Source organism: Ptychodera flava, chromosome 21 (genome assembly GCF_041260155.1).
Source record: "Ptychodera flava strain L36383 chromosome 21, AS_Pfla_20210202, whole genome shotgun sequence".
Lineage (NCBI taxonomy): Eukaryota > Metazoa > Hemichordata > Enteropneusta > Ptychoderidae > Ptychodera > Ptychodera flava.
Genome location: NC_091948.1, coordinates 6,429,922 through 6,572,248, shown reverse-complemented (window position 1 = coordinate 6,572,248; position 142,327 = coordinate 6,429,922). Strand labels below are relative to the sequence as shown.

The following is a 142,327-nucleotide window of genomic DNA, read 5'->3' as shown; positions in this document are numbered from 1 at the left end:
TGTTGATGCGGTGAAATGCAAAGTGTTAGCTGTGCAAATGCAGTCAATGTTGGCAAGCAAATTCCAGTTTGGACTAAAATTCAGTTGTCAACAATACCATCATTGGACATTACAGACATTCAGGTTGTGATGGCAAGTTCAAAACAAAGCATTTTAACTTGCCTTTAGCTGTACAACAAGTAATATTTATTTTTACAAACAAAGCAAAAATTACCGAAAATACGTTTGAAGTTACAACCCATTGAGCTTTGAAATCTTTTACTGTTTTAGAGTGGCGAGTAAATCTTTACCCATACATGTAATACAGTTTTATACACGTTTTGCATTCAATATTTATACTGATTTCCTGTCCACATCGTTACGATAGTTACTATTGACACATTAGGATAATTTTAAACATGGCATGGTATAGTACTAGTGAGGGAAAAGTGATGATGATACATTCCCAGTGGTTTCAAGGTCCTTGGAAGTAGGATAATGAATTGCTCCATGCCCCACAAAATACCCCGGAATAAACCGCTGCAGCAAAAGTATTAGGTTTACTGTTGCTGGGGTATATTGCCATGTCCAATCTCAAAACCCTACTGCAGCATATTTTCCATTCTTAAAGTAGAACTTACATAAACTTGAAAAACACAAAGAGGAGGAAAACATGTTGAGCAACACATCAAAACTGATCCCTGGATTGCATGCATTGAAGACGCTAATGAGGCACGGAAATTGAGTTGGTGATATCCTGGCTCATTTCCAAGAAAACATTCTCCTTGGCAAGTAAAGAAGAGGATGATACCAACTCCCAGTCAAAAACTTGTTGACATGATGAAAGTAGTGATTTTAGTTCGAAAACAACAAACCCTACCTACTGAATTGTTTTCAAGTTCTCTAATTGGTCGTTGCCATGGTGATACAGTTTGATTCAGAAATCCATGAAGCCTCTGCAGATCCTTGTTGAGGATGGTTGTGCATTCAAGATTTTTTGAGATTATTTCCACACTCAATCAAATGTTTCATTTCTTGGAAGGAAGTCACAACTTTTGAGATTCTGTATGATACATGAGAAGAAGGTGACGCAACAATGCCTGGCCTTGTTCAGGTTAAGAACAGTGTGCATCATGGGAGAAAAAATCATGAAAGAGTCATTTTTATTGAGAGACTCCCTGGCCAGGGCTTTGCAGTCCTCCTTGTACAAATTCGTTCCTGATAATTCTATGGGACATCTTGGTGTATGTAGAATTTTGCCAGTTTAAAAAAAGCGTGGTTTGTCAATTGCTGTGCTAATATCTGCCAGTCTGGCTGACAATGCATCTGAACTGAATTGAAACAGTCATTTGCAGTTGCAAATAGGGTCTTGTGAAGTTATTGTGAAGTTATATCAAATAGTATCAGAAATTAAAGATCTGTGTTTCAAGAGAGTTTTAGGACATGCCCTTTCGTTCAAGAAATATTAAGCAAGAAAGTACGTTGATCTTGTTTTTAACCTGTTCACCCCCAACTACATGTACATGTACCTCTATAGAGCTCCAACTTTGCCATAGAAAACAACAGAGTTGGATCAAACCATTGCAGAGAAAGGGCCACAGGGGTTAAACCTTTGAGCGCCATAAGTCAATTTTTATTTTCCTTTATAAAATTACACCTGTCATTTTTTTTTTGATATTTGCCTAAATTTTGATAAACAAACTGAAGCCAATGTGATGATCATTTGGTCGAAAATCTTCAAAAAAAATACAGAAAAATAGTTGCAAAAACTTACCCCACCCTTTAGTTTTATGCTCGAAAACTTACTGTATTAAGAACAGATGTAGTTTGCGAATAACACTAAGCGGGCGGGGTAAGTTTTTTGCAATTTCATTACAACTTAGTTTTTTGCAATTTCGTTACAACTTAAGATGATAGTGTACTTTATGATATGCCAAAATAAAGAGTTATAAAAACTCTTTGTAATGATACCCTACAATCTGGGTTAGGTATAAAATTCAAGTTGGCTGATAACTTTCACGGAGGCTTGTTTAATAAAATTTAACGGATTTCAGCAATACATATCCTGCTACCCTTCAAAACATGATCCTTACAGCTAATAAATCATAATTATTATCCCATTAAACGTATATTTCATAATTTTGAAATGTCTCTGTAACAAATAAAATAGGTTTCATGCAAAGTTTATCTTTTTTATAGAATCTATCTAAATTAAATGCCAAAACTACCGATCGGAGAAGAGCTGCAGTTTGCAAATGAATCTTGGCGGTAAGAGTAAGTGAGTAAGTGAGTGAGTGCTTCACGAACTCTACAACGTGTGGAGCGGTCTCAGTCAGAAAAATGTAACAACTTAGCAGGCAATTGAACCACTCTTTTTGAGAGTGGGGATTTAGTCGAGCGGTTCTCTCTGTGGCCTCTCCGCTAGGCGACTGATGCCGTATGTTGTGGGTTCGAACCCGATTGAAAACTAGCCGTATTATCGTGCTATTGCAGAAAAGTGCAGATGATAGTGCTCTTTATAATGTGCCAAAATGAAGAGTAAAAAATATTCTTTCTAATGCTACCCCACAATTCTGGGTTGTGTATCAAATTCAGGTCGGCTGACAACTTTTATAAATCGTGTTTGATAAAAACGTATGTTTCAGCAAATTTGCCATATCTGGGTACCCCTCTAAATATGATCCCAATGACTTCTAAATCATATTATCTTCCCGTTAAAAGTTTATTTTATATGACATACTTCTGTAACAGATTTCATACAAGCATTGCCTTTTGTATTATATGTAGCAAAAATTGGTAGAATCAAAGATAAGCCGTAATTTGCGATTTAAACTTTTGGGGTACTGGGTAAGTCTTGGTCCAATTTCATGAAAACTAAAAAGGATATATTGCATATTACACTATGTCATCTTAAAGAGGAACAAATCGCCCTACTAATGATACCCCACAAGCCAGGTTATGTGTAAGTTAAGTTCAGCAGATGACAAGAAGGTAGGTATAACAAAAATGCTCGTGGGTCGCAAAAATCATGATTTTACTGTACCCTTCAAAACATGACTATAGGCTAACAGATATTCCATCCCAATATTTTTTCTTTTAAAAGTGTATTTCATATTTGTGATATGTCCTTGCAGCAAACAAAACATATTTCGTACAAAGCATTGCCTGTTGCTTTATGTCTAGGTAAACGTGGTAGAATTTGAGATCAGATGTGACAGTAATTTGCAATATAAACTTTGGGATATGTGGCAAGTTTTGGTCCTATTTGATGAAAACTATAGAAGATATAGATTCTTGCCCTTCCAATGCCATCCAACAAATTAGGTCATATTCGAAAAAAAAGCTCAGCAGATGACTTACAAGAAGACAGGTTTAACAAAAAGGTGCGATTCGCAATACTGTGATTTTACGGTACCCTTCAATACATGACCGCAAACAGCTATTGCATTCCAATGTTTTTTCTGTCAAAAGTCTATTTCATATTTGTAACATGTCCCTGTAGCAAATAAAACAAATTTTTGCTTTTTGTAATATGTCTAGGTACAAAATTGGTAGCATTTTAGATTAGCTGTGACAGTAATTTGCAATATAAACTTTGGGGTAAGTTCTGGTGCTGCTTCATAAAAACTTGCATTTTACAAAGAGGAACAAAATGCCTCTCCAACGATACCCCACAAGCCAGGTTATGTTAAAAAATAAGCTCAGCAGATGATTTTAATACAAGAAGCCACGTTTATCAAAAACGCCAAGGAGTCGTCAATACTGTTATTTTAGGGTACCCTTCAAAATACATGAATGACCGTTGCAGCTATAATAGCATCCTAATGTTTTGTCTGTTAAAAGTCTATTTTATATTTCTGACTTTCACTATAGCAAATAAGAAAAATTTTATACAAAGCATTGCCTTTTGTATATATGTCTGGGTAAAAAATTAGTAGATTTTGAGATTAGCAGTAATTAGCGATTTAAAAGTTAGGGTATGGGGCTAGTTTTGGTCATATTTCATTAAAACTATAGAAGATATTACATATTACAATACGTCATTTAAAGAGGAATAAATTTTCTTTTTAATGATACCAACAAACCAGGTTATGTTGTAAAATGAGCTCATCAGATGGCTTTAATACAGGAAGACAGGTTTGACAAACATGCACGTGGGTGGCAAAATCGTGATTTTGCGGTACCCTTTAAAATATGACCGTAACAGCTCATCTCTATTCTGTTAAAATGCCATTCGTATTCTAGGGATCCCAAAGCTTCAGAAAAATACAGGTTTGCTTGCATTGAGTCGAATGCATTGGTAGTTACCATATGTAAAATATAAAGGGCCTAACTGCATGCGCCATTGTCACACCCTGCTTCCATATATAGGCCTATTAAGGAACGAAATTCTTTATCGCTGTAATTAAAATTTCGTTATAAGCCACCAAATTAAAATTACATTTAATAGAATTTCGCAGGTTCGCGGTTACCATCTGTGCATTGCCGGATATGACCTCAATTAGAGACATCAATCAAAAAGACGGATCGGCGCTGGAAACGACTTTTGGATTACTTTTTTTTGTATTCTAGACAGAGTAAAAAGAAAATAATTTGTCGGTGATATCAAATCGAAAGACCACAGGTCAAATTTAACATATTTTAGCGATGAATTACGCTATTTCCGGTTAAGTTACATTACTGTGATTTTTGCCAGAGTGGAGGATTACATGGCGAGCTTTTCAAGTGGAGATTATCTACCCACGTGAAAAGTGTAGGCAAGAGAGATATGACAGGGTATGCTTCCTCCCTCCTCCATTTTCTGTGACAGAGCAATTTATGAGAACACGATTTCGCGATGTGGGAGTAGCAAAGAGGGGTGTGGGTTGGGGAAAAACACTCTCATCACAGACAAGAGAATATGAAGTTTCCGGAAAAAAGCGATGTAAAAGACGTGGTAATTAAACTATCACGTTTTTCTTCCAAACGAATTTCTTCATGCTCTCATCAACTTGAAATCGTAAATTATTGTACGGACTTCAAAAGCATTATTGGGTTTCGCTTAGTTGACATGCAACAGAAGCGTGTAACTTGGCCTATTTTACAAGCAAACAACCAACAAATCATTATAGTTCCGTTTGGCTTATGACAATTCCATAGTAGTATTGCCAATGATGAGAACGTGCAGCGAAACTCTGCCATGATTTCCGGTTGGATATTGTCCACTGATGAATCTATTGAAAGGGGGAAATCGGACACCCACATTCGACCCATCTTCTTTATGAGTTTTGTGCACTGAATGTACAAATCCTCAGTGAATGTTTAGCGTATCATTATTGTATCATTACACTTCAACGTTTGAGGAAGATATCTGCTCCCCTCGCCGGCCGGAAACCATCATCTATCTCATCATTGTGGTTGTAATATTTGGGTTCCTGGTCACACTATCTCAGGGTTCAGAGAGTAATGTTTTACCATTGCGCAGTTCTTCTTACGTATGTTTTAATTTCAAAACAGGCCATGTTAAATTTACCAAATTTACTATGCATATTTGAAAATAATGGCATCAGCAAAAAATGGTTGCAGCAGAAGTATTCGAAGATCAAGTTTTTTTTTGTTTGTGAGTCAAGTTTCAGAAATCGGTCGAACTATCAGCTGACATGGAAAGCTCGAATGTCACATATACAAGAGCTTACATACAGCGCTAAATACATGGCAGGAGCTGATTTTTTCTAAATCTGTTTTAGGTTAAGCAGACGTAGAAGACAATTGCAAGTTGTACATCAACAACAAGAAAATTTTTACATACATTTTTGTGATTATGTACACGGTCCACCGCTGGTCGTTCACGGTTTCAGTCGGACAGGACTGCATCCGACATTCCGAGGTGATTTTCCAGACTACATCTTAGAAGGAATAACACGATTGGAACTAATTCGGGATAATTGGATCTTCATATTTTTCAAATTTCTCAAAAGTTGTTAGGTGCCCTATTGCTGAATGTTGCAATTACACTCTTAAAAACAAGTGTATAACTTAAAAAGAAAAGCAGATGAGCGTACATTTGCTGATGAAACCGACATCACTTCACTATCCAATTATCCCAAATTAGTTCCAATCGTGTTAATATTACAATAATGGAGAATGGTTGCAAGATAAGCTATTAATATATCGTATTTTAGTGACTATGTGCCCTGGAAAAAGTTCTGTAATGCACGAAAAGTGATCTTCAGCAAAGAAGAAGTGCTAGGGTGTAATATTAAAAGATAACGGGGGTTAATGAGCGGGCCAAGGTTTGTCGGCAGTGAGGCTGTGTGCATGCTCACGATCTGAGTTCTTACATCCGGAAACAAGAAACAAAGATCAATGAGTACTGGCTGCCATGATCAAGAAGAAAGACGCAAATGCACAAGTAACTCTAGTCTATTCCCTTGCCGGAGTATTTTTGCCTTCGAAGATTTGGGGCCTTCACCCATACCCCGAATGCCCAAATCTTCGAAGGCAAAAATACTCCGGCTAGGGAATAGACTAAAGCAACTCGCACTTCACATTGACGCACTGATGAAAAGTGACATGTCTCCTAAAAATAAATCCATATTAACTTTAGATCATTTCATTCGTTGTTTTCAACAGTTAAACTCATCGTAAAGTAAAGTAAAGTAAAGTAAAGTAGGCCTTTATTGAAATCGTATCCCAGTTGGGATCTTGATCATAAAGTACAATAAAGGTTTTACAAAAACAACAATGAAAGAGTATATATTATATATATATATATATAATATATATATATATATATATATATATATATATATATATATATATATATATAAATAGTTTACTTTGTTTTTTTTCATTTTTTCTTATCTGAGTTTAAAACATGTAGGTATGTATTTTCCCAATTCACATAATGATGCTTTATCTGTCCTTGAAAAGATGCTGATAAGGTCTTGTGTGCCTCTAAATGCGTTTTTACTCTTCCATCTCGTTGCCAAGGTAACCGCGATAAAGATGAACACATATTGTTTTCTATAGTCGACTTCTTCAGTTATTTCAAAGATTGTTATTAAAAGAGCAATAATTAGATCACGTGATGGTAATTAACTGACATACAAGGCATGATTTCATGTGTTAATAATTTTAAGTCCTAACAGTCCGAAGTGATGATGACGTCGATAGTTTTATTGATCGGATGTGTAGGTGAGTCGTGTATTCGTGTATCCCTACAGGTGTGAAGTTATATTAGTCCACCCCCGTGATGTGCGAGTAAAATCGAAAGTCTGTTTAAATCGCCTTCATCATACTTCTGTTACTACAATGTGGAGTGGTGTTTTGACGATTGCCTGCGTGTGACGTGGATTAACTTCCCATGAAATACGGACTTTGCAATGAAGTACACGTGTAGAATGCTCTGTCGGGAAGAATGGATGACGTGATCGAGGCCACATATAGCTAACTTGTCAACACATCTTGGCACGACGCCAATGTAGAATATTTATTGATTTCTACGACCTGCAGAGAATCTACGTAGAACTACTTCGTGTGTCACACCTTTGTTGTATGGCTGATCGATTTCAATAAACCAATTTCTCCCCGCGGAGAAATGCAGCCCCTTCTACATTGATTCCTTTGTCGGTTTTTCATAATTTTTTCGTATGTCCTTTTTAATATAATACACAAACATCGTGTAAGTTTTTACGACCTGCCATTTTCCGAGGTTATAGCGATGCGATCATCTGTGAGAAATGGAGACAACAATATTTTAAATTTATCAAAGCACGACCGACTGTTCTTCAACTGCGTTGGTAAAAACTCAGCATTGATGTACTTGTCCTGTTTACGTCAGCAACCCAGTTTATGCAATGATCCCACCTGTTTTATCATTGCTACAAAGAAATATTATCAATACGACGGTAGGAGAGTCGACAGGCAGGCACCACTCTGCCCGATAACTGTCTTGGCAATGTTCCAGTATGAGCGTATCTCAGCACTGGTAACCATAAATGCGTTGAGATATTTCATCGCCCACTCTTATGATAGACCTCTAGGATTTCAATGAACCATTACTCCGAAAATGAGTTGTAAGCGAGCTTTCAACCACATCGCGTCGCATGTTTTCTGTGGTATGATACGCAGTCACTTGTGGTTAGGTACACGGCACAGGACCCTGTACTGTACGCCTGTACCCAATTTTCTTGGCCTTGACTTCGCCATGACAGTGGTTATACCACAGGGAACCCAGAAATATGGTTGTTGTTCTTGTTGTTTGTATTGTTGTTTATGTTCATATTAGTCGTGTTGTTGTTGACAAATAAAATTCAACGAACATAACTATTAAGTTGTTGTTGTTGTTGTTGTTGTTGTTGTTGTTTCAAACGTAATGTAGATGTCATCAGAAACACTACAAGGACTTATGACCCAATGCAACTGTCTTCCAACGCACACTCTCGTGTAATTATAGGGAGAGCGTGTACGTTGAGAGAGAGTTGCATTGGGTCAAAGATCGATAAGGTCCTTGTAGTGTTTCTGATGACATCTACATTACGTTTGAAACAGCAACAGCACAATAGGTATGTTCGTTGAATTTTATTGGACAACAACGACTAATATAAAGGTAAATAACAACAACATAAACAACAACAGCAACAACAACAACAACAACATAATGAGTGGCCAAAATGAAGTTGGTAGTGATGACGATTATGATGATGATAATGATGATGATGTTGATGATGATGATGATGATGATGATGATGATGATGATGATGATGATGATGGCTTTGGCAGACAGCACTGGAAGAGGTGGCATTTGCTGACATGGTACCGGCAAACATGTTGTTGGCAGACGTGGCATTTGCAAACATGGCCTTGGCAGACGTGGCATCGGAAGAGGTGGCATTGGCAAACATGGCCTTGGCAGATGTGGCATTGGCAAACATGGTATCGGCAAACATGGTGTTGGCAGACGTGGCACTGTCAGCCATGGCGCCGTTTGCAGACATGGCATGCACCGTGAGACGTGGCATTGGCAGGAATAGCATTGGCAGACATGGCAAATTACAATTGTTCGTCATAAATGAAAAAATAATAGTCAATCAATATTTTTTCTATTATATGTTGAAGAAAATTACATTTTATTTTTTTTCAAAAGGTTCAACCCCAACCATACCCACAGGTCCGTGGAGTTGCCGTGTAGTAGAGAAGGAAAGGTTTGACACGACTTTGCCCTCCGGAATCCTGTAGACAATAAAAATCCACGTATATCAACACATGCAACTTCACGGACCTGTGACCATACCCCCTAAAATCAATGACTCTACATCTGCATAAACTTACATCTTGGCCCGGATGAGAAGTAATCGAGCCACCGAGGTTTTCATAAACACGCACAAACCAAACACCCAACAGAGGTGACGTGACATAGTCGACATAACTATGTTGAAGAAACTGACGAAGCACAGTTCACTCATTCATGAATTCATCCTTCGGCCATTCATTCATTCATTCATTCATTCATGGATTTGTGACAATGGAACCCAGCTTCATCATGATATCATCGTCGGGCATTAAACAAAGGGAAAGAAGTAATATCTTTATGTATCATTTACATTAAAGAAAGATGACAAACTTGATCAAACAGTTAGTCACACGGATGAGATTCCTGAAGTTCAGTATAATAAATCAGAAAAAGTAAATAGCTTACAAAAACAGTTAATTAATGCATAATTATGATTTAATGTTAGATTTACGCTCTAGTGACGTCACTGAGGTAACGATTCCGTCTCTACGGTCGGCAACTTTTCGGGTGTTTGTTGAACAAATCGCAGACACATCATCCTGAGGCAGAAGGGCATGTTCTGTGAGGTCTGGGAAACCGATGTCTTCTGATGTACAAGTTGAAAGCTGAATGTCTGAAGTTTCAACACTTTTCAATACCCCTTTTAATATGTCAGTTTCGATACTTTTCAGTGTCCCTTTGATTAACGTTTAATGTCCCTTTTTAATAGTTTTCAATGTTCCCGTTAATACTTTTAATGTCCCTTTAATCAAATGAAGGAGTGTTATGAAATATGTTTAATACACCGTAGAAGCAAATAAAAAAGTTGTATTTAAAATGGTGTTCAAGCCCTAGGTAAGATTAGATTAGATTAGATTACATTAGATTAGATTAGATCAGATTGGATTAGATTAAATGGACCATTTCACCAGTATAATAATTAACAATGAAGTGCAATTGCCCAAGACCCCCAGCCCCTTTTCCAGTTTAATGCTCGGATGCACACACCAAGAGTGTCTTGCATCAAGGAAAAACTGCAGGTTACTTTAAAGGGAGGGGGTCCTACTGCACTCAAAGGTCGTATGGGACCCACACGGCCGATATATAATATATATATATATATATATATATATATATAATATATATATATATATATATATATATATATATATATATATATATAAACACTGTATCAAAGGTCAGGGAACGTTGGCGATATATGAAGGTTAAAGTGTTTGTCATAATGTACAGCGTTAAAGTTAAATGTAGCAGTTATGTTCACGTGATGTGTCTAGATATCGTGCACGAAATGCATTGTTTGTAAAAAATTAAAGTCGCACAGTACCGACCAAACTACCTTGAAATTGAACATGTTGGTTTGCGATCTGCTATCCGCCACCTCCCCAGTGCAGCCCTTTCTTTCAGGCCGGGAGAGCAATTCATTGCATCACCATACTTACGATGACATCATCACTCCTACTATGACGTAACAATAATCCACTTGTTCCCCCAGGCCTTTCGTTACGTACCAGTCAACAGCAGGGAACAATATCACTTCTCTACAGAGTTACGATTGATGGGATGCAAACATGTGGTCGAGCGAATTTGTTGCAAAGTGATTGTAACCACAGTGCAATATGATTGGTCGTCTTTGTACAATATGTCACGGTGTTATTTTATTTGATAATTATTAAAGTTAGAAAGAACAGATAATTGTGAACTGGAAACATTTCATGCTTTTCTGAAGATATTACGTGAGTTGGAAGGGTAAGTATGGGGAACTTGTCGCGAGGACGTGATTGAAACTTGATAAGTGGCCGTGATTAAAACTTGATAAGTAGGTACAATCAGGTGCCTGAAACTTGAAAAGTAGGTACAAACAAGGGTCGCTTCAATGACTCCGGCAAATACTGATTAGCAACCATGGCTTTCAATGTCATGCCTATGCAAAGTCTGAATGAAAGGATTCTATCAATTCAGGGTGGAATGACCCTCAGAAGGGTGAGTGAAAGATACAATAATATGATATGACCGTATGGAAGAAAGTGATGTGTCATGGAAAATTTTTCAGCTCGTAAATGCATCACACGTCATTATTCGAAATGGTGTTACAGCTGTATAAAGTACGAAGGAACACGATTGGAACTAATTTGGGATAATTGGATAGTGAAGTAATGTCGGTTTAATCTGCAAATGTAAGCTCATCTGCTTTTCTGTTTACGTTACACACTTGTTTTTACGAGTAATTTGTAATATTGCAACATTCAGCTATAGGGCACCTAATACTTTTGAGAAATTTGAAAAATATGAAGATCCAATTATCCATAATTAGTTCAAATCGTGTTAAGAATAATTTCTGAAGTCAATGTTTGCGAAAATCAATGTCACTGCCGTTTTTAAACCGAATTCAGTAAGACTGATGACAAGGTTTTTTATCAGTGTGCTTGAAGGCCTCAGCGTCATCTTTCTGTTCTGTGCAAGTCCTCGGTGTTTCAGGAGAAATATGTCAAAGAAATAAAATACATTGAGAATGTCATTGGCAGACGGTATTGAGGCATCACCTGGTCACCATTGCTTCCCAGGAGGACAAATCGCTATTAGTTGCATATTGACAACGACTCGATCAGTCAAGGCTAAGTTCACAACCACTTCCGGAGGGACGGAAGGATTGAGGGGACTTGAGAATTTTAACAATGTGCCCGGACAACGACCTCAAAAATACTTGAAAAATGTGATTGACAAAAGGATGCTGTTGTATTCAGCGTATTCATGACACGTTTTTTGGCGATTGCGATATAACATCGAAACACAGATGTTATGAGAAACTGATATACACGCATTCCTTTCAATGGCCGGTGCAAATGTAATAAAAAATCAACTGCAAATCGTTTTAACCGTCAAGAACACAAAGTTAACCATTTCTTTGATTGAAAGGTAATTTAAGGCGCCATTATGCAGATATAAGTGTGTGTTAACGAAGGTAGAATTCGTCTCCGGGACAGATATTCGAACTCCAAAACTTTTAAAATTCTATCCTGACCTATCACTTGTGGGGGCTCATTTTAAAGCTCATGGAGTAAGAAATATTTTCACCGCCTGAGTTTTTCGAAAATTGAAATTTTACTTTTCCCCACGGAGTAAATACAGGAATGGCGGCCATTTTAAATGTCATATATCGGTAAATGTCAGGTACTTTGTTTCCCTCGTACCAAATTTAGCACGGTGGTCCCCAATTTTTATTCTTGATTTTGTAAGAGTAAGGCTTAAAGTGTCCGTTAGGAAAGTTGGAGCAAAAGTTTAAGTCTTTCACTTTCGAGGCGCATACCACCTTAAGGTAAAACTCTATAAAATAAAGTTCGATAAATACTACGAAATCATCTAACCAAGAGATCTATCTGTACTTCAGAAATACAAACACAAGAGTGGATAAACACACTTGTTAGATATATGTATAAAATACGTGCATAAATGCTTTTAACGGCTAAATAATCTCAATAAAGACAAGTTATATTTTGAAATCCTTCAACGTTAAGACATACACCGCGTATTTCAAAAACAGTACAAACACATGAAAACTTGCATATACGTGTTGCTATCAGCTTACATCTATAAAGTAGTTGAAATCGTTCAACGTCTCATTTTATCGTGTACATAAATGGAAATTTTCTTGAACTATTCCCTTAAGCATATTGAAGCACAAAGTAGTCGGCCAGTCAACGTTAACGCAGTTATAGCATATTTATTGACAGCTTTGTCACTGTCGAAGATTTCACTTCAGTAGTAATCGATTTGAACATTACAGTATAAAAGAACTCTGTTGACAAGCTGAACGCCAGACGGTTCAATAAAATTTCAATGGGCGATACGGTAAGAAAAAATGAACACAGAAGAGTATTGCTGTGCTGCAAAAGTTGGTAAAAAAATAACATCTGCATTATCTACTTTCCGGCTGTAGCAAAGAACCACTCATCATCAAAATCATTCCAAAATTGTCGTAACAGTACTCCAATCATCTGCATTGTCATTATCCAAGCCTCCTTGTAATTTTCTATCACGTTTGATTAAAGGTATACAGTCATACGTAATCTACATATGCCCATATATGGTCAAAGGGGCGTTCCTTGGTATCTAAAATGCCCATGTGAGGGTACCGTTTTTAAAAAGAGGCCACCCGCTTAAAATCTGATTAGTTAGATTTTCTCTTTCCATGGTAACTGTGGCAAAATTGGAACAGGTGACTGTATACCTTTAATATTGTCTTTACCATCATGCTAACTATTGAACGGTTAAATTCTTACATCTATACTATGTTGTGCTATAAAATATGTTTTTTCTGTTCGCAGCATGTTGAAAAAGTATGGTTGGCCCTGTACTGGGTTAGTGGTCGAGACAAAAATTCTGATTAATTTGGCTATGTGCCCCTATGTGTACCGTTACTGGCCTTAAACAACTAACCATTTACCTTGGCCACTGGCTGTGTCACTATCCTGGGCAACTGTCGTGATAATGTTTGGCCATGGCTTTCTGCCCCAGAAACATTACCGAGTACTGTTATCATGTGTTTGTTTGTCTTTTTCTGTCTGAGACGATTATACTGAATATGTCATTATGCTTCGTTTCTGCCCTGAGCGTTTTGGTCATGCAGTAATGTAGCACACACACACACAGTAGTGCCGTTTTTTGTCATCAGTTTCGGGTATAGTTCCATCCGTGCTTTTTGCTTCAAGTATTTCCTACACGACGAACATAAATCAACAGTCAAGCCCGTCCATGCTATTCCATCGAAATGTCCTGTTAGGGATACAGTCACCTGTAATCTAGATATGCCCATATATGGTCAAATGGGCGTTCCTTGGTATTCAAAATGCATATGTGAGGGCGCTGTTTTTAAAAAGCGGCCACCCGCTTAAAATCTGTGATTGGTTAGATTTTCTCTTTCCATGGTAACTGTGGCAAAATTGGAACAGGTGACAGTATACCTTTAACAAGATTAAGCGTCACACACAGCAAGCAATTAATAAAAAAAGCACAACTGCAGAGGGTTTATTTATTTATTTATTTAGTTAGTTAGTTATCTTTTTATACATTCAATATTTTTTCTGGTTATAGCTCCCTCAGTCAAAATGTACTGATTTCCAGGGAGGACCAGTGTGAAACGCATAGGTATATCCATGAGAACAGGTACATGTATTCTTAAACCAAAAAAGTGATGTCAATTGTTTTAAAGTGACTGAATGCATCCCGCAACTGCCACATAACAACCTGAGGTCATAATAGAAAGTGGTCACACGTTATGCACCTATATCTAATTGACAACGTCTCAGATAATCCGTCTGACAGATTTGCCATATTCAGTCACCAACCAATCAATTATTACTTTGTAACTTTGACGCTTTACGAGGTCACACCTAGGTAATGTGAAGCACATTTTGTACTCATATGTTTTTTGTCACGTGTGGATGTCACAGGAGATCAGAAACATAGAATTGTTCCGTTTGTCTTTCGAAAGAGTCGCAGATATCCTGAAACAACAATGGACAGGGTATGATGCTTCTAAACAAAACTACGTAAAGCAGACAGTTAAATCTGTGCTTGAACCTGAAAAAATGTAAAAGTGTTGTAATTGCCAAAGCATTCCATTGTTTTCCAGCTTCTACTAACCTGCTCTTGCATCGGCTGCAGAGGACGGGACACAGATCATTCGACGGGATTTTGTAAAGTTCGTTCAAGTGAACGTTTTGAGGGACGTACATTACCTTATGGAATGTCCGTCGCGTGAAAAGTTCGGAAAAGAATATCTACCTGAAGAAGTCACTACGGACTCTCACTGTTATATATGGATGTGCGAGATTCGTCAAAAGTGGCAATTGGTTTACAGCTTTATCCTTATAGCGTAATAGTCCAAGACACCTATGAAGTCTGTAGATAATGTTTTCGTGTTATTGAGAATAATTGGAATATCTACTTAAAGACGTATTTGTATCTGCTGTGCTGTAAGATTATTTGAACTGTTCGTGAAACGTTTTCTAGATTTTTGTTACATACAGTGATAATGTCTACCATTTTATCTTTTAATACGACCCTCTTTTCCCACGTGAAGCAAACGACAAAATAATGGGAGGATGAAAAATTAAATATTAGCATGAACTGAAGCAAGAACAAGGGACAGGAAAATGCGTCTTTAAAACAGAAGCCTGGCCTACAAGAGTGGAACTATAGAAAGTATGTTTATCTGACCAACACAAGGATGAGTTAGGAGCATAGAGCTTTGATCCTATGAATATGTAAAGGTTAAATCTCAGTATATGAAGAAAATGAGCACTGGGTTCAACGACCTCGATCACTTTTGATCACGCTGTGGGTCACTGCCCTACAGTATTGCCAATAAATGGCTGAAAGGAGTTGTATCAATGATATAAGATGATTTTATTTTCAGTCAACAGACACTCTTGACCGGATCACAATTCACCAGTACTATTTATCAAAGAAATACTCTTATACTTATCCATGGCAACTTGCCAGCGGCCCTTATGGCCTCTTACAATCTACAAATGATACAGTGTCTTTCAGTTTTAATTTTCCTAATGTAACTGGAAAGGCTGCACATTTGTTTTCATATAATTTGCTACGTACAGATTCAGCTTAAGTTCGACTCTCATTGAAATGATACTTATATCTTTCCTAATTTAAATTTTCTGTTCTGTATCGCGAATTGCATAGATGAAAATCTGGACATCTGATATTTTATGATCAGATGTTTATGTTACGCAAGCAGACATTTGTGTCTTTGCAAAAAAAAAATGGCTAACGTTTGATAGTCTCCTCCCAAGAGCTCATTAGTATTTTGCCACTTCGATTTGTACATATAGATGTTCAAAATCTATTGACTGATTCATCAGCATCGGCATCAAGAGACGCAAATGATAACTAATTAGTTAAATTGTACAGCTGCTCGGATGACGAACGCCACTATATACACCATGGGACATATTTTCTCTAGCTTGCGTCAACGTTTCTCATTTTGAGCTGGTATGATGGCTAATTGGGCGATTGAATGGCAATGGCGTGGACGTGTCTTGATGACGCACTGCCTAGCTAAACAAGTGAACCAGGGCATCCGACTAAAAAGAATGATTTTGTGGGGATGCTGATTATTTGAAAGTCAAAGGGAAAGGTGAATTTCTGACAGCTAATTATTGTCTTCTAAATGAAAAGCTACAATCTCACAGTGTGTGTATGATACAAACTATACCCCAACAACAACGACAACAACAACAACAACAACAGCGACGACAACAATTTAACAACAACAACAACAACAACAAATCAAGTAAAGACAATAAAATACGAGCCGTCTATCAGGGAATAAATCAGTTGCTTTGAAGCAGAAGATAAACACGTGATGATTTCGGGTTCAACCCTTCGTCAACACTAAATGGAAAAAGAACACACGAAAACTTGAGCGCGATAGAAACAAAAAAGCTCAAGTCTGGTCGGTTCGTATTTTATTGTATGCATTTATGTCTTTCTTTGAGTGCCGCGATAGGTTTTGAACAGAAAGAACCAGAAGTCATTTGGAATAGCAGAGCAACGTAACTGCAATTGATTTGTTTGAGGTTTTGTGGCCTGCCTTATAATAAATAACATTCTTGATGATTTAAGGAAATATCAGTGTACATTTCCTAAACAGCTACCCCTATTCAAAATTTAGTTCAAATAGTTATACAACAGGAGTACGTCAGACTCCTATTATTATCACTCGCACACTTTCAACAAAAGCGACATAATTAACATGTTGGGTTCTTTAAACCAATCAAAATGACGCATATCAACGTGATATTAGTCTTGAAAGAGAAGGTCGAAATATCAATGGCGATGTTCATTCGTTTGACAGTTTGACGCAAAGTGTGCTTAGCTGTTTCAGCTGTTTGACGGGAATTTATTCCAAACATTCTTATGACGGCCATTGTAACACAAAATTATGGGATAGATTCTAATAGATGACAAAAATAAAGTAATAAAGTATGATATCAAAATCGAACGGCGATGTCGATCACAAACCTAACAAAACTGACGATGAAGCGACTGTTATTTGTGAAAAAAGAACCGAATTTTCAATCGTGTTGATCGGAGATGCGGACACTACAATTTACGCAGAAGAGAGAAGTATCGCGATCGTGGAAGGCGCGGAAGAACAATTCCGAATTTGCTTCTCATCACAAATATCGTTGAAGCATCTTGCTGAGACAGAAACGATTTTTGAGATTAGGGAGAGACAGTTGGTATAGAGAAAGCAAATGAGATTGAGAACCAAAATCCATAGAAAATCTTCCTTATTTTTTCCGTCACGAAACCGCCACCTTTCGATCAAAAGTGTGATTTCATCGTGTCACCAGCAAGCCTAGGGCAAGGTCTGGAAAAAATATCGTGATAGTTTCGAGCCCAACGTGACGTCAAATTTTGAACATTGAGTCAAGTTTTATTTTTAAGCATCGAAATGGTCTGAGACCTAGATTAAATACTGCGAGATAATGCAACGAAGTATTAGCAAAAAGCCGAATACAAAACTCGCCAATTCAGTGAGAGATGACGAAAAGATACCGGCTTACAGTTTATGATATTAACAACAATTACACGACAGTCCGATTGGCTAGTGTTCCATATTGCTTAGCATTGTGTTTGTCAGCTATTCTTTCAAGACTGCCAACATCTGATTCAGCTGCAGCTACCGCTGTACAGCTCATTTCCTGAGAGTTGTTCCCAGTTAGTCACGTGGCAACGGTCACTCAACACTTGTGTTCCCAGTCTCATCAACTCAGGTTCAGCGGTTGGATTACGTACAGAACGAAGGACATTCGTCTTTGGTTGCATTAGCAAATACTGAGGGGGGAATGGGGGGGGGGGGGAGGTCTCTGGAGGAATCACGATTGAAAATGATCATAAATATTCCAATCCCCCCATATTATATGACAAAACATATTAAACTAAAATTTTGATATATTTTGTCATTATTTTTACTCTTTGTATCAACTTCAATATCTTGTTTTACACCCTATAATATGTTGGAATATTCAGTATTCAGTTTATCAACACAGCCGGCATATGTGTTATGTACACTTATATTGCTGCAAATGGCATTTCAGTCCAGCCATAGATTGAAATGCCAGTATTACAATATCACTGCTGCATACTCAGGCTGTAAAAAAATTATATTCAAGAAAATGATGTCAATACACAGAATAAAAATGTTGGGAAACAATATCACGTTTAATATAGCTACTGATAATTCACAAATTGAGGACAATTAAATGTTCTTTAAGAATTGTCTACTAACAAACCATACTAAAATGCCCATGTATTCACCTTGTCGAACACAGCCTGTTTATCGTAACATGTGGAAGGGACAGTACCAACAAATTTTGTTAACATTTTAAAATATTTTTGTGTTAATATTTTGTTTTACTCCCTAAAACAAGTAAGCTTATATTTGGTTGAGTCAACAGTTGTTGTCCTATATAGTCAGCACCAGCCTGGACTGCAATTCAGTTGTTAAAATTACAAAATACAGCTTGTGTTGATATTGGAAGTGAATATACTTTGTGTGTCAATACATAATACAGGGTGAACACTGGTTTGTACACAGAACGAAAGTATGGAAGATATGAACACTGGTTTGTACACAGAACGAAAGTATGGAAGATATGAACACTGGTTTGTACACAGAACGAAAGTATGGAAGATATGAACAGTTGCGGCTTCTTTCCCCTGATACAAGGTCTACTTTTTTGTTTTTATGAAAATTCATATTATTTTAGATGTTTTCAAAATGAACACGAAATACCATAGAATGATTCCAGAAGTTACTTAACTTAAGAACCATTGGATGACCTAACAATATTTCTTTTTTTATATTGCCTACAAAACTGTGTAATCTGAAAATGTTAAAAAAATTATGAAGTATTTTCAGATTCCCCGTACCCGGTGCAAATCGTTCGAATCCCCTTCTACTACACTCAGAACTTTCAACCCCCTCGAATTCCCCAGCCCCCTCCCAGTATTTGAGAATGCCGCCTTAAAATTAAGTAGCTGTCGACCTTACATCTAGGGGGGGGGGGGCATGGTGTAACCATAGCAACAAATATACGGAACAAAAGACGGCACGTGGGAACAATTTTTACATATCTTAAAATGTAGTGTAAAATTATAAATAGAGAAAGACTGCAATTTTTGTTTCTATGTAGCGTAAAACGTAAAAAGTGAACAAGCAAAACCCTGATAGATGGCCGCTCGGTCATTGACCGGACACTTGAGGCCTAGTAAAAATGGACACTGAGGCTCTGTCTAACCCCCCCCCCCCCCCCCCTCCTTGACTGCGAAATCTCGAGGCCTGAACAGGTTGAGTTTTAGTGTAGCCCTCTCTGATTAAATCGAAAATCGGAAGAAGAGGTAGTAACGTTTCCACTCTCATGCTTGTTCTTTGCTTTTCACGTTTAATAGTACGATGTAGGTAGCCCTACTGCCGAGAACGACGAAGAGCAAGTTAAGGTGGCAACGTTGCTATATCTCTACATCTGATTTTAATCAAATTGGGTGTAGCTCGGCTCAGCCAGCTGACGTAATTCGAAAATCGGGCAAAGTTTTGTAGTAAACAGTAACATTCCTTTCGGCTACCTTTTCGGATTTCAGGGAGTAATCACGTTATTCATCAAGGGGTTGGGCCATCAGCATTTCCTTAAAAAAGTAAGTGGGAACAACAACAATCCCCATGGGTCATTAAGAAGCGCATCTGGGGAGGGGGATAAAGAAAATCCACCACACGTGATTGACTTTACCAAGTAAAAAGTGAGAAATTATTACACAGATAATGTTTTAAATGCATTTATATGCGGTACATGCCAGCAGTCCTGCTAAGTATAAACCTTCCTATAACTATATGACTGGGAAACATCTTCCAGTCACGGTGTCCAAATCGGTCTATCACGTGACTGATCAGAGAAAGTTCAGTTTCATAGTTAGCCATTCATAGGGCTGTTTGAGTTCCTTTCATCTTAATCTGTTGAGTCTGATTCTGAAGTGTCTCTGACCTCTAGCTCTGTCATGTATGTTTCCTATATGTGTTGATTTTCTCGATAACAATGTGGGTATCTTAGGGAATTCGGATACCAATCTTGTGATTATTGTTTTGTTTGTTTAATCAAGAATAAGTTTTATATATGTTTTTTTCTCACATAAGTATCCGGAAACTTTTACATGTAACTGATATTGGCTGTTATCGCACACATGAAATTTCATAAACTAAGTATATACCACCACAACATCATTGCTTCTCGGCTGGACATGCCTACACTTTCTTCTATACGTAGGTCTTCACAGAACATCAATCTGTGAAGGAGAGCGCATATCTTGGGCAGTGTACATACATAACCCTGGGCACTGTGTTTTAATCCATCTTTTTGTTTGTATAATTTAATGTAATTGATAACAAATAACAAGCTCTGTGTTTGATATCTATGTCAGGGCGACGAAAATATAAGACATACATTTAAACAAAATATTAATTAACCCTTCGTAAAATTTCCCGCCAAACTTTGAGTGTAAAATTTTAAAAATTTTCATAATTTTTTGTGATTTTTTTGACAATTTTGGATCAAATGGATATCACTGTACATTGACTACTGTTTTTGATCAAAATTTTGGAAAAAATCTGAGAAAAATTGTCTTGCTTACGTTTATAAAGGCAGCAAAAAATGGACTTTGGCGCGCAAAGTGTTAAATGAACCAGATTGGAAAAATTGTTCCTCACGATTTGGACAAGAACAGCTCTAATGAAGTATGTGATTTGAACTAATCAATTTTTCATTTCCTACTATCTTTACCACTTATGTTTATCAAAATAAGCTTATTGAACTCCTGCACTTATATTCCCAGTTTCAGTGATCATCGTGCACCGTCACCATCTCAATAGCTCATACAAAATATTTTTCCCGACAATATATTTTTGTCAGCATTGCATTCTCATTCACTCAGTCTTATTCGAATTTTTGTGCATGTTATATCGCTTGTTAATTTTCATAGATCTGCGTACCCGTGTGAACTTACTTGGCTGACCATCGCAAGATAAGAAGACACATCCTTCAATCATATACATGATAGTACCAATCAAGCCTATGATAAGAGGTTAATACCATATGCAAATGAGAAGGGGAAGGAAGTCCTACACCTAGGCAAAAATAAACATAACCCTGTAACTGCGCTGTCTAATTTGATTAAAATATGAATACTGTATTATCGTTTGAAAATCGAACGTGTTGTGTTCATTTCATTGCTCAATTCACCGAGTTTCAGAAAAATAGTCTAGCTGCACCCTTCTACTATTTAGAGCTGTACACCCCTAGTAATAATAAGACAATCTAACTTGTTTTTCTCCGTGCGATATAAGAGAGAGAGGTTAGTGCTCGGTTAGTGACGTGGTCTTTGCAAGCGAACGACCCTAATATTTTCCCCAATTGTTACTGAAAGGAGAGACCCAAGCAAAGTCTACAAGTCAACAAGGAAGACTACGGTTTATTCTCCTTATCTTACGCACAAGTGGAGGGATTTTCTGCTTTCGCGGTCGCGGCTGTTGCACGTTGTTTGTTTCTCGGCGTCCGTTTTTTGGAACGAATCCAACGCCGCCATAGCTCCATATTATCGTCAGTACACAACCTCCGAAAGGAAAGAGCGGTCGGTGCAAGCCAACTTCAAAATTATTTTTTTTTCCATATTTTTTACACCCACTGTTTACTTACAAAATGAGGCGATGGCCAAGACTGTCCAAGAAGATAGGATGAACACTGGTGTACGCTGGAGTAAGAATCCAAATTTATTGTATTTCATCATCGTTTTCTTATGTCTACAACTCCTGCTCTCACTGTGAGCAGATACAGAACAACTTCAACAAGCGAGGAGGAAAGCGTCGTCAAATCTATGATGAAGCCAAATAAGACAGTTTCACCTCATAATCTGCCGATAACGGCAATAGTTACTGTATTTCTGATGTCGACAGTAGATTGTCGAATGCAGGAACATGGTAGGTATTATCTCATACATTCTTCTGGAATCAAAATATGTCTACTACAGTACACGGACAATCACTCAAGTTTGTCTCGAGACTCGATGTGTCTGGGTAGCGACGGTGATCGATATCCGTCGTGCCGAACTTACACGCATGCCGAAGAGAGTCTGTAAAGCATAAAATAGACAAATTAAACGTCCAATATTACGAAAGGACGAAGGGGTTTGCCAAGATTGAACTGGGATGTTGAGCTGTGTGTGAATTCTAATCATGTTTCGGCGAGAAAGTACAGCGTAGCGGAGGCGACCTACTTTTTCCTGGTGACATTAGCTAGCCAACCATTGGCGATGGGCTGTGTCTGTCATAATTTGATAAACTAGCACTGTAGCAGCCGCAGCTCATGTTGTTGGTATATTTCTGTCAAATAATGTATGCCACCCGAACCCTTTACAACTTTGTTTTGTCATCGCCTAGGAATTCTAATATAGAGTGTGTAATTTACAGTGACAGTGGACACGGTTTAATATGTAAGTCTGCAAACATTGGTTCAAAATGTGCTATGTCGTCGTGATGTCCATGACCGCGACCTAGGTCCTACGTACTGCTTTCGTGGTGCACATTTCCAAATTCCACGTGCAGTGCTACCGTGTCCTTGTTAAACGGTCTTTCCAGGAAGCAATATGAGAATATAGATAGCACAATAAAATAAAACTATCGACTTTAGGAGAGGGATATCGCAAAGTGATATTGTTTTGGGCATTTCATATTCCGAAACAAGATCGCTCTCCAGCAATAGAAATGCGAAATATGCGAAAGCGTATTCATAATTTGCACAGGGTCACATACTGTCTGGGTGTGTGACCTTACTGTACAAATGCTCTCGGCATCTACGTTTGTAGCTTACAATGTTGACATTTGCGCAGCTCGTGACCTTAGGACTTTTAAGTTTGCGCTCATTGTCGATAGGGCACCGACAACATGGACAAGGAACATCAACTTTATCCAAGCATGCTACGTACCCTCCTTAAGCACTTCGGTTATACAAAAGTGGGAGTGTTTGCGCTAGCAATAGTAGCATTGAGATTGCATTCAAGGACAAAACAAAACTTTAGGAGAGAAAAAGAGAAAGTTGGATCTGATCAGTACATTTCTGATATTTTCACAACTCCGATGATAACTGTTTCAGTGGCTTCACATCGAGTGTGCATTATATTAACATTCCCTGATTTGTGAAAAAAGTTCACAGAAATGTTGTAATTTGAGGGCATAAGAGGACAATAACCAATGCAGTGACCCGGCTGGTATGCATGCTGGGCATTCAATACATAGTGCGAGAAGACACGTACACCATGCATACTTTTTCCCTTTGAAATGACCGAGATGCAGTTATTTTAGGGAGCTTTGTATTGTTTGAGAAATCAGTCAGGAAATCTATTAAAAGAGGCGCTGGCCTTCAGCTTTTTGAAAGTCAAAACTCACAAAACAAGATTGGTTCAACAATGAAACAGATGGAAATAAGACTAATTAAGATAATACACGCCTAAAACAGAAAATTTTGAACTCTTAATGTTTAAATTTTCCTCAAGAAAACAGTCACTTTCATAATCAAGAATAAAAATTAGTCACCCATGAATTCTGGGAGGAAAACACCTAAATAGACTGGTGATTGGAATGCACAATTATCACTATGCCTTATATTAACTCATTGAGGAAACATTAAAGTTTCGATTTTCACAAAAACAAGACAGTTATAAAGTTATCTATTCAACAGGCTTCAAAATGAGACCATACCACACAAGCAGCAGAATAAAGTATGGTAAAAAATTGAAAACCCCAAAAAGATGTCATTGAGGCACATCTTACCTTAAACTTTCAAGACAGCCATGTTATTGAAGTGCAGGCAAAAACATACTTTCTAACCTACTTGCAGATAGAATAATAAAAATGAAGATAACAGTAACACTGTTTGACAACTGCCAGAATTTATGCTAACAGACAAACTGTTACGCAAACTGTAAATATTAAGGTAGGGTAAAATAATTTTTGTTTGGCTTTCAGATCGTGTGATAAACATAATCTCTTCTGTTGTTGATATGAAAAGGGCACTTCATGACACAGAAGAAAAAAAATGACCACAAAATAAAATTTTTGTGAACATATAGTACCAATCCATTTGGGGAAGAATTTTGCCAGTGAATGAATGACCACAAAATAAAATTTTTGTGAACATATAGTACCAATCCATTTGGGGAAGAATTTTGCCAGTGAATGGTTTTGACCCCCCCCCCCCCCCCCCCCCCCCCAGTAAACGTGCATTATTCAGGGAGATGGCAGGGGAAACTAAAAATTTACAAGATTTACAGGAATGGGAAAAGGAAGTGTGTAAAGAAACCAATTTCACTGTGACATGGCATTTCTGATGTTTACAAGACTTGTGTGGAAGACTCATGGTTTTAAGATGCTGTGGGGTCAAAGGTCATCCATGCCCTGGTTTAACAAGTCAAAAGGTTCATGTTGCAGTACTATGGTAGAATGTTCTTGAATGTTCATTCAAATGAAAGAAAAACAATTTTCAGCAAGTTAAAAATCACTCATTTCTTTGAAGAAAACCCAGCCACAGCTTTTCTAATTCGTGTTTTTAGATATCAGTTGGTCAACTTTTATGTAATAATGTTTTTGCTTTCATAAGGGTTTTATCAGGAAGAAAGGGGACATAGATTTACTTTTGTGAGTTTCATTAGTATTGCACCGTTTTTATTAAGAGGAAAATTCAAAACCATTGAAATTGTATAATCCCGTGAGAAAAATTTTTAACAAGTGGCGAATGATCTTTAAGCGACATTCTGAAAATGTATGACATTTGTTTCAAAAGATCTTATGTCAGTTTAGTGTTTTCAAAGCAGAAGCTTCTTAGCATCCATTGTATTAGCCTGTTCACCCCTCTGTAAATGGCAGGTCCAAAATCACCACTGATAGATTACATTTGCTTTGGGCCAAACCACGGCTGTGAAGTGGTTAGAGTAAAAATACCTCAGTTTAAGGGATGACGTTGTGAAGGGATTTTTTCATGGTGTTTTGACTGTTTCACTTACATTATGCATCTTTTGATACACTTATATTGTGTACATCTGCATCTTTAAGGACTACATTTGTTTGTGCAATGTGAATTTTGTAAATTTCATTGTTTAAATTAAATAAGTAAATAGGGTGACTCTACTGTCAATTGAGATTCTAAGACAAAAGTTGTTCCTTATTAATTTATGCCCGTAGAAATCTGGCAAAATTTCTTACATGCTGGTGAGTGCTAGTAGTGCTAAAGTCGTGAATTGAGTCCTTGAAGACAGATATAAAATCCAAATGGGCTATAACATTTTCTGAATGCATTTTTATTGAGAGACATCCTGCTACAACAATTACATCAGAAATTCCTGTGATGTCGTATGTTTTTCGATGTCAGGGCGTTGTTGGTAGTTTCGATTGTTTCTTGCACATTTATAGAGCTCAGCAAAACATGGAAGTGCATGTGGTATCATTCTCTCCAAATATTATGACATCTGGTATGTATTGAGAATTGATGTGATCATCAGTGGACCATCCTTGAACTGAGTGGACAGCCATAAATCTGCCAAGCTCTCTCAGAGATCAGGGGAAAAAAGTGGGAAGTGAGTAAAGATGACGCCACTGCCAGTGCACTTAAGGTAGAATGCACATTGGGGAGAGATTATTCAGACTCAAAAACTTTCACAATTCTTTTCTGATATATACTACTTGTGGGGGTTCATTTTAAAGCTCTAGGTGTAAGAAAACTTTTCACTGGCTTAGTTTTTCCAAATTTGAAATTTTTATTTTTCTCCATAGAGTTAATACAGGGATGGCGACCAGTTTGAAATTTAAATATCGAACAGTCGTTGGTAATTTGTTTCTTTTAGTACCAAAATTTGCACGGGATCCCCAATTTTTATTCTTGATTTTGAAAGTGAATGGTTGAAAGATTCCTTAAGGAAAGTTTGAGCAAAAGTTTAAGTCTTTCACTTTCGAGGCACATACTACCTTAAACTGAAAGTCAAACTTTCCTTGAGGAGGGAAATGAAGGTTTCACAGACAGTTGTGCACACAGCAACTCTCATTCATATGGAATGTCTTCATTTCTGCAAAACAAAAAGCAAGAGTTTTTAAACTGTGTTGGCAGGAAGTCCGTCTTGGGTGTCCTTACTCCCTAGCCAAGGACAAGGACCCACAATTCCTTGCAAGTATAATTTAAACAAACCTAGTTATGTGTTTACTTTCAGTGGCACCATCGTAAAATACAAACACAGTAAGAAGACTCGTAGCTTAGCAAAGTGTTCGTTTGACATGCAACTTGTATCTATCATGAATTTATGAGACCATCGGGTCAAGAAAGTGGAAGTAGACATGTCAAAACAGTATGTACATGAGTTCAATATTTTTAGAGAAGAAAAATATGTTGTAGGGAATTAATACAGAAAGATCAGTCAGTTTAAATGAAAGGAAAGATTTATTGATTCAGAACAAAGGAAACAAGGTTTGAAAATATGCCAACAATGCTGATAGTCTACTGTTTCAGATAGATTATATCCAGATAGATTATATCCGTTGTTACCTAAGGGCTGAACATTTTCTGTGCTGCATAATCCTATGAATCTAGCAAACAAAACCATGTGAGGCAGTGCAGTAAAACAAACTTTTTACATGCTTAATTTCTGTAATACTAATCTTTGGAGGAATATGTAAAGGTCTCAAAGAAAAGAACACCTGAATGTTTTAAAGCCACCTGAGATACATGTTATGTGGATAAACACTGTATACCGGTACATATAGAGACACGTACCTTCAGTGGGAAACATGCAGTAAGGGGTTGACTGGTGGTAAGATTTTCACAAGGGGCCGCAGGCCACTATGACGCCTTGGGACCCCATTGCAGCAGTAGGCACGTCCTGGGTAACAAGCTGTCCTCCTTTGGTGTCATTTAAGGTGAAGTACTACAAATTACGTCAAAATTAAGTTGTGGTGTCATTTTCTTGAAACTTTGCACAAATATTCTTGGAAGTTGTGCAAGTGCAAATAAAATAAAAAATGGGGTCACCACGCTCGTTTCCATGGAAACGGACGTTAAAATGGCGTCGTTAGAAATAAATAAAAATGATATAATTCACTTAAACTAAAGAAAGCAATTATAAAAAGCTTAGCAAATGAGTTAATTTTAATAAATACCAAGACTTAAGATCTATATCTATCGAATGTATAGTTTTCATGATGTTTGTAAAGAAATTTTTACATAAGTATCGATTACAAAATGACGATATCGAAATTATATCACTACATAATTTTCGAACTTTCTTCCTGTCACTTTGAATGGTGTCATTTGACCAAACTTGGCGAATAAAATCCTGACATAATACCATTTAGTTTACACTTTTAATAAAAGGGTGTCACCATGCTACTTTTTACAATATCTCCAGGTGAATGGGTAATATGCGCCATGTAAATGGGAGAGAAATGTGAATTTTTCGCTCATATTGAATAAAAACCAGCTTCCTAGGGGGTCAAATATGACAAGGTTATAGGTCACATGTATTTCTAAGAGACTGGGTCAAAAAATTAGGTAAAAGCGCAATTTCAACAATGACAGGTGATGTTAAATACATGCTACAAAGTAACCCATTTGCGACAGGCTGGAGTTAAATCTGTGCAGAAACGTTCTAAAGCGTGTGCGCGTCCGAATTCGGCGCCCTTTACCTAAATCTGCGACTGGCTTCACGGGAAAGGCTGCTATGACGCCTGGGTGTGCCCTTGCCCTTGGTTTTGGGCAAACCCCTGTCTGTGTGTTGTTTCCTTACGTAAACTGTTGTTGAAAAAAAAATTGTGTGACACGTTGTATGAAAAGTATTAAATTTATACAGTCCACAGTTACAAACACGAGAGAACTAGTGTTCACATCTGAATGCCGAAAATGGTGAATTACAGTGCTGTTATCAATAAAAATGTTTTGAAATATTGAAAATAAAAAGTCTTCAAAGAGAAAGGTAAAGTTGCAAAAGGCATCACATAGCCTCGCAAAGTTGTTCAAATATCTTTGTGTTGGCTCTTTTCCAATTTCAATCTCTGTACATCAATAACTAGAGTATTGGTGTACTTGCTGGTAAATTAAGAGAGTTGTGAGAATCAGTCAAAATTGCTCATTTCAGAAAGCAATTGAACAAATCAATAACCAATGAAAGTACTTTTTCTTGGCAAGCCATGGCATACAGAGGTGTCTTGAATGTTTTGCCCTGTGAATGAGAAGGAGCCCAGACTGATTTATGCACAGACACGTTCACAATTTATATTATGTGCCAGCTGTAGAAGCTTAGCAAGAAAGTGCACACTAACTCATGATAAAACAAGTCGGGGCAAAACTAGTGCGCATTAATTATCCTAACTATATTTTGACGTTGCATAAAAGCTATAGCTACAGTGTACTCAGCAACAATAAGGTTAGCTGCAATAATTATAGCCTTGGTTGGCCGTGGGGCTTGGGCTTCTGTTGTGCGGCTCGCGCCTTGGTTGGGGCAAGGCGCGAGCTGCACAACAGAAGCCCAACCCCCACGGCCAACCAAGGCTACAATTATTGCAGCTACAAAAAGGTTAATGAAATTAGCTTCCACTTATGTAGAACAAAGGTCACTTCATGGTACAGAGTCCTTATAAATATACTGATGTTTAAGCTTTGTCAGGTGAGTGTTTTGAATCTGTCAGTTTTCCTTTTTCAATTTTTAATGATGTTTAGTCTAATGACAGAGCTTTCCTTTCCATGTCATCTCGTGAATTTTTCTGTCATACAAGTATATAAAATTTCTCTGATTGATATGAAAATGAAATCAAAATGAAATTTCTACCAAATAAATCTTTCACAAAAATTTGTAAAAAAAATTTGTGTAATTCTTTCAATCTAAATTCAGAGTTAACTAAAATGTCTTGTTTTGGAGGAGAACTTTCTTTTCTTGCTCTCTCCCTCTCTCTCTCTCTCTCTCTCTCTCTCTCTCTCTCTCTCTATATATATATATATATATATATATATATATATGCACCAAAGTATACAGATATCCCCATAGGAAATTACAGTGATATGCATTCTGACTTTACTGATGTACCTCTTGAATATTGTTTAAATGCCAGATACTCCTGTGATGTCAACAGCTCTGAGTCAGACAGTTATCAAATATTAATCATGGGTGTAGGATTAGTTTCCAGTTGTGACAGAACAGCAGTAAATGACACAGTTTGTTGTAAATTTTAAAGTAAATATGTTGTGAAACATGTAGACTGTATGATGGGGTCAAAGGTCAGGTAATCAAGCAACAGGTCCGGCTGAAGGTGAGCTAAAGTACTCCCGAAATAACCGAGATAAATGACACGACTTTCTTACCACGCATTGCATAGGAGCTAAATAAGTATCTTGTCTGTTACCGAAGCCAATATGGGCATTTCTCTTGATCAATACAGACTAAAAATCGGACTTTTCTGTGTTGGTGGCCTGACACGAGGGGATAAAGACAAAAATGCCGGTATGCATGCAAGCCTTTTGTTATGCAACCCAGGAAAGCTGAGCCTCGCCATTCGGATATGCTTCTTTGCATTATTGATAATCGGTAACGTGGAAGCTAACCCAGGACCTAAAACGACCCGGTCAAACACGCAAGAGTGTGCAGTCACCAGAGAAGATGTGGAAAATATATTGGAGAAGTTAAACGACCTTTCGAACGACTCAAAAGAAATTAAGGAGAAATTTGCAAGTTTTGAGACTAGGATGAACAACATAGAAGAACACTACACAGTCTGGAAGAAAGAGGTAATGAAAACTCTAAAAGAATTGACGATATAGAAAAAGATAGAGATAAACAGGGTTTAAAAGAACTAAAAGAAGAGCTGACACGTACAAGAAATGAGTTACAACAACAACGCAAAGACAACGAGGACTTGAACAATAGAACACGGCGTTGCAACTTGCTCTTCTACGGAGTACCACAAGAGAGAGAAAATGAAGACTGGGAGACTTCAGAGACAAAAATAAAGGATATTATTAAAGATAAGCTTGATATCAATGATAACATCTCCTTTGAACGTGTTCACCGCATTGCCAGCGCACCATTGGTTCGTGGCTTTCGTCCCATAGTTGCCATGTTTACATTCTTTAAGGACAAACAACATATTCTAAGTGGGGCATCGAAACTGAAAGGGAGTAATATTTCAATAGATGAAGACTTTGCTCCTCGAACGAGAGCCACAAGAAGAAAATTATTCGCCTGTCGTCGTGAAATCCTGGAACATGATAAGTCTGCCAGAGCATGGGTAAAATACGACAAACTGGTCGTGAATTCGGAATCTAAAGGCCGCCAAGTGTTTGCCTACGATGATCTCACTGGAAAAGTCGTTGAAATTTCATCCAGACAGCACTATCAGACAGAATCCCATCCATCTCGCCCATAGGAGGCTGGCCAAGGCCCTTTACAGAACGAACATATAAAACATCAACCTGGTTGCACGTCACAGCCTGTTGGTAACACGAACTCAATATCCCATATTGCTTGGAACGTCAGAGGATTAAAATACAAATGGCGGGATGACAATTTCATTACATTTATTAGAAGGTATGATATTATTAGTCTAGTTGAAACTTGGGCGACTGAAAAGGGTACTTTTTTCTTGGAGGGTTATGTTTGTTTTGAAGTAATTCGTTCAAGTCTTTCCGGCAGAGGTAGGCCAAGTGGAGGTATTCTATGTTTCGTAAAACAAGAGCTGAGTAAACATGTCAAACAACTCAATAGTGATTTAGATTTAACTGAAGTTTTATGGCTAAAACTGGACCTTTCCAATAAAGCAATTATATTAGGTACGATTTATGTCACGCCCCAGGGCTCGTCAAGATATTCCAACGATGATATTTTTATTCATATTGAAAATGATATGTCCTTTTTTCGAAACCAATATGATGATTGTCAATTTATGTTATTAGGTGATTTTAATGCACGGACAGGTGGACTTGACGACATAATTTTACTAGATACAACCGACCATCTGCCATTGGATGAAAATACTTATGTAAATGATGATGTTGAAATCGACAGAAATTCTTGTGACACTGAAGCAAATGTATATGGTAAACATTTGATTGATTTATGCAAAACAACTTCTTTGTATATTGTAAATGGCAGAGTACCTGGCGATCAAGCTGGAGAATTCACATACATGTCAGAGAGAGGTCAAAGTGTAGTGGATTACGTCATAGTCTCATCCTCTCTTTTTTCAAGTATTGTAGAGCTTATAGTTGGCAGACGATTAGATTCTGACCACTTTCCATTAATTGTTAAATATAATGTAGATTTAAGGTTGTGTGGTGTAGTAGCCCAAGATTTTCAAACTCAACCCATTTCGAGCAAGACCTTCACCAAATATTCTTTTCTGCTTGAAAAATTTGTGAGCGAGTATAGCCAACCGGAATTGCAAGCCATTGTGAAGACATTCCTCGAATCAGTGAGCAAAGATGACGACGACGTTCAGACCGCTGTTTGCATATTCAATGAGTTATTTTACAAAGTGTCATAACCCTTGCAATATGATAGAAAAGGCCATTCACCAGATAACGGCTGGTTCGATGAGGAATGTCGTCGCGTGAGAAGCAAGGTTTACGCTAAACTGAATAATTACAGGTCAACTCATAGTCACCAGGACTTGATAAATTACAAGATTATGAAAAGAGAATACAAACAGTTGATTAAAATGAAAAAGGACACTCATAATGTCAACAGAATTGCCGAGTTGACATCATTACTTGAGGCAACTGATTCGTCCAAGTTTTGGTCCTTCTTTAGAAAGTCTCGTTGCCCAACGCCCAAGTCAATTTCAAATAGTGAGTGGTTCAACTATTTTAATTCTCTTTTCAACCCAGAGAAGGATAAAGAGAACACAAATTTCAGTGAGCTATGGGAAGAAATGGAAAGATTTGTCCAAGACACCATGAAGGGGGAGGTGAATAGTGCTCAAGATAGCAATCAAGATGATATTACAAGTGAAATTATTGATCAACAAATATCAGAAGAAGAGGTTTTACAAAGTATTAATTTTCTTAAAAATAACAAGTCCCCAGGAATCGATGGTATCCCAGCTGAATTCTTCAAGCAATGTAGTGATCAAATCAGTCCTCTTTTGTGCAAGTTATTCAACAAAATTTTCGATAGCGGTACATTTCCAGATTCATGGTGCGAGGGGATAATATTTCCGATCTTTAAAAAAGGTGATAAGTCAAAAGCAACAAACTACAGAGGTATCACATTACTACCCATCATCAGTAAAATCTACACACGTATTCTCTATAACAGACTTCGGTTTTGGGAAGAAAACGTTGCTCCTTTAAGAGAAGAACAAGCTGGCTTTAGAAAAGGTTACAGTACAATTGACAATATTTTCATTTTGCATACTCTTATTCAAAAGTATATAAATGTTAGAAAAGGGAGATTTTATTGTGCGTTCATAGATTTTGAAAAGGCCTTTGATAGAGTGAATAGAATTGCAATGTTTTATAAGTTGGGAAAGGCAGGACTTCGGGGTAAAATGTTTAAGACACTTGTGTCAATATATGATTCAGTGAAATCATGTGTATTGAGCCATGATGGATTGACAGATTTCTTTAACTGTCCGAATGGAGTAAGACAAGGCTGTATTCTCTCACCTTTTCTGTTTTCGTTTTTCATCAATGACATATACGATGAGTTCAAGAAAGATTCATGGATAGATGGATGCTCTCTTGGTATGGTTAAGTTTTTCTACATTTTATTTGCAGATGACTTAGTACTCATTGCAGAGAGTGCTATTAAATTACAAAGACTTTTAAACCAACTCCAGTTATATTGTACAAAATTCAAAACTAGGGTAAACCTTGACAAAACAAATATTGTTGTATTTAGAAAGGGTGGACCACTACGCAAGTATGAACGATGGTTTTATGAAGGGAAACAAATATCAGTCGTATCTTATTTCAAATATTTGGGTGTTGTATTTTCATCCAGTGGTCTCTGGAGTAAAGCGCAGGAGGTCTTGGCTGACCAAGCTACAAAAGCACTATTTATGTTAAATTCAAAAATACATTTTTTAAAGGATGAAGCTATTCAGATATGTTTTAAAATCTTTGATTTAAAAATCCTCCCTATTTTACACTATGGAAGCGAGATTTGGGGGCATATGGAAGGGTACAACATCGAAAAAGTACATGCCAAATTTTGTAAACAGCTAATTAGACAAAAGAAATGTGCGATAAATGCTGCAGTGAGAGGGGAACTTGGAAGACCTACACTGAGATCAATGAGATTATTCCACATGGTTAAGTACTGGTTTCGTATATTAAAAATGAATCGAAATAGATATGTATTTCATGCGTACCAAGAGCAGTTTAAAATGGCAGAACAAAATAAAAGATGCTGGGCAACAAGTTTAAAATGTATTCTTTTTTCAATTGGGTTTGCAGAAAGTTGGCTCAGCCAGGGAGTAGGAAATGAAGTTGTATTTTTATCTCAGTTTAGACAACGTTGCACAGATATTGATGTTCAGAATTGGCATGATCAGATAAATAGTTACAATAGATTAGCTACTTATACATTATTTAAGAATTCGCTTGTTTTAGAAATTATTTTCACATTCCCATGAAACCAGTCTTTAAAAATGTATTTACATCCTTCCGTATATCGTCACATTCATTGAATATTGAAAGAGGGCGACACGAGGGTCTCGCCAAAGAACATAGAGTTTGTATTTGTGATAAAGTGTCAATTGAAAACGAATTTCATTTCCTGCTAGTTTGTCCTATGTACACAGAACTTAGGATAAAATACATACCCTGTTGCTATTACATTTTTCCAAATACCGATAAATTTATACAATTATTACAAAGTAAAAATTCTGATATTATCAGAAATTTATGTAGATTTTTGTTTATGCATTCCAGAGACGGAGTGAAAACTCCTAAGATATTGTAACAATTTTTTGCTTGTCGGAATTGTTTCTTTTTTCTAAAAGTTGACCTTTGACTGTATTATTTGTGTGGTATTTTGTTTGGCACAAAGGGCCGGTGGCCTTTAGCGCAAATAAAGATAACAATTCATTCATTCATTCGAAACATGTAGACTGTATGGCCATACAGTGTTTTTTTTGTGATCATGAAATAAATGCATTTCTGTAAAAAGGTTAAAAAGTCTGACAAAATATTTTTTGTCTTGTAGTCTCAGACTTTGAAACATTTAATCTGTGGTATTTTGACACATCATAGCAGTGCATGCCACTACCAGTTTGTAATGGCTTGGATGGTAATTTTGAAAGCTATAGGGCTATTTCATCCAGAGAACCTCAATTCCGCTGAAAATCACAATGCAGCTTTTGCTGTCAGGGTGAGTGGACAGAGGTGAATAGACGATATTGTGAAAATTTAAGCTTTTCATATAACATAATGTTATGTTGTTTCTCTTTGGTTATACCGCAGTCTATAGAAAGGGTAGCTTCTTTTTAATCTTCATGGCAGAGCCTTCCAAATGAATAAAGAATAGAGAGTACTCGAATTCACAATATGGAGCAAAATGTTATTATATGGCATTGTGTAACACCGTGTACTAACCCAATACAAACATGCAGAGATAAAAGGTAAGTTGATAGGCGCCATTGTATTGATAGGTGTTTGATTGACAGCTGTTTTCAAACAAGTAACCTCTGATAAAGCAGAACCGAAAAAATAACAAAATACAATCTTTGCAGTATCATTTTTGATGATAAACAACCTTGTTTGCTCTCATCTTGCACAATGATCACGAGATCTATTTACCTGTTCATCTGTAAATGCGCATGTATTGTTATTCTTTTGGAGGCATGAAATTGAATGATTGATGAAGATTACAAACCTATTTAATTTGATTTCAAATGATTTTTTTTTTGGGGGGGGGAAGCATGCAGAAGTATACAGAGCCTTGGTGGTGAATAGTTACTGCCATAAATCTAAGGGAAATGTGTGCAATATTACGCTCAAGCTAAGTTTGACTACTAGAAAATAACTATGTATTTTTGTCAGCTATTTCGTTGTTGCAGTGTGACAAGAGTGAAATCTAAATTTAGTAACAGTGAATACGATGAATGCTGTTTTTGATCGCCATGGTATTTTTGCTCTGTGCAGGCAGACATGTGAACAAATAAAATGCTTTGTCTACTTCCAAGCCAAATGAGGATAATGATCGTTGGTTGTGAAATACGATAGTTGTATCACTTGGGTCATATCTCTGTCAAGAGCGCTCAAAATCAGCCAGCCAATGAGAAGTGAATACATGTTTCAGAGCAGTAGGGTGTGTATAAATATGTAGGAATGTACTTGTAACATTTGGAGGAATTTGATATTTTGATAAGATGTACGTGTTCCACTTGTTTCAACAAAGTGGTGTTGTCTATTCATATTTCACCTAAATTAGCCATTTGAAAGGGCCACTAAAACTGTAACTTTTGATGATTTTGTCACATTTTTTTATGTCCACGACAGTTTCCTGTTCTACTCACCAAAGCATGATAATACACTTACTTTTTAGTTTTTCAACTCAACACAGTGTCTGTGGTTGTAAAATGTTCAGTATATTTCAATTCTAGTCCAGACCAGAATTCACTTGTTGAAAATAACAATGCAGTCTATAGATGTACAGGCTGAGTGGACAAGCTGAATACTGTATATCACAACATATGCTTCGGGGAGTAGAACATTGTAAACCACAATTTAAAGTAATAGATATCTTGTGGAAAGAGTTGATACGCTGGAATATAAGCTCTAAATTTCAGTCCTGTATGTTGTCTGAATTCATTTTTCTGTCATATGTCATTTTTTAAGTCACTGTAACTTTATATGGAAAAAAATAGACCAATATGTTTCCAAATATTTCAGATATGTCTGATCAGATGCACACTACCAAAGTCTTAGGTTGTATCACAGTTTGTTTACAGGATTGTCGTGTACTGACAATTCGCATCATAATTCTGTGTAGTTGTTGTGTTACGATTCTGCCTTAACAAAGTTTCAGAGATGTCTGAATGCAGACACCAATGCTTGCCATTTGCATGAATCAAGCTTTGCTCATTTACTTTAATCCTTTGAATGCAGAAGTCAATTTTTGTCTCCTTTATAACCCAGCCAATGTTTTTCAGACCCAGACAAATGTTCTTTTAGAGTTTTCTCAAAATTTTTGATCAATAACTGTTACCCATGAAAAGTGATGTCAATGTGGTCCAAAATCATAAAAAAATTATAGAAAAATTCATAAAAATTGGTAAAATTGTGCATAAAGATTTTGGTGGGAAATTACAGCACAAAGTGTTAATATTCTGATGAGATGAATTGTTAGTTTTGCATTGTGTTAAGCACAATGACCGGTTACCACCTCAAAGGTAACTTGTCAACAAATGAGTTTTGAGATCATGTCAATTTGGAGGTCTATATAGTGACGTACGTCTGATGGCAGTGTTGTGGCCGGTGTACTCATCGTGGTACCAGCATGTGACTTTTCAGTCTATTTGTGGTTTTCCAGTAATTTTGCTAGAAAGTTATAGGAAACAAAAATTTATGTGACTCTACAAACTCTTACCACCCTTGAAGAATCTTACGAAGTTTAAAAAAGACTGTCGAAGAATGCTAAACAGTGGGATGAGACGACAAGTAGAATATTGTGTTCATGTTGGGAAAGCACAGCGAGTACTGGTGCCGGTAATAATATATTCACATATCAAAGATGGTGGCGCAGACTGTTACACTTTATGATCATAGACAACTAAAATTAACAGAAATCTTGAGAAAAAACAAAAAATATTGCACAAAATAATGGCTTCGCATTGAAGTGTCATTTCCACACATATACTCCTTGAAGGTACATGTAATTATGTGTAATGAACCTGCCTGATTTATTCTGAAGACACATATCCTTCCGAAAGGATGATTTGTCAGTCATCGCTAGGAGACCTGGATTGTGAATTCATCCCACTCAAGGCCAGTTAAGCTGTAGCAGATATGCCCTGGGAGACATAGGATGAAAATTTATAGCATGTAGTAAAAGGGGCAAATAAAATGTAATATGTGGATATCAAATCAGGCAAAACAGGAAAAGGGAAAATGTATGGATGACTGTGTGTGGTTAGTAGAGATGGATACACAACTTGTTTTGATATCATAGTCAATGAAGAAATGAATAATTGTCAGAAACCATATCCAAACAATGATAATGAAACCTTTGAGGGGGTAACTTACTTCAACAGATAAATAGCTTTTTGTTTCAACTGTGTCATTCTTTTGGCAATAGTTGACTTGTTTGTGAAAGTCAGTCGGATTTAATGATCGGTTGTAACTGTTCTGAGTACACAGCTCTACTGCCTGTACTGGTGCTGTCTCGGTGTCATATGGTTTTCTATAGGATATCTTAGCCAACGTGGCTAAGTATTGTATGTAACATTCACAGCAGTTTTGGGGTGTTTACACCTGTGTGATGTGTCAGTTGACAATCATTTGAAATGAATACAGTCCGGTATCCATGAACGCAAGCATAACTCTGCAAATCGTAAACATTTAATTATTCTGAATAAATAAAAATTCACAAATATATTTTTGTGTTGCGATGCTGCCAGAACAGAAACATTGTAGAAGTGCCATGCTTTGGCAAGAAATTTTACATTTTTAAAGCTTCATTGACTGCAGGTTTTGATGCATCTTCTGTGATTTTTGCTGTTTTTCAAAACTATGGTTTCTTGTTCAACTTTCAAGATCTTATCAAAATGTCAAGTGAGTATTCAACCCAGCCGGTATGTTAAATTTGCTATGTTTGATGTCATACAGGATTTCATCAATCAACAATTAATGAATGTTGTAAAGGATGTGTTGTATTTGTATGGGGAATATTTCAGAAACAAGCATGACAAAATTTATTCGTTTTCTTGAACAAAAATTATGATAATATCATGAAATGATGAAACCATTGTTCCCACTAGTGCAAGGTTTGACTTTCAGAAGTTTATCACATATTCCGATGCTGTAGAAACTCATTTCTTAAACAGTCAAAATTGATAGCTTGAAGGTAACCATGGTGACACACTTTCTACCCGCTGGAAGTGTTTGTAATGATCGTTCCAGCAAACCCATTGGGTTATTGATCTGTTTTGTATTCCATGTTTTCATTCTAGAGTCGGATAGGGTTGCGGCTCTGGGGAGGTCCAACACAACCGCAAAGAGCTGAAAAGAATTACAGGTGGTGTTGCTATACCATTGCCTCTGCAAGGTTGCCTTTCTCCCCCTGGTTTTTCATGTTTATCCTTGAAAAACCATGTGATTACGGTGTCATGCCTCAGCAACGGTGGTTTGGAAATGGAAGGGATACACGTAGGGTTAAATGTTAAAGGCATGGTTGCTGGCATCAGATTGTCTTGCCAGGAAATTTACTTACTAATTACAATTTCGATGGAAAACAAAAGGCTATGACACCTTCATAATCTTCTTAGAGACTTGAACAAACTTGATCCCTGGGATCCATTCCCCTACCTTTAAAGCCCCACTAGCTGTTACTCTTGAAATTTGTTGACCTCAAAATATCTTCCTATTCTCTCCTGGTTCCCTCTGAATTCTACCCTCTGAAGGGAATCGGGCTTTTTGCTGCATTAGGAAACCATTCCTTTGTGAAACATTTCATAAGTAGATTCAAATTTTAACGATCATTTTGATTTCCTGTAATTTTCAAAAATTGATAATATTACAAAGGAAACAGGGCATGTAATATCACAGTTGAAAACATTCACCCCTATGCATTACATTGGACTACTGTGCAGTTTATGTGAAGATTTCAGTGCAGATTTGCATGATATGTATCCATGGTTTTAGCTCACATTTGGTATAGGTGTGTATACCAATGAGAGCCTATATGGTAGGTCAGCAGCGTCTGTATGTCGATCTGTTTATATGTGTGTGTATATATGTAGATGTATGTCCGTCCACATCAAAAACTAAACCGCAGCACTTAACATTCTGAATATTTGGTGCACAGGTGCACCTAGGGGTGGAGATGTGAATTTGTTCAAATGAACATGTCAGTGTCAAAAATATGCAAATGATGTAAAAAAAGGGAAAATCCTGCAAATTGCTAAAATTCTGTAACCACTGGCAAGATTTGATTGAAACTTGGTATGCAGGTTCTTTATGGTTACTTTAGTTACATTTGTTCAAATTGTGGTGAAATTTTGAAAGTTGTATTTTTGGGGCAATTTTTCCCGTTTTTGGTCAAAAAATCTTTGTCTCTGAAAGCGCTTATCCCAAATGCCTAGAAATTTGATATGCATGATCCTAGGGTTGGCCTCTGTCAGATTTGTTCAAATTGTGGTGAAATTTTCATATTTGTATTTTTGGGGCAATTTTTCCCATTTTTGGTCAAAAAATAATTTTCTCCTAAAGTATTTGTTGGATTGCTTTGAAACTTGTTACTATTGATCCTAGGGTTGTTTTCTGTCAGATGTGTAAAAATTTTGGTGAAATTTTTGTATTTGTGTTTTTGAGGCAATTTTTTATATTTTTTATCAAAAAATTATTTTCTCAAAATTAACCATTCTGATTGCATTGAAACTTCGTGTGCATTTGCCTAGAGGCGTAATTAGTTCAGTGTCTTCAAATTGTGGTGAAATTTTCCATTTGTATTGTTGGGGCAATTTTCCCCATTTTAGGTCAAAAATCATTTACTTCGAAATCGCTCACCTTTTTGCTTTGAAACTTGGTATGCATGTTCACATGGGTAAACTTGGTTAAGTATACTCACTCTGGCCTGCCACATCAAAACAAATGTGAGCCCAGTGTCATTGACGATATTTTTGCTTTTTCACAGGGAGCTGCGATTTAATGTTTGGGCAAAGATTTAGTGGAAGCGCAATCTTTATCTTGTTCAAAATGGCATATACAGCCCGGGCCCAGTAGGTATAGTTAACAATAAGTGTATATACTCACACCTAAATTAGTACGGTACATTGGCACAAACTTTCATCAACTTGAAAGTAAAATCGTAAAAATAATGCTAAAAGATACAGCTTATGGGGCTTTAATTTTAAGACGAGTTGCAAAGGGAGGGAAGACCGATTGCGAAAGGTCTCCAAACTTTCCTTATAATGCCTTAGCTACATTGAAATTCACATTGGTGACCTAAAAAGGTTATGTTAAGTGCCCTAGTTCACTGAAAAGTATGTCTAGAGGCTATATGTGTTCAAGGACTGTGTGACCTGTAAGGCATCAGATGAAAACAAACAAACAAACAACAGATAAATAAAATATTGCCAGTACTATGATCCTTCTCTATCAGTTACCAGATCTACCAGTACTTTGATCCTTCAGTAAACTGGATCTTGCAAGAGGCACAGAATACTGGATATACAATTGCATCGACTATCTGGGCAAAGTGCCAGGGTTCAAAAAAACTTAACATACATAGAGTATAACAATCTATCTTGCTGATTTAAGACACTCATTGGAAACTGTTTGTCAGGATGACTGTTTGGGTATGATGTAGACAGACTGGATTGTTTACCGATATGCTACCTGTCCAGTAGCCTATGACGATGTACATCAAAATACCCTTAATAGTACAGATTCTCTGAATGAATAGCATTCCATGAATAACAAACACGTCTTGTTTTCCTTCTCCACATTAACTGTACATGAGGATGACCAAGTTTTTTTTTCTAGGCAGACATCAGCTGTCAGCCGTTCTGTATAATTAGAATGTCCTTGACAGCACTGTGAGGGTAGCTTTTGAGGGCAATGCACCAAGGCCACGCATTTTAGTAGGATTTGTGAATGGATGGGTGGCATATGTGATTGAATAGTAAAAAATTGAATAGAATGTGTGGGATGGGGTAAACGGTTTCCCTACAAATAGTTTATAGTCATACAGTGTTTGTTGAACTTTCTAACAATATACTATGAAATTTATTCACAGTCAAAATTATCTTGAAATACTATTGCGATTTGGGTATCTACAATCAGCTTTTGTGCCAGCTAGGGTATTCATAGCAATGAACTGTCATTGAAGTCAGCAGGTCAAACAAGGCAGACTAGCACACACACACAAAAATGAAATCAGGGAAATAGAACAAAGTACAAACATATTACATGTAGGACTGCATGACCTCCTGAGTTTATTAAACTGTGATTTTGAGGGCAGTATAAGGGTAAATATTATCTGGTTGCCTCTCTCATTCTACCAGGGGCCTTCTAATGCAACTTGAATGCTGGCAGCAATTTTGTAAACAGTTCCATTGCATTGTGTTAAATAAGTAACTAAATAAGTGGATGGTATAAAAAGTATAGTTAGGCCAAAAAAAGATCGTTTCTGGTCACCGTGCGTGTCATTTCAGAACCTGGGCATCATGTCTTTTTTGGGGGGTTATCAGTATAGCTATAATCCTTGATATCCCTGTTTGCATGTCCAAAAATGCTAAAAAGAAAATGGAAATATTATGCAGCCAGTGATAAAATATATTGCACCAATAATGCCAAACCATTATTGTTAGGAATAAAAAAAGAGAAAGAAAAAAAAGAGAAAAAAGAAAACTGTGTTGCCCCATCACTTGCTGAATGTCAAAGACCAGAAACAATTTTTTTAGCCTTATATAAGAGGAGAATAATTGCAATATAAAGAATGGAAAATTTGCAGTCATAATTTTAGTGTTGCCATTGTTCGTTTGTTGACTGTAATATCACTGATAGACTGGTAGACTTGCAGTGTAAGCAATGTCATTTAGGTCCTAGTAAATTGCTACTTAAAGCTATACAGTCACCTGTAATCTATATATGCCCATATATGGTCAAAGGGGCATTCCTTGGTATGCAAGGTGTCCATGTGAGGGCGCTGTTTTTTAAAAAGTGGCCACCCGCTTAAAATCTGTGATTGGTTAGATTTTCTCTTTCCATGGTAACTTTAGCAAAATTGGAACAGGTGACAGTATACCTTTAAAGTGAAATGACAAGGACTGTTGCTTTTCATGGCAGCGGATCGTCAAGTTGGTGACAATGATTTAAATCAGTTGTAATTCATATTATTGTCAAATACAATGTATACATTTGTGCTCATAAGTCTCTTTCCCTGACAGTGATGGATGATTTTGGCTGGATATGGGTACCGTAGGTCCTGTTTTGGGAAACGCATTCTGATTCAGTATCTAGTCCATGAATGTATTACTGTATGTAAAATCAGTGTGTATTCCTGCGATTTTACGCAGTGAATGATTGTATATAACCGGGAATCCTCTATCCATTGCAAATCATAAAACTAACTGAAAATGTGATTTTCCCTTTTCTCTTTGCAGTGTGCAAAACCATAGATATAAGAAACACAGTGAGTCAATTTAATCAGCTTGAAAACTGTACTGTCATTGAAGGAAATCTGAAGATCTTGCTCATCGACTTTGGCAAACCAAGTGACTATGAGCATCTGAAATTCCCAAAATTGTTGGAGATAACAGGCTATTTTTTGACATTTCGTGTGAAGGGACTTCAGACCTACGAGCACATATTCCCCAACTTGGCCGTCATTCGTGGACAGGAATTGTTCTACAACTATGCTTTGGTTGCCTTTGAGATGCAGGATTTGAGGGAGATAGGACTACATGGCCTTGTGACCATACAGCGTGGTGGAGTACGAATTGAGAAAAATCCTAACCTTTGCTATTTGGACACCGTCAACTTCGATTTGCTGGTGAAGCCGGAGACTGAAAATCACATTCAAAACAACAAGTGGCAATCGGAGTGTGCTAATGTATGTCCATCAAATAAGTGCACCCAGTGGACGTGGCTGCAGTCACATGAAACGCTTTGCTGGACATCAAACTATTGCCAGATAGGTGAGAATTCCATTTTTACGTTTTCATATTTCAATTTATATTATCAGTGAAAGTTTACGCTATCTTAGGTTTTACCTTATGTAGTAACAAAGCTGATATACTCTATAGGTATGGTCCCCAGACTGACATCACAAAATCTTGAAGAAAATAATTCAGTCTATACTTCCATTTTTCTACAATGAGTAGTTTGAAAACAAGATTACTCCAAAGGCATCACTTTCTCCAGCTTTAAAGATGAATTTCATTTTCTGTTTGAATGTAATCTTTATTACAATTTGAGGATTCAACTTCTGCCGCATTGGGTGATTAGAAACCCAGGTCAACAAACTTTGACCAAACTTTTCATGAGTAATGACAGTAAAACTGCATGTAATTAAGCAAAATTTACTTAGCTTTTGAATCAAGGAAAGAAGTCTTGATATATATGTTTTTTCCTTCAAACTCACAATAGTGGTGCAATCTGTAACTCTTTAACTTTATCTGTTCAAGTTGTATTAATGTGATGGGCTGGAGGCCTGAGCACAATAAAGTTCACCCTTTGAGTGCTGTAATTTTTCCCACCAAAATTTTACTGCTACATTTCACCAATTTTTTATAATTTTTCTGAAATTTTTTGATAATTTTAGACCAAATGGACATATTTTATTGGCTAGAGCTTTTTATCAAAATTTTGACAAAAATCTTAGAAAAATTAATTGACTGTGGTATATTTTATAAAGGTGAGAAAAATTTACGTTTGCGCTCAAAGGGTTAAAGGGATACAGTCATTGGAACTTCGCTCAAAGGTCGTATGGGATGCATATTACCAATGCAAACACTGTATCCAAGATACATTGGTGATTAATGAAAGTTAAAACATGTTTGTCATAATCTACGGTACATCGTACAATTTAAATGTTGTAGCTATGATGATGAGGTGCATCTAGATACCGTGCACAAAATATATTGTTTGTAAACAAGAAATTCGCACAGGTGCAGTTCCGACAACTGTTTCCTTTTAACTTTTTCTTATATTCTCCAGCTTTGCAAATTTGCAAGGGCTAGCTATCACCCCATTGGCTAAAATCATAGACCCTAAAAATAGATTAGGGTCAATGCTAAAATCACGTGGGAAATTTGTCAATCAAGGGGCTTCTCATTTTGTCATTTGCATAAGCTCATGTTTCATTCAATAGCGCCAGTTGTCTGTTAAAATTACTAAATATATAGCTGCACGTCCACAACATCAGACACAACTGCTTGAAATGTGGACAAATTTTGTCATTGTTACATGGGTGGCTGTTGTTTCAGCTTGTAGTATGAGCTGTTATTGTCTTTCTAGTGTTCATTGTATAACATTGGCAGTTGCTCGTAAAGTTGTGTTTTCGTCATTCTTACAATCTAAATTTGCGGACAAATATTTACTTTTGCATATTAATGAAAGAACACTGATGTCCTCTGCAAACAGCCATATTGATTTTGTATGGTTCTTGCACAATAAGATTGTTCAGCAAGTGAAGTATTCTTCGTTGGTCATTCATATGATCAACTTCCATCCACTCAAAAAATTCGTCTAGTTTTGCCATAATATAAAGGGCTTCACTAACATCAAGTTCCAACAGGACCGCAATGAGAATTTATGCTGAGTGGACAATTCCAAGGCTAATTTTTTCAGCCTCTGAACAAATGAAGGTACATTAAACATATCAGTAATCGATAACATAGTATTACCGATAGCGTGGGAGAGGTGAACTTTGACGTTCATTCTAATTTCATTGGAAATGTTCTTTAAAAAAACGCCAGCTCTACGGAGAGTCTCCAAAGCCAAGAAATTAATTAAAATAAAATGGGGTAATCTTGATTTACAAATTATTCTACAACAGCATTGAACATCCATGTGGTTTTCCGAGACAGAAGAGATCAAGCGCTTATAGCCATCTTTCTTCCTGAAAATCAGTTTTTTGTGTTATCTCTGTACCGTCACTGTCATTGGTGAGTGTTGTGGTACAACTAGTGGTGGCAGAAATGGTGTTTGCTGTGATAAATTTTGATGACATGCTGGACTTGGCCACAGGCAACTTCAGCATTTAAAGTGATAGCGTTTTCTGAAATTTTGCTCTTGTTATGAGCAAAAACAGACATGACAAGTGTTGACATACTTTTGCACAAAGTTTTTTAAACACAGTTATTGAAAGTGTATCAGGGGTTAAGGATCAGTATACAATTACAACAAAAACTTGTCAGAGGTTTTTATCAACACTGATAGCAAAACAGAGAAGCCATTTGGAAAACAAAAGTGGACAAAACAGATTTGTTTGAAATGTTTACAACATAATTCATAAGTATCTAATTGTACATGTATGGCTATGTTAACACAAAGAGAGAAAGAGAGAGAGAGAGAGAGAGAGAGAGAGAGAGAGAGAGAGGAGAGAGAGAGAGAGAGAGAGAGAGAGAGAGAGTCACACACACACACACATATCATCTCATCATACAGGGACAATATGAGCATATTAAAATTTTTGGATGTCAATTTATTTTTTAATATGAGCATATTAAATATTTTTGGATGGCCATGGCATGAAACAATTTATTTCTTTGATTTGAATTACAGCTTGTTATAGTAACTGCCGAGATAATTGCCACAAGATAACCTATGACTGTACATGTCATAGTGAGTGTGTGGGTGGATGTACCGGACCCAATCCAGATGAATGTATTGCTTGCCGGCATTTCTTTCATGAAGGTCGCTGTGTCACCTCCTGCCCTGCTGGCACTTTCTCGGTATGTATGGCGCCACCTAGTGGTAAATATTTCATGCAAATGTGTGAGAATATGCGTTTTATCCCTAAGAAGGCACAAGGACTCTCTCAGACCTCTTATAGCAGTAATTTAAACAGTGGTAATGATGTCTTATTTATATTAGAAATATTCACTCTGAAATCTATCCTAAATGTCAAGGTCACTATATACCAGATACAAATATTTTCATTCATGTCCTTAAAAGTAAATAGGTTGAACTGTTGAGGTCAAATATCAATGTGTGCTTTCTCAAATATTCCTTTAGAGGTTGCCCTTTGACTTTAAATGTAATTATATTTTAGTGTTTAATAAATATGAGTGGAATTTTTGTGAGCTATTAGGATTTTTTCTCTCACTGATAACCTGTCAACCTGAAAAGAATTTTTCTAAAGGAAGATAGAATGACTCATTGTTTTCTGTCCGTTTCCTTAGATGTTTTGCATTCTTTATTTTGATAGTATGGTGGTCGACGGTGCATAACTAGAAATGAATGCCCAGAGACATGGAAGCTAATGGATGACCAATGTGTGCAGGAGTGCCCACCCCTCTACACGTCAAATTCCACTCACCCAAGGTTATGCCAACCGTGCAATGGTCCATGCCCAAAGGGTCAGCATTATTTTCCTTTTGGGGGTATTTACCAGTAATTCTTTCATCCGGATATTTTGCAATTAAAGAGTAGAGGAAGGACAAATCTTTATGTTTGGATCATGGATTGTCTGTCCTTTAGGGATTATAAAGTAGTTTGTGCCTCAAAAATGAAAGCCATAAGTTTTGCTGAAACTTTCCTCAAACAAACTTTCGACCATTGTTGTTCAAAACGCACCTCGAAAATGAAAGCCTTAGATTTTTGCTCAAACTTTCCTCAAACAAACTTTCAACCATTCTCATTCAAAATCAAAAATATAGTTCAGGGGTCACCATGCAAATTTTTTGGGAATTGGAGAATCAAATTACCCGATGTTTACCGATATTTGAAATACAAAATGGCCGCCATCCCTGTGTTATCTCTATGGGAAAAAAAATTCCTGGTTTGCAAAACTAAGCCGATGAAAATTGTATTTACTCCTTGAGCTTCAAAATCATCCAAACAAGTAGTTGGCCGAAAAAAATTTGTAGATGTTTCAGTCTGAATATGTTCCCAAGGCACATTCTAACTTAATTAATCCATGAAATAATTACATGGGATATATTTACAAAATAACTATTGTTCTTGAATAATAAATATTACAGACAAATCTGAAAAAGAATTTAGAATATCCTAGTTTACAGCAAAATATTTCGTGCTTGAGATTAAAATGATTTCATCTCAATACTGCCATAAACTGTTCCCAGTGAAAGTTTAGCAGTAAATTTGTACCCTCAAATGATATTGCAAGCATGAACATAGTGATTCTGAGTGTAAATGACTTTAACTTTGCTAAGGAACGATGATATCCCCTCACCCGATGTCAATCAATAACATTAAATTCTTTGTCTGTCTTTGTCTCTGTCTATCTCTATCTATCTCTGTCTCTTACGCAGTGTGTGTAGGCATGACCATTGACTCTGTAGGTGCGGCTCAAATGTTACGTGGATGTACGGTCATTGATGGTAGCTTGAAGATAAGTGTACATGGAGGAAGTACGTGTAGATTTAATTTCTTAAAATTATAAAAAATCTTCATTGAAGACAATAATTACTTCAACAACGCAGGGCTCGAAATTAACTTTTTTCCCTGGTAGTCCCATTGGGCTACCATTTCTGAAATTGGTAGCCCAATGACAGGGTCTGGTAGCCCATGCATGAATGAAGAGGTTTTTTTGTAAAGGATATGATATTTTTATTTATAATCTAGACAATGAGAGATTTATTTTGCATGATTCTATCCAGGAAGTGAATTTTCTAGCCGTTTGACATTAATGCCTGCAGATTATAGCCTTAGGAGAACGGTAGCATGTGTAGTGGACAACGGTGACGCCTCAAAGTTTGACGACCTATTCACACATACATAGAACTTACATACAAATTTTGATGTTCGCCTTGACAACTTTTCACTCAGCACGTGTAAACATAACATGGCTAAAAATTTCAGGATGACAACTTGGTACAGTCATGTTCCTAATACTTTCGTGACAATTGGCTATATTTCTCCACCATAGTACACTATCATGGGATGATCTGATACACTTCGGAAAGCGTAATTTCTAGATTGCCCGGCAGTTTTTTCTTTCCAGTTTGAATAATTTTGTGTATAATTAATTGTGATTGATACATTGTGATTAAATAACTATGAAAATGAATTTTCATGGGCCATCATTTCCCGAGCCTGTTATCCAAGTACATCAGTTCAGATAATGATATTTTATTGAAAGTTTGTCGCAACAATTTCGACTGCACTGCCGCCTTTTAATTTGTATAACAGAGTCATAGTCAGGCCTTTCTGTGTCAGCTGGTTGACTGTCGGACCGAGCGCTAGGTCATCTCAGAGCGATCAATATCATGTCGAGCCCACTAAGTAATTTCATGTCCCAGGCTTTGGTAGTCCGTGTGGGCTACCATTTCATGGCTTTTGGTAGCCCCAGGGAAAAGTTGGTAGTCTGTGGACGTGGGACTACCGCTAATTTCGAGCCCTGAACAACGTGACAATTAAATGTCAACAGAAAAGTATCTTTAAAATTCACGAAAAAACAAACAAAATTGTTACATCATTGAAGGCTACAGTAGTGCCCAAACTCTGTTGTGGCCATGACCATTGAGGCTACATTTTCCCAGCTGTGTTTTGGTCATGATCATTGATGGTTTCAGTATTCACCGATTTTTGGTCATGATCATTGATGGTGACAGCTAGTGTCTCACCATTTTTTGGTCACGACCATTGATGGTTACATTTTCCCAGCTGTATGTTGGTCATGATCATTGATGGTTACAGTGTGTCACCAGTTTTTTGGTCATGACCATTGATGGTTACAATTTCCCATCTGTATTTTGGTCATGATCATTGATGGTTACAGTGTGTCACCAGTTTTTTGGTCATTAAGGCTACAGTATTGTCCAAACTCTGTTGTGGTCATGACTATCGATGATTATAGTTTCCCAGCGGTGTTAATTGAGAGTATACCATCCATACTTGGACAGAGTATAGTGACTCAACAAACATAGATAAGACTGTAAAGTATCTTTTCAGCTATGTAGATACAGTTTATTGAAAAGTGATTAATATTCATAATAGTTTGATCATCGCATTTCACTGGGAAAGCTAGCAGCTCATTCAAATTTCATACAGTAAACTCTGAAGCAACAAAATGATATTGTCTTCTTAAAATGACTTAATAGATAACGTCATTGCTGAATTGGAAGAAAATTTGAAAATGATTGAAGAAGTGGTGGACTACATTGAGATCAGTCATTCCTATCCTGTGGTGTCATTGACCTTTTTGAAGAATCTAAGACGGATTGGTGGCAGAGAACTTTACAATGGGTGAGTCGAAGAGTCAATTTGTCTTCTGACATGTAGTGCTGATGATCTTGTTGTCCAGTGGTTAAAGAAAGTGGAAAGGCTTTCATAACCAACCTTATGTGTATTTCTGACTGTTGATATTTATTGTTCAACGAAAAAACAAACGCATGTAAAGTTTGTCGCAGTGTAAATGTAAAACTACAATTTGCAATTGTAGATCGCCAGATTCACATATCATGCAATGGAAAGACAGTAAATTTAGTTTTGATTTCTTTTTTACACCATCTCATACAACAACAATAATCAGATTTTAAAATCGACTATTCATATGGCAATTACCCTGTGGTGGATAAAAAAGCTGACTGCTGTCAGATGCAGACAACTAGATCAGTCTAGCCTGTTTTGAAATTTTACATTGAAAAACGGTACACATCAAGAAACCTAAGCAAATGTAGTCCAAGTTACTGTAATTTGCAAGTTTGAACAACTTCAGTTGCTAGAGTTGAAGTTGTACAGAACTATGCGGGACAAACAATGATTCAAGATTAAATAATCCTAGGACAAAACACTACCAATTCAGTATTTTTAGTCTAAAAATTTTTAAATCATGTTCATAACCTTCCAGGTACGTTTTTTACATTCTTGACAATCAAAATCTTCAACATCTGTTTGATTGGGACTCTTACAAGAATTTGACCGTTGGCAGAGGCAAGTTATTCTTCCACTTCAACCCCAAGCTATGTCTGAACCAAATCTGGGAGTTTGAGTCACGATTAAACCTGAGTGTACACCATGATAAGTTGGATATCTCCAGGACCACCAATGGAGACCAAGTTGGATGTAAGTAAAAGTTTCCACTTAGTTTTTGCATTGCCTGTTTATTGTTACCAGAAATGGATGGAGAAAAACAAAACCACACTTGTGTATGATTGGTTTGGAAGTTTAACCCTTTCATCTCAGCTCATGAATAATGGACAATATATAATTAGGGGTGAGTCTTAGGAAAACCATGTTTTGTAGACTTAAAATTACATACAAAACATTTTGAAAGTCAATAGGGGGCACTCATCATTTGTATCAGAAACTTCAGCCTCACTGGGGAAGTTCACCAAGGCTACTTTTTACATATGTGTTAGCATCACATTTGCATATATGCAAATGTTACTAGTTTATTATTATTGTTATAACCCTTTGATCGCTGTAATTTTGGCCTGCCAAAATTTTGGTTCAAAATTTTACAAATTTTCATGAATTTTTCTGTAATTTTTTGATAATTTTTGACCAAATGGACATGACATTTCATTGGCTACAGTGTTTTTTCAAAATTTCAGTAAAAATCTGAGAAAAAGTGACTGGGGTTTATTTTATAAAGGGGACAAAAATAGACTTTGGTGCTCAAAGGGTTAATGAATGATTGAATACACAATTTACATACTTCAAGTCTCAACTCTTTGTTATTTATTTACTTTTCAACTTGAAGGTGAAGTGGCAAACATGGCAGTGTACGCTCTTCCTAACCAAAGGCTTATTTTTCTTCATTGGATTGAGGTGCAACTGCCTGATGTGAGAGACTTGCTGAGTTACCAAGTATTTTGGAGAGTTGCGTAAGTGTGTCTTTTTGATCCATTAATTTGTAATTGGGTAAAGCCAGCAAATGACTGTCGTAATCCAAGCCAGCTGTGTTGTCACTCATAATTTGAGAAACAGACATTTCATATTACGCCCAGGTACAACATATCCATGTCTACCATAGAACTTTTTCAATGATTACACTGATCTACCTTTCGAGAACCTTTGCCTCACCAGTTTTGTGCTTATAAGCTGTGTTTCACTCGAAAGTCTTCATATGAGTGACAAGCTCTACCATATCTTAGGAGTTATGAAATGTCTATACACCATAAACTGGAGCAGATGGTGTTACTTGACAAAAAGGGAAAGTTTATGATTTTAAAATTGAAATCATACCGCTTTGTACTCAGTATATTTTGTCTAATTTTGAAAAATATATTTAGGTATGATGTTTAGTCCACTCTTGTCAATTCTTTCTTGATTTGTAAGTCATCTGGGAAGATTTGATGGAGATAATTGGATATACTAGGATTGTTTAAAAGTATGATATCATTAAGGATGATCAGTCTTATTAAAACTCTTGGCAATTTATACATCCTGATTTCAATGAACACAACCTCATACATATATACAGTTTTTGCCCATGGGAACTTCAATGCCCATAGTTTGACTGTCGTTCCAGCAAATTTGATGAATATGTTGTCAGTTAGGATATTTAATATATTATAGGGCAGCTGGATCACCTTAAATATTTCTGTTGATTATAAAACAACTAATATCATACTATATTGATGGCTCAAAATACTTCAATCTGATTGGCTGACTCAGAGATGTGAAACAACCATGCAATCTTTGCAATATAACATGGTTAGAACAGGCATGAGCTCTCAGCTAGTGAACGTTTTTTCGCTTTTTTGATGTTTTATGCCAGAATTTCAATTTATTGTTATGATTTAATAGCAATAAAACACCTCAGCAATGGGTATTTTTAGGAAAACAATTTAGCCTTGGTATACCTTGTCATGATTCATCATGCACTAACTGGGTGCTAAATTCAATTAACCCTATCACCACAAATGGTTTGGTCCAAACCTATTGTTATCAGTGGTGATGGTGGACCTGCGTGCAGGGAATCAGGTGTGAACAGCTTAAAACTGTTGAATGATTTTGAAATGACATAATTTTCAGGGATGGTTGTTTCTCTAAAAATCACAGTGGTGGTGTATGTGAATAGACAATTACTTTTTAGCTCACATTTGGTATACTAATGTGAGGTTATCGTATAAGCTGAATCAGTTCATTTGCATCAGAAGATTTCAAATTGGTTAATTAAAGGGCCAGTAGCTGTATTTATTGGTGATTTTTTTCACTAATTTTGTATTGTTTGGCAGTTTTAAGTTCTTTTTACTCCCAAAAGCTTGTTAAAAGTCACACTATTTATCTTGTCAACATAGTGTCTATGGTGAACAATGAATACTGTTATTGTTTACATTTGAATTGTAATCAAGGCCACAGTTCAGTTGTTCACAATAACAATTATACAGATTACATCTAAAGGCTGAGTTAACAAGCTGAACACTGTGGATCTAAGCATACCTTAGAGAGTAGACCACCAAAATGTTGTTGACAATAAAAACAAAAATAGGGGCAAAAAAAATCATCAAAACAATTAAAGCTACTGACCTGTGAGCAGTGTATGACCAGTACTGTAAATTATTTCAGCATAACTACGTTTCTTATCTGTGTCAGTAATGGATTTTAGATGTCTTCCTTCACTTCCAGACCGGAGAGGAACATTACAGAGTTTGATGGGCAGGATGCCTGTGGGAGTATTGTGTGGCAAAGGCAGGATGTGCGAGCAGATGAGACCAGCACTGCCCTGACTGATCTTGAACCATGGACTCAATATGCCATCATTGTGAAAGCATACACTATTGCAGAGTCTTCTAAAGGAGCAAAGAGCGACATTATGTACGTCAAGACACTTCAAGATGGTAGGTTAAACACTATTATCATGTTTATTTCAAATTTGTCTGTATAGTATTACTTACTTTTAAAATACATTTATTTGTAAATTTCATGACACAATCATTTCTCTAATTGCTGTCTTTGCTCTTCTCCAACAAGTTCCTACCCCACCGACAAATATACAAGTGATTCCCAAATCACCGACAGAGCTACTGCTGCTGTGGGATCCACCGTCCAAGCCAAATGGAAATGTCACGTATTACTATGTGTACTACTGGGAAGTGGAGAAAGATGTGGAACTCTTTGAACTGAAAGATTATTGTGTTGAAGGTAAAAACATACTGTCTTATTCTTAACCATGGTGTTCTTGTTGCTACATTGTTTGTACAGCCACATAACACAGGGGCTGTGAAATTCTTACTTTTATTCATATCTAGAAATTGGCAGACATGTCTGAGCAGATTGATTTTAATCAATCCTGGTATAAGTAGAACAATTGTATGCACTATAAGCATATCAATGTTTTCAGTGATATGATCAGTGTACTGCATGACATGCCTTAATGTCGTGAAGCCTCATACAGACCACATGGTCTCCAGGTCACTGCTGTGCTATACATTTTTTGAGTACCTGCATGTCAATAAAATAAACTACAACCAAGTTATCAGCAACTCTAGGGGATCTATAAATCTTGAGAACAGTTGATTCAGTGGGGACTATATCCATCACAGTGACTTGATATACGGTATATGTAATGAAGAAAATAAGGTTCCTGAGTACCAGTAGTCTGTTTTTTTCAATGAACCCAATGGCATATGTTCTTTACATATCAGGACTAGAGATACCAAGCGATCGTCATGAACCCAGCGACCAAGGCACCATTGACAAACCAGACAATATGACTGATGGTTGCTGTGCTTGTCCAAAAGATGAAAAACAATTACTGATAGAAGAGGAGGAAGCTCTAATGAGGAAAGAATTTGAAAACTTCCTTCATAACAGTGTGTATGTCCACAAGTAAGAACTTTTAAATGGTCGAAACATAATCATGTTATATTGCCATTAATTGCCAAGATTTTCGGCGCATAAAATTATTTGTTCGCAAAGTGGTTGCTGTCGTGTGGTGTCCATGGGCTGACTTTATATTTGGACTTTCGATGCTTATTCTTACAAATCAATGATGTAATTGCTTTCAAATTGATATTTGGTTTCATATGTCCCTTGAATGCTTGAATAACTCTTTGCAGTACAAAGCGTCTGTGTATAAGTGCCTAGGTTACATCTTTCCAAGTTGTTATTTCTGCCATATTTCATTTGAAAACTTGCCAATGAAGACCAAGCAGTAGGCTTGGTGACTAAGGTTAGTTTAGTGAGCTGTTGGGTGCAGACATTTTCAGCTCGAGGCTATTAGGGACAGACTTAGTCATATTTGTAATGGCACCCTCAGTGGTGGAATAGTTTTCCCTCTGTGTACGAACTGTGTTGCATCATGGGATAAACGTAACACTGTAAAGCAGTAGGCCAACAATCAGTTTGAAAAGGGTCCAGTAGATGGGGTTGTTTGTGTTGAATATCCCAAATTATGTTCACAACAATGTATATGTCCTCGCAACTGACTGCTCTGAAACTCTTGCTCAAGAATTGAGAATCACTTCAACAAACTTAACTTGATATTGCCATATATGTCAACAAAAATAACCTCGAAACTGCAGCGAGATGACCCCAGTTGGAATTGAATATTCAAAATCAGGCAACTATTCAACATAATATTGCTTATTTGACTTTTTTGAGAGAAAAACGTTACGTAGCGTGGTGAATCTTTGTCGCATACCAATTGAAAAGTAAGACCAATGATATTCTTTCAGCCCAATTCCCATTCATGAACTTGAGAGGTTGAAGAGAGAGGCAGAACTGGGACGTGGCGCTCAATCAGAGTATTCTGAATCAATGACAACAAGAAGCATGTTGGACGACACTGCATACATCTCGCAAAGTAATCTGTCACACACAGTGGACGTACACACTGCAGCCCCTTCAAGCAGGCTTGATCCAGTCAACGCCACAACACAGCCAACTGACACCACTGAGGAAGACGAGGTTCCATTCATGGCTGTGGTCTACTTCAAGACAGAGATATCTCTTACAGATCTGAAGCATTTCATGGAGTATTCCTTTGAACTGAGGGCGTGTAATAATAATGATATGTGCAGTGCTATTGGTGTTTCAAATGGAAGAACTCTTGCTGATAGTAAGTGATACAAAGAAACAAAGAGAGTCTGCAATTCATGTACAATATAAATAAGCAACATTGCTACAACTTTCAGGGGATGGCAGCATTTGACCTCAGGTACAAAAGAGTCTTGCAATATTTTAGCTCCCATTTGCCATACATATATGGCAACTTGGATGTCTGTATGTATGTATGTGTGGATATATGTCTGTCTGTCCATATCAAAACTTGCGAACTGCTGCATGTGTTGAGCTAATGTTTGGTGTAGTGATGCCATATATGATGTAGATGTGCCGCTGGTCAAATGAACCTGTCAGCCTCATAAATTGCAAAGTGAGGTAGAAAAAAGGTGAAAATGGTCAAAAATCAAGAACTCAGGAACTACTCATCGGATCATTGTCATACTTGGTTTGTAGGTACTCTAGGGCACACTAGGTAGGTAGGTAGGTACTTTAGGGTTGGAATGCAATGCCACCAGTGTACTAGTATTAAGTATTTATGTAAAATGGGAGCAAGATGTCATTGACACTATTTTTCATTTTGTTTGATGTACAACCAGCCTGTGCTGTACACGGATAAAAAATGGCTCTTTGCTTTATATCTGAGGTATGCACACTGATTATAAAGAATGTGAACTTGTTAGCTACTATTGGCTAGCAGCCAATATGTAACTTGGTACAAATGTTGCGCTCACATTGCTTTAATAGTGAATAAAGAAGTTTATCCATGTCATGCTAATGAATTTTTAATTTGCACATTTAATGAACTTTCCTGATTAGAGTAATATGTCCAGATACGCTGCATCAAATTTGATGAAACATGGTACAGATGTTGACCTCTGAATGCTGTAATACTGTGGGAAGCCATGAAGAAGTACCATGTCAATTAATTGCTAATTTGCATATTTGATGAACTGTCATAATTAGTGTGATATGTCTAGAATGCTGCATAAAACATGATACAGATGTTGATCTTCTAGTAGTGTAATGGCATGCAAAGATATGTAGCAGTGTCGTGTCAATTAACTGCTGATTTGCGTATTTAATGAATTTTCGTAACTAGGCTGATATGCCAAGAAATGGTTCATCAAATTTCATGGTACAGATGTTTGGCTCACATTGCTTTAACATTGAATTAAGACATTTATCAGTGCCATTTAGTAAATTTTTAATTTGCTTAATTAATGAACTTTCTTGATTAGAGTGATATGTCCAGAAATACTTAATCAAATTTGATGAAACTTGGTACAGATGTTGATCTCACAGTGCTGTAACACAGTATAGTGACACTTAGTGGTATTGTTTAAATTAACTGCTAATTTGCATACATAAGGAATTTTTATTTTTAGGGTAAATGACCAAAAGCACCCCATCAATTTATGCAATGTGCTACAGGTGATAATCTGACAGTGTTACAGTTGAATGAAAAAATGTTTGGCAGCATCCTGTCGATTACCATAATTACTGCTCTACTCATTTAATGACCTTTTGTAATTTGGGTGGCAGCCCAGCTTGATTTTACGTTTTCATCACCATGGAACGGTAAGGACTTGTAATCAAAGTACCAATTAAAAAGTGGGGACCGTGTCATCAACGATGACTTGTTGCTGCTAAAGTATGATTCTAATGCGTCTTTTTGGTGCATATTGTCAGCTTAGTCCTAATGTAAATGTAGTCGAATTTTAATAAAGCCACACAGGCAATTAATTCATTGACAAAGCTAGTAAGTGTGACACTTTGTTTTGCTATAAATCCATCAACAAAATTTCTGAATAAGGTTGGAATCTGCAGATCATTGAGAACTATATAGGCAAGGAGTGTTCTGTAGATATTTCTTGCATGGCGAACACCAGGAGATATTTTCACCCAGAACACCTGTCAATCATGATACAAGTTTGGTTTTATTCCGTACAAGCTGACATCACTTGTCTTTTCTTTCAGCTTCTGCTGATAATATCCCAGGAAACGTAACAGCCACTGTTCTGAATAACAGGACTCACAACAGGGAGGTGTTAGTCCAGTGGCAAGAACCTCCAGATCCCAACGGTTTGCTCATTTTCCATGAAATAGCATATGCTCTGCTCAATGATGAGGGAGGAAAGAGTAGAGTGGTCTGGCAAGGTGATACCATGGAAACCAGAAGTGGTGATGACAATGAAATACCGCAGAAGGTGAGTGCAAACAGAATGTGTTGGCATGTATGTCTATGTAATGTATGAAAGGAAAGACCTGTATTCTGTATACCATCCTGCAATTACATTTACGGTACCTTTGCAAGGCTTGAATACGTGTCATGGCAACCAAATATTGATAACTCATATCTATCACCATATAACTGTTAGGTGCTTAGCTTATACCAGTAACATATGGCATCTGCTTTGATGTACAGCATGTCAGCTAGTTTTTTAAGACCCCACAGACAACGTCCAGGGGTACTTACAGGTTTGGTACTTATAGGTTTGGCCATGTCCTAGCTATGTCCATGTTTGTGTCCGTCTGCGTGTTCACGTAGATATCTCAGACATGCTTTAACTAATTCCTTTCAAACTTTGTACAAGGATAATACACTATGGCATACATATGCATGTCAACTTACTTTGGTGTGGCGTGCATAATTAGTGCTAATTTGCATAATTAGTGATTTTTTTAAAAAGAGCTGTTTCTGGAGCCACTACACTAAATTTGATGGTCACATAGAGATCTAATAGCACACAATATGTCAGTATTGTGTCAATTAATTGTTAATTTGCATATTTGATGAATATTTGTTATTAGGATGATATATCTAGGAATACTGCAGCAAATTTCATGAAACTCGGTACAAATCTTTAGCACAGTCTTTGAAAAGTGTACAAAGACTTTGCAGTATCATGTTAATTAATGGCTAATTTGCATATTTAATGAACTTTCCTATTTAGTGGGCTATAATACTGCTTCAAATTTGATGAAATGTGGGACAGATGTTGATCTCTCAGTACTCTAATACTGTGTGAAGACAAGAAGTATTATGTCAATTAATTGCTCATTTGCATATTTGATGAACTTTAATAATTAGTGTGATATGTCTAGAATGCTGCATCAAATTTAATGAAATACAGATGTCAAGTAGTTCATTAAATTTCATGAAAACTTGTACAGATATTTAGCTCATATTGCTTTAACAGCAAATAAAGAAGTTTAATAGTGTCATGTTAATTAATTTTTCTTATGCATATTTAATGATATTCCTAATTCGAGTGATATGTCCATAAGCACCGCATCAAATTTTATTAAATATGGTACAGGTGATAATCTGTCCATGTTATAATAGAATGAAAATATGTTTGGCAACATCCAGTCAATTAATTACTAATTGATTCATTCATTGACCTTTTGTAATTAGGGTGGCAGCCTAGCTTGGTTTTATATTTTCACCGCCATGGAACTCATTCTCGGCCATTAAGCCCCATCTGTATTTCATTTTTTTCAATCAAACACCCAATTAATGAACCGGACTCTATACTCTCCAAGGATCAAAGTACCCATTTACAAGCTTGGGGACTGTGTCATCAATGATGACTTATTATAACTGTTGTTTATTTCTCTATCTTTTACAGCCAGCAGAAACCATCCATTGTATCCCCCACAAACATTACAGGGCTAAGAAAGGATACCTGCTGAAAGGACTAGCCCCCGGCAACTACTCTGTGCGTGTTCGTTCATCATCACTGGCTGGTAATGGCTCCTGGACTACTCCAGTGTTTTTTGTCATGTCAAAAGAAGTCTTGCCACCTGCACAGGGACCAGTCATTGCAAGTGCCAACCTGTTTGCAGTCATCGGTGGCATTGTTGCGGGAGTCATATCAATTATCATAGTGATATTCATCATCGGGTGCAGGGTTGTCAGGAAACGGTATGTCTATGTCACTCCATCAGGATTTGTTCAGGATTTGTTGTCTTTCCTTCTATATTCTTTTCAACCTTGATTTAACAAATGCTGCAGAAGGTTCAGTGTGTGTGTGTGTGTGTGTGTGTGTGTGTGTGTGTGCGCGCGCGCGCGCACGCGCACAAGTCTGTATGTGTACACACACACACACACACACACACACACACACACATATATAAATAATATTTTGCAACAACAATAACATTCATTTGCAAAGCATGTAACAAGAACATTGTCTATTGTAACATTGTAAATGCTGTATTTTATTGCCAATGGTTCCAATTTGACTGTGCAAATATACTAGCAGTATGAAACTACAAAATTGAGCCAAAAACATGTCAGAATACAGGGCACAACCCTCAGAATGTTACATCTCTTCAACATTCCTGATTTTAAGCTAGTAGACTTTTAACCCTTTCACCACAATGGTTTAGCCCAAACCCATTGTTATCTATGGTGATTGTGGACCTGTTCACAGGGAATTGTGGGTGAACAGGTTAAAGTTCATACGAAGGAAGATAGGGGACATTGTTCCTCACCACATCATTCAACATGTAGTGTTTCTGATGCACCAATACTCCCCAACTCATTACAAGAGGGCCAAGTGACAAGTGTTTAATCTTCAAGGCTAAAATTTCCGTTGGCCTTTTAATAACACAAATGCTTCCAGAGATACCCAGTGGTTTTCTCTGGATTTTGCAAAATCTGTGCAATAATATCAAAGTAAAATACAGGCTTGAGTCTAAAAGGCAAGTATGTTTAAAGGTATTGTAAAAAGATGATGTAAGAAGTACTGCCTCAATAACAACTCATCATTGTTCAAAAATATTAAACTTTACAACCGTTGTTGTATTCCACAGGTACATGAATAATGGTCTACCCAATGGTGTACTGTATGCTTCATACAATCCAGAGTACATGAGTGCAAGTGACGGTAAGTTGTCACCACAATGTACTTAACACAGTACCATTACCAGCATTTGAACTGATAGAGTTGCTCAAATGACAAATATTCAACTTGAGGGCGTACACTTAACTCTTTGAGCGCTATAATTTTTCCCACCAAAATTATAGTGTGCGACATTTTACCAATTTAGTGAATTTTTCTGTAATTTTTTGATAATTTTGGATCAAATGAACATCACATTTTATTGGCTTCAGATTTTTATCAAAATTTTAGCAAAATTTAGAAAAAAATTGCATGGTGTACATTTTGATATAGACAACAAAAATTGACTTTGGAGCTCAAGGGGTTAAAAAGAAGAGACCCAGCCATACAGAGGACAAAAGAAGAATTTCACCAAAGTTTTAAATAAAAGTAGAATATAGGCACATCAAATCAAGAACAGATTCACTTTAGTTAGCGGACTAAAAGTCATTTTCCTAGGGTCTTAAATCTGGACCTCCTAAGTTGATGAGATTTAACAGCTATGTCCAACAAGTTTCAGTCTTTCATGTTGTTTGCCTAAAAGTTTGCACAGCATATAAAATTGCCACTTTATCTTACATGCAAGTGAACTTCATCAATAAGTAATATACATCCTTACAGAAATACCAGTAACACTTCTGATAATTTAAGGTATTCTACATACATACCAGAGTTCTCTACAAAGGGATTTTAAAGGGTGGGCCACCCCTCTGATTTTTGAGCAGTCTATTCATATGTTAATAATCAAACAGATAGTACATTTGCATAACAAAAGGATATACAAATCATGTATGATTATGTACATAGACCTCCCTCTGATTTTCAAAGCTGTGAAGAACACTGCATAGACAATAACTGTGTCACTGTTTTCACAGTGTATGTACCAGATGAATGGGAGGTACCCAGAGAGAAGATCCTGCTGATCAGGGAGCTAGGTCAAGGGTCATTTGGAATGGTGTACGAAGGAGAAGCTAAAGATATCCATGATGGAGAGGGCAAAATTAAAGTGGCTATCAAAACAGTCAATGAAAATGCGTCAATACGTGACAGGATTGAATTCTTGAATGAGGCATCTGTGATGAAGTAAGTAGTGTATCTTTGTATTTTTACAGTGGACAAGATGAAATTCACCAGTTTCCAAAAAATGTGTTTTAGATGGATTGAGAATCTTTGACACATGTGATAATCAGGTGATAATATGGATGATTTGATTGTTCAAGAGCAGTATCATTTTTGATACAAATTTAAATGTCAAATTTAAATGTGTGTTCTTTTTTTGCCCATACAGCTGTATATTAATCTGCTTATAGTGTTTATCTGATTATTGTAATCAAGGGAGTGTTTATCTCCTGCTCCTTAAATTTGAAGTGTAAATCACTTACTCTGTGTAAGTTTATTTGCCTATATGCTGCCTTTTTCTTTTAGCATTTTCACAGCTTGGGTTTTAAAGGTACACGGTCACCGTAAATTTGCATATTCCATATATGGTAAAGGGGCGGGGCTTAGCGTACTACCCCGTAACACCTGTAGCTGTCGGTCCTCCATATTTGATACGTCAAAGGACATGCAGACGACGCTGCTAAGTATGCCATGGCTAGTCGTGCGGGGGCGCCCTTTTTAAAAAGCGGCCACCCGCGTAAAATCTGTGATTGGCTATTAAAAAACAGGTGACCGAATACCTTTAATCCTAATAGACTTTCTCAATGTAACTTTGACTTTTAGCAGATTATTTGATTGTTCAAAATGTACATTTTAGCATTTTGTCAAAGATTCAGTTTTTTGACACATTTCAGCAGTGTTCAAAGAAATAAATGCACTGGCAATGACAGTGAAACATTTCCTATAAACCTTGAATGCCACAAAAACCAGATTCCAGTATTATTTAGGGTAAAATGATGGTTGATAGCCTCACAAAGTTTATTAAGTCTCCCACCACTTTACTTTTTGATATTTTCACTATTGGTGTGGTTCGGTGCATTTACAGGAAAGACCCATGATTGAAGTTGTTGAATGTGTAGCTTATACTGAGTTGGACAATTTTGTTATTGTTCACAGAGCATTCAATTGCAACCATGTTGTCCGTCTGCTTGGAGTTGTTTCTAAAGGACAGCCAACATTGGTAGTCATGGAATTAATGGCACAGGGTGACCTTAAGAATTGGCTGAGGTCACACAGACCAGATGAACCTGTAAGTATAAGTTTCTGTATCTGCTGACATTTTTTGTACAGTGATATTGAGTTGTTGGTCTGTTGTCAGTGTGTTGCCAATCATCATTGGGGAATGTTTGGTCAAAGGTTAAAGGTCAAGACTGTTTGGTCACTTATTCAGAAAAGATGGCCGAGTGACATATTTTTCAAGTCATTGAGCAGAGTTGGTAGTAACATCTTGGTATGATGATATGTTTTCTCCAAAGGTGGATGATAGCAACTTCAATATAGTCAACTCCCAGCACTGACAAGCATTCTCTGCCTTTCCAAATACAGCTGTGAGTGAATTACAGAGTGACAGGAATTTTTGTTGTAGTTTTGAGTTATTTAAAACTGTCTATTCACTTCATGTGTATAATATGTCTTAGATAACCTAGTAGAACATTTTAAATTCCAAACTTCAGAATTCAAAGACGAATTTCTCTTGTGATATTCTCATTATAGTCATCCACTTTTAGGTCAAAAGTTGGTGTTATTTATTTATCAATTCCTTCATTCATTGACTCAACCCATTGATTCATTTATCCATGAATTCATTTCAATGACAGGACAATGAAGGAAGACAACCCCCTACTGTTGCTGATATACTTCAGATTGCAGGAGAAATTGCAGACGGAATGGCTTACCTAGCCGCTCAAAAATTTGTGCATAGAGATTTAGCAGCAAGAAATTGTATGGTTTCACTAGAGGGCACAGTGAAAATAGGAGGTAAAAATTGATGTTCCTTTAGTCAAGTTGAGTTTGGTACAATCTCATTGTTATGACCATAATATTTCTAACTTGTAGGAATTTCATAAAGTACTGACCAATTCCACAATATTGCTTGGGTCAAGATCAAGGAAAACCTCCTTGAGATAGTCAAATTAGCAAAGGCATTGGAAATTAAGCCTATTTTTAGTGTAATTTTGGAATTATATTAATTTCTTGGAAAAACAAGATTTGTCATAGTTTTTTGATGGGATGTTGTGATGACTATGTCATGTAATAATTTTAAAGCAAAATTTAATGTAAGTGAAGGATTTATATGTCACATCTCCAGTGAATCAGCTGTTTGCTAACTACAACTGGAGTTAACCTTGAAAAATATTATGAACTTCACTTTGTATTCCATTTTTGTCAATATTTATTTTTGACTTGTTCATGGAAAAAAGTATATGACTTTGATGTCGTGGTCTGAATTTCTGATCGGCAGATTTTGGTATGACGAGGGATATTTATGAGACAGATTACTATAGAAAAGGAGGAAAAGGATTGTTACCTGTCAGGTGGATGGCGCCAGAATCATTAAAAGATGGAATATTCACAAGTCTCTCAGATGTATGGTGAGTATTTAGCTCAATGCTGAGATGGATTTCTGATAAATAATGTTATCTGTATTCTGTCCAGATGATCATAAGGTCAAGAAAGACCAGGTTTATTTTAAGGATTGTGTTAAAATGTGACAGCACTTGCATGTGCTATTTCTTTTGATGAAGTTTATCACGAAAAACTCCATACAGACACGGCATCTAGCAAGCAATGGAAATGTCTAGTGGCATAAGAATGAGTCATTTCGAATATTGTGCCTATCTCATATCTACTTAGATGAGTAAATATAATATTGTCATTTATTATACATCTACCATCGAGAACAATAGAATTTAGCGTGCGCTAAAAAAGCCGTACGGAACTCGCGCCCGTTCCGTACGGCACGGTTTCAAGGCGCCCCATTCCCTGCGGCTGTATCTGCGCGTTCACTGTAGAACGGTTTCAAGGGACCCCTTGGACGAGTGCCAGAACAAGTCTCGCGCGCGCTCTGTACATACGTATGTGTGTAGTGCCACACACTCCAAAACTTGCAGAAGCGCGCGTCCGACTCCGAGGTAGCGTTTCACACTGGGGTGATAAAATCGGAAGAAAAATTGTTGACATTGCCCGAAAACGGTCACTACTCGACATTTTGATGCCCCGATCAGGAATGTAAGATGTATAATAATAAGGTTATTACGAAAATACCGCAAAGGATGCACTCGGACATTGGCGCCTCGCATCGCCCTCCGCTTCGCGTCGGGCGATACGCTGCGCCAATGTCCTCGTGCATCCTTTGCGGTATTTTCGTAATAACCTCATATTATTTGAGCCAAATTGCATCTTGCATTAAAGGTATACCGTCACCTATTCCAATTTTGCCACAGTTACCATGGAAAGAGAAAATCTAACCAGTCACAGATTTTAAGCAGGTGGCCGCTTTTTAAAAACAGGGCTCTCACATGGGCATTTTGAATACCATATATGGGCATATTTAGATTATAGGTGACTGTATACCTTTAACACATCTGTAGAGGTCTGCAATACCATAATGATATTCAAAATACATTGTGAGCATTCTCTAAAGCATTATGTCCTATACATTCATCCCCAGGTCATATGGCGTGGTGCTGTGGGAGATGGCCACGTTGGCTGAACAGCCGTATCAGGGTCTAACCAATGAACAAGTTTTAAAGTATGTCATAGATGGAAACTCACTTGACAAGCCAACTGGATGTCCAGAGAGACTGTGAGTACCAAAAATGAAATCTTTGTAGTTGTATGAACCCTAAATTGAAAAAATTGAAAAGTAATAAACATTGGCTCACACTTTTCAATACAGATATCAATTGAAGTAGTCTCGTGTTTAGACCGAGAGAAAAGTTGAGAGAATCTGCTTGATCTGATGTGCTTGTGGATAAAATTACCAATTTTGCCGACATTTACTATTCAAAATGACTGTTTTCATCCAAGTAAGTGCTATGATGATGGTGAAACTTCTAATCAAAAGATCTTTTGACAGGAGGAATGTAACAAAGTTTTCATAAAATACGTGTGATGAGAAACTTTTTTACATGATTGGCCTGCTCAGTTTGTCTTTAAATAGCTCTTCAGTATTTTGTTCATAAGTTGTAGCTCCTCTCAAAGAATTGAAATAGTAGACGTTATTCACATCACATTTAACATCACATTTAAGTTTTTTATTTGCTAAGTTTAATTTTATGGAAAGTCTCATTTGAATTGAGGAAATCTCAAAAAATGTGACAACTTCAAGTGAAAAACTTTTTCCAATCGCCCTTTGTAATTTAAGTGTTGCAAAGTAAATATCCGTATTCATAGGAGATGCACGCAGAGCAGATTACATGTCAAATCACAGGAAACTTGCGGAAGATAGTTTGATTTGCATGTTCATCAAAAATTCCACTTTCAACTAAGGCTAGTAATTGCGAATGCAAGGTGTAAACAGCTGTGCATTATGCAAATCAGATTCTCAAAGTGTAATTGCTTGAAGGGGTTAAATCACAGTCATGAAGTCATTCTTTAAAAATTTGTGGAAATTGCCTAAAATATTATCACAGCTCAATTGTGCAGGGGTGTTCTGATGTTCATGTCCTTCATTAAGGTTACTCAATTCAAAAGATTTTCATGAATTTTTGATGGATAGGATCAGAGGAATCCAAGAGGCTCCTCGTGTCCGTTTTAGAAAGAAAATGTCATCACATCTCTTCTGCAAATTCATCCATTTCTTCGCTTTCTTTTGCTCAACAGATTTGGTTTGATGACGATGTGCTGGCGGTATAACCCCAAAATGAGGCCATCTTTCCTAGATCTCATAGAAAACTTAGAATCTAACAATGAACTTTCACCACAATTCAAAAACGTGGCATTTTACCACAGCGATGAGCGGCATCGAATCAAAGACAGCCACAAGCTGGAAGAATCCATTCCACTAATGTTAGACGTAGAACCAGAGTTTGATCACAGTAAAGCACCAGCAGCACCCAGCATGGAAAATCCCAGCACAGCGGAAGACAAAGCTGATAAACCAGCTCCGGTGGATTATTCTCATGAACCTCAAAACGGAGTATTGAATGGGATTGCCGTCAAAATGCCAAAATGTTAATATGAATCACCAACTTGAAGTTAAAAAAGCTTAGGGGGAGTCCATTTATATTCTTGTTCCATATTGTATGTGAAAACATATTCTATATTTATACAGTTAATATTAAGTTTTCAGAAAGTTTCAAAAAATTAAAAAAAAATATTGAAAATTTCATAGAGTGACTTACCATGAAGACATAGACGTACATTTCTATTTATACTGAGTTTGCAATTTATTTACTGTTATTATGAATAATGCTTAAAAGTTATGAACAGAGATGTTATTTTTTTTGTGAGTACCTTTGATATAGAAGAAAGGTTATATTACAATTGTATAAGTCGTGGGTCAATTGGCGTCACATTAAAGCAATAATTTATTGAATAGTCTGACTATTGTGTGGTTTTTGTGCTGCATAAACCTCAAAATGTGGAATTTTCTGTTTGTCGTTAGTATTCACATTTACGTTTTTGCATGTAAATATGTCCAGATGTGTGTAAATATTGATGAGATATACTGTCATGTTTACATTGCAGGTTATTGTGCAAGTCCTGATAGTGTTTGTATGTTTGGTTGCGTGAAATTTCCTTTTAGGGTTAGGAATTTTCAGGAATTATGGGACCAGGTGCCTTGCCTTCAACCTCTTTCCAAGACAGGATAGTTGTTACTATACTAAGAGAGTGCAATATCAACAGCTGTCTGTCTTCTTTTTATGATTTTTCATTTCAACATTTTCATTTTCACTTTTTAATTATATAGCTTGCTGGTGAACTGTTGTTGTTATACTGTTTTCAAATTGTGTATTATTTTAATCTAGTTCCTGGAGAGGCTTAAACTCTGAAAGCTAATATTTTTTTGAATTTGTGCAAAATGTTGAAGGATAGGGAAGGTTACAAAAAATATAAAAAGATAGAATGTAATTTATTTCTGTTTCACAAAAAAGTTGATCTTCCACCATCTTAAAATTTCAGAAAGAGTGTCACTGGTTACAATTACGAAATTATAAACTGCATGTACAGACGTGTGAATCAGAATGAAACTCTGTGATGAAATGACATACGAGAATTTTTTGCTGTGATCGCAGTTTGTGTAAACTTTCTTGTACTGGTACATCCTTTTCATCCTTTTCATCCTCACACAGACTTTGAACTGATGATGATATTTCATGCTGTGAATTTTTAGTGCCAGAGTTTCCTAAGTACTTTATTTCATGCATTGTGGTTAGCTTTTATCTCACTCTTTTGAGAAATTTTAACTACTTTGGGGGAGAAACAATCTGTCAATGTGGTCATAGCTTTATACAGGATAAGTTAAACTCTTACTGTGGCTCAACCATCTGTTCAGTATTTCAAGTATCTACTTTAATCAGATTTTAGAGAATTTTTGTCATTTTCTGAACCGTTTACAGTTACGTAGTTTTCTCAGTGGAAATGCTGTCAACATCTGTGATATGCTGTGGGGGTTTTATTAAGGTATAATGTGCATCAAAAGTGAAAGACTAAAACCTTTTGCTCAAACTTTCCTGAATGAAACTTTCAACGATAAAAATCAGGGGTTACCGTGCAAAGTTTGATATGCAGTGTCTCAGAAGCTGATATCCAATTGGGTGGCTGAATCTCACTGTTATAATTAAATAATTCAAAAAGACTCCTTAAGTTGACGTGAATAGTGACAATCGACCAATCAGATATAACCTTCCGAGCACGCTGCACATCAGCAGCAAAGTTTGGAACTAGCGAAACAAATTACCCAATATTTTGCAATATTTCAAATTCAAAATGGCCACCATTCTTGTGTTAACTCAAAAGGGGAAAATTAAAATTTCAGACTTTCAAAAAACTAAGGTGTTGAAAGTTTTTCTTTCTCCAAGAGCTTTTAAATAAGCCCCTATGAGTGGTAGATCAGAGAAGAATTGTAGAAATTTGAGAGTCAGACTATCTGTCCCCCGTGGCATGTTCTATCTTAATTTTATACAATTTTTGAGTGGAATCACTATATAGAAATATAATGTACTGATTGGCTTTGAATTTTTTTATCCTTCAAATATATATCAAAGAGTAACTGAGTCAGTCAGAGTATAAGATGGCCATCATTTTTGCAGACCAGATTTTTATTTTTAAACAACAAGTAAGTTATGTGCATTTTCGACAGGTTAGAATTAATTTCAGATCATTGACTGCCATGTGAAACAAGAAACTATGTATCTATCTGACATAATAAGGTGTTGAGATGAATTTCAGGATTTGACAACAGGGCTATATAGCTGCATGCATGCAACATCAGACTTTGTTGCCAGAAACTCTGACAAATTTTGTCAGTGTTGCATTCATTGCTTTTGTTGAAGCCAGTAATCTGTGCCATTAATATTAATTTTGTGGTGTACTTCATAACATCGGCAGATGCCCATGAAGTTACTTTCGTAATTGTTGCATGCGGATTTTCCAAAAATTTGTGATCTAAATCTTTGGACAAATATTTTGAGATCAATGAAGCTATTTACAGACAGCCTTGTCTATCGTATGTACTCACTTGCACACTATGACATCCCTAGTTGACAATATTCTCTTCGTTTCACCAATCAATAATCAAACTAAAGCCGAAGAGGATTTCAGGATGGTTGTTTAATGATTTTTGTGTCTATAATTTTATTCTGTATTCAGCTGTTCTCTTTGTGGAAGATCTCCAGTTTTTAAAAATATGTGTATTTTGATTGAATAAATTTTTGCGTTACTTAAGAAGTTTCTTTGTGAAATGGCACACCAAATGAAGACAAATTTCACCCTGTCATAGTTTCAAGTGGCTTTTCTCCTTAATTTGTGTGTCATGTGACTTGCCATGAAACCACGATAAGACAAATTTCGTCTTGCCTCTTAGAACTTTACAGTTTTATAACAAATTCTATTTTATCAACTCTTCAACTTTTCAGAATTGTAGTTGTAGAGTACTTCGAGTTGTACACTTTACAGTGCATCTTTACCAAAAGTTATTCAAACAAGATTGTACTTTCAGTGGTCAAAATATTTTTTTTGATATTTGAATGGCTTACATGGGCAAAACCTACTTATTTTCTCTCAGATTTTGACTATTATTTAATGTTAAAATGTTCTCATACAAAAGTGTGGTGTAAAGTTTGCTAATGTCGGTCTTATTCCCTTCTTTGCCAGAAGGATATATTTACTGCCAATAGATTGCTATTATAAAATGCCTGCGCATAGTTTTACCCTGTCTGCTTTTATTTTCTTCTTTTTGTTTCTCTTGTGAGTGTATGACTGTCAATATGTACATTTCCAGCATTGTGTAAATGTATTTTGTTGAATAAAATATGCTACAAATTTATTGGTATCGAAACAGGAGTGCATCTGTGCCTTGGTTCAATAATTATACAAAATGTATACAGTCAAGCAAAAATAAGTCAGAACTGCTATTTCAAAAATTGATTTACGCTTGACTATGCAACTCATGTCCTCCGAGACCTTTCTAGATCTAGCTTAGCCCTGCGTACGATGCTGTGTGTTCCGCTACAGCTAATCGCCCCGCTCACCACAGCGGGGCGATTAGCTGTAGCGGAACACACAGCATCGTACGCAGGGGTAGGGCTAGCTTTATCCCTGAAGTCAGCTCACTCAATTACATGACAAGTTCTCCTTGACATATGATCGGAACCGAACTTAGTCGCAGAAAAGTGCACGTACATAAGTACATACATGCACACAGAAATACAGCCTAATATATACCAGCTGAAGAAATTGATCTGCTTCATATGGCCAAGGCAAAACTGATCAGAGGCTAATCAAAGTAAGACAAGTTGCTCAATGGTATGAAAACTGCACAATATAATAATCATCTAAATAACAGTGAGTTTGATTCCATTGTTCTACATTTGTACCAAACCCACCTCTCCAAAAGCTGTCATAAGCTTTCCAAAAGTCTAAAAAAGCAAATGAAAATTTGACCAATGGTTCGCCCATTTTTCAAAATCTTTGAATTTCACCAAAAATATTAATTCAACTAAATTTGTTACCTCTTTTTGTATGATTCTATTGTACATTTTTCCAATAATTTAGCCCAATAAAATACCTCTATAATTATTGAGATTTCTGGTATCACCTTACTGATGTAGTTGTTTAATATTTTTCCCCCATTCTTTCCTTCACCCACTTGTCTGTTTCCTGCTTGATTTCTTTCTTTCATTTATTGCCATTTTAAATTCTGTACAAAACCACGGTTCGGATAAAGTTTGTATTTGTTCCTACCAAAAACATTATGGTAAACTATGATATTCTTCACATCATTGGTGCCTGCATAGATAATGAATGTTATCATAATCCCTCATGTAGACTAGCTGCATATTCTGTACTAGCTCCATTTTTCACATCAGGAATGTATTGAAATAGTATGTATGATTGACAACGAATAAAACAGGAATGAGCTCACTGTAAAAAGGAGAGTGTACTCACATTGTTAAACAGGGTAAATAGCTTTGAATAGCTTAGGGAACCGTGTGTCGATAGTTTTGATATAATTTGGAAGATGTAGGCAAACAATTGTACTGCACATCTCATTTAAAAGTTCACAGTATTCGATGTTTAAGAAAAAACAATTCCATATAAAATATTTGTGGCATTTTTGTGATCTTATGCTGATGAATATTATTTCAATTGGCTCCTGCTGCATAGCTTGGTGACAATTTAAAGTCCTTTGCATAGGACTCTCAATACCAAATAAGAAAGACTGTTCGAAACGAATCAAACACAAACTTGACACAAAAAAATTTTGGATAGTTAGGTGGGGAGCCTCTTTCACATTTTTACATTCGATTTTACTACTTATTTCTGCCTAGTTAAGTCGAAAGTGGGCAAACCCGAGAATACCCTTCAGTATCCCTCATCTATCATCACGAAAGCAGTAACAAACCATCATTACAACAATACAAAAAATAGCGCCAATGGCACTTGATCACAACTGGCACATTGTGAAACTACTCATAATTAATGAGGTACAATATGTGGCGTCATGCGGTGTCCCATCATACCATATATGAAGGATGTAGCACTTGTGGTTACTGAGTTATGGACAAATATGTATATTTCAGGTCAAATGTCACTGAGGTCATGTGACATTTTGTCAAAAAAATTGAATTGCTAAGTCATCCCTATATACCAAAAATCAGACCTAGCTCTATTGGCTCGCTCAAAATTAGATATGCACATAATTAATGAGGTACAATATGTGGCGTCATAAGGTGTCCCATCATACCATATATGAAGGGTGTAGCACTTGTGGTTACTGAGTTATGGACAAATATGTATATTTGAGGTCAAAGGTCACCGAGGTCACGGGAGATTTTGTCAAATATTTTATATATCTGCGTGAACGGAGGGACATGACCCAATCTATAAGGCCCTGGACTTCATCCATGGGGACTAAAAACTGTCACTGAATCCTTTTTGCAATATGAATATGATGACAAACTAAATTTTATTTTACTTGGCCTTATACATGAGATTCTATAGACAGCTGACTTATACATGGTAGTCTATGGTGGTGTAAACTAAAAAGTCCTCTAACATGGCCAAATCGACGTGCATCTGTATGGGGTAGGGTACTATCCTTGTGCAAAGTTTGAAAGAAATTGACCTGGGCATGTCTGAGATATCTGCGTGAACAGACGGACGGATGCACACACGGACGCAGGCACGCACACATGGACATGACCAAACCTATAAGTCCCCCCGGACGGTGTCCGTGGAGACTAATTAGACAGACCACGAAGTCAATGAGCAACATACAGCTGAAAGACTATTTTTCACATTGCGATTTCAAGCCCATTTTTATGAGAAAAGGGACATGTATATGTATATGGAGAAAACAGCAGAAGACATATTTGTAAATTGTTTGTTAAGTGACATTAACGCAAAGGAACGACACGGAGACAAGTGTTTGGCCGAAATCCGGGGTTATGCATGTACTGCCATGGCGGGGGCAACGAGGCGTCATAGCGGCCTGGATGGCGGTACCGGGTTATTGGTACCGTGCATCGGGCAACGTGCTACCAGTCGCCTGCAGCAGACCCATGACAGTACCCCCCTGGAACTTTATTATGTAAAGTTAGCGATATAGAGACATACAGTATCTTTTATTGTGAGCTGCTAGCCTGCAGCGAGGCTTTTTTTTTTTTTTTTTTTTTTTTTTTAGTGGAGGGTGGGTTGGAATTTTGTGGTGTGAACTTGAGCGTGGCAGAAGTTGAAATGGACGATCTGTGGCTTTGATCATACTGATATGCGCATGGATAATGACGTGGCAAGGGTGACGCAAGTTGTTTAGATAACGGTAAATTTGAAGGCGGTTGGTAGATAAGGTTACGTCTCCAGTGCATCCAGCAAGCAGTAGAAGTAGTGGTGCATGGTGACCCATACTTAGCAAGGTCGAAACCCTTCTCCCCGTGTCCCTCCAGACGTTAACAATGATTATAGCAAAGCCATAATCACCCATTAACGCAAAGGAACGACACGGAGACAAGTGTTTGGCCGAAATCCGGGGTTATGCATGTACTGCCATGGCGGGGGCAACGAGGCGTCATAGCGGCCTGGATGGCGGTACCGGGTTATTGGTACCGTGCATCGGGCAACGTGCTACCAGTCGCCTGCAGCAGACCCATGACAGTACCCCCCAAATTATGGCCAAACCGCGGGCATGCATGACTGCGGTGCGGCAGTAAAGCAGCCCCCCCCCCCCCCCCCCCGTGGTGACCATGCGTCATTGGGAGATTTCTCATAGTATATGTTCATTGTTCCTAACGTTTCATGTCTCTATAGTTCATGTAGCGCCATTACATCGTTGGTATTGTCCACCAAGAACAGAGTCCTACGTCAAATTGTTGGCAAGTTGCGAGTACCTTCGGTACTACGTCGAGGGTCTCCTATGGTGTCGTGATGTAGATCTGGTACGCATCACTCCTCCATCTGTCCAGTGTCTTTATGAGCCAGCCAGGTAAGCCGGCTTCGGCGGTGGTTGTGGCGGCACCACCGCGGAAGCCGTGTCCCCAAATTGAACAGGCGACTAAGGCAATGGGTACATCTCTTTCCATTCTCTTGCCATCCCATGGCAGAGGTGGCACGGAGAATGGGCCAATTGTGTGGGCCAGGTGCAGTTCGTTTGTTATTGCGGTGGAGACGGTATCCGGTTGATCGTTGCTGACTGGCGTTGCGGGTGTAGTGCGGTGTTTGGTTTTCACTGGAGCTGATGTCGGCACCATGGGTGAGGTCGTGGATGAGGCTGGCTGTGAATTGTTTATGCTGGTGGTCGTGCAGGGCAGCTGGAAGCTTAGTGAGGTTGATTGGGGTCTTCACATGACCATGTTGGCCACAGGCGAAGCAGGAAGGGCGCAGGGGGTGTGGCTGGTTGAGGAAGTGCTGGAAATTGAGGTCTGGGTTTGGCTTGCTCCAGTTGGCCCTGTCTGGGTAACGGGCAGCGTACAGGCGGAAGAATTGTCGTACGTGAGCCAGGCCTCCGGCTTGTAGGCGGCAGCTTTGGAGGCGATGAAACGAAGGTAGGTGGTCATGGGGATCGCCAAATGTGGGTAGTAGAATGTTCGATATAAGAAAAAGACGAGGAAGCACTGTAGCAGGTGTCAAAGTCGTCGATAGTTTTCCGCTTCACCTCGGTTGTGAATGTGGCTACGCCACGGTTGTCTGGATCGAAAGCTACTTGTGTCTTGGTACAATGGTAGCCTGGGTTGAGTTGGGAGCTAGGGCATCCGGGTGTAAGTCACCAAATTCGATGAACTTACCGAGGTTAGCCAAGGCGTTGAGTGTTGATTGATCGACGTATGGCAGTAGCATGTCGGCTGGGGGTATTGCTGCAGAGGATTGCCCGTTGGCCCGGCGCTAGGTGGTGGGCGCCATGGCGGTGCATTGTGACCGGCTGGCTGGGCGGGTTGAGCGTAGGGCGCAGCTGTGAGGGCGCAGCCATATTGTCCAGGTTGTTGTTATGAGGTGCGCCGCCATCGGTAGGGTGATGTGCGCAGCGCCACCACTGGTGGTCGAGTCGGGTGGGGCAGCTGTAATGGCGAGTTGATATCCATTACGATTAGCGAGATGATTACTTGGGTGGGCTTGAGTAAGCACCGAGCTGGACGGAGCGGCGAGCGTCGTCGGCCCGGCGGCGATGAGTGAAGCAGGTGATAGTGCACCAACGACTGTATCAGTTGGCTGGACTTGCAGGTTGGGCGTCGGGATAGGCGCCGGTGCTGTAGTGTTGGTAGTTTGCTGCCGTAGTTCCCGTCGGATTGAATCAATGGCGCTTGCGATGCCGGTTTCTATTAGTTGGCGACGTGGTCTGACATACCTGGATCGGCTGCCGCTGTGGCGGTTGTCGGCACGCCGCTGGCAGGGTTGATTGGTGTGGTTTCCGTCGGTACTGACTGGGGTACTAGGTATTTGCCAAGGTGCGCTGGGCGTCTCTTCGCCCTCGCCGATGTACGGGTGGCCGCCTGTGCGCGGCCCCTGCTTTTCTTCGGTTTTGGCATGGTGAATTTTGTGGTGTGAACTTGAGCGTGGCAGAAGTTGAAATGGACGATCTGTGGCTTTGATCATACTGATATGCGCATGGATAATGACGTGGCAAGGGTGACGCAAGTTGTTTAGATAACGGTAAATTTGAAGGCGGTTGGTAGATAAGGTTACGTCTCCAGTGCATCCAGCAAGCAGTAGAAGTAGTGGTGCATGGTGGCCCATACTTAGCAAGGTCGAAACCCTTCTCCCCGTGTCCCTCCAGACGTTAACAATGATTATAGCAAAGCCATAATCACCCAATATTTTCATATATGCATCTCTTGAAATTTTGTGGTTATAAGGTATAACAGTAGTGTAAGAATAATGAGGTTAGAATAAGTTTGTAAAGCTAAGTTGACAGTAATTAAGATTACAAAATTATACACTATAAAGCTGAGGAAATCTGAATGAAATAAATGTTGAAAAGTAGCAAAGTCATCTTTTGTCTAATACCTTGTGTAAGTTCATGAACTTTACATAAATCTTGCTATAGATTTGTTGCTAATGGGCAATAACTGTGTTTCAGATCATTTGAGAGCAATCCATCCATGACAGGTTTAAATTGTTATATACTTCTATTTAAAGGAGAGAAACTTCTCAAATAATTTTTTCCCTGTAATTTCCCGTGAGAACACATGGACATGCGTATGACTCTATGCTGGTGCTACCTTGCAACTTGTCATGGCATTGTCTAACCTGTTCACCCCAATTTCCTGTAGACAGGTCTACACTCACCATTGATAACAATGGGTTTGGGCCATACCATGGTAGTGAAAGACTGTAACATGTGAGGTTCATGGATACTTAATCTCAGGAATGTCAAAGTCTGTATATTGACTCAAGGATGTTACATAACAAATGCTTAGGGTCATCTCAAAAGTGAGAATCTAAACTATGAAATATGTTTTTTTATTGTTTTTGATACCCAAAAGAGCATAGAAATCTCTTATACTTTGAATCAGCCATCCTGCATATTTCTAACATTCATCAAAACCTCATTTCTGTTCCACAACTCATAAAACAGTCCACAATGCAGGATTGGTGTACATTCCAAAAGTACATATATGAAAGACCCCTAAAATCAATTAGTTAAAAAGGAAGGTTAGAAATTTCCCAAAACTATATAACCTCCGCTCCGTTTGGCTCCATTTTTCGGAATTGGAACCTTGGAACCAGTCTATGTATCGGTACCAAATATCAACGCAGTCTGTTCAGCAGTTTTTGACTTTTGTCGTTTACGGAAATGGACGACATCAAACACCGGTTGAAACCACCTCTATATCACAACTTCCAGTGTGATAAAAAGTGGCGGGAAAACATGCTATGGCTATGTAAAACCCGAGTCACCTATCTTTCCTTATGACTAAAAGCAAAAATCAGGATCATCGGATCCGACACTCCAACCAATCAAATCGCTTGAAATAACAACCAATCACATAGAGCCTTAATGTGATAACCGACCAATCACAACACACTCCTATAACGATAGACTTCCTATCTATCTACCATAAACTGAGTCTTAATTTGCCTCCTCCGACATACATTCGCTAGAATGTAACTGAATCAACTAGATAGACTAAACCAATCCTCGGACGACGGAGACCCGACATCGTCTATATAATGGACGCATTTGGTTCACTTTCAACTTTAGAGATGAAGTCAAGAAGGACCGACAAGTGACCAAAAACTCATCGACAAGTAAAATAAAAAACGATTTTTGAACTTTCGCCATTCAAACACTACTTTCTACTTTCTACTATCTTTGTAAATATACAGTTTCGAAATAAAAGAACAGTTTCAAATCAAAATACAGCGACAAAGAGATCTGAAGCTACGACAACTAAAAGTATAAAGAAAGAAACCGACAGGTGACCGAAGTCATTGACAAGTTTAATTTTTTTTTTGGTTTCCGGCATATGTGACACCTTGCTTCAAGATACGATTTCATTGTCGGCCAATATTTCGTACAGTTTCTTCGTTCTGTTCAGTCGATTGTGTTAATATTCACCAAAATAGTAGAAAATGACATTTGAAGCCCAAACATCGAAAAAGAATGATAATTATCCACCTTATCGATCACTTGTCGGTCCTTGTTAGTATGGCCAATAGACCTGCTTCAATACGCGATTTACTTGTCGGCCATATTTCGTTTAGTTTCGTTAATTCAGTTCGGTCACTTGAGTAAATATTCACAAAAACAGTAGAAAATGACATTTTAAAACCAAAACATCGAAAAAGAATGGTTTAATTCAACTTTTCGGCAACTTGTCGGTCCAATAAGGCCAATACAGCTGCTTCAATACGCGATTTCCTTGTCGGCCAATCGTTCTCTTTCTTCAATGCCGTTGTCAATTGCGTTTATATTCACCAAAATAGTAGAGAATGACATTTAAAACCAAAACATCGAAAAAGAATGGTTTTAATTCAACTTGTCGGTCACTTGTCGGTCCTTGTCGGTCTGTTGTCGGTGCTTGTCGGTGCTTGTCGGTGTTTAGTATGTCCGCATGTTTTTTAAAAGGTTCCGCAACTCGGGTCAAATGTTGTTCGACAAGCTTCGCCCGCGGATAAAAATTATTGACCCCGAGCTGTCGATATGATTCTACAACATTACACAGTTACTTTACCCCATTAAAGCTGTACCCACGACAGCAAAAAAGTGGGCATTAACTTGCCTGAAACAAGAAATGGACAACGTAACTTAGCTCCGTTTTGAAGTTATTCGACAAGGGTCGCGGGCCGAGGGGTGTCAATAGCCATATAGGGCAGCTCCTGGCTATTGACACCCGGGTGTCAATAGACACTCCGATATTAGTTATAGCAAGAGTGTAAAAAAGAAATTAATAAATTTATGATTATGAATGTTGATAAAAATTTAATATTTTTGTCATTATAGGTAAGCTGACATCATTAACAGAACAGCCAATAATTACTGCTGAATCGTATAGCCCCTTTGCACTTGTGACCTCTGACCACGCTTGATACACTTGACCTAACCCACTGAAAACAAAGTTGGCCACCAAAGGAATATAAGTATATAGGAAGATTTGCTCCTTTTTGATTATTACATTTCTCTTAAAGGGATAGTTTCGATGTACATGAGTGTGCTTAGTACATAACACCCTCAAGTGACCATTTTGTCATTGATGTCAGCATACCTTATATGCTAATGATTAGTCCACCCCTCACTGCCTCATCAACATCATGCAAGTGTAACGCGCAAATTTTGAATCTATTTAACCCAAATGCAAATCAGATATGTTGCCGTTAAAATGTGAATTGGCTGAAAATGGCCTGAGTTCTCAATAATGCATCACTTTCTTAATGGCCAAGGTGCGCTTTAGGCCTACATGAGGCGTAAACGAGGTCAGTATGATGCTTGACCTGCATGACAACCTGCCCTACAGTGGTAGAAATTTTGGAAATCAAGAAGAAGCAATGAAGAAAATGTGAGTTATTTGAAGGCCTGTGCACTGCATGCTTTGATGCTCAGAGCCGGCCCCCTTCCTAGTACTACATGTATTTACTGTTCAGAGAGACCGCCAAGGCAGCACTGACTGTGCAGCAAGTTACTGTGCAGTGCTTCACCTGTATCTATATTGGATATATTTCTACAACTGCATGGGTGAGTTTTGTGGAAATGCTGATCATCATTTTATGAGTTGAGTGCAGTAGGGTACTTTTGTAAGTATACAATAATAATAGAGAAATATTAAATTGTTATAAACATTATTCATAATCATAAATGTATTATTTTTTTATAAGCTTGCTATGACTGATACCACCTTATGGCCCTTTGGATACATTGGTATATGTATAGCCCAATTATTAAAAATTCATCAGATAACAAAATAAACCAGTAATCAGTGTGTAACTGTCAGCATGAATATGACCAATGCATCCAAGAAGTCCTATGAAATTCAGTCCACACAGTTTTGATATATCTGACCTAATCACAGATATTAAATATGCAAATAAGCTGAAAATCAGTTTGTCATGCCCATCAAACTTTCAGCATATTTAATAGTCGCGCCAGCGGCTTACTGACTACGCATGCGCTCATTCATAATATACTATGCGAGTAACCGGAAGTGTACCCTTCTTTCTCATTGGGCGCCGCCATGTTTTTTTTTTGAGTACTCGTAAATAAACAAATACGAAACAAATTATTATGATATAACATGCCTTTTATAAAATATACCTCTTTTATTAGCCAGTAAATGTTATTATACACCTTGTCGCTGATACAAAGTATCGTTGATACAGATAAACGGAGAAAACTGTCGTGCATATGCAGTCCGGGTCAGCTCCAAAATTGGAGACGCTATACATGCTATACCATAATATTTTCCCCTCTCATTAGCCAATCAGCGGCCAGCGCGCCATCAGTAAAAATTGTATTTCCTGGCAACCTCCACATGCGTCCTTCGTTACGTACGCCATACTGTGTCGAACTCCCGCGCCGTATTCTGTCATAATGTCGAACAGTTGTGTGGCCACTCTGTCAAAACACAATTTCAAAATCGCGTACCAGTTTTATTCTGGCTAAGACAACCAAACCCCATATATCGCTGTGATTCCTAGACTCTGGCTTGAAGTCCTGCGAAATATAAATTGTGTACCTACACAGATCGTTCAGAATACCCCATTTTTATCGGAGATGGCAGCGATACAAATTCTACCGTATGGGGAACAGTTGTGTGGCCACTCTGTCAACACATTTTCAAAATCGCGTACCATTTTTAGTCTGCGTTTGACAACTACAAAACAGGTATCGTTTTAAAGCTCTGACATTGCTCTTCTTTCTTGCAAATGTTATACGCGTACCTACACAAATAACCTTTATAACAGTATTTCTAATAGAGATGACGAACATCCACAAAATGATTCTCGGTACTTGAGCGAAATCGATAAACTGGGGTAGAAATGAATCGTCAATATTTCGAATATTTGTTCACTAATCGGACTCCTTGTTGGACATGACCTTCTGCAGAACACGTGGATTATGTTGACTGTCGAAATTCGTCGAAATTCACAAGCGGCCCAAAACTGCCGATCACACTTGGTGGGTAATTTGTGACCCAGCGTGACCTGTACTTTATTATGATGTAATCTGGTCGATGATTGGCTGAATGCCGGAATACATTATCATAATAAGTCTCCAATTTTGGAGCTGACCGACCCGGACTGATATGAACGGGGCATACGCAAAGAATGCTGGGATTGAATTATAGAAGAGCGCCCCCTGTGTCAATAATTAAATTCAAAAATTGCAAGTTTTTAGACGGAACGCTGTAGTTTTCAGCTTGCAAGTGGAAGGTGGGCAGTGCGGTTACCATTGCAATGATAATTATTGCATAATACGTCCCTTGTTTAACGCCATAGGCTGTTATCATTGTAAAAATTGCCAATTTTTGTCCAAAATTTTTACACGCTACAGAAAATCTATACCTGCCCTGCTGCAGGGTTTGACGTCGTGTAAGTACGTGAACTGCTTTCATCAGAGGGAAACTGGCATAGTTGTCATATAAACGTTTATGAAGTAACAATTACAGTTTATCATGAATCAATACAAATAACATTGCCAATCTTAACCCCTGGCGCGACACCAAGGGCTGAGCCCTATATAATATTACTGAACATAATTTCAAACTGGTACAGTTACACCCAAAAGTCTGGTTACAGAAATCATTAATATTCAAATTACTCATTATAATGTTCATGATTACACTTTCAGCCTCACTAAATTTATGTGTGACCAATACCTGTAGCTGTAAATTCCATGCAAATAAGCCAAAATAATCATCATGCAAATTTGTCTCAATTGATATGCAATCTTGGTAGCTCCATGATGCAATCTACTGCCTCCAGAAACAGGCGCTGCGCGCTGTTCGCTTCGATAGCCCTGCGTACGATGCTTTGCTGCGAAAACGAGCCCTGCCACTCCTTGACGTGTTCTGCTGGGAGTGCCTACCACTCCAATGACCAAGCTACCCGAGTGGCAGAGGCTACGGATTCGCAGCAATACGATGCTGTGTGTTCCCGGCGTTATATCAGTGGCCTCCCGGAGTCCCACCATGTGGTGGCAAGCCGTATAACGCACAGCACGTTATGCAGGGCCAGCGCTGTACTATACTGTGCCTTCACGAAGCCCCCTATGTACTTCTTCGGGAAGCGACGATCGAAGATATGTTAAGATCTGCAAATGAACTTACGTACGAGAGTGTACAGACTTACACCAGTTTCGACTTTGAACATAGTCGCTGATAAACTCATACAGACACATCCAGAGACGAAAAGCGCTGTCGACTATAGCTAATCTGCAAATAGCTAGGCCCACAACTTACGTGTACCCAAAGCGGAGGGCGACAGGGGCGATGTGATAAAGAAGGGATACACCGCTTGGCAGATGCCGGGGGGGGGAAGCAGATTTGAAGGTATGAGAATTTTCTATGAATTGTCAATTTCTATGTCAGACGTACGACCATGCTCTTTGCAATCATGGTATATAGAGTATATTTGACATTTTATCAGACCGAATGAGTACGTGAATCAATCTCAAAACCTTCCTTGTACAAATGAAATACTCAAAACAAGTCCCCAGGCTCTAGCATGTGAGATAATATGGAAACTTGATCAGATCAATGATACTTGTCTTCAAATATGTCGACTTGCACTGTGCAGGTCGCTGTGCTCTCCCTGGCCTTTCGAAATTGTTAGTAAATTTACGAATTGGGTTCAAAAAATATTAGTAAGCAGAAATTTTGTTATTCTGAACCCACCAACTTTCAACAAGCACTTCTGGTACTCAATAGATGATTTTAAGGGGATAGAAATGATGAATGATTCATTATAGACAAAAGAAAATGAAAAATCCCTTTTTAGTTTTTTTGACAATGAACACTCATAGTTTGATACGCATTTTCAAAAGATTTATTGAATAACACAGTACATCATGGGTCATGAATGCTTGTAACATCGAAATGTCTTCCTGGTCTCAATAAAGTGTGTAATTTTGGTCAACGGCCAATGAATGTTATTCAATTACTCTATCTTTATTACACAACATAACATGTTCAAGTATATTGTGACACAAATCATAACTCCCTTTGTGTGTGTACTCAGTGGTTGATGATTATATATATTAATTTATGAAGCGGTCATTAATATTATCAAATATTATCAGTGTTTGCACAAGTTTTAGATGCTAGAAAATCTGTCCCCTGTTTTTCATATTTGGAAAGCTCTGTTACTTTGAAAGTATGCATGTCATCCATAGGTACTAGGTGGTGCCTCTATAGCTGCAGTCATTATGCCATGTTCATCTCTAAAATTCTTTTAAAACAACCACTGATCAGAACATTTGGCAGTCTGTGGTTTCGCACAAATTTTGTCTCATTATAACTGCAAATTTAAGTACGCAAACTGAGACTGGTGATCCTGCTAATGTTTTCTTAGAGACAGTTACACTTTTAAAACGCTGCAGATGATCGTCATTTATTTTTTGTCTGGATAAACTTTTTGGTCATGGGACTGTGCACAGCATTTTCTCTGGATCATAGAAAACTATCAGTATTCATAACATTTGCTGAGACAGTTTTTTGTAAAATATTTTGAAGGAACCTATTAAAATTGGCAAGCTGACTGAAAAATTCAATTTGCAGATCGTCAAATGACAAATCTATGACATGTAAGATTTCCGGCTCGCTTCCACCTCCATGCACAGAAAAACACTTTGCAGTACATGTTCAACCATGCGCGGTCCGGACTGCAGTTCTGCTGTAGTTCGACTGTCTTTCAGGCTGACTGTTCTTGATCTCTTCTAGCTCGGCGGTTTCATTGTTTCGTATTTTTTTCATATCAATTGCCGTTTTTATGCCCAACTTTCTTTCCCAACTGGATACTATCAATCCAAAGTATTTGTAACTGCCCGCTTCCCTCGATCCGCTTCAACAGTCCATTCGGAAAGTTGACAGCATGTGAGTGTTTGGGTGTCTCGAAACTACCGTAATGAGGTGGTATGGTAATGCATGACACACCACTATGAGATTACAAGACCCGGGGATCTTGAAACCTTTTCGCGCATGCTCATGTTATCACAGGTCAAAGTCCAAGCCAGCTATCACCATGTGTCGATGCGCCGATGATAGGGCAGCGTAGGTTTTGAAAGACGAGATATGACAGTATTTCCCCGGAATTCACAATCTTGACCGAAAATCAGGCTTCAAAAATAACAAAATCGTTCGTAAATGGCCGATCGGGCATTCATTTTTTTTCGTAAATTTTCATTTTTGTTCGTAATTTACGAAAGTTACGAGCGACAGCGAGAGCACAGAGGTCGGCTCATATTAATATCCTCATATCCCGGCCGGAGGCCGCAAAACACTTTCACATACAGTTACACCCAATGGCTATTACCCCTCACGCCCTAAATCCATTGACTATCCCTTGCGGATGTCTTGTTATTGATACTTCGTGGAAAACGGGAAGACAAATAAACAATCGTGCAAACATATACACTCCGAACAAGTTATCAAACCACAGTCCCTCCATAGTGGTCAAACGCACTGATCTGCATGGATGGGAATCTTTCAGCTTGAAGTTTGAGCAAGCCGCCGACAACATCGATTCGGGCGTTCGTTGGCGACCGATATGAACGGATACGTTAGACTCTGACTTGATCCGAAGTTTTTATGCTGGTGAGCTTTGTAATACAGTTCCTTTCTCACGATCATGATCGCTCGTTTACTCGATTGGCCCTTGGAAGTACCAAGGAGGTGGTCCTTCCCATCTCCTTGAGGCCACAATCCACCCCGAATTCTCACAAGATCATCCAAGTTTGACGATCGTCTACTGGGCCATGAACCACCACGGGGTCCAGACACTTCGCACCAAAACCACTTCGCCCCACACAACTTCGTCCCAAAACCATTTCGCACCAAAACCACCTCGTCCCAAGTACTACCTCGTCCAACGCACTTCGCCCCAAGTACCACCTCGTACTAAAACCACTTCGCTTACCGTATAGTTCCTTCAACTCGTCCTAAAACATCGATGTCACGATGTATCATAACGTTGTTTTTACCTGCAACTTGGCTACCACGAACCATTTATTCTTCCATGAAACCATACGATTTATTAGAAAAAAGAAACTACTAGGCCTAAATGGTACATTTCAGGTGCCGTGCGCGGTATTGCACGATGCGATGTCATTTTCTCGAAATGTGTACAATTTCAAGATTTCAGTCCTGGGATGGTAGGAAAGGTGGTTAAAACTTCACTGGCAGTGGTTGGTGATTTTCACCTTTAACGGTTACCGATAAATTGGGGAGTTAAGTCGTGTTTTTTTTCGGGTCACAATGGTTTTGGGCGACGTGATTTTGGGACGAAGAGGTTTTGGTACGAGGTTGTTTTGGTGCGAAGTGGTTTTGGTGCGAAATGGTATGGGACGAGATGGTATGGTGCGAAGTGGTTTTGGTGCGAAGTGTCTGGGAACCCCCACCACAGCTGCACAGCTGCTTTGGAGTATGTATTTCGTTCGGGGCGTTCTGAAAACGGGGGCTGAAAAAGCCCCCATTCCGGCAAAAATGTTTACTAGACATAAGAGTACATGCTGGATGGTGCAGCGAAACTTGATACGGAAAAACGGAGCGGATAGGCACAGTCCAGAATCCGGGGTTAGCTGGTCCTCAGACCTCTCTTTGCATGTCTTGGTTTCGGTGTAAGCAATCTGATTCGAATTCGCGGAAAAGATGTGTCGGTCTTTCACGCATTATGGTATGGTCATAATGTTTCCGTGGTGTTCCGAAACTACTAGACCACAAAATACCACTGAGTTACAGTAAAAAAGCGACCAATAAATTTGTGGCCATGCATGATATGTACGCTTCCTCCACACGCGAAACCAAGGAGATGATGTAGATACAAGCACAATCGCACGTGTTCATCAGAGTATACATACGTTTTCAGAACGTCATCATGGAAAACTAGTGAAAATATTATTGGGGGGGGGGGGAGGCAAATACGGAGAGGGCAATCTGAAATTGAAAAATGCTACAGATGAGACAGCAGTGTGAGGGTGGGGTGGGGTGTCACTTGATCTGTAAAATTACTCATCCAGTGAAAAGGCCCAATGTTTCAGCATACAAAATTATTCTAAGAAATTTAAGTGATTCTTAGAATTTTTTCCTCTGAAGTAATTTCAACCACAATGGTCTGAATACAAATCAGTGAAAGCAAACTGTCTCATTAAAGAGGTTGTAACCTATAAGGTGTTCAGTGTTTTTATATAATTCACTGTCAACTTTCTGTACAAATTGAAAAAAAAAGGCTGACATGGGCTAGTCCAGATCATATCATCCAAACACCTAGCCTAGAATCCTTTTCGTCCGCTTGCCTCCGTGGGTCGGAGGTACGGAGGCAAGCGGACAAATAGGATTCTAGGCTACCAAACACCAGAAGATGAGAAACAAAAGCTTTTCTTTTTTGGCCTTTTCCATGTAGTATTTTGATTTTATACTCTAAGATTAATTATTTTTTCATATAAATTATCTAAATGTTCATATTTGTCAACCCAATTTTTTCATTTTTAGCTACTATAGACTATAGTCTATAGAAGCTATTGGGATGGGTATCCGTCCGGCGTCTGTCGTCAGTCTGTATGTATGTATGTATGTATGTATGTATGTATGTAGTATGTCCGTTTGTGAGGCGTCCGTCCACTCAAATATCTTGAGAACCGCAGTACTTACTGATTTGATATTTGTTGTGTAGATGAAAAATACGATTTTGAGAAACCATTTTTTTTAATTTTTTGATATTGTTGAAAATAGGCAAATTAATGCCAAAAAAGGTGTTTTTGGTAAAAAATCTTCTTCTTCATAACCGCTGGTCAGACAGCTTTGTTATTTGGTATACAGGTCCCTAGGGGTAACCCAACTTAGACTTGTTCAAATTGTGATGAAATATGCAAATCTGTATTTTTAAGGAATTTTTTGTCATTTTTGGTCAAAATTTGACTTACATTGTATGTAATTCTTGTACTGTATAAACCCTATCAATTCACCCAGAAAAAAATAATTAATATGATTTTAAATAATTGAATTAATTAGGAAATCATCAAAGCCAAAATAATTTTAGTGTAGAATTATCAGAAAGTTCAACTTTTTTTGACAGTTCATAGTGAAATGCTTACCATCTTGGAGGATTAAACATGTAAAGGCAACTTTCCTGAATCCCAACTTTGACATATTCTGAACCGTCATTTATTGTGCCCTGTATGTTATCTAAAAGAAATTGCTCAAAATAGTCAATAGAGATAGAGATAGAGATAGAGATAGAGAAAGTTCTAATTTCCATTTATGGTTGACTTGGTAAGGATAAAATAAAATTACTTTTTGAGGAAAAAAATAGAGTGGTCAATTAAAAGAGTGGTCAAAGTGATAGGGTTTTTATGGTAAAGCTGGGCTGTATAAAGATTCCTCATGTGCTATTTATAGCAATTATGCAATCTGTGTAAACAGTGCAATGAAAGTGTAACATGATTCCTTATAATGCTTTTGATGACCTTGAACTTCTTAAGTTTCAAACCTTTGTCTCTTCAGTGTGCTTTCTCTGAGTATGTACAGTCTCAACTTATTAAACAGAACTCACAATGTTAATCAAAGATATCCACCTTCTTCATCAATACATGTGTCACAAAAGGTTATTCTCTACATAACTCAACAGAGCTCTGTCAACTGTTGAGTTGCTTGTTCTTTCAAAACCGCTGGTCAGACAGCTTTAATATTTAGTTTACTTGTCCGTAGGATGACCTTAGTGAGATAATTTCATACAGTCAGGAAATACTTAATTTTGTATCCATGTCTATAGTAGCTTCAGGGACTTTGGCCCTATGTTTGTGTATAGTGTGTCCAATGTATTGATGGGAAAAATTGTGGTTGACCAGACTATCTGTGTAATATAAAGAAGTAAGCTTATACACGACAGTCCATACACTCCCGGTATAGATTTTCAGCAATTTCAACTATGTTTGATTTTTCATACTTTTAAAAGAGAGAAACTTTTTTTACTTCCTTTAGTCATCTTACTAGACTGAAAGATTCCGTCGCGTGCGGGTACTCCGGCGCACTGTGACCTAAGACCCGGAGCGCCCGCACGCGACGGAATCTTTCAGTCTATCATCTTACAAGCTGCAAATATCATTTCCTAGTCCTTACAAGGGGAAAGAGCTAGGCAAAATAGCGTTGATTGCGATTTCGGATTTGTTACTAAATATAGCTGCACGCGCACGACTTTCGGACGAATATGCTGAAATTCGGACAAATTTTGACGTTGTATGCGCGGCTGTTGTTGCAGCTTGTAGTCTCAGTCATCAATTCATACGAATAAGTGTGACGCTAAATAGCCATTCTAACACTCGCAGGTTTTATTTTCATCATTTATGCGGAAAGTGCAGACAAATATTCATTTATGCATATTAATGAGAGAGAACAGTGACGTCATTTGCGATCAGTGCTACTGCAACTGTGTCCATAGAAAAAATACCCATGATGCATTGTAACATGCCATATATTCAATAAAATGCATCTTACTGGAAAGATTCTATGCATCAGGGCACATGAACATGTTGAAAAATGCTTTCTATTTTCTCTAGATGTGTGCAGTTATGTCAGATGTTAGGCTGTGTACTTCTAACATTCTGAACCATTTCAATTTTAGATAGAATCAAAATATGATAACTCTTTGTTTTGCAAAAATCATGGTGATTACAAAAAGTGCTGATTTTCTGCAACAACTGGACCATATGGAACAAGTAGTCTTGTCTCACCTGGCAGAGGTAAATAAGCCACTAGCAAAGAAGTAACAATGATGCTGTGTTTTTCATACTGCCAGCTGTGTAACTTCCCGGATGATAACATTGATGAATGCAAAAAGAAAATAAACTTTACTTATACTGTGCTCTCGCTGTCGCTCGTAACTTTCGTAAATTACGAACAAAAATGAAAATTTACGAAAAAAAATGAATGCCCGATCGGCCATTTACGAACGATTTTGTTATTTTTGAAGCCTGATTTTCGGTCAAGATTGTGAATTCCGGGGAAATACTGTCATATCTCGTCTTTCAAAACCTACGCTGCCCCTATCATCGGCGCATCGACACATGGTGATAGCTGGCTTTGGACTTTGACCTGTGATAACATGAGCATGCGCGAAAAGGTTTCAAGATCCCCGGGTCTTGTAATCTCATAGTGGTGTGTCATGCATTACCATACCACCTCATTACGGTAGTTTCGAGACACCCAAACACTCACATGCTGTCAACTTTCCGAATGGACTGTTGAAGCGGATCGAGGGAAGCGGGCAGTTACAAATACTTTGGATTGATAGTATCCAGTTGGGAAAGAAAGTTGGGCATAAAAACGGCAATTGATATGAAAAAAATACGAAACAATGAAACCGCCGAGCTAGAAGAGATCAAGAACAGTCAGCCTGAAAGACAGTCGAACTACAGCAGAACTGCAGTCCGGACCGCGCATGGTTGAACATGTACTGCAAAGTGTTTTTCTGTGCATGGAGGTGGAAGCGAGCCGGAAATCTTACATGTCATAGATTGTCATTTGACGATCTGCAAATTGAATTTTCAGTCAGCTTGCCAATTTTAATAGGTTTCCTTCAAAATATTTTACAAAAAACTGTCTCAGCAAATGTTATGAATACTGATAGTTTTCTATGATCCAGAGAAAATGCTGTGCACAGTCCCATGACCAAAATGTTTATCCAGACAAAAAAATAAATGACGATCATCTGCAGCGTTTTAAAAGTGTAACTGTCTCTAAGAAAACATTAGCAGGATCACCAGTCTCAGTTTGCGTACTTAAATTTGCAGTTATAATGAGACAAAATTTGTGCGAAACCACAGACTGCCAGATGTTCTGATCAGTGGTTGTTTAAAAAGAATTTTAGAGATGAACATGGCATAATGACTGCAGCTATAGAGGCACCACCTAGTACCTATGGATGACGTGCATACTTTCAAAGTAACAGAGCTTTCCAAATATGAAAAACAGGGGACAGATTTTCTAGCATCTAAAACTTGTGCAAACACTGATAATATTTGATAATATTAATGACCGCTTCATAAATTAATATATATAATCATCAACCACTGAGTACACACACAAAGGGAGTTATGATTTGTGTCACAATATACTTGAACATGTTATGTTGTGTAATAAAGATAGAGTAATTGAATAACATTCATTGGCCGTTGACCAAAATTACACACTTTATTGAGACAGGAAGACATTTCGATGTTACAAGCATTCATGACCCATGATGTACTGTGTTATTCAATAAATCTTTTGAAAATGCGTATCAAACTATGAGTGTTCATTGTCAAAAAAACTAAAAAGGGATTTTTCATTTCTTTTGTCTATAATGAAATCATTCATCATTTCTATCCCCTTAAAATCATCTATTGAGTACAGAAGTGCTTGTTGAAAGTTGGTGGGTTCAGAATAACAAAATTTCTGCTTACTAATATTTTTGAACCCAATTCGTAAATTTACTACAATTTCGAAAGGCCAGGGAGAGCACAGTTATACTCAGTTGGCTTCAAAGTTTGATATTCGTTTTTATCCATAGATTGCGTCATCATGATGAAGACACTGATTTTACTGGCTATGCTCCTGCAGGTTGTTGCTAAGGAAAGACAGTCTCGTGACAGACCATTGAATTCTGGGAGGAGGGGAGGCACCCAAGATTCACAAAGATCTTTGGAAGGTAAAATTGTTCTGGCATATCTTTGGTGACCTTTGACCTTTTTGCTCTGACCTCAACGACATAAAAGTTTATCACATGGGTGATTGTCCATCACTTTCTGTCATTTGTAAACTTTTCTATATGTGCAGAATAATATAGTCAGATAATCATCATAATCCACAAACCACTGCTCCAATCCTGTTTTATTAGCTCCGCTGTCAGCGACGCGGAGCTTATCAAATAGGTTGATTTTCCGTCGTCGTCGTCGTCCGTGTTCGTCAACAATTGCCTTCTCCTCTGAAACCGCAAGTCCAATTGCTTTGAAATTTTATATTCAGTTCACTTGGGGTGACCTCACTTCAGTTTGTTCAAATTGTGGTGAAACTTGCATATTTGTATTTTTATGATGAAATCTGGAATTTTGAATTGTTTGGGCAATTTTTGCCATTTTTGGTCAAAAAATGTGTTTCTCAAAAAGTACAGGTCTACCAGCTTTGAAATTTGGTAAACAGGTTTCTATAGATGAACTAAATTTGATCTTTTGAAATTATGATGAAATCTGCAATTTTAGGGGTCTTTCATATAATTATGTAGTTTTGGAAGGTACACCAATCCTGCATTTTGGACTGTTTTATGAGTTGTTGAACAGAAATGTGGTTTTGATGAATGTTAGAAATCTGCAGGATGGCTGATTTGAAGTATCAGAGATTTCCATGCTCTTTTGGGCAACAAAAGCGATTAAAAAAAACATATTTCATATTTTAGATTCTCACATTTGAGACGACCCTAGGCATTTGTCATATGACTTAGTCACATGACTAACTACTTGACCTATTTATACGCGCATTGATTTCAAGACCAGATGTTCTACGTACATGATATAGTAGGTGGCAGAGATTTGTAGTGTCGTTCAAACATGGTCTGTCAGCATGGAAATAAGATTTGTTTGTGACTTCAGTTCAGTTCTCATTGATAATGGTGATGCTTTGAAAGTGGACTGGAACATTTTTTTGTGTCCCACGACAACAGCCTGAGACAAAAGCCTTCCTGAAGATTTTTTTGACGTGCCCCAACATTATCTCACATCTGCTTACTTCAATCAAGTAAACATCTTTGAGTCAATATACAGACTTTGACATTCACATTCCAGAGATTAATTATCCATGATGTCACATGTTACAGTCTTTACTCTTAGACAATGAAGTTACAAGTTTTAGGTTAGTTATCAAGCTAGCACCAGCATCTGTCCTGAGCATGTCCGTGTGTTCTCACAGGAAATTACAGGGAACAAAAATTATTTGAGAAGTTTCTCTCCTTTAAATAGAAGCTATATTACAATTAAAACCTGTCATGAATGGATTGCTCTCAAATGATCTGAAACACAGTTATTGCCCATTAGCAACAAATCTATAGCAAGACTTATGTAAAGTTCATGAACTTACACAAGGTATTAGACAAAAAGATGACCATGACTTTGCTGCCGTACTTGATCATCTTGCCCCCTTAAATTGACTAATATTTATAGACCTTTTTGTAATAAGGGTGGCAGGCAAGATTGGCTTTACGTTTCCAACACCATGGTATTAACCAATTCCTGTGGTGGCCTTCCACTACCAACCTTTTAGCAGTAATTCAGTTTATTCCTACCTTAGCTTCAATTACTACTTTCAACATTTATTTCATTCAGATTTCCTTAGCTCAGTGTATAATTTTGTAATCTTAATTACTGTCAACTTAGCTTTACTACACTTATTCTAACCTCATTATTCTAACACTACTGTAAGTTATACCTTATAACCCCAAAATTTTTCAAGAGATGCATACATGAATTTGTCACTCAACAAACCGTTTACAAATATGTCTTCTGCCTTTTTCTCCATATACATATACATGTCCCTTTTCTCACAAAAATGGGCTTAAAATCGCAATGTGAAAAATATTCTTTCAGCTGTATGTTGCACATTGACTTCGTGGTCTGTCTAATTCACAGTGAGTGGGGTTGTTGATAAATGCCGATAATACTAGGCGGTCATTATGTTCAAGCGCCATTGGCTGTATTTTTTGATAATCACGTACTAATCTATTAACAGTTTTACTGTCATCAGTATCTGTCAAATATTTTCAGTTATATATTTTCACCAACATCTTCATTTCAAAGCACAGATCAAATTATTATAAATGGCATTTCAGTGGCAAGAGTAGCAATTGCATGCGTATAATGTTATAATTACCTTAATTCAGTATTTTTGATATCAAGAGTTCTGAACTGTTTTAGAATGTTCTGTGTTTTTATCTTGTTTCAGGTAATGGGCAGGATTCACCACCTGTGATTGGTTGCAAATCACAAGGTGATTCACCAGTTGCAGTGGACTGGTGGGTGATTTATAAAAAGGCTGACTACAGTGCATTTGAATACTATGATTCTGATGTCAACAACGACAATGGCAACATGAAGCCACTGGGAAGACCGATTGAAGACTATTCTCCACTGTCAACTACTTTTTCTGACCTTACTTCAGAGATTAATGGAGGTCACTCCATATCATATTTTGGTTACAGCAATGAACTTAATCGAGTCATTGATAACTTTCCCATCCGTGGTCACAGCCCTGTGTCCAACGGCTTCATGGCATATGATCCAGAAAGCGCAAATGGATTCTGGTTAATGCATAGCGATCCTTTCTTTCCGCCAAGTCCAGACGGTCGTAAACTTGATGACCCGTCAGAATGGGGCTGGATAAACAGTGCCGGTGACCACCCGTTGACTTACTTCTGTATGACCATCCGGTCAAAATCAGCTTTTGACAAAATATCACAATTCTTAAGTCAACTTAATCCGTTCACATTCCTTGAGCACACAGACCAGGAGACACCAGCAGGTTTATCAGAATTCTTACAACGCAGTAATAGCACAAATGCGCAGATTTATTTGAAGGCTGTGTTTGAAAACTACAAACAATGTCTTTTGTCACTTCCTGGAAATACGACTTATGAAAAGTGTTTGACAGCTGATGAGGTAGGTGAAAAATGTTTAGCTAACTTTAAGAGTTTTAAAGACATTGAAGATCGCTTGCGTTTAATCCAAGTAGGTATACTATCAATTTGCAGGTAGAACAATGTGAGAACAATGTGAGTTTATGGAATATTTTTGATCTCTACTGAGAATTGTCAATGGTAGGTAAAAAAACTGGTGATGAATATGTAACTTGTAAGGCACACTTTGCGATAGTCTCAGTTTAAAGGGACAAAGTCGGCCATTTTTCATGAATTTTGTTTGATACGAGACACTATTTATATTGTTTGACATGCTGAAAGATAATGAATGGGTGACCATGCATATATTCAACCCCGGTTTAGAACGATACATGAAACCAACGTGAGACAGAATAAATGGTCATGACCATTAATTCTTTCTCGCAATGGTTTTAGTTCACATGTCTAACATTTAACTTGTCAAAACTATGAATAGTGTCTAGTATCAAACAAAATTCATGAATAATGGCCAACTTTGTCCCTTTAAGGCAATTTGGTGGGTATACTTTTCTTTGAGAAGCATTACATTTCAAAGGTAATGACAATGAATACCAAGTTTTTAGACTACTTCTGTAATTGGCTTTGACTTGAGAAGATTGGCGGTTATGTGATCATATTGGATTACAGACGTGGAAATTGTTTGACTTATTAAAAATGTATGTTGTCATCATATCAGAAAAGCTTGCAAGTGCCACCTGGGGATGAAATAGTTCAGGCATATCTGAGTAATGGCTAATTTAAAAAATCTATGACCATGCAGTCAGCAGCTCTATGGATTAGGTTATATTGCTCAACAAATTCTATAGATTTTTATCTGATTTCAGATGCTTACAAGGAATCACCTCATTTAGCTTTCTTCAAATCACCATGATATTTGAGGATTTTTGCTTCATTTATGGCCAACATAATCGATGGTCACACATACTTCATTAATTCATTAACCAAAGTTCCTGGCAAACTCATGCAAGTAAATTAAATTTGCTTAGAATTTCAATGGAACGGGTACAGATTATGATTTGTTTTTAGAGGAGACTGAACTTTCTAAACCTTTTCTCAACATTTTTACCTGCTAGGTATCTGTCGGTGATGCATCAAGTACGTTTACTCTTCTCGCAAAGAATAAAGCCATGGTAGGCGACATATGCCTCAATGTTGATGGCACTTCTAGCCCTCATTTGCAGAAATCGCTACTACCACCACTGCGTAACTTCCTCCACATTTTTGCTGTTGTTGGAGAATTGGCCGATGACAAAAGCATTGTCTGCATCGGCGATCTTGAAAACAGCATGGCAAGGCAATCTGATGGGGACTCTTTTGGACTCCGATACCAATCAAGTTACATCAAAGAAAGATCAAGGGTGTTCTCAGAGCCATCTGTGAATCCAAGCGAGGCTTTGTCTGAAGGTAGCGTGGATTACATGCTGCAGAAACTGCTGTCTTCCAGGAATACATCAGAGCTTGACATGTACGGTGGAGTCAGTGGTGGGATGGTGTGCTTCAGAAGCAGTCCTCTGTGGGAGTCGCTCATCGCTAGAGACCTTTACATGGAGGCCAACTGTTTTGACTCCGCAGCGGAGGAAATCCAGCACAAAGTCCATGAGCGGATTAAACGGGGAGGAAAGAGACGGAGCCAAAGGCTAGGTGTTGAGTATGGGAAAAAAGGTGATGATGGCGATGAGGGAGGTGAGAGGATACAGAAAAAAGGGAAAACAGCATCCTTATTTGCAATGGGTACGTATTGAGGAAACACTTCACAATGAGACAAAGCCATTCTTGGGCGAAACAAAAGAGAGCTCTTATTATCATCATGTCAGCCTTTTTTTTCTTAATTGTTCACTTCAAAAACTTATTGTGAAAGATTGACAGTTTGTTACAATTACGGCAGAAAATATATTGTTTATTATCTGTATGATCTAGTTGGATCTTCTGAGCAAAAAAATGGAAAAAAAAAAAAAAACAGGCATCACTGCATAAATTTTGTGAGAAACTGAGAATGAGAAACAAATTTATTTTTCTGGCCTCACTCTTTTGATTAATCAGATGACTTACGCTGACATATGGCTTTGAAATTTGATGTGCAGGTTTTCCAGGATGTTTTCATGTTTTTGTTTTTTAAATCATGACAAAACTACCAATATACATAGTTTAATTGTGCCCTACATAGATGTCAAAACTGAACTAGTAATAAACCCAGGTTCTGTTAAAATATAGGTTAGTATGGGATCAGGTTTGCTTAATGAAGATAAAGATTAGGGTTTCAGAGGAGGACATACCCGGTATGTCACCTACCATGGCTTTATACAGGGAGGTTAGGCAGCGACTCCAGTTCAAAGGTCAATTTTATTTTTATTTCAACTTTTGAACCCCTTGCAAGTGTTGGGTCACATCATAGGGGCATTTCTGAAGTATGAATAGAATGGCAAACTATCACTACGCTGTCTTTCAGTCCTTTCCTTTTGTCCCGGATCACTATTATATCTTTGATAAATATGAACTAGATCATGTAAATGATTCCTGCATGATGCACATGTGTTGTCGTCAACGCAATTCTGTACGTACATACACAACTCAGATACTGTACCAGGGTTCGCGCTAATGTTCGCCACAGTCGCAAATTGTGAATAAATGTCCGATGTGGCGAAAGAAAATTGCTACGCCTTCTTTGCCACGCGTGGCGAAAGCTCATGACCTGGTGCCGTGTTGACACCATTGAAAGTCACTTCAGTCCTGCGATCCCAGACTGACGGTTTCCCGAAGGACCAAGAATTTCGACATGCGGTGTTCATTGTGATCGATCCAAACTTTGTACTGGATTATTTATTTAGCCTACTGTTCTAACAACTAGTCGTTTTTATTAATAAGTCTACGTTATTTTCCGCAATCCAAATTTTCCAGCACAAACGCTGCAAGCATCGTACGAAACATTTGACCCCGGGATTTGACCAGGTACGTCGCGTCAGGATGCAAGCATGAAGGGTTATTTGAGTTCACGCCGGCCAGCATAGCACTATTAGCAGCCACAACGTATTCCAAACAGCAAGCACCATTGTTAATCACGCCGGTTCTGTCACTTTTAACGTATCAAAATAACCCTTAGATCGGTCAGACTATTGAAATATTCAGTCATTTAAATATCGAGCCTTTGAACAAAATAATTCGTTGCTTTGTCGTACGTCAACCGATGATTGACGGCAGAGTTCCTGACCATGCAACTGACAGACTGAAGTGATGGCGGCGCGTTGGACTTTGCCCAGAGCTTAAACAAGTCATTGACAATGACATAGTCCCCACTTGTAATAGGAGTATTAGTCTTAATGGGGCAGGGAACTGTGGTCATTAAGAAGTATCACTGGAGTGTATATGTTCAGATCTATGGACACATAGGTCTATGTCATTGTTCCCAATTTATAACAAGAGGCATGTCTAAGTTATGGTTCTAAATCGGGAAAAAAGATCAGACTTCTAGCTGTATTGGCCAGCCAAGAAATACATATGCGCATAATAAATGAGGTACAAGATGTGACATCTTAAGGTCTATTATCCTATCAAAATTGAAGCGTAAAGAACTTATGGTTACTGAGTTATGCATATATATGCATAATCAAGGTCAAAGGTCATCAAGGTCACGTGACATTTTGGAAAAAAAATTGTATTGCTAATTAATCCATATATGCCAAAATTCAGACCTCAAGCTCTATTGGCTTGCCCACAATTATATATGTGCATAATTAATGAGGTAAAGCATGTGTTGTCATAAGGTCTCCAATCCTACTAAATATAAAGGACATTGCACTTGTGGTTACTTATTTATTGACATAATCATGTATTTTAGGTAAAAGGTTATCGAGGTCACATGACATTTTGTCAAACAATTTCTATCCTATAGTCTATCCCTATATACCAAAAATCATACATCTAGCTCTATTGGCTCGCTCAAAATTAGATATGCACATAATTAATGAGGTACAATATGTGGCGTCATAAGGTGTCCCATCATACCAAATATGAAGGGTGTAGGCACTTGTGCATGTGGTTCCTGAGTTATGGACAAATATGTATATTTGAGGTCAAAGGTCACCGAAGTCACGTGACATTTTGTAAAAAATATTGTCTTGATAAGTTATCCCTATATACCAAAAGTTAGACATCTAGCTCTATTGGCTCGATCAAAATTAGATATGCGCATAATTAATGAGGTACAATATGTGGCGTCATAAGGTGTCCCATCATACCATATATGAAGGATGTAGCACTTGTGGTTACTGAGTTATGGACAAATATGTATATTTGAGGTCAAAGGTCATTGAGGTCACGTGACATTTTTTCAAAATAATTGTATTGCTAAGTTATCCCTATATACCAAAAATCAGACATCTAGCTCTATTGGCTTGCTCGAAATTAGATATGCACATAATTAATGAGGAACAATATGTGGCGTCATAAGGTGTCCCATCATACCAAATATGAAGGGTATAGTACTTGTGGTTACTGAGTTATGGACAAATATGTATATTCGAGGTCAAAGGTCACCAAGGTCAGGTGACATTTTGTCAAAGTGTCTGAGATATCTGCGTGAACGAATGGATCCGACTCACAGATGGACTCACGGACGGACATGACCCAATCTATAAGCCCCCTGGACTTAATCTGTGGGCACTAAAAACTGTGTCACTGCATCCTTTTTTGCAATATGAATATGATGAGAAACTAAATTTTTATTTTTCTTGGCCTTATACATGGGAGTCTATGGACTGCCTTATACATGGGGGTCTATGGAGGTGAAAACTAAAAAGTCCTCTAACACGGCCAAATTTGATCGCATTGTGAAACAAATCGACATGCATCTGTATGAGGTAGGGTACTATCCTTGAACCAAGTTTGAACGAAATCGCTCCAGGCGTCTCTGAGATATCTGCGTGAACGGACGGACGCACGGACACACGCACACACGGACGCACGTACGGACGCACGGACATGACCAAACCTATAAGTCCCCCCGGACGGTGTCCGTGGGGACTAATGAGCATGCGTGAAAAAGTTTCAAGATCCCCAGTTTGTATACTCAGGTCTGTGTACGGTTTTGGTAGTTTCGAGACACCCAAACAATGCAAATGTGTTACGAATGCACAGTACGATGCGATGCGGCTTGCGGGCAGCTACGATTGCCAACTACAAATAGTTTATTGATTGTTCTCAGCTGGGAAAGAAACTAGGTTTAAAATAGCTTACGAAAAAAAGGGCATAAGTAAACCACTGAGAAGTGAACAAAGACGGACGAACCACGGTCTAGACCATGGTCGAACAAATTTCAGCAAGGTTTTTGTCTGTATAAAATGTGAGCCTACAGATGAGTCGGTTGATCACAGATTTGTCGTATTGACGAACTGCTCTTTTGATTTTTCACTGAGTTTGCGAATTTAATAAATTTTCAAAACCTAAGCAATTTTTCAATACCAATAGTTTTCTTTGATACTTTATGGACAATGCTTTGCATAGTCAGGCAATCACTGTAATTTTATCCAGATCACCAGATAACTGTATAAAGCAGTTTTTAAATCATGTAAAAAATAAAAAAGAGGAACAATTATGGCCAATGATTAGACTTTGATGATTTTTTCATAACATGTTGTGCAAGTTTTATTCCAAGAACTCTATTTGTTGTTTGTGTCATAATAAAGGTTAAAAATAAACAAGTTTTTTTGTCCCTGTCTATAAAGAGAGGGGTCAATTTATTCATCAGCATTCATGAAATATAGATCTGAACGGAGTTAAGACCAATTTTTGTTTAATAAATATTTTTTTAATTGGAGGACAGACAACTTTCACAAAGGACGTAGAGTTTAATTGCAGCTATAAAATTGGCAGAAAATGTGCTCAGCAGTTTATCTGTCAAGGAATTAATGTGTATACAACAGCCCTGGCCCGGCCCTGGCCCAACATTTGGATAATAAAATACAAACGTTATTGAAAATAGGGTTTGTGCAATTTGTATGTTAAATTGATTTGTTGGGTGTGGCTAATAAAAATTGCTTGTGGCTAAAAAAATTTTGATCATTTTAGCCACACTAACAGACTAGCGCCAACACTGTGTACCAGCTAGTGCATTAATATTGGCTAGATACGATTAAAGTGAAGACCAACGTCAATGCTCGCTAAATGATATTCCTTCAATCAATGTTTCAGGTAGCAATACAATAGCCAGGTGAGATGGCTATTCGATAGTGCATATACCGATACTAGGCATGCGTCATTTCTAATCATTATGGGAGCTCAGTATCATATTGTCACTTTTTTCAATTTTTGTAGGTGAACAGAGTATATCATTTCAAGCTGACCAATTTCAACAGCTTGGAGACTCGTTACCTGAATGGAGTGAGGAAGAAGATGAAGAGGAGAATGATGATGAGGAATTTGATGATGATGATTATGACATGATTGAAGAGGAAGACAATCCGGAGGACCAAGACTTGACATGTTATGCTCTCCATTGTGATGGATTCCGTGACAACTATGCATGGTTACTTTGGCAACCACCGATAGAATCAGAAGATATTGAAGTCACGGTGTTTACCTTCCCAGAGAGGCAAGAACTGAAACAGAGTCACATTATGAATAAAATGTTTTCCTTCACAATTAGAGGTGAATCAGTACTTGAAAGCTTCGAACAACAAATGTACGACATTCGTGTCTTCACCTCCGAGACCCCGTTTGAGAATCTTTACAATTTGGATGATGAAATGGATGAAGAAGAGTTGGATAGCAAGAATGGATATGTTGCTATTTTAATCGGCAGATTACAGGGTCACCGGTAGGACAGTTTTTTCAGCACATAATCACATTGCATATTCGAGGGCAATATACCGGTAAGCTTTAGGGAGCCGTCATTATTTATGGGGGAGTCACTCGTAATATTGAAAGCTACGTGGGGGATTGCTCAAAATGTGGAGAGAAAGAAGGGAGTTACTCATTTTTTTGATGCGAAATAATTTGAAACACCTCTCGGAGTGCACCATTGCACACATCAATTTCTCAAAATTTTCAATGCAAAGGGAGGACACCCCCTCTCATGCTCTCTCCTAGGGGTGTTCTGACAGTTTTACTAGTAAACCAACAAATCGAAGACACCTTTCAGATTGCACCAGACTGCACCATTGCACACATCAATTTCCAAAATTTTCACAGGATCTAGGACAAAACTAAACTCTTGTGAATTCATCCTTTTGGCCTATTATTACAGAAACACATTTTTTAAATGACTTCAATAACCATTTTGACATTTAACCATACTGTATTCAGGCTTTATTTAAAAGCTTGCAGCTGGAGAAATTGCATGGCTCAGGAGGTTGCAAACAAATAATGAATGGATTAAGAAAATACTGACTCTGACTGATGGTCCTGTAATATCGTTTACAGAAATAAAAGATTTTGCAAATGACAGAAGGTCGCAAATTTTCCATTCCTGCATATTCTTTGGTCTTCAATCTCCGGCAAACTCAGAACTGTTTCTTACAAATTTATTTTCATTGTTTGGTTGTTGAGTACTGTGACTCAAACACTGATCATGCAAAAATGTCATAAAAATATCAGTGTTCAATGTCATTTTCAAACAGTTTTACTAAGTGCAAAATAAATTGAAATACCACAGGAGGAAGAACCCCCTCTTTCATGTTCTTCCCCTTTGGGATGTTTTAACAGTTTTACTTAGTAAAAAATCTAGCAGGGTAGGCCTACACCAGGATATGAAAGGTCTTTACTATTGCTGTACTTTTGTAAATTTAACAAATGATTATTATGTAATTTAATATTTAACTCTTCTAAGTTGGGGGATGTCAGTCAAACTGTCTGTGTTAGTGAGGGGGTTACTCAAATTGATCGTGGGGGGGGGGGGTTACTCAAGATTTCGGAGTTTCCGGTGAAATCCTCTGGCCCCCATCCCCAGGCCGTAAATAATGATGGCTTCCTTATACACTGTGTAATGCATGAATTCTGGGCGTGCAATGTTCACAAAAAATACTAATTATTACCACAAATCATAACATATTTGTCATTATACAGGATTTGTCTATTACAGGATGACCTAAATGCAGCAGGTGTGTATTTCATTTGATATCTTGTCACACATTCTTGTCCTTTTTCATTGTATAGCGACATTCGTGGAGAAATACAGTATAGATTTAACATGAGGATTGCAGGTACCAGCTTTGACGAAATCGATGCACAGGAATTCATCGTGACCACTGTGATGACAAGAAAACAGCGACGCGAGTGGGAGGAAAGTATACTACAGGAACGATACGCTGAAATTACCATGTGTGTTGATTACTGCCCTCTAGCTGAATGCAAGTATAACATTTACAAAAAAACTGAAAGTAGTGATGGATTTGAGTATCTTCCAGAGGTCTGCAACGTACCGGGTAAGTATAACCAACCTTGACTGTTGTGACTTAAGCTTTAATGGCCGAAACTTTTATAGAGTTTTAGTAATAACTAAAACACTATATGTCAAGTATCTATTACATAACTCATGAGAACACAGTACAGCTATGCCTGGTTTCAACAGGATGATAACGTTCACAATCTTCCATGAAAGGCCCTGAGGAGCTGTGACTTTTGATAATTTTTTCACAATTTTTCTTCTAAATGTCAACTTGCTTGTTCTCCTCTATTAAGATACAATCTATACATATGTAGATTGCATTGTTATTGTTGACATTAAGGGAATTCTGGTATGGATTAGAATTGAGAAGTAAACAATGTAACATAGCATTTTACATGTATAGCCGCTGTGTTGACAAGCTAAATAGGAGGTGATAAACATGCTTCAAGGAGAGAAAAAAAGTCTATAGTTGACAGAGAAAACAAAAAATAGTGAAAAGATCATTTAAGTTTTAGTTACTGTCCCTTAACCCTTTCACCACCATGGTTTGTCCCAAATCCATTGTTTTCTATGGTAAAGTTGGACGAGTATACAGGGAACTTGGGGTGAAAGGGTTAAATGACTCACTTAATCTGTTTAACACTCAGGCATTGGTATCTCAGAGCGGATAAATAGTCTCAATGAAGCAGCAAGCGCAAATGGCTGTACACGTGAGGATTTCCAGAACTTCAGATGTTTAGTTTTTGAAGATATTTCAGAGTGCAAAGAGATCTTTGATGAAGATGATGTTGCTCTTGAACCGATATTTCAAATATTTGGTAATTTCTTTTACACTGTCAGTCATGAAATTAAGTCTGTGAACAGTAAGCATGGAATGAATGTTTACATTTCTTCGAGTTATTGGCAAGCTATATACAGCAGTTTAAAATAAGTTGTAAATCTACAAAGGAATCTTTTTGTACACAATATTGGGTACTTAGGCCACTTTTAACGTAACTCTTTAGCTCCCATTTGCCATACATATATGGCATGTTGGAGGTTATATAATGTACAATGTCTGTATGTTATTATGTTTATTTCGGTACTTTGGCCTCCGGCCTATAGTACAATACATTATACAATAATTATAAGTTACCTGGACACATATGAGGACTACAATTATGACAAAAGCAATTGACAAAAGAAATTCCAAATGGACTACATCTCTAGGTCACGTTTACGTCGCTCTCTCCGTTTGAAAGCAAAAAATACAAATTTAGCCAAATACTCTGTAGTTCGAGACTCTAACTGCATTAACATCACAAATTTCTGGTAATTACAATCTCTATAAAAATACCTCGGTAAGTACTTTTCTCTCAGGTCATCATAAAGCGGACAAACCATACAAAGTGATATTCGTCTTCTACTGCACCATATTTACAGAACACACACTTTCTATTCTCCCTTGAAATACCTCTTGAACGATCAGATTCGATCCTTAATTGGTGTGTTGACGATCTCAAACGACACAATGCTGATCTTAAGTGATTGTCCTCAATATTTGTAAGGTAAAATTCACAGTTGAAAGTAATTTTAAAGGCATGGTAATTATCAAGTTTTGAATATTTTAACAAATCTGAGTTCCATGACTGTATAAAGGTATCACGAACCCTCTGCTTAAAAATATTCAAAAATACAGTTTCGTCATCAACACCTTGATTTAGCCATGCAAAGCCAAACCATACGAGAACAACAGTTGTTTTAAATTAAGAGCCCAGCATTTATGATTATTTCAGCTTCTTTATATTGATATTTGTAACATTCATATACAAAACGGTGATTACTCATTTTTAAAATTTAAACCAATACTTAATAATTCTCTCAATGTCTGTATGTAATATGTCCGTCTGTATGTATGAATGGCTGTCTGTCCGTCCATATCAAAAACTTGCAAACCGCTGCATGTGTTGAGCTGATGTATGTATGTATATATGGCTGTCTGTCCTTCCGTCTATATCAAAACTTGTGCATGTTTTGAGCTAATTTTTGGGGTAGTGATGCCATGTATGATGTCAAGCACAGTGTCATTGACACTATTTTTAGTGTCTCATCGGTGAAGTTGTATAATCCTAGTTTTGAATGATGAATGGAGAGAGAGAAATACTTCATATATTTTGAGTTGTCATTGCTGAACATTACAAATACCGTAATATAATGCCTCTATTGAGCAGCAGTGTCGATGTTGTATGTAATGTTTAGTGTTACTGTTACTGTATATTGTTGTGTGTTATTTGTCATGGAACTTTAAATGATTAATCAGGTTTACACCCTGCTCAATTGGCTATTGGATGTGAAAATTATATAAATGCAGAACATGTTACACTAAAAGTTGCCAAGTTGTTGGTAATTATTCAATTTTGTCTTATTTATCTCTGTTGATATACTTTACAGATTTTGATGACATTGATGAAGAAGAGAAAGATTACATGCGGTTTGGTTTCTGTCAGAGCAACATCATCAATCACTTATTTTTTGGTGAATATAAAGCACCCAGGGAGACCTATCCATCATCTAGTAAGAACATAACTGACTTTGAGATTTAGCTTTCAAATTGTGATTCTAAAATGTGATCATCACAGCAATATTAAATCTGAACACTGGTGAATACACGTAAAAGAAGCATCAAAATTTGACTGCGGTAAAGACATGTTTTTCAATTCAGCCGGACATTCAAAAGTTAGTATATCTTCAGATGATGATAATGAAAACATTAAAACTTCATGTGCTTCACAAATTTCTTCTTTGTCCTTATATTACAGATGCCGATATGTCTGACAATGACATTGAATATCGTCGACGGAGAGCGGTCTACAAAGATTCAACCAATCCCAGTGATTGTACCAGATTCTTTACAGGTGGGGCGTGGCCACCAAGCACGATAAACAGCGGTAACCGGGTAAAAATCTGCCAGACATGTAAACTAGGCAGCTCAAAGAATGGATACTGCTTTGCTACTTTGTACAACACTGACCTCAGGTAAATCTGACATTGATTGATAACTAGTTGTGTGACCTTCTATGCCAGATTCAACACATGACATCTTTGGCGGCACCAGTCAGACTACTTTTAGTAAAAATGTCTGCGCTAAACTGGCATTTGTTAAAAAAACAGATTTCTGAAAGTTTATGTTCAGAAAACTACCACAGCTGCATTCTGTTTTAGCCACCATTTGTATATGACAAGGTAGCTTATAGGATAATTATACATATATATGAGTATTTGCCCACTTCCTGTGTTCGCCTGTATAACTTCCTGTCTGTCTGTCTACTACAATTGCTTGCAAAGTTCTGCATGTGTACTTTGATATTTTATGTGAAGGAGTATGGGGGGATTTGGGACAACCCCATATTCTCATTTTAATGATTATGTCAAAAATATGCAAATTAGGTAAAAAACAAAATTTATTAAAAAAACTTCTCCATAACCACTGGTCTGACAGCTTAAATATTTGGTATACAGGTCCCAGGGATGACCTGACCCAGGATTGTTCAAACCATGATTAAGTATCATTTAAGGCAATTGGGGAGGGGGAGCAATATTTGCCATTTTTGGTCAAAAAATTGGTTTCTCAAAAAACTACTCTTCTGATTGCTTTGATTGACATGTTCTTAAGGATGATCTTAATGTGATATTTCCAAATTATGGTGAAATCTTCAATTGTGCATTTTTGCAGGTATATTTGCCATTTTTGGTCAGGCCAGTGAAATGAGCTATCAAAGATTTCCATCTTCTTCATCAACATGTGTAACAAATAGTTATTCTCTATGACACAGCGGAGCGATACTGGCTGTAAGGTCGCATGTCAAAACACTTTGGCTTGTATTTTTGTATTTTTGGTAAAAAGCTACTCTGAATCACAAGACTGATATTTCTGAAATCTCACAGTGACATGTTGTTTAGTATATGCCATTTTTGGTCAAAAAATTTAAATTCTTACATAATTTCTTATCAATGGTAGCAAGACAGTATCCTTGACACAATTTTTCATTTGTTCGCACACCAGAGAGTTATTTTCACATGATGAAACTCACGATTTATAAGATGCATGTATGATTACTTTTCTATCTTTTCAACCATAATTTAATTTTGTAACTGAATTTTCATACTATTGCCATATTTGACTTTTATATGGACGCTCAAGTCCAAAATAAAGATATAATAAAAATAATAATATAAGCTTTGTTAAAGAACTCTAAGTTTTGAAGAATTGATGTTTGCATTGACAGTTTACTGATACAGATTGAACTACCTTGTATACCTACAGGTATAGCATTAGTTGATGGCCATATCTCATTCAAACTCTCTATCATTGATTTGTTGGTTTACAGTTTTGGTGCTCAGATGCGTGCAAACAGCCAGCTACCAGTTAACGGTTTTCAAAGCTGTAAACTGCAGGGTTAAGAGTTCACAACTACTGTTGACTTAGTAATTAAGTGCTGTCTATGCAGAGGTACATTCTGGAACAATTAAGAATAACTGCAGTGATGTCTGCAGCTGAGACATGTAATAGCAAGAGAGCTACTCAATATTTCACTGAGAATAGTGGATGAGGTGTGTTACTAGACACTCAGTGTCTGGCCACTTTAAAGTAGTGGCATATATTTGTTGCCCAGAACACTGTCTCTGGCCTGAGCCTCAGGAAATAGACTTTATGATTAGCATGACTCTTAGGCCTTTGGGCAACAATGTCTGGTCTATATGCGTTCAATATATTACATGAAAATGAAAGTAACTTTATTTGTTTGAAAATGAGAGTAACTTTAGTTGTTTATTTAACAGGATGGCTGAATATTCGGCATACATTGCAATAACCCCTACGGATGGAACTAAGCGTAACCCCAGAAAAGCAGTTGGTGATGACAAAAAGCTATGGGGTCGATATGAAATAGGTAATGCAACAGTCATATTCTGTGACTCCATTCTCAGAAATGAAATCAACTTGTTTTAGAACTTACCCAAATTGAAGGTCCTGACTCGATAGTTAATAGTATTAGGAAACAAACTTTTTCATTTGATTGATGTGTCATAATGAAAGTATTGAGCATAAAAACAGTTACTAATTACAGGGGTGTCTGGTTATCCAAGGGATTGAAACTGCACAGGGATGAATTGAAGCAATGGCCAAGTGGAATTTTAAGACAATGATTAATATGTGAATTCAAATAAATTGTTACAGTGTTGTTCACAAGAGAGCGGGTAGTCCAGATGATATGTGTGAATGTTTCAACCTGTCCACATGGGCATTATATGGAAATTGCCATACAACATCTATTAGCTGATAGCTCCTCAAATGAGCCAATGATATTTGATTTGTTGGTCCTGTTTTTCATTTTTAAGGGCCAAATGAATGTGTGTGTATGCATGTGTGTGTATGTGCCTGTTATTTCATGTTTGCAAAAATGCAAATTTTTCTATATAACTCTAACTTTGATCCATTGATTTTCTTAAAACTGTCATATCTTACATTCTTACAACATTTCTTGCAACGTGACATTGACTGCTGCCATTGATATTTTACAGGTTTATGCGAGAGCAGCAAGAAACTTTTATATGAGACCAACAACGCTTGCAACAGTTTAGGTCCTGTGAATCTTCTCAGAGGCAAGGAGGATGTGAAAGCCTTGGGTGATACTATAAAAAAATGCAATGTGAAATTGAAGTCCGACGATTGTATAAGTACGTTTTTCCTAAGCAAATGCATATTGTCTAACTGAAGTTTAAAAAGTTAAAGCCACAATTTTCAATCCCAGGTTCTCGCATTAGTGGAGTTCTCCTCCCAGTCAAATACTTGGCCAGTACGATGTTTGATTTCTATAACATTAATTACACAAACTGATCTCAACCTTTTGTCACCCTTTGCTAATCCTGCAAACAGAGTTTATACAAACGTTTGATTGACGGTCGGTTCAAATCGCCAACGGTCATTGATTCTCAACCACCAACGCTCAAATTTCCTAAAAAATTGTCTTCCAGTCGAGTTAGAATTTGAATATAACCACAGAGTTTGATTGGCAGCAGCTTCGCGCTGACTGCTTTGACAGTCTGGAAAAAACTAAAAAGTGGCATTTCCTGGAGTGTGTGCCTGCATGTCGCCTGTACAGTGGTGTCCACTTACACAATGAACGCCACCATAGCTTTGCGTCCCTTTAAAGGGAGGCTCCGCCTTTAAACCAATTACACACATTAATACCACAGAGAGTAAATATGACAATTGTGTTCCTGATGAAATAGAAAGCAGTGCCTATAGTTTTTGGTTGAATGGAGTCTTGCAGATTCTAGTTTCAAGTCTGAGGAAATATGGCTTAAGAACATCCAAATGGTGCAAAAAGTTTTGGCCACAATTTCATCAAAAGTCGTCCATGGCATGCTTACTTCACAAAGTGTGTACTTCCATTAAATTGCCATCACCCCAAGTTTCAAACTCTCACCAAAACATTACAATGATACATAATTTTTTTAGGCTGAGCCCTTTCACAGTCAAATGAGCAATTGTGTAGCTTGGACAGAAAATCAGAGCATATATGTTACCGAAACTACACAAAAGTCATATTGTAAAGCAAAGCATTATTACCAGTGATAATTTAAGCAAATATCTGCTAGAGTTTACACATGAGCAAAAACAAACAGTTCAAACAAATACAATCATGGTACAGTGTGGTGCTTATGATCATTTACCTAGGGTGCTTTACGTTATGCAGGTAACGTGGAACTAGTAATATCTGATCGGAAAAGATGCAAACACAATGATCATGTGCCTCTCAGCATTGTGATTGCATGTATATGTAAATATATAGTAGAGCACTTTTCCTCCAATGGCAAAGAAAGTTGGGGGTGGAGGGTTGGAGGAATTGTATCAGAAACTCTAAAATTTTGAGTAAACCCAAAGCCCCCCTCGCCCCGGCTAACCACAATGGATTTGCCTCGTAGCGCCCCACCCCCTCTCCAGCACAGAAATTTTGACTGAACCCACTTTGAAAAGTTAAATATCAATACATATATTTGTATAATTTACAAAAATACAGCAATAGTAAAGACCATTCAAATCCTGGTGTACCCTGCTAGATAAACATTTTTTATGTCATGACGGTTGAAAAAGGTGAAACCAACAATGGCATTCAAAGTCACAACAAAAAATAGAATATATAAAAGCTCATGCTATAACCAGTACACAACCACACACAGTATTGTCTAGTAGGGATGGGTATCATGACAGGGTCCTCACTAGGATATCTGACATGGCAGACTTTGAAAGCACAGTTGGGAGAACATGTGTGAGGCTAGGGGGGAAGTGTCAGAGGAGGTTGTCCCCTCTCTTGCGTGGAAAATTTTGAGAAATTGATGTGTGCAATGGTACAATCTGACAGGTGTTTCAATTCATTTTGCACCTAAAATTGAGTACTGTCTTCTTTCTCTCCACATTTTGAGCAACCGCCCTTGTAGCTTATGATTTTTTGAGAGACCTCCCCCCAACACTCCTCCGACCCCCCCTAGGCGGCACACAATGACAGCTCCCTAAGGTAGTAGCAGAGACGACCTCCTTGAAACCTTTGATAGGAAAGCTGTCTAATGTACCTACACTAAAACTTATATACTCCTGTATGTACTTCATGGTGATATTAATTTTTTTTAGACTACAAGTAACTGAAAAGGAGTAATCTCGTTATTGATAACATTTTTATGTACTGTGTTCCCCAGAGAGACAAACAGCTGACAAAGAATACGATGAAGCTAATGTCCCTGTCAAGCGTAAATGGGACAGAGGGCATTTAAACCCTGCCTACATCAACAGCCATGATGTGGATGAGATGAGAGCCACATTTGTACTCAACAATGCAGCTCCACAACTGGGAGTGTTCAACAGGAAAGCATGGAGAGAGATGGAATGTTTAATAGCTCATTATGTCTGGTACATGAGGAAACCCAATGATGGCCCAGTGTACATCCTGACTGGTGTCAAACCATATTCAACGGCACAAAAAGTTGGGACGACAAAGTGAGTAATGAACTTTTATTGTAAACATCATAGCCATATCAGAGCAAAATAGAATTTGACCAATATATGTTTACATAATGCTTTGGATGAATAGGCCCATCAGTGATATGTACATGTGTATTTAATACAGCTCCTCTGTCAATGACAGAGGCTGTAGATTTACTCAACATCATTTTCAAGCATATCTTACTTTCTATTTGAATACCCTGGCCCTGCTGCTCACTGATATCCATAATTCCTCTTACCAAAAGATTCAAACTTGTTTATCAGTTTTCACTGCAATGCTGTGAGTGTTACTAGAAATACAACTTTGTAGCTTCACTTAAACAAAGCAGATATAGATTGAGGTAAATGCCTAAATATGAACTCCTAGGAATATTGCGGCGTAATTATGAACTTTAGTCTATGGAAAACTGAAGTTCTAATCATTGATGCTACCTGTTAGAGTTATCTCATTGAGAAATGTGGGAAATCAGCAGAATCGTCACCCGGTAAAATGCCAGTTTTAGGTCCACTGTCAGCAACATGAAGCTTATCTTATAGGTGGATGTTTGGCGGTGTGCGGCAACTTTTTACATTCAAAGCTTCTTCAAAACGGCTGATCTGATTCCTTTTGATATTTGGAATAAAGGTCCCCGTGGATGACCTTAATCAGATTTGTTCAAATTGTGATGAAATACGCAAATTTGTATTTTTAGGCCAATTTGGCTATTTTGGGGCAAAAATCTTCTCAATGGTCTATCTGACAGCTTTAAGATTTGGTATACTGGTCCCTTTGGATAATCTTTATTTAGATTTGTATAAATTATGATGAAATATGCAAATTTGTATTTTTGAGGCAATTTTTGCCACTGTTGGTCAAAAAATGTTTTCACCAAAACCACTCATCTGATCGCTTTGATATTTAGTATACAAGTTTTTAGAAATGATCTTGATGTCATATATGAAATTATGATTAAATCTGTGATTGTGTTTTTAGTCCCCACGGACACCGTCCGGGGGGACTTATAGGTTTGGTCATGTCCGTGCGTGCGTGCGTCCGTCTGTGCGTGCGTCCGTGTGTCCGTCCGTTCACGCAGATATCTCAGAGATGCAGGGAGCGATTTCATTCAAACTTGGTACAAGGATTACTTCATATGTCATACAGATGCACGTCGATTTGTTTTGTGATACGATCCAATATGGCCGCCAGGCGGCCATTTTATTACAATTTTTTCATGTACAGAGCCATAACTCAGACATGTTGCAACCGATTTTATTCAAAGTTGGTACAAGGACATTGACCAATGTCATAGATATGCACGTCGATTTGTTTTGTAATACGATCCAATATGGCTGCCAGGCGGCCATTTTATTACAATTTTTTCATGTACAGAGGCATAACTCAGACATGTTTCAATCGATTTTATTCAAAGTTGGTAAAAGGACATTGACCAATGTTATAGATGTGCACATCGATTTGTTTTGTGATACAATCCAATATGGCCGCCTGGCGGCCATTTTATTACAATTTTTTCATGTACCGGTTTATTCAAAGTTGGTACAAGGACATCAATTTGTTTTGTGAAACGATCCAATATGGCTGCCATGCGGTCATTTTGCTACGATTTTTTCATGTACAAAGCCATAACTCAGACATGTTTCAACCGATTTTATTCAAAGCTGGTACAAGGACATTGACCAATGTCATAGATATGCACGTCATTTTGTTTTGTGAAACAATCCAATATGGCTGCCATGCGGCTATTTGCTACGATTTTTTCATGTACAAAGCCATAACTCAGACATATTTCAACCAATTTTATTCAAAGTTGGTACAAGGACATTGACCAATGCCATAGATATGCATATCGATTTATTTTCTGATACGATCCAATATGGCTGCCAGGCGGCTATTTTATTACAATTTTTTCATATACAGAGCCATAACTCAGGCATATCTCAATCGATTTTATTCAAAGTTGGTACATGGAGATTGACTAATGTCATACATAGGCATGTCAATTTGTTATGTGATACGATCCAATATGGCTGCCGTGCGGCCATTTTGTTACGATTTTTAGCTCACATTTGGTTATACCAATGTGAGTTTATCGTATAGGCTGAAGTCGATGGCATCTGTATGTATGTGTGTATGTATGTATGTATGTGTGTATGTATGTACAGTATGTCCGTCAACATCAAAAACATGCAAACCACTGCACGTTTCAGCTTGATATTTGGTGTGTGGATGAATCCTGGGCTATAGATGGGATTTTGTTCAAATGAAGTCTGCATTGCCAAAATTATGCAAATGAGCTTACAAAATGTGAAAATGGTTAAGAATAAATAACTCAAGAACTGCTTTTTTGATTGCTTTGAAAATTTGTGTGCAAGTACCTTAGGTGAACCTTATACAGTTTTATGAATATTGTGAAGATATCCTTAATTTTGTATTTTTGCTGAATTTTTTTGTGACTTTTCTCATTTTCAGTAAAAATTCTTCTTCTCTGAAACCGCCAACCCAATCGCTCTGAAATTTGGGTTGTCTCTTTTCAAGGGTGTTACTCTTCTAATTTGTTGAAATTATGACAAAATTGGGAAAATTACTATTTTTAAGCAATTTTGTCATTTTTGGTCAAAAAATCTTAAACATTATTTCCTTTTTAAAACCCCCCGGACAGACAGCTTTCATATTTGGTACGCAGACGTACAGAGATAACAATAGTTAGATATGTGGAAATTGTCCTGAAATATAAAAATTTGTGTTTTTAAGACAATATTGTCATTTTTGGTCAAGAAAACTTTATCTCAAAATTACTTGTTTGATAGCTTTGTCATTTGGTATTAAGTCCCTTGTTTGATAGCTTTGTAATTTGGTATAAAGTCCGGAAAGATGTTATTAGATAAATTTTCTGCTCAAAGTGTTGGGAAACCCCAAAATTTGTTTATTTTAGGTAATTTTTTCAGTTTGTGACCTTAAATGACATACACCAACCCAGGATATGTTGTGAGACAATATTGAAGGCTGTGAACATAATGTTGTCATATTTAGTATCAATTTGTAGGAAAATTTGATCCAGAAAACAAAGCTGAGGTGATTTTTAGCTCATATTTGGTTTTATATGTAAATACCAAAAAGAGCTTATATGATTTTCATTTTGGACCAATTTTTGCAACTTTTCTTTGTAAGACATACAAGAACTGATGAGAAATTTGGATACAGGATAATTCCAGATGTTGTAATTACCGCCAACAGTGGAAGGCATTTCACTATCTTTAACTACCTTAAGTGCTGTTTACATTAGAATGATAACACTCATGGCATTAATTGAAAAATCTCCAAGGTTGTAAATGTACTTCCTGTCATTTGGTCTTATGTAATACCAAGGGGTGGAACATTTGATATTCAGGAGGGGGTAGGGTCTAGAAGATTGATGATGTAGCATTACTTTTTTACCAGATCCCTTGTGCATTTTTTGCCCACTCCCACCTTTTCTTTTTATCAAGCCTTCTCTGTGTTTTGTTGTTGACATTTGCTCCCATTGCTATAGAAGTTGATATGCATGATCCTAAAGATGACCTCCAGTACCTAAGTTGGAGACTTATTTGCTTTTGTCGTTCTTGTTTTTTCCTGGTTTAAATATTTCTCGAATGGACCAATTCATACTGAATGTGAGCACATAGTGTCCTTGACGGTATTTTTTTCATGTACAGAACCATAATACTCAGGCATATCTCAACCGATTTTATTCAAAGTTGGTACAAGGACATTAACCTATGTCACACATATGTAGGTCAATTTGTTTCATGATATGATCCAAATGGCTGCATGACAGCCATTTTATTAAAATTTTTTCATGTCCTCAGCCAAAACTTGGGCACGTCTCAACTGATTTTTTTTCACCAATTTTATTCAAACTTAGTACAAGGACATTTACCTATGTCATGCATATGCACATTGATTTGTTTTGTGATACAATTCTTGTGGCCATTTTTTTTGCGATTTTCATGTCCGGAACCATAACTCAGACATGTATCAAGCGAATTTATTCAAAGTTGGTACAAGGACATTGATATATTTATACATATGTATGTGGATTGGTTTCACAAGATGGTCCAATATGGCCACATGGTAGCAATTTTGTTATGGTTGTTTCATGTCGAGAGCCATAACTCTGGCAAGTCTCAACTGATCTTATCCAAAGTTGGTACATGAACATTGACTTATGTCATACATATACGTGTTGATATTTTAAACAGTAAGATCAAATATCGCTGCATGGCGGTGATTTTGTTACAATTTTCTAATGTACAGAGCCATAACTCAGACATATTTCCACCAGTATCATTCAAAGGTACAAGGACATTGACCTATTTCATACATATGCTCGTCAATTTGTTTCACGTCATGTAGCAGTAACATGTCAATTATTGAAGTTTCGTAAGTAGGCTGATATGTCAAGAAATACTGCATCAAATTCATGAAACTTTGTACAGATGTTAAGCTCACATTGCTTTAACATTGAAAAAGACATTTATCAGTGTCATTTTAATTAATATTGTAATTGCATAAGTAATGAACTTTCCTAATTAGAGTGATATAGCCGCAAATTAATACGTCAAATTTGATGAAACTTGATACAGATGTTGATCTCATAGTGTTGTAAATACTGCATCAAACTTTATGAAATATGGTACCAGTGATAATCTGTTAAGTGTTAGGATTGTATGCAAAAATGTTTTGCAACATCGTGTTGATTAATTCCTAGTTGACTCATTTTATGAACTTTAGGATGGTTGCCTACATTGGTTTTATGTTTTCATCACCATGGAACCCATTCTTGGCCATTGAGCGCCATCTCTATCAAAGTATTTTTATCACAAACCTAATTAATGAAGAGGACTCTATCCTCTCTGAGGACTGGGGACTGTGTCATCAACGATGACTTTTTTGTCAGTAATTTTTGCCATTTTTGATCAAAACATTAGTTTCTCAAAAAGTACTCGTCCAATAGCTGTGATATTCGATAGCAATGTTCCTAGGGATGATCCTAATGTGATATATTCAAATTATGATGAAATCTTCAGTTCTGTATTTTAGGGGCAATATTTGCCATTTTTGGTTTGTGTTTTGGCTCAAAAAATCTCATGTCTGATAGCTTTGAAATTTCTATATAGGTAACTACGAATTATCTTAATGTGATATATTGAAATTATGATGAAATCTAAAATTTTGTATTTTAAGGCAATTTTTACCATCTCAAAAACTACTCATCTGATAGCTTTGATATTTGGTAGACATGTTCCCAGGGATGATCTTTGTGTGATATGTTCAAATTATAATGAAATCTTCAATTGTGTATTTTTGCAGCCGTTTTTGCAAATTCTGTACACAACACAATGGAGCTCTATTGGCCATTAGTTTGTGTTTTTATGAATGTCTGAAATGATTTTTTTTCAGGCTTGAAAATCCACAATATTTCTGGACTGCAATGTGTGATCCAACAAAAAAGAAATTTCTCGCATTTACTGGAGTTAACGACGCCACAGGACAAATCGACATTAAAACTATACCAGAGCTACAGAAATGGCTGTATGGATCAGGGTCCAGCAAGGAACTTTTTTCTGGCCAAACTAACAATTGTATCACCAAGGCAACTCAGGTTGACACTAAAAAAATTCCCAAGACTTCCAGCTGCAGAATAAAAGAGGTAAAACACCTAATTGATCCAACCGCAGCCAAGACTAAAGGCAAGACCACAACTGTGACAAAGAAAGGAGCCAAGCCACCAAAGGCAGCAGGCAAGAAGAAGGCAAGCCAGAAGAAGTTGGGCGCTAAGAAGACAATCGTAAAGAAGGCCATATCAAAGAAAGCACAGAAGGCATTTAAGAAAGGTGCAAAGCAGGCATTACAGAAAGGTGCAGTTGGGAAAAAAAAGAAAAAGTAAACAGAAATGGAAGTAGCCATCAAAACTGGAAAGAATGCTCCCTACACAAGAACACTTGTTTTAGTAAACCTCTACTATGGATTTGTAGCTACTATAGACTATAGTCTATAGAAGCTATTTGGGATGGGTATCCGTCCGGCGTCAGTCTGTATGTATGTATGTATGTATGTATGTATGTCCGTTTGTGAGGCGTCTGTCCACTCAAATATCTTGAGAACCGCAGTACTTACTGATTTGATATTTGTTGTGTACATGAAAAATATGATTTTGAGAAACTGTTTTTATTAATTTTTTGATATTGTTGAAAATAGGCAAATTAATGCCAAAAAAGGCGTTTTTGGTAAAAAATCTTCTTCTTCATAACCGCTGGTCAGACAGCTTTGTTATTTGGTATACAGGTCCCTAGGGATAACCCAACTTAGATTTGTTCACATTGTGATGAAATATGCAAATGTGTGTTTTTAAGAATTTTTTTTGTCATTTTTGGTCAAAATCTGACTTACATTGTATGGAATTCTTGTACAGTATAAACCCTATCAATTCACCCAGAAAAAATAATTAATATGATTTTAAATAATTGAATTAATTAGGAAATCATCAAAGCCAAAATAATTTTAGTGTGGAATTATCAGAAAGTTCAACTTTTTTTGACAGTTCAAAGTGAAATGCTTACCATCTTGGAGGATTAAAACATGTAAAGGCAACTTTCCTGAATCCCAACTTTGATATATTCTGAACCGTCATTTATGTTATCTAAAAGAAATTGCTCATAATAGTTTGTCATGATAGGGTGGTCAAATAAATAGAGATAGAGAAAGTTTTTATGGTTGACTTGGTAAGGATAAAATAAGATTACTTTTTGAGGAAAAAAATAGAGTGGTCAATTAAAAGAGTGGTCAAAGTGATAGGGTTTTTATGGTAAAGCTGGGCTGTAAGATTCCTCATGTGCTATTTATAGCACTTATGCAATCTGTGTAAACAGTGCAATGAAAGTGTAACATGATTCCTTATAATGCTTTGGATGACCTTGAACTTCTTAAGTTTCAAACATTTGTCTCTTCAGTGTGCTTTCTCTGAGTAGTACAGTCTCAACTTATTCAACAGAACTTCCTTACAATGTTAATTTGAAAGTTAAAATGTGCTTGGTTAATAGGATGAAAATACTGATATTAAAAGATAACCAGCTCAAGATTCTTTATAACTTGACAGATATGCTGTTTTTTTATGACGTTTATCTTGATTTAAGCAAGTCTTGTTTACATTAATTAGAAAGTAATTAACTCTCGTTTATTTGCTGTTATAGACTAATATAGTCTGATGAAATATGCAAATCTGTATTTTTACGGAATTATTTTCCATTTTTGGTCAGGCCATCCTGAAATGAGCTATCAAAGATATCCACCTTCTTCATCAATACGTGTGTCACAAAAGGTTATTCTCTACATAACACAGCAGAGCTCTGTCAACTGTTGAGTCGCTTGTTTTTTCAAAAACGCTGGTCAGACAGCTTTAATATTTGGTTTACATGTCCCTAGGATGCCTTAGTGAGATAATTTCATACAGTCAGGAAATACTTAATTTTGTATCCATGTCTATAGTAGCTTCAGGGACTTTGGCCCTATGTTTTGTCAAAGTGAATGCAATGGACTAACTCATCTGTTTACAGACATTTTTATACTATACTGTTATGCATTAGTTAACCAGGTTGCCTTTTAATAAGGTGCACTGCTATAATGATTCCTATCTCTAATAACAAAAATTATAATATGCGTTAAGCTTATTCCAAAAGATTTTTTCAGGAATATACCTGAAGTTATCAAAAGTTGTAGAATTTTGTTTTTACGGCCACTGATCCAAGCAAAAGCTGGAAATGTTGCCAGAAACAATCTCATACTCACAGTCAATCAGCCAAAAACACAGATTCCGGTTTTTAGTCCCCGCAGACGCAGTCCAGCGGGGACTCATAGATTGGGTCCCGTCCGTCAGCAGCCGTTTCTCTGTCATGGCTGAGCTGATTTTTTTCAAACTGTGTACAAGGATAAAGTAGTGTGGCATACACATGCACATCAATTTATTTTGCGATACGATCCAATATGGTTGCCTTGCGGCCATTTTGTTGAGATTTTGTCATGTTTATGAGCCATAACTATCCCTGAACCGATTTCGTTCAATGTTGATACACAGATAAAGTACTATGGTATATATATGCACGTCAATTTATTTTGCGATAAGATCTGATATGGCCGCCTGGTGGCCATTTAGTTACGTTTTTTTCATGTTTTTGAACCATAACTATCCCTGAACAGATTTCATTCAAATTTGGCACACAGACATTGTATTGTAGTGTGCATGTGCATCACAATTAAAGGTGCAAGCAGGGACTGTATCATCAGCGATGACTTGTTTAAAAGTCAATCATTTTACAGTGATATAAGTTTTGTTGGTTTCTTAATGATTTCTTATTGCTGTGTATCGCTGACCTCTTAACCAGGTGTTGAATAATCTGGTACATTATCCATGTATGTACAACGATACAAACTTTATACTACAATGACTGTGTAACTGTGTGGAATGACCATGTGTGATATCCTTACAGACATTCACCTTCTCTGGGAAAGCATGTTCAAATACTTTTCCAAGCAGGGAAATATACACAAGCTATATATTTAAGTCAATTATACATTTTCTCTGGCTGTCATTTTGGAGTGTTCGTACAAACTCTGCCGTACAGTATATTTAAAAGCTGGAAACTCATCCTCTAATTAATTAATGTCATGGTTGATCTTAAGTAGGTATGTCACAATTATTAATGAAATACAATGAACTCTGTCCTTTAATGAACAGACAATGTACATGTTGTTTGTGTCAAGTGGACTAATTATGCACTAAATATTTTAATACAGCATCAAAATTACTTTTATAAGCATTATACTTCAAGGACATTTTTACTTGCTCTTCAATGTTATGTTTCATATCATTACAGTTTAGCTTTTAAGATTCAAATTGAATTAAATAAACTAAACAAACAACGTTTTGCGTGAATGTATTGGCTTCTGTAGTCTCTGTACAGTCATAATATCTCATACGGCTGTATGGACAGGGGGCCATGCGAGGGTGCACTTTAAGTACAGAGATATGTACACCACTGGTGGTTAAAACTCTGTAACTCCATAGGGGGCTGTCCGTGAGATTTCAACGGCAGTATGCAGTTTCACATTTTCACTGAATACTCCTGTCTGACTGGAAAATTAGCCTATTACCTGTATCATGGATGAATTTGAGCATGCAATATATCTGCAAGTGATGAAGATGTTGGTCATCTTCTGTATATTGAAAAATATTGATAATATCTACTCTCTTGACAAAGTTGAGCCTCTGGCATTCTCAGACAAAGCCAAGAATATTGTAATACAACTTACAATCACACAACAGGTGCACTGGATTCTTTCTCTTTAAATGCATGCCTGTCTGTCTCTTTTTATCAAACATTGCATTCAGTCCCAATTCCTCCTGACTGTTTGAAGAGGTATGGCAATCTGTAAAGTTAGGTTTTGCCAAAAGTAATTCTGGGTCCACTCCCCAAGATGTGGCAACTGCATCCATGTAAAGTTGCAGGTCATCATCTGGCCTGGTTAGCTCTCATCAATCTGCATGGTGCCCTCTCCCTTTTTGTTCCATCTTATAACATTTACTGTTGTTCACAATCTCTCTCAGTTTCTTCATTGACTTTTTCTTCGGCTCAATCATGCTTTTCTATTTCCTGTTTCAGTCCTCAACCTGACAACCTCAGCCTGAGAATTGAATCTACTGTAAACACGTTTGCGTTGAACTAATACTGCACCTGCCATTGTATATCTATCATTTTAGGGTGGTCCTATTAATATTTTTATCCTTAATTTCGAGTCGTGAACCACTCTTAAAGTTTGCAAAGCTCTATAATGTAACATGGTCCACTGCTGGTGAACGCACATCTGTGCGTTCAGAGTATATCATATATCTGTTGGCAAATATAATGGTCACAAAATCACTATTTTCGTGGATCTTGAAGATCGATGTATAAAATGAATTAGTACGGGTATACAAGAAAAATAAGGTGCCACGTGTAGGGGGGGGCAAGATGTATGAGAGTGAGATTGGGTACTGAAGAAAGCAAGTAATGTCAGTGAGGACTCCAGACGCGCCTAGGAAACGCCAGTGCCTCACATGCTCCTTTTGAGTTTTTATGTGACTTCATTTTCCGCAAACTTTGTCAACCATGAAAGCCCGTAAGGGACTTCGTGTAGCGCAAAACGGTGATTTTGAAAATAAAAAAATCTGAAAGTTCCAACTACCGATCTAAGGAAAATCTATAAAAATGTTGAAATCATTGTATGTATTAAAGGAGGATACGTGACAGCAACCCATGTTTGTTGAAGACAAAAACGTGAAATCCACACGTTAGCAGCTCATAAGGTAGTAGACGGACCCGTCTACTACCTTATGAGCTGCTAACGAGGTATTTGGTCAGGGCGATAAACCCCCGCGTCAGTGATCGGCAGAACAAATTAATGAAGGGGATTAGGGAGGGCAATTAACAGATATAGACTGTTTTCTTTGAAATACTATACAGAGATAGCTAGCGTAAAGTAATAGGCACACACTAGACACAGGTAAGGCTTGTATAATGAAAAATAGTTTAATACAAGACATTTATTGATCATATTCATAACTTCTACAGTAATAATTCCTGCCACGCCCTGTGGTTAAATCTAGCTACAGGCAAACACACACGCAGTACCACAGTCATAGTGGATCTAGACATATTGTTTTTTGTACTGAGTTTCTGTTGCGCCTTTCTCTGACGTGGCTGTGTAGCTTGGTCTTCCGATTGTGGCCGTTAGCAATGGCGTGACAGGGGGACTTTTCTTTTCCATCTTTGGCTTTGGTAGTTACAATAGTTGAAGTGCACCGGATACAGCTTTCACTGGTACTTCATCCGCCATATCGATATACGTAGAGCGACTCGGCAATTGCGTGTATGCTGCTCAAAGTTTTCGACCCAAATGAGCAAAGCGTGACTCTAACGTCGATCTGCAAACACCTTTTCACTTCATTCAACCAACCAATCGATCAAACATAATTCATACAATTCAAATCAAACCAGGTGCTCAACCACGTCATAGCACTACAATAGCAACACATGTCAACTTTGTTTTATCCAATCATGGGTTATTTTTTTATACTTTCGTTCAACAAAGTGTCAAAGCGCATCAATGTTTTCCTGCCAAAGTTTCAACTTGCACTGCACTAAAATTACAAATCAAAACTTTCGGCGTACAAACAAGGCTCTAAAACTCGGCAAATTCGTGGTATAATACGGTAAGCGAACTCGTAGTCGGCGCTTTACGGAATTTAACGGTACAGTTTGCCAGTAAAACTCCTCGGCCCTGCGGGCCTCGGAGTTTTACTGGCAAACTGTACCGTTAAATTCCATAAACCGCCTCCTACTCGTCCGCTTACCTATAGTAATCCGGTGATAATCTGGTGACAGCGTCCACTGAATAGTAACTTACACTTGCTTGCTTTGGCGCATTAGGCAATCACACGCATGATAAAACAGCGTAAAATTATCACAGGACAAATCATAGACCCTATAGAGAAAAACGTTTTTTCTCTAGGGTCTATATGGACAAATACATAACACTGTGCATGCAGTGAAGGAGAACAACTTCAACAAGAAATCTTTAGAAAACAGGTTCTATAAGACCAATATTTTAAAGACACTTTAAGTTGGTAGTACAAATCTCTATTGGCATTATCATACTCCAATGTATTAAAATCAAATAAACAATAGCAACAAGATACCTGTGCTGAGACCAACACACTCCTTCCCCCGCCCCAAACCCTGGGGACGGGCATGTAAACTACCCCTATGAGCCGATGTAGGGGATGGGTCGGTCTATTGCGCCGTAATACGATAGCGCAAAAGACCGACCCATGTCTACATCGGATTTCAAATATCAGATTTGGTTTTGTCATATATCATTATAAAGCACAAAATACATGTCTATAATCAGGGCAGACTGAGTGATCAAATTGAACGGAAAGTACTAATATCTTTGATTATCCCAGTCACGATAGACTGAAAAGAAAAAACCTATATAATTGTCTATCGTTTGGGTTAGGTATTAATTATGAAAAGTTTATGTAAAAGTTATTGAACATTCTCCTCCAATAGAATACGAGTTGTGACTTGGGTTTTATCTTCATTTCCTATTAAATGTAACTTATGAACCTGTTTACTCTGTAAAATATCAGAAATATCTGAAAAGAGTTTTCCGACATGCAGAAATTCTTATTTAACCACAGATTAACATGTGAATGATAGGTGACACAATCCGTTTTATACTCCTACAGATGTGTACAATGAGGTAATGAGTTAGTGTCAGAAAATTTTGTCCCTTTGAAGAAAGCAGAGGCGAGTAGTCGGCCGTGTGAAGGCGTTTTTGGGTACCCCAAAGAAAAAACTCCGCCGGAGCGAACAAAAAGTTCCCGAAATGGCCGAATTTTCCCGTTTTTTTTCTCTCGAAATTCAAATAAATAAACTTGTTCTGCAGATTTAGCGATGTATTCAAGCATATAATTGACCTTTTTCCAACATAAAGCCACCCAGCAGGACAAGTTTTAGGTGAAAAGTAGTCGGGTAGGTAAGCTTTAATGCAGTCAAAAAAATAAGAGCTTTACATTTCTTTTTCGAAGACATTTAGCCACTAAACATCGGGCATCTTCCTAAAATTAATCGGGCCAAAAACAGCAAAGCCTTGCATGCCTGAAACTCTTTTACTCCAGTGTTCTTGTAAGGCAAGAGACCCTCAGTGACCCCAAGTCAATCCAAAGTGCAGAAATTTTTTGTTTTGTTTGTGAGAAAACATTTTAGCTCCAAATATGTTATTCAATGTTCATGGAAACTTGGTGGAGGTAAGTTCACTGTCATGCACAGTACTTTCATTATCCGTAATCTGCAAGGAAAATTGTACCTGAGTTTGAGTTTTCCGACATGCAGAAATTCTTGTTTAACTTGAGATTAACATGTGAAAGACATGTGATAAAAACCGTTTTATACTCCTTCGGATGTGTAAATGGAGGTGAGGAGTTAATGTCAGAAAATGTTGTCCCTCTCAAGGAAGTAGAGGCGAGTACTCGCCCGTTTGAGGGCGTTTTTGAGTACCTCCAAGATAAAATAGGTCCGCCGGAGCGGACAAAAAGTCGCAAAATGGCCGTATTTTCTCTTTTATACTCTCGAAATTCAAATAAATAAACTTGCTTTACAGATTTAGCTTATATTCAACCATATAATTGACCTTTTTTCGACATTCAGCCACCTAGCAGGTCAATTTTTGGATGATACGCCTCCACAGGTAGGCAAGCTTTATAATTAAATCCAGTCAAAAAACTAAGACTGTGACATTCTTTCTAGTAAACATTTAGCTAAGAAACAATCGTGCATCTTCCCTAATTAATCGGTACCAAAAGAGCAAAGCCTTGCACGCCTAAAACTCTTTTACTCCAGTGTTCTTATGGGGTCAATAACCCTGAGTGACCCCATGTCGATCCAAAGTGTAGAAAATTGTTTGTTTTGTTGCTTTGGGTTTTTTGTACCCTATCTGAACTTTTTCCAATATCGGTGGATCCTTTGTGGAGATGAGTTAGTTCACTGTCATGCGGAGTGATTTGGTTACATGCAAAGAGAGTCCGTAAAGAAAGTAGTGTCTGAGTTTGAGTTTTCTAAGCTGTGCAATGCTTGCCCACTTTGAGCTTCAAATTTGTAAGCTTAGTGAAAAATGAGTTAAGCCCCAATATATTATACAATGTCGATGGAAACTTTGTAGAGTTCACTGTCATGCAGAGAACTTTAAATTTGGTTATCCATAGTCTGCAAGGAAAGTAGTGGCTGGATTTAAGTATTCCCAGTAATTCTTACATGTATTCTGCTTGAGATTAACATGTGAATGATACGTGATACAAACCGTTTTGTATTCCTACGGATGTGTAAAGTGAGGTGATGAGTTCGCATCAGCAAATGTCCCTCTAAAGGAAACAAAGGCGAGTACATGGCCGTGTGAGGGCGTTTCTAGGCTCCCCAAGGAAAACAACGGTCCGCCGGAGCCTACAAAAAGTTCCAAAATGGCCGAATTTTCCCTCTTTTTCTCGAAATTCAAATCATTAGACTTGCTCTGCAGATTTAGTGATATATTGAAGGACATAATTGATTTTTTTGACATAAAGCCACCTAGCAGGTCAATTTTTGGATGGAAAGCCTTCACAGGTAGGTAAGCTTTAATCCAGTTCAAAAACTAAGACTGTTACATTCTTTACAGAAGACATTTACCTACGAAACAATCGCGCGCAGACTTGCATGCCTTAGTGGAGATGAGTTAGTTCTCTGTCATGCGCCTACTTTGGTTATCTATACTCCGCAAGGAAAAAAATAGCTGAATTTGAGTTTCCGACATAAAATTTTCGAATTTCGAAAAACTAAGCCATTGAAAAGTCTTCTTACACCAAGAGCCTTAAAATGAACCTCCACAAGTGGTATATCAGAAAAGAATTGTAAAAGTTTTAGAGTCCAAATATGTGTCCCTAGGCGCATTCTACAGATTTGTAAGGTTGGTGATAAATGAGTTAAGCTCCAAATATGTTATTCAATGTCTGTGGAAACTTTGTAGACATTAGTAAGTTCACTGTCATGCACAGTACTTTGGTTTTCCGTAGTCTGCAAGGAAAGTAGTAGCCGAATTTGAGTTTTACAACATGCAGGAGGAATTCATAACTTGAGATTAACACGTGAACGATACGTGATACAAACCGTTTTGTACTCCTATGGATGTGTAAAGTGAGGTGACGAGTTAGCGTCTGAAAATGTGGTCTGTCCCCCTCAAGGAAACAGAGGCGAGTATTCGGCCGTGTGAGGGCGTTTCTGGGTACCCCAAGAAAAAAAGTCTGCTGGAGCGGACAAAAAGTCACAAAATGGCCGAATTTTCTCGTTGTTTTTTCTCTCGAAATTCAAATCAATAAACTTCCTTTGCAGATTTAGCGATATATTCAAGTACATAATTGACCCTTTTCCTACATACAGTCCCCTAGAGGTCAATTTTGGGTGAAAAGCCTCCGCAGGTAGGTAAGCTTTATAATATTTTAATCCAGTTCAAAAACTAAGACTGTTACATTCGTTCTAGAAGACATTTACGTAACAATCACGCAAAGACTTGCATGCCTAAAACTCTTACTACGGTGTTCTTGTAAGGTCAATGCGCAACTTGTTCAAGTTAAAAATGGGGTAAAATTAGAAAGTCTGCATTTTTGATCAATTGATCTCAGAAACCACTCAATTCATGGCTATTTCATAAGTAGCATAAATGGCCATGCTATCAGAAATTTACCATTATGGAGTAAATTATTTCATATTGCCTTTTATGAATAGGTAATATCAAAGAAAACTTTCTGAGCTACCAGTTTGTCATATTGTTTTCATTAAAAGATCATACGCCTGAACACTTGCATCACTGGGAAAAAAACATTCAAATCTGTGTTAAAATATCAAACACGTTTATTGGCTTTTTTCAAATTGAAAAATAACAGAATCAAATTCATTTTGCATCAGTGTTTCTTGGATTTCTTTTCGACTGCTTGTTCATATCTTGATTTACTTCTATACCAAAGCATGAACGGAATACCGATAGAGGGCAGTGTCATCACGGCGAATGCGGCCCAGTCCATCTGAAAAGTGACGATGAGAGGCCAAATTAGTGTTGACTATGCTGACCATTCTTGTGTTCGTTTGAAATAAAGCAACTTGGCCAAAAAAAAATAATGGGTTTGTTTCTTTGTATCTTACAAAAATAATGCACCACTTTAAATTTTATGTTTGTTTTTGTTTTGAGCCAATAAGATTCAGCTTCAAACAAAATAACAAAGAAAACAAACCAAATGAGGAATGTGTACAAACAATGGTTACTCTGACACTTTGCATGATGACAGTGGTAACTTAATTTTGTGTATGTGATCCTACAGATTAATTAATGTTACATTTTCTACTGTGTGCAACATACTGTCAATTTTTACAAACAAGTTTTTCACAAGTCACAAGTCTAGATCAATGTGCACAAAGATGAAAATCAAAACCTTTATATTTTTGAACTTAATTCTTTTCCTGCCAAGTCCATATTTCATCACCAGGTCAAGGTGGTTAAAATTAATGAAACACTACGTATTCCATATGATGTATTTTAACATAATACTAACCGTACATTTGAAGGCTGTTGAAAACATAATACTGTAAAGTTGATTTTTTTTGGACAAAAGATGCTATAACATACTAAGCCAAGTGGGTGAAAATACGTCATGTTTTGGCTCAATACCGCTTTTTACAGACTTGGCTGATGGGGAAGTGATACAGTTATTACTATCTGGCAGGAAAAGGGTTAAACTATGATATCTTCAAACTTCTTATACAATAAAATACATGTGAAGATCCAAAACAATATCTTGTGCTTATGTACCCACTGAATAATCAAAAACATTCTTTTTTGATTTGAACTACCAGCCACACAGGCTGAATAAGAAGTATATCTCTAAATGTTAAAATGCTGCCAAATTCCAAAATGTTCAATGATACGACATCTATTACCTTTTTTGTGAAATTTAAGACAATGTGCAAATTTCTGTGATGAAAATTTCATGTTCCTAATTACAGACATGTGAAAACTTACACCATAATTGCAAAGCAAGAAAATTAAAACTTGGCAGAAAGTATCAACTATTTTGTTGATACTGTTTACCATTAATTTCAAAACAATTTTCTTGATAATCTCAACCCAGCTGAGAAATAACTGTACTTGCTTTTTTCTTTCATCTATTCATTTATTTATGGATTCGTAGGAAAGGAAGTTATAACCATTAGCATCTGTGCCAACTCAGAACCATCTTTTTGAAATTCTCAATGTGAGAATGATGCAACATTTTCAATATCAACAGAAGATCGAATACTGTCGTTAACTGACAGTACGCACTGTATGTGTGCTATTCAGTAAAAAGGTCCATACCTTGTGGTCTACGAAGAAGAAATGAAAGCTAAGTCTTCCTCATGGCATCAGTCAGGAGCTAATGTGCAGTGTCTGGGAAGCTTACAGCCAATTGGTTGGCTGAAAATCATCATGTTGAATTATTTCCCAACAGCCAATCATGTAGGGAATAGCCCTAATTTCAGACTACTTAAGTTCCTTTAAATAATGAACATCTAACAATTAGACGTAGCCTTCCAAGATGCTGCACATTGCCAGGAAGCTGATGGTGAAAACTTGAAGACACATAGATGACATACACTATGAAATCCTGCATGTGAGGGAAACATTTGAAAGAAACTTACATAATGTGGTGAAAATTTTCTGTCAAAGTCTCTGAGTGCCATGATACCGCCCTCTCCAGGTGCGCTGGTGTAACCAACCTAGTTCAAAATCAAGCAAACCAAAATGCAGCTTGTCAGCATGGTATATTGATGCAGAATATCCTGAGCATAGTATATTTCAACAAAAACATTTCAATGGCATACAGTCATGTTGAGTGGAGCATATTGCGAGTTTTGCTAATACAATAATCTGACTACATTATTCCACTCACTCTTCACCGAAGGGGTTTCCTTTGTTAATTTGCAGCTATTTTCTGAGTACATTTGTTGTATGGTAGGTAAAGTGATAAGTCAAAACATTTATTTCATTCTTTTTGAAAGGTGGCGTTGCACACATCTTTCAACACACAGTTTTCAAACAATATAATTCTCATACAATATAATTTCAAAAAGCAGAGAACTTAAAATTTAGAATAGTTGCAATAGTTTAGTCAAAGGATAAAGGGGTACACATTAAGGGTAAAAACCTACATTTTGATATAAATAAGAACAATTAATTTAAACACTTGACATCATTTTTTCAAATCTAGTATGTCATTTAAAACTAGAGTTAACGTAGAAATACAACAATTTAGTTTCGCATAATCTATTCTCATTTTTAAATGGCAAGAACCGAAAGATTGACATTAAAAACATGATTAAAATCATGTTAAGCAGAATAGAAATAAATGGCTCTTATTCCTAGCCACTTTACTGTAAAACATAATTCCATTTTTGTGGTATAGTATTTCAAGAATCCAATGAGAAAATTTCAGGCAATTTGACCAGGCCAGAAGGAAGTTACATTCTTTTGAAAGATTTAAACTGGGAGAAAAAAGAAGCCATGAAATCATGTGATTTGCATTAAATTAACTCTTCTTTCTCAGCCAAATTGTAAACTCTTTGTCATGCCTACAAGAAAAACCCAATAATATTTCAATCTTTGGTTTACAAATTACTCAAAACTTGAATGAATTTTGCAAAAAAAGTAATATTTGGCCAAAAAATTTGTGTAACATGCAACACAACTGTAAAGTATGTATAACGATTTTACAAATATGAAACAAGCTGACTTTTTATGGTCATTCTCCCCTTTTCCTTGTTCACTTGAGTGTACAAATCCTAATGTTATTTCACGGACAAACACTGGTATTTCACACTACCAATATTAGTCTGTGTATTGCTATCTTCATGAAATGAAGACAATAACATCACATAATGTGGAGAAAACATGAAAAACAACTTTCAAATTTCAACTTGTTCTAAGGGACCGTTCAGTTTTTACAGCCGGGGGGGGGGGGGGGGGGGTGGGCAAAATCCAGGGGGGGGGGGGTCATCATAATTTTGGAATCCGCAAAGGGGGGGTCATCGCTTTTTCACTGGTAGGAAAGGGGGGGTCACCACATTTTCAAAAACATAATACCAACAATAAAGTTCACTTTATGCCATGGCCATGATCGACCCTCTTTACCGGCGGGCCGCCTTCGGCGGCCCACTACAATAGATATACATTATGTATTACCCATGACCCTCTTAACGGGCAGACGCCTTTGGCGGCCCACTCCAATTAGGTTTACTTCATGCGATGGCCATGATCGACCCTCTTTACCGGCGGGCCGCCGCGGCGGCCCACTACAATAAATTGACTTAATGTAATACCCCATGGCAATCTTAATGGCCGCACGCCTTCAGCAGCCCTGTCCAGTAAAGTTTACTTTATGCAATAGCCATGATCGACCCTCTTTACCGGCGGGCCACCTTTGTTGGCCCACTAGAATAAAGTTGACTTTACGTAATGGCCCATGACCCTCTTAACCGGAGGGCTGCCTTTGGCGAACCACTCCAATAAAGTTTACTTTATACAATGTCCATGGACATAAGTTGTCTATGGAAATGAAGTTAAAAATTGCCTTACAGTCGTCCTAATTAACAGACGTTTCAATGGATGTGGCTGAGAAGTTTGTGCACTGGCATCTCTGCTACACGAATAAAGTGCGCCGCGTACCGGAGTTCAAATCCAAACCATGCGGGTAAATTTGACATATGGGTTTTGTTATTTTTCAGCAGGGGGGGGGGGGGGGGGGGGGGGGGTCAGTCATCAAATTTTTTCGTCTGACAAAGGGGGGGTCATCTTTTTTCACGAAAAATGCAGGGGGGTCTATATTTTTTTTTGAACAACGCGGTGACAAGATTTTGCCCCCCCCCCCCCCCCCCCCCCCACGGCCGTAAAAACTGAACGCGTAATTAAATAAGCTCCCTAAGGACAACCACAGTTGAACAGAAAAACTACGATATTGTGGGAAGCATGAATCAGAAAAGATACTCTGATTTACCAGAAAATGTAGATCCTGTGTTTTAGCCCTAAGTTTAGAATATGAATTTGCCATTATTCTTATTCTGTTTAGAAAGATAGGTTTCCTTTAATAACCTATAAATGCAGTGTTCAACTTCACAGAGGTTGTGTTGTCAATACAGTCTATGTCCAATGTGCAGTGCTGGTGTTGACGAGAGAATTTTATTTGCACCAAAGTCCCTCCAAACACTGATGGGTGGAGGGACAGTGTTTGGACTAATATCAATTTGTCAACTGTAATATTGCATATTTCATGTAATGAATTGTGCTTTTAAAGGTAAAACTTCACATAATCTGATGGAGAGACGAAAATATACTTTTCTTGAACAAAATAATGAAATCATCATCAAAAGTTACAGCTATTGTCCCTGTCATATTATTTATGCATTCATTTAAAAGTACCTGAGTTGGTGCTCCCTCTTGTGGTATGTATGAGACAGTTGCTGCGGTGAAGTTGAAGAAGCCAGCTTGCTGAGGTCTCACGATGAGAGTGTGCGAGACATTGCTACCAGGTGCAATACGGTCCCACGTCACTAAATTTTTACCCTGAACAGTTTGGAAGTCTGGTTCTGGGAAAGTGTCATCCTTCAGTTGTACATTCAAAGCAGCACTGTTGAAAAAGTATGTAAATAGTGTTGAAAATACCCAAAACACTTACAAAAAACTCTATGACACCATTCTAGGTATCTGCTTTGGACTCTCAATTTTTGAAAATCACAGGTTGCCTTTTGCCATTTCTCAACGAATTGCACTTATAGTACATCAAATCATATGATCACACTAGTCTTTGAAACTTGCAAACCATTTTATCCATAATTTGATATGATTTTGATCATTGTAAATGAACTTATTTACCACTGGGATACTAACCTTGAGCCAACATTATAAATGTTGTATGCCACTGTCAGATCTTTGCCTTCGACGAGCCACTGGTTAAGTATGTTTTTTGAAGCAAGAAGTCTGGCTCCAGTGTCTTCTGTGTGGCCAACTCCGGCCAGAAGAAGAACACTGACTACAACAGCAAACCGCAGCTGGAAACGAAGAAACATATTGTCTGTGAGCTCTTTCGCTGTTTGAAAAGTTTACAGATCGCCGATTAATACAGTGAAGTGTCTCGATGTCGTGAATTAAATATGCATGACCCCTACCAAAAGAGAATCATGATGGCAATTCAATAAAGTTTTTCTTCATTGATGCGTTAGAAGAGAACAAAGGTGTTTCATGTTGTAATACAGTATGCGTTCAAACGTAAGCAACGCGACCTCTCGATTAGTCGTCTACGTTTGCTCTTCTTATGTTTCAGGTGGGACAGAAAGATGGCTCCCAGTTACAATAGACAACATCTTACTGCGAGGTATCACTTTGAAGTTTGAAGGGCATCATAAATCGCGGAAGTCCCACGATAAAGACCAGATGTGACACGTAGCGTAGTAAACCTCGCGAGGGCTGTAGTACAGAGTAACAGCTCTGATAAAAAATCTTGAAATTCTACGATCGAAGATCAATACAGATAATATTTGAGAGATATAGGTATTGTACAGTAACCGTACGCCAACAAATCTGACCATGATGTGCCCAGAAGATGGCAAAATTCAGCAAAGTACTACAGAATACCGGAACCACCGACTCACCATCATGGTTCCTTTAGGGTCAAAGAGGCAGCACCAGATGCAATATTTTCATTGGTCAACTTCACACAGCTGACTGTCACCTGACATGATTCAGACGCCCTCTTTGGGTGGCAAAGAGAGAATGTTTATCTGTATCAAGTTCCAACTTTTCCGGACTGGTAGGCAGGCTAATGATTTTCCGAAACAAATTGTTGCCAATTACTATCGAAGAAAACTATTTCTGTTGTCGAAACAGAAAGAAATTTGCCCCTAGAAAGGCTGACGGAGAAGAGTATTGCAATACATCGCAATTAAGTCAGGTTATATCCGCGTATCTGGAGGTTCAATTGATAATTTGACCCTTCCTGAGTGAGTTGACTTGAGGGGATTTGATCGGTGACTCCCCCCTGTATTCACGAAGACAAAATGTTTTATCAAAGGGTACTGCAGGCGTTATTCGTCTAGAAGTTATGATCGATAAATGTCATGTATTAAACTTTTTCATAAGGCTGCTGCGTTCACAAAAAACAGTAAGGGGGCTGGAGGAATTCAGGGGGATTCGAACATTTTGGGGGTAGTTGAGGGGGGAGACAGGAAAGTTTTGCTCTGCCTATGGGGAGGAACCTGAAAATTATTTTGTTCCCTTCTACTCTTTACGATTCCAAGGTTTGGTAGGTAATTCAATGAAAAATGAATACAATTATTCTAATATTAGTAATAATTGAACAACAAAATCTAGAACCTTTTTGTTCCATTTCATTAATTTTATTATTATTATCATTATTATTATTATTATTATTATTATTATTATTATTATTATTATTAAGACTTTATTTCGGACTTTGCCGTCCATATCATCATTACCAAAACAAAGCTTACAGAGAAGTTACTTTGTGAGAAAATGATGGTTGAAATGAATACATTTGTTCCATAATTTCATGATCTCAGATGTGAAACACAGACTCACACTCTTGTCGCACAATTGTGTTGCTACATTTCATCAGTCGCTGTCTTAAACCATAAATTTGCTTTCTAAGCAAAGCATCGAAGTTATTCTGTTTGATCTTTCACCTGACATTCATTCTAATTATATCGTGCACCCACCAGCCCAGTGGAGCGAGGCCTTGAACACGTTATAACAAGCGTCTCAAGTTAAACGTCAATAATATAATGCGCACCTGTTACTTTTTCCTAAATTTAGTTCGATGCCTCAGAAAACGCAAATCGGAAGGTCATATCCAATCTCTTACTCAAAGCACATATTTTCATACAGCACACGTAGGAACGAAATAGTGTCCGATACCTGGTAACAGGTGCGGCTATACTTTAACTTTTTGACGTTCTGGTTTTTTGTTTGTTGTTTGTGTTTTTTTGGCCTTGATTTTCGCACTGACCTTGCTTCAAACTTGAAAGATGAACATCGTCAAGGGCAATAAATAGTTTTCATTCAAATATCGTATTAACCAGGTTCACACTCAGGCTCAGAGCTGCCTCTGGTGCATCGTGCAAGAAATTATTGTCTGCTAATTTTAGATAGTTGCCCATCATAGTCTAATTCTGTCACAATGACGTCACGTTGTAAGAATGTTAGGTGTTGCCGAGCAATTGTTCACTGACGACAAACCAGATTTAACTCCGCTTTGAAATGGAACGATGACAGGTGTTTTGAACTATAACAGCGTGTCCCGGTATTGTGGCCCGAATTGTCCTCTGACTTTGAAAGCTGACGCTGAAACAAATGCCGGCATCATACGATCGGAGGCCAGACGATCGGTGTGGCTCCTAATATGGAGGCCATCGCGGTTTGCTCACACGGCGCTTCCATGGATTTGTCGACGTCTTCTGAGCCTGTCCGTCAAGCACAGTCAGTCGGAATATAGCAACTGTATGCTTATGGATGAATAAAGTACACTGATGACATAACAGGTGAGATCTTTTTTCCCGGTACACGAGTCTGATGAATTAAAGACGTTTCACATTGGGTGTCTAAGTTATTGGCATGGGTTTGGCATCAGGCGATTCCAATCATTTTCGCTCAAAGTCGTTTGTCAAGATATTGAACAAACTCACTTGAAGCGACTCCAAAGTGATTTATAATGTATTTGTAACTTAAGTGTCAGACAGCTACCCTTACCTAATGTTATTATTATCATTAGACGAGTTCAGTTCAGCAGTTTTGATAAAAGGAATGTGAAACCTTCCATAATTCTGACCATATCTCTATTCATTCAAATGTTAGTGTTAAATTAGAGTGAATGTTACATTTCTTGAATTTCATTGAAATGAGAGAAATTCATATCTTTGAAAAGTTGAAGAATTGTTTTCGTGAAGCACGATGAATACTGAGTCGTTCCTTCGATTCGTTATTTCTGCTGCAATCATATATGGATCAAGATCACTTGCTATCAAAATGATGTACAGCGAATTCTTTGGAAACGTTTTGTGCGATACTTGTATCGCAGTAAAAACCAGATAAATGGAAAGTCTGTTTCGGGGTGTATATGGCGTCAAACAGCCAAATGAAGACAGGTAAAAATTGGAAGATGCCCTTCGAGTTTTTTTTTCTGGCTGTCTGAGATTCAAGCTCAGATAGAGTTTCAGGGTACGATTTCTAAGATTCAACCATCGTCGTCGTTGTTGTCGTTGTCGTCGTTGTTGTTGTTGTTTGTTGTTGTCGTTGTCGTCGTCGTCGTCGTTGTTGTTGTTGTTGTTGTTTGTTTGTTGTTGTCGTTGTCGTCGTCGTCGTTGTTGTTGTTGTTCTCGTTCTTAGCCCTTTAGGATGTATCCATATCCTTTTGAGAAAAGCCGAATTCATAACAACTATCAATACACGTAAGGATCATCATTTACAAGTACTAAGTTATCAAAGTAAAGTTAAGTTTTTGAAATATACTTGGTTTTGCATCCCATGATAAGCTTTAACTTATTCTGTAACATGTGCGCTCGTACGTCCCTCCACCAGCGTTAAAGACTCGGAAGCTTGAGTCAAGATGTGGATACTAACATCTTGGAAATAATTTACCGTGATAGAAAGAACTTTTCTCGGGGTATTTGGCAAGTTCTATCCCGAACTCTATCCATGATGACGCCCTAGGTCTCGCTTGTCATTAATACTGAAATTTTTATAGTTTATCAGTCCCCCTTTTTTTCTGTATGCTTTTTGGTGTATGAGCTGGTTCTCGAAATAAATAAATAAATAAATAATACGAAGCGCTCTCTGTGGCCACTAAATTGCCGACTCTGCAGATCTGGGTCCACAATCCCTTGAGGAAACTCAGTTTTGTGTAGGGACCACGTTCAGTCGGGAAAAAGGGAAATCAACATGTGGCAATTATACAGACCTTTCCATCCAGGACCAGCAAGTGTTGCATATTGTATGCAACTTGACTGTAACTTGGGAATTATGAAAGTTCAACTGTTAAATCGCAAACTGTGAATCGGCGGTTGAAATATTCAATGTGAATAGGAAATAACAAAACCCCGATCGTCTGTTAGACGGTAATTTACTTTTGACGATGTGCCTTCAGAAAGATCTGAAATTCCCTGACAAAATTTTTTCTGGCCGCAGAAATTTAATGGTCAGTAACCTTTAATAAAGGCGGACTATTAAACAAAGGCGGACTATTAAACTTCACATAAAATCCCCCCGGCACCTATCCAAAAAGCAAATCTAGAAGTTATTCCCGTGAGGATGGCCAAACAAGACACCCCCGAATTTCGTCCGGTTCATACACGGACTGTTACACGGTCCCGTGGTTTATAACAAGAATGGGCTCCAGTTTCTACGAACAGTATTCAGACTTTCAGGCCACGCGTGATTACTGACTGCCAGAATACATATAACATCGGCAATTAATGAAAAAGTATTTTTTTTAATCGAATGTGAATTTTGAGAACGTTCATTTAACCTACCAGAACAGTACTGTCGCATATTTTCACAAACTAGTTTCAACCGGAATCGCACGATTTCACCTCTGCAAGTTAAAGCCCCAATATCTGCAACTTTTCGTATTCTCATTGTATCTCGCGTCTTCATTCTGCATGACCAAATGTAATTTCGCATTGGATACTCTATGGTCAAATTTTCGCATTCTTCATGTGAGAATGTCAAGTCTTCATGTCCAAATAATCGCATTTTGCACCTCATCATGTCATGTCGTAATTACGAATGTCAAGTCTTCATGTCCAAATATTCGCATTTTGTACCTCATCATGGCATGTCGTAATTACGAATGTCAAGTTTTCATGTCCAAATGATCGCATTTTGCATCTCATCATGTCATGTTGTAATTACAAAAGGCATGTCGTATTTACAAATGACATAGCTTAATTTTGGCAGGGATTCAACGCCGTGGATAATTTAGACTGAAAATTCAGTCATGTATGGAGTTGGCGGAGACCCATACACGACTGAATCGTGTAAATTTGTATTTTACAAAAACATGTCTTGATATTTAACTTTTGTAAGGGGGGGGGGGGTCAGTCAAAATTTCTGTCTTAGAGAGGGGGGTTACTCAAATTCATCAGGGTTGGCAGGGGGGTTACTCGAAATTTCAGTTTCCGATGAAATTCCTCCGACCCCCTCCCCAGGCCGTAAGTAGGCCTAATGGCGGCTCCCCTAGAAATGCAGTTTTCAGGCGTTGTCAGATCTTGCCGTGCAATTGACAGTAGCTTGAGGTTTTCAGTGTTGTCCTTATATTTAAAAGTAGCCAGGTAATTTAAGAAAGTAGACGGGTGGACTGCAAGGGAGCAAAGCGACCGAGCGGCGAGTGAGCGTAGCGAACGAGGGCGGAGAGCGCGAGAGGGGCGTGTCTCCCTCTCGCAAGGCGAAAAATGAAATTTTGGAGCGGAAATGGTGTTCTCTGGTGGCGTGACATTTGACTAATTAATATTTAGTTGAGACTGAAACAGTACTTTTGTTGTGTGTCTTAGACGTGGCTCACATTCAATTGAATCAGAAAAGAGTTAATTTATTTAGGGACCACGTCAAAAGATGGATGTCGGATAAAAAACTTAATTCTTTCAGTTTTATATCACTCCTTGAAACTTAATTGATGAATATTTATCAGATGTTCCCATTATTTATCTTTACTCTGATAATTCAAATCATACTTAAAACACAAATAGGATGGAAAATTGAAAATAATGACATTATTCTAATGAAAAACACATTTACTTTTGTTAAAAAAACTTATCGGTAAGATAATTCACTGTAATGTAAACACATGCACCAATATGAAAATGTCTATTTCAGACAACAAGAAGAAAAAGTTTTCCAGTTGCAATTACGGCTATGTAAGGAGCAAAAATATGTAATTTCATCATCATTTTATAAGAATTCTCAACCAAATCAAACAAGAATATCGTTTTTGTCGGATGAAAAACTTTTTAAAGAATTTAGATTTTTATCCGCCATCGATCTTTTTACGAGGTCCTTTGGTAACATACTCTATCGATGAACCTTATTATCTAAAAATGACACCCAATAAAATGAAATATCCTGACATACCCTTAATTTTAACAGTGCGTATACACGTAGACATGTATAGCGTATCAGAAGGTAGACGAGGCTGTCAGAGAGAACAGCGTAAAACGGTCGGAAACACAACTGCCTGTGACTCTGTAAGGGAGCCTTCGTAATTACAGGGGGTGGGCAGGGGAATGGGGGAGCGTCACTTTTTAGAAAACAGTTAAAGGGGGAGGGTCACTATTCATAAACCTATCTTGGGGGGAGGATCACTTTTGACAGAAGCTGATTTTATGGTCAAAACTTTGATTGTCCATGTGATATTTCCTGAATAGGAAATCACCAACAAAATAAATATAAATTATAGACGGGCCGCAATGCATAGTAAATTGACATTTCAGTGAAATTCCAAAATCAAATTTCTTATACAACCAAAGACTTGTAACCACTCTAGTCTAATCAAGAACGATAATCTAAATAATCAAGCATACATAAGTGCACAGATTTATCTAATTTTGTACTGAAAAAAAATCATTCATGAAAGTGATTGCGAAACTTCTAATCGTACATGTGCCGTCTGACAGCTAGCAGTGCGATCCCGAAATTAATAGGTCTATAAAAATAATCTAATTACATTAAAAGTAGCCGGGAAGAAATGCAAAACAGGCGGGTTATTAACCCGGCACCCGGCTTCTGAGGACAACACTGGGTTTTGCCTGTGGTTGCGGTCCACCCATTGCAAAATCTCAAGCACGGTCCCTCTATCACGCGCCTACATTTTACTGTACTGCAGCAAGCCCTGCAATGGACCACTCATTATTACCGAAGTTACTTATCTTTCCAAAAATGTCTGCCTTTTTTACCTCCATGGTCTGTCGAAATGAGAATTTCGTACTCAAGGGAATAGTGTGATAGATTCTTTAGGATCAGAGTAGGCATGTGAGCTGGCCCGTTAATAGCTTCGGAAGTTTGCGGTGACAGGCCTTGCGCATCCTTTTGACCAACAAGGCCTTTCTCGACTGCATGGACAAATAAATGAGTAAACGGAAAACATGTACGGTGTGCAAATTGGATAGCCAATCATAAATATGGAAAAACAAAATTGCAAAAAGTTTACTGCCCGTAGCTAGCTTTGCTGGGCACATCTGTTGAGGGTTATGTGTAATACCGCACACAGCAAAGGGCGTCGGTGACAGAGAGTAGCGTCCACCCATTCAGTGCAAACAGTACACAGACAGTATATAGTAGACTGGCCCCTAGTGTCTTTGTCTTTTTTTGGCAGCAGTTACTGGCTGACCAAGTGGGTGCCATCTCGGTTATCCCACTATCCACGCCACAGCCTCCTACTAAAGCCATAGTTTGCTTAAAGGGACAAGGTCGGCCATTTTTCATGAATTTTGTTTGATGCAAGATACTACTTTAATACATTGTTTGACATGTTGAAAGATACTGAATAAATGGGTGACCATGCATATATTCGACCTCGGTTTTAGACAAATTAAATGAAACCATTGCGAAAATGAATTAATGCTCATGACCATTAATTCATTTTCGCGATGGTTTCATGTATGGTGTCTAAAACTGGGGTCGAATATATGCATGGTCACCCATTTATTCAGTATCTTTCAACATGTCAAACAATGTAAGTAGTATCTTGCATCAAACAAAATTCATGAAAAATGGTTAACTTTGTCCCTTTAAGTTTAGTTATTCAATAATTTTTGTTTTGATATTTACATGCCCACAGACAGCAAGTCTGTACAGAAAACTAAAGTCAGTCTGCCATGTGTATGGCACATGTACACGTCGCACAGCCAGTCTCTGCCTGATACACACCACAATTCACTGAACCAAGGCAATTATGAATGTTTCAAATACTATTTTATTCTTGGCTTGCATATTTTTCAACAAAATACATTTACATGATGCTAGAGCTGTACCATATAGACAGACGGTCACAAAAAATAAATCAACAGACCAAGTGGGCAGGGTAAAACTATGCGCAGGCAATTTACATAGCAAACTATTGGCAGTAGAAATATATTTCTGGCAAGGAGGGGGAAATAAGATAGACATTGGAAAATTTTACACCACACTTTTGTACAAGAACATTTGAGCAGTAAATAATAGTCAAAATCTGAGAGAAAATAAGTAGGTTTTGCCCATGTAAGCCATTCAAATATATAAAAAAAAACAATATTTTGACCCCTGAAAATACAATCTTGTTTAAATAGCTTTGGTAAAGATGCACTGTAAAGTGTACAACCTGAAGTACTCTAAGACTATAATTCTGAAAATGGAAGAGTTGGTAACACAGAATTTTTATAAAACTTTAAAGTTCCCAGAGGCAAGACATAATTGCTCTCATCCCTGTTTCCATGACGAATCAAAAGTGGCACATTTACAAAGAAAAGCCACTTGGAGAAGGCAGGATGAAAACTGTCTTGACAACATGCGCCTTGTCATCATGAGTTTCTCCCAAGAACATCAGAATCTTGGAAAACTTCAAAATGCACAGATTTTCAAAAACTTGAGAGATCTTCAATAAATACAGCAGCTGAATACAGAAGAGAAATTTTTAGGCACAAAAATCATAACACAACCATCCTGATAATGTTAAACCTATCCTCCGTAGCTTTGGTTTATTTGTTGAACTGAGGTAACTTGGGAAAGGGGAAGAGATTCAGGTAATGGAAACAGTTGACATCTCAGTGTTGGTGAATAGTTTTAACCCTTTGAGTGCTGTAATTTTTCCAACCAAAATTTTAGTGCAACTTTTTACAATTTTGTATGAATTTTTCTCTAATGTTTTGATAATTTTGGATCAAATGAACATCACATTTTATCAGTTACAGTTTTTTATCAAAATTTTGCCAAGAATCTGAAAAAAATTGACTCAGGCATATTTTATAAAGGCGACAAAATTTGACTTTGGTGCTCAAAGGGTTTACTGCAAATTTCCTGATATTCATCTGAAAAGTTTTGTCATGGAGGTACACCTCCAGGCAATTACTAATCTGCATTTCATCAAAAATATGTCTAATATCTGTCCTGCTTGTAGCTTGGCCACCAAATTAGGTAAACTACATTGAAAATTGCTAGACTTGATCCCTCCATAAATAAATTGAAAGGGTTAGGAAAAATACCCAGCAAGTCAGTGATACTTCTGTACAATGATTCTACACAATCGGTCTCTGAATACTAGTATTAACTTTGCAAAACCCTCACAACACATCACAGATGCTGAATTTCAGTTCAACTTTTGGAGACTACATTTACACTACGAGGAGCAAAAAGGCATATTGTTCAGGGAACCTATCTGTCAACTCTGGGCTATTTCAAACAATTTAATGCATTTATGGTAAACAAAAATAAAACCGATTCTATGTGTCTTGTCTTTTCACTTTGCCTGGAATTCTCTGTTCATTATGACATAGTGCAACACTGACCAATCTTACGTGTGACCTTTCACCCCTGATGGTTCACTAGTTCATTTCAATCAGTGCTTCTTCATATTTTAAATTTTTTGTAAATTTCTTTTTTAATTCAGAGACCAATGGGACTATACAACAAAATTGCTGTTTATATTTCATTTAGAACCCTGTTTCACAAAAATTCTCTAAAAAGTGAGACTTTACATCTGCCTTCATCAATAAGCCACTACTGACCATATTAGCATACTTGAAATACTAAACTGATCATTTTAACCCCTTGAGTGCTGTAATTGTTCTCAGCAAAATTTTAGTGCAACATTTTCACCAACTTTTATGAATTTTTCTGTAATTTTTTGATAATTTTGGACCAAATGGATATCACATTTCATTGGCTACAGTTTGTAATCAAAACTTTGACAAAAATCTGAAGAAAATTGACAGGAGCATATTTTCTAAAGGTGACAAACATTGACTTAGGCACTCAAAGGGTTAAATAGAGACAAAGGCAAGAGTTGATTCAACCCGTTCACCCCTAATTCCCTGTAGACAGGTCCACAATCACTGATGATAGCAATGGGTATGGGCCAATCCATGGTGGTGAATGGTTAAATCTGTGAATGCATTGACTAGTTGCTTCCTTTATTAGACCAATTTCCAGACACATGAATTGCTTCTCCCAAAAAGTATTTTTTGTTTGTAAACAAAACAAGCATGAAGACACCAAGCATACCCGGAATGAAACAAAAGTAGAATCCACAAAAGAAGGTACTGCAAGTGCTTAAAAAATGTTCAGAAAATTCATGGACTGAAATCAAAATGAAATTCTTGTTTAACTATGTAAGGTTTGGACAAAATATCACAAATACCAAATCTATTGCTTGTTTTCCCAAGTGAAGTATTTGCCAATATACAGAATAAACCTACCCAATTTATGTGTTCAATCTTTCACTCTCAATTCTGAATTGTCAGCAGGAGGAATATGATGAAATTTGTGAAATTAAAAAAATAAGTACAGAATTCTTGAAAAGTGTTCAATTTTATACCTTTTTAATCCTTTTTTGTCTTGAACATTTCATACAAATGCAAACACGTATAGCTGTATGAGCCAAACAGAATCTATCCACATCAAGAATTACAAACAACTGGAAAAACACCGGACACAGATCTCCAAAAAAGAGGACCAACTTGAAAGAGTCAGCAACTGTGAAAATGGAATAGCTGAAATGAATCATAATTGAATAAGAAGACAGACAGCTGTTGATATTGCACTCTCTTAGTATAGGAACAACTATCCTGTCTTGGAAAGAGGTTGAAGGCAAGGCACCTGGTCCCATAATTCCTGAAAATTCCTAACCCTAAAAGGAAATTTCACGAGACCAAGAATCATACAACACTATAAAAGACTTGCACAATAACCTGCAATGTAAACATGACAGTATATCTCATCAATATTTACAAACATCTGGACATATTTACATGGGAAAAAATGAAAACGCAAAAACAGAAAAATTCCACGTTTTGAGGTTTATGAGGTTTTTGCAGCACAAACATCACACTACAGTCAGAATACTCAATAAATTATTGCTTACATGTGACGCCAAGTGACCCATGAATTTTACAATTGTAATATTAACTTTCTTCAACTCCAAAGGTATTCAGAAAAAATAACATCTCTCCGTTCATAAATTTTTAAGCATTCTTCATAATAACGAAAAAAATTGCAAATTCAGTATAAATAGACGTTTACATCTACATTTTTGGGGGAGTGACTCTGGTACACAATATTCCTTCGTTTAATTTTCAGAAAATCTTTCTGAAAAGTGAACATCAACTGTATAAATATATATATACGTTTCAATATATGTACCATTACTAACAGGAATTTTTGCATCTAAATTGCTGAATCATATCAGCACGTCGTGCATTTTGGCACTTTAACAGCCACACCGTTCAGCAAGCCATTTTTATGAACATGTGAATAATCAACAGGCACAGGGTCATCGGTTCTTCTACTCTCTGCCGTGCTGGGATTTTCAACGCTGGGTGCCGCTGTCGCATTGCTGTGATCAAATTCTGGCTCTACGTCCAACATTAGTGGAATGGATTCTTCCAGCTTGTGGCTGTCTTTGATTCGATGCCGCTCATCGCTGTGGTAAAATGCCACGTTTTTGAATTGTGGTGAAAGTTCATTGTTAGATTCTAAGTTTTCTATGAGATCTAGGAAAGATGGCCTCATTTTGGGGTTATACCGCCAGCACATCGTCATCAAACCAAATCTGTTGAGCAAAAGAAAACAGAGAAATGGATGAAATCACAGAAGAGATGCGTTGACTTTTTCTTCCTAAAGAAGACGAAAGAAGCCTCTTGGATTCCTCTAATCACATCTTTCAAAAATTCATGAAATGCTAACAAAGGAGAAGAACTTTAGAACACCCTTGCACAACTAAGATGCAATCATTTTATTCCTATGGTTCACAAATACAAGAAGGATTAAAATTCCTTTCACACTGTGGTTTAACCTTCCTGCTATAACACTTTGAGAATCTGATCTTGCATAATCGACAGCTGTTCACCCCTTACATCCAGACATAGTTGAAAGTTTACTTGAAATTTTTGATGAACTTGCAGATAAAACTCTCTTCTATAAGATCCATGTGATTTGACATGTCATCAACTCAGTGTCCCTCAAGTATAAATATGGATGTTTACTTTGAACTACTGAAATTACAAGGATCAATGACAAAATTTCTAACTTAAATATCATTTACATTTTTGAATCTTTACAAAACTGCCAATCAGCCATATAATAGCCTCAGTTTCAGAATCCTTAAGTTGCTGTGAATTATCAAAATACACAAATCAGCTATGACCTTCTAGGCTCTTCACATTGGCCAAAATTATCTGTCAGAAAATCTTTCTGATTAGAAGTATCACCGTCATATTTATGATATTACTTTTTGAATATTGGCATAATTGGTAATTTCATTCACAAGCACACTAGATCATGCAGATATCCTGAACTTTTTCTCTCAATCGAAACACATCTATTCTGAAAAGTGTGAGCCAATGTTTATTACTTTTCAGTTTTTTCATACAACTACAAAGATTTCATTGTTGGTACTTACAGTCTCTCCGGACACCCAGTTGGCTTGTCAAGTGAGTTTCCATCTATGACATACTTTAAAACTTGTTCATTGGTTAAACCCTGATACGGCT

At 37.5% G+C, this 142,327-nt stretch overlaps 4 protein-coding genes across 7 annotated transcripts in view; 2 read left to right on the top strand and 2 right to left on the bottom strand.

The window, feature by feature from the left end:
• The first annotated feature begins 21,639 nt into the window (after window positions 1–21,639).
• Window positions 21,640–69,489, top strand: LOC139121230 (insulin-like peptide receptor). The gene is made up of 21 exons (XM_070685936.1): window positions 21,640–22,301; window positions 42,678–43,211; window positions 45,802–45,971; window positions 46,448–46,598; window positions 47,514–47,612; window positions 49,305–49,449; window positions 50,054–50,268; window positions 50,909–51,032; window positions 52,780–52,991; window positions 53,125–53,295; window positions 53,799–53,982; window positions 54,831–55,213; window positions 57,136–57,365; window positions 58,791–59,086; window positions 59,980–60,053; window positions 60,923–61,130; window positions 62,103–62,235; window positions 62,804–62,963; window positions 63,448–63,577; window positions 64,657–64,791; window positions 65,811–69,489. Exons 1-21 carry the CDS (start codon window positions 22,121–22,123, stop codon window positions 66,163–66,165), a joined length of 4,290 nt encoding a protein of 1,429 aa, XP_070542037.1. The 5' UTR covers window positions 21,640–22,120; the 3' UTR covers window positions 66,166–69,489.
• An 11,056-nt stretch (window positions 69,490–80,545) lies between these two features.
• Window positions 80,546–117,867, top strand: LOC139121255 (uncharacterized). Of its 3 annotated transcripts, XM_070685986.1 has the most exons (14): window positions 80,546–80,599; window positions 80,713–81,127; window positions 89,337–89,474; window positions 91,757–92,469; window positions 93,560–94,217; window positions 98,793–99,294; window positions 100,632–100,900; window positions 101,511–101,681; window positions 103,294–103,416; window positions 103,662–103,878; window positions 105,682–105,791; window positions 106,423–106,578; window positions 108,598–108,895; window positions 114,339–117,867. In XM_070685986.1, exons 2-14 carry the CDS (start codon window positions 81,100–81,102, stop codon window positions 114,823–114,825), a joined length of 3,870 nt encoding a protein of 1,289 aa, XP_070542087.1. In that variant the 5' UTR covers window positions 80,546–80,599; window positions 80,713–81,099; the 3' UTR covers window positions 114,826–117,867. The 3 variants fall into 3 exon arrangements, with proteins under 3 accessions (XP_070542087.1, XP_070542088.1, XP_070542086.1); XM_070685987.1 differs by lacking the exons at window positions 80,546–80,599; window positions 80,713–81,127 and adding an exon at window positions 83,161–83,389; XM_070685985.1 differs by lacking the exons at window positions 80,546–80,599; window positions 80,713–81,127 and adding an exon at window positions 84,022–84,215.
• Window positions 117,868–124,393: 6,526 nt separating this feature from the next.
• Window positions 124,394–130,373, bottom strand: LOC139121229 (translocon-associated protein subunit beta-like). Of its 2 annotated transcripts, none has more exons than XR_011549246.1 (5): window positions 130,232–130,373; window positions 129,471–129,631; window positions 129,003–129,210; window positions 125,292–126,307; window positions 124,394–125,008 (listed from the first exon to the last, which is right to left on the bottom strand). XR_011549246.1 is itself a non-coding variant. In XM_070685935.1 (5 exons), the coding sequence occupies exons 1-5, from the start codon at window positions 130,235–130,237 to the stop codon at window positions 124,462–124,464; spliced, it is 573 nt and encodes a 190-aa protein (XP_070542036.1). In that variant the 5' UTR covers window positions 130,238–130,373; the 3' UTR covers window positions 124,394–124,461. The 2 variants fall into 2 exon arrangements, 1 of the variants encoding a protein (XP_070542036.1); XM_070685935.1 differs by having other exon boundaries at window positions 124,394–124,581; window positions 126,230–126,307.
• A 7,163-nt stretch (window positions 130,374–137,536) lies between these two features.
• Window positions 137,537–142,327, bottom strand: part of LOC139121252 (insulin-like peptide receptor) — a gene marked incomplete in the record, with an annotated part of 39,453 nt that continues 34,662 nt past the window's right edge. The window contains 2 exon segments of the mRNA XM_070685980.1: window positions 137,537–141,387; window positions 142,237–142,327. The exon segment at window positions 142,237–142,327 is cut by the window's right edge and continues 44 nt beyond it. Of these exon segments, the coding sequence (XP_070542081.1) occupies window positions 141,021–141,387; window positions 142,237–142,327 (458 nt within the window).

What these genes read in the sequence shown, in the direction of transcription:
- LOC139121230 (XM_070685936.1), top strand. Translation starts at nt 22,121, where the DNA reads ATGTCTACAACTCCTGCTCTCACTGTGAGCAGATACAGAACAACTTCA. An exon ending in CAATGGTCCATGCCCAAAGG is followed by an intron (nt 46,599 to 47,513) that starts GTCAGCATTATT and finishes TCTCTTACGCAG; the next exon opens with TGTGTGTAGGCATGACCATT. An exon ending in CGTCAAGACACTTCAAGATG is followed by an intron (nt 52,992 to 53,124) that starts GTAGGTTAAACA and finishes TTCTCCAACAAG; the next exon opens with TTCCTACCCCACCGACAAAT.
- LOC139121255 (XM_070685985.1), top strand. Translation starts at nt 84,050, where the DNA reads ATGGTTTTGGGCGACGTGATTTTGGGACGAAGAGGTTTTGGTACGAGG. An exon ending in AGCATCCTTATTTGCAATGG is followed by an intron (nt 94,218 to 98,792) that starts GTACGTATTGAG and finishes CAATTTTTGTAG; the next exon opens with GTGAACAGAGTATATCATTT. An exon ending in GAAGTCCGACGATTGTATAA is followed by an intron (nt 106,579 to 108,597) that starts GTACGTTTTTCC and finishes TGTGTTCCCCAG; the next exon opens with AGAGACAAACAGCTGACAAA.
- LOC139121229 (XM_070685935.1), bottom strand. An exon ending in ATTTATAATGTTGGCTCAAG is followed by an intron (nt 129,211 to 129,470) that starts GTTAGTATCCCA and finishes CTTTTTCAACAG; the next exon opens with TGCTGCTTTGAATGTACAAC. An exon ending in AAGAGGGAGCACCAACTCAG is followed by an intron (nt 126,308 to 129,002) that starts GTACTTTTAAAT and finishes ATTTTGAACTAG; the next exon opens with GTTGGTTACACCAGCGCACC.